Source organism: Dermacentor andersoni, chromosome 6, assembly GCF_023375885.2.
Source record: "Dermacentor andersoni chromosome 6, qqDerAnde1_hic_scaffold, whole genome shotgun sequence".
Classification (NCBI taxonomy): Eukaryota; Metazoa; Arthropoda; class Arachnida; order Ixodida; family Ixodidae; genus Dermacentor; species Dermacentor andersoni.
The window spans coordinates 104,642,096-104,786,274 of NC_092819.1; the positions used below are offsets into that span (position 1 = coordinate 104,642,096).

Sequence of the window (144,179 nt, forward strand, 5' to 3'; positions counted from 1 at the left end):
CACAGAGAAGCGGCTACCAAGGTCCACCGCCGCCAGAGACGCTCACGTAATCGCAGAAGGAGATCAGCATCGACAACAGGACAACCTGTACTCCAGGAAAAGTCGTCGCGCGCTCCTGCTAGTCCTCAAATGTCAGAGCCACCTTTAACCACGTCTACTCTTCTGAACACCAAGGACACTGCTATATGGCCTTCCCTGCCATCTCGGAGTACACAAGTGCAGCCGGCACGCCAGCGTGAACATGAGCCTTCATCGTCGGATGGGCAAATCAAGGCAATGCTTGCACAGTTGATTCGTTCCTTGCGAATGCTGCTCATCGGACTTAAGACGCCCGTTGCCAAGGCTGCGGTGCAAATTCTCGACGCACTAGAACCAGTGCTTGCTGCTGTATAAAAGCTAGCAAAGGTCATGGCATCATCAACTTCAAGGTTGTGACTACAGGAAAGGATAAGCGCTTCCGTAATATTCCAGTAGAACGCACGAACTCTACGGGGTCGCCTGAGAGATTTTAAACAGAGAGTGCTTAACCATCGGTTTTCAGTTATCGTAATATGCGAGCCGAATATGACATCGCCATTTAGACTCTCTGGATACGAACAATTCGCGTCTGGGACAAGTGGAAATACTAGCAAAGTTTTACTATGTGTGCCATGTGACCTCACGTATTCGCTAAACCAAGTTCCGGTGCATAACAGCAACGAGTACGTCTCTATAACACTGAAGCTAAAGCGCCAGATTATCTCGATAATCGGTGGCTATATTTCTCCCAGGGGAAGATTTGACTCTGGACACCTGAAACTTGTTCTTGACTCTTGCCAAGGACCTCATATTACTGTAGGCGATTTCAACAGGCACCACCATCTTTGGGGTAGTAGGATCACAAATCTTCGAGGAAGACGACTTCTTAACTTCACAAGCAGCAATGGTCTTGAAATCCTGAACGACGGCTCACCAACATTCCTTCGTGGCACAACGTACAGCAGCTGTCTCGATTTAGCTATCGCTTCATGATGCATTTCGTCTTCTGCTGCCTGGTGCACAGATGCTGAAACATATCGCAGTGATCACCTACCTACTGATGTACAACTGAGATGGTTTATAAGAGATCCAAGTTCTCATACGCGACGCACTGACTGGGATGCGTTTCAGAACAAGCTAGAAGAACCCTGCAACTATATAATTTCACCGAAAGAGATTGAAGAGCGCATTACAACAGCAATGCATGCAACAACACGCATCATCCAAACATCAAATTCAAGAACATCCGTTGACGTTATACATTAAGAGCTGCGGGCAGTCCGACGTCGCGCCGAGAGTAAATATAGGCGAACTATATCGATAAGGACTTGAGGATGTCACGCCATGTGCAAAAGAAAATTTAAATATACTTAGACAAGCTCGACAGACAACGTTGAATGTCCTTTTGCACCAGTCTGGACACAAGAAAATCGTTGTCCACAATATGGCATCTTGTACGAGCACTACCATCTTCTCCACAACAGCTACGTCCCTTCCGAGCTATGGCTATCATCCAGACGCGCAGTGAGAAGGAAATTACGGAAGATTTCTGCATACACCTTTCCGGATCTACAACGTCAGTAGCTTCAGTGCTCAGGTGTGCTCCTCCAACAATGGACTATCGTCTCGACCTCCCATTCACGCTGCAAGAGCTACGTGCAGCGATTTTCTCTTCAAGATACTCAAGTGCGCCTGGTCCTGATGGCATTACCTATTCTACCTTGCGCCATCTAGGCCCTCGAGCGACTGAAGAGCTTCTGGCTTTATACAATCTCTCTTGGTCCTCGGGAACTGTGCCTGCACACTGGAAGACAAGCAAAATCGTGGCATTATTGAAACCAGGCAAGACACCGCATGCTATGCTTTCCTACAGACCTGTGGCGCTTGCCAGTTGCATAGGTAAAACCATGGAATGCATGGTTTTGACGCACCTGGAGGGGTTTTTGGAGAAGCGCAATATATATCCAGACGCAATGACAGGTTTCCGAAAGGGTAGGTCGTCAATCGACAGCGTCATTGACCTAGTAACAACTGTTGAACATCATAAACGTCGCCGTCGATTAACGGCTGCTGTCTTTCTAGATATCAAGGGTGCTTTTGACAACGTTCTACATGATGCAATTTTAAACGCCCTAGAAGAATGTGGCGTCGGGGGACATATGCATCAGTGGATAGCCAGCTATCTTCAAGAGAGAACGATATTCATGACAACTCCAGACGGTGAAACAAACAACCACCCCGTCTATCGTGGAGTGCCTCAAGGAGGTGTATTGAGCCCAACCTTATTTAACATCGCTCTCATTGGACTGTTCAAAGAAGACGCAGGCACAGTCTCGGTCTCTGTCTACACAGACATCTGCATATGGAGCACGAGCTTAACGCGCTTGCAAGTGCAAACGAAGCTGCAGCGTGCGGTGTCAATAACGTCAAAATACCTAAACAGTCGCGGACTGCAGCTCTCACCGGAAAAAAGTGTAACCATGGCATTTACACGGAAGTCAATGGCCTGCTACCCCGTTATGATTGATGGGAAGATTATACCTTCAGTAACCCACTACAAGTTTCTCGGAGTCATCATCGACCATGACTTATCTTGGCCGAAGCATCTCTCTGGATGAAGAAAAAAGCTGGACAGCTTTACTCAGATCATTCGACATATGTCTGGAAAATCATGGGGGCCATCCAAATCATCTCTTCTGCAGCTATACCAGGCACTTTTTGTTGGCTACTTCCGCTACAGTGGGACTGTACTTTCTCCGGTTAGTACAACTGCTGTACGCACACTTGAAAGTGCTCAGGCTCGCGCACTGAGAATTTGCCTATATAGGACCACGATGTGCGTCTACTTGGAGCACTATTGCAGAGGCACGTGCGTGCCAAGCTCGAGTGTATCTGCAACATGAGCCATTCCGAGTGCATCTAAGGCTACTGATTAGACACAGGAATCATCCACTCACGAACGTCACAAGCGTACGGCCTGTGTCCACCTACTCAGAAGCCGTGTTGTCGCAGCAAGATTTATTGCCGTCGGACTTCGAACAGTATGACCTATCTGAAGTTCCACTCTGGACGATGCCAAAGCCAACGGTGAGACTCTCAATCCGTGGAATAACGAAGAAATCGAAAATGCCGCTTGCTCACCTCAAGCATTTCGCGCTATCATACATTGCTTACATGCATGGATATTACGAACATGTTTTTACAGATGGTTCTGTGACACAGACCTCTTCCGCGCCCGCCGTATCCCGCCATATCAGGACCGGCAGTCAATGGGGATGCCACGTTTGGCTCGTTCTGCTGAAGAGCAGACTGAGTTTAAGGAACTGCAGCAGGAGCGGGTGACGCTTCGTGCGTTCGGCCGAGAACTGGCATCGTTTTATGAAAGCCGCCGGGAACTCGCTCGAAAAAGGACACGTCGACGATGTGCCGACCCCGCCGTGAGGGAGCGCGAAGCCGAGGCGTTACGACGATGAAGAGCCGCGGATCCCGAGCTTCGCTTGCACCCCTCTTCACAGTAGTGGAAGGGCGGTCAATTTCTTTAATTCAGCGACCGTGTCTGTATTGACGCGGTGTTTAAAAAGAAGATTCGTCGTTCCGCCGAAAAGGCCTAGCACCGATTGCGATCGCGCATTGGTAGATAGGTGTACGAAGTAAGGATAGCAGTTTTATCGGCCGTATGAACTTGTAAACATTCGATTACTAACTAAATTAACATTGATAGAATACGTCAGCGTGACTCAATGAGGACGAAGAAAGAAACATACACAAAGAGACAGCGCTGTCTTTGCGTTTCTTCTTCTTTCTACGTCCATGTTCAGTCGCGCTTACCGATTCTATCATGGATTCAAACCAACTAGCCCGTCCACGTGTTTTAAATAAATTCGCCATCATGGTGTCACACGCCCACATGTAAACATGGACATATCTCGCTCGATGACAGCGGAAACTCTCTGTGAAAACGCTGGAGTTAGGAATCGTGGCAGCAGCCGCGAGCCTATTGACCTCCGTGTACCTGTCGCTTCAACGCGTACGAAACGTCGAAAGCACTGCCTGTACGAAGCTACCGGCATTACGCGCACGCTGCAAACATGCATGATTACTTTGAACATGAGGCCCGCGCGGGCGCGCACTTTAGCCACGTCGCAGAGCGCTTTCGAGACGCACGAGCGCCGGCAATCAAAAGGCTGTTTCACATGGCGCGATTTTCAGTCAGCGACACAGCGACTTCCGTCGCTCAACGACCGCCGTGATGTCGTCGGCTCTCCACGACTGGATTCCAACAAGTTGGTCGCGCCGTCACTGAGTCGAAGTGATCGGCGCGATGCGGGAGGGGCAATGTGTGACGAAACAAAGCGCTGTCTAAATAGGCGCTTTCTTGTTTTACCACGCGGTGGTAGCTCTGCGGAGCAATGCCGCGCGCCTGTTTTAGTTATGTTTTAATAGGGCGTACCCACCAGCCCTCTCGGGCTTAGCAGCCTCATAAACATTTTTCTTTTCTTCCGCTTACACTACTCGTTTAAAAGGAGAAGCTGCACACTATCCAGGTCGGGAGAAGGACGCCGTTTCAACAAAAGGTCCGTACCTACTTGATCGCCACCATCCTCGACCCCTTCATCGCTACAAATTGTGCCAGCTGCTTATACATGCACACTCAATAGTAGCTTGTTCTCCTGCAAAAGCAAATACTCCTCGAGGAAAAAAGTTGTGGCTTCTATAGCAACAACGAAACTAGAGTGTACTAAACGGAACCACCCCACCGACGCCGCACAAGCCGCACGCTCATACTTGCGGTGTTGTGCAGCGCCTCACTCACCGCATCTGCAAGCTGTCGTAAGGTCTCAAGGCTTTTAAACGTTCAAAAATGGTCTACTTATTCTATGGTCAAATAATAATAGTAAAATACAGATATTTTACTAGTGTCCATGTTGTTTTTACTTAACGATGCAGGGATGGGTACTTCGTGAGCAAGGGGCAACCTTGCGCATCGTTGCGACGGAAATCGCGCTGCCGCAAACGCATGTGAAAGCTCTCAGCCAAAATCGCTTTGCGACGTGTGCCACCGAATGATTTTTTTCGCCCCAATCGTGCCATTTCACACAGCCTAAAGACGTCTGCCACGGCGTTCGTGATTCGCGTGGCCAACGCCGTTGTAGACGCCGCGGTTGGCTCTACTCTATGGAGCGGTGGGTGAGGAGGACGTCTAGGTACCCTAGCAGCCAGCGGAAAAGGACGCCCCTCCTCCCTCACCTCACCCCCTGCCTCGCGTGCTACAGGAGAGGTCACGCACCCGGGCCCCATACCTCGCTCGCGCGCGCTTGAATGAACCGCTTTCGCCAGCTCACCCTCACAAGCTTTTACTCATATGGAACCTCACGACAGAAATGCGCCCGACGGCAGAAATGCGCCTTGAGTGTCCATATTGTCGCTACGCAAAAGAAGTTCATTTCAACAACAGGCGATATGAACACGGAGTCACAATCACGGCGCATTTCCACCTGGACGATAACATATACAAATTATTAGAGAGTTTTAGCAGTGCGAAGTTGCCGTACGGTAAGTGCGGTAATAGAGAGCTTTAGCACTGCCGTATTATGGTACGGTAAGTGCGGTATACGGTACGGCATTACGGTCCCGTACTAACATACCGCGATGACCGAAGACGTTTTAGCTGCGTGTGCCGCTCGATGCGTACGGTAATGTGATATTGATGACAGCGGCTAACATTGGGACTTTGCAGAATACAATGACTATGTGCTGAGCGCGAAATATTAATTTTGGTGAATATGAGAAAGCTTTAGCTTGTCCATGCAGGAATTATTCTTTACAGAAGTGCCCGGCTACGGCAAACCTAGACGCCACTCACAAGGCCAGTAGCGACATCTTGTGACACTTTGTCCTGCAACACGTGAAATCTTTTTTGTTACATGGGTGTTCCTATCTAATCAATACACAAAAAAAGGGTTTGGTTGCTGTAAATTGCACCGCTGCCGACACTTTACACCAGCAGATAAGTAGAATATAGTTAGTCACTACAATAAGAACTCTGCGTCCCCTCTAAGTAAACTCCGCATCCCTAGATGGCGCCACCTACACTCTAAAAACTATAGAGGGTATCGCATGAGTGAAGCGGCCGATTTACTCTTCAAAGTGTTGTTTTACTCATTCAAAATGTCGAGTGGAGTGAAATGCATTGTTCACTCTGTCACCAAGCAGAGAGTGAAATGTGCTTTTCATTCTCCCCTTCAGAGAGAAAGTAGAATGCCCGTTCTACTCTTGCGGCAATAGGGAACGAAACGTAGCGTAATCTTCTGCTTCAACTGTAGGAGGCTGGCCCCGAACATGGCGATGTATCACTCACGCATGCTGAGCAAAGAACAGACCGTTTTGCTTCTAAGAGAACAGGCAGCCACAGTTCAAAGGAATGCGTAGCGAGCGCTCTACTTTTTCCCTCGGAGTTGCTCCACCGCGCGCGCACTCAACATCGCTAAACAACACAGCACCGGAGGAAGGGGTTCCGTCCAGCGAGCAGCAACGAAGGCCATCCAAGGGAGATCATGTGTCAGCCATCTCGCGTCGCCGCGAAAACACGACAGTCGTTCGTCATTCGTTGGATATAACAACAAATCCACCACGGTAAGTGAATTCTACCTTAGGTGCACATTTTGCGTATATGACATGCCATCGCCAGGAAGTCGTCGCGGCGCTTAGCCGACGCGATTGACAACGGACTAGGCATACGCGCGTTCTCTCGATGTCAAATGAAAAAGCCAGTCATCGCGATAACTGCATGTGGTTTTATCACTTCCCGCTGTCTGTAAGAGCTTTGAAAATCGCAAACGCTGCCAGAATCATGGTATGTTCAATAAGACGCGAGGCAAGAGAACACTTTAAATGGTTTGTTCCCCTGCCCATGATTCCGTACCTATGCGGAGCGTGCTTAGCGTGCGTTTTTTTTTTGTTTGAATTTATTCAGTTTGGCAGTCTATGTGTGCGGAACGCTGTTGAATTAAGGAGCCACATACCAGAAGGGGTCATTTTGCTGTCGGCATGCTTTCGTTATAGACAAGCCGCTCGCTTCAGGCTGTCTCGCCCATGGGTAATCTGCGACCACTGAAGTTACGTGCAGCGCCAGTGCTAGTTAGAAACTTTGCCGCAGGCATTCAGCTGAATGCTGCAAGAGCTCAGTTGGGCGCGTTATGTTGAACTTATGGAAAACGCATGAGAAATCCATGTTTTATGCTGAATAACGTATAAACCCCATATAAGCGATCTTGCACGCGACAGCTACAAGCGATGCGATGGAGATCGCTGTCGCGTTCGCTCGTCCCTTACAAAAATTTTTATACAAAGTCCATAGACAGTCTATAGACATTTGTCTATGAAGTCTATAGACTGTCTATAGACATTTCTTTAGACTAGTCTATAGACAGTCTATAGACTTATGGCCATACACTTTTTATAGACTAGTCTATAAAAAGTCTGAATCTATAGACTGTCTATACACTGTCTATAGACAGTCTATAGACTTATGGCCATACTTTTTATAGACTAGTCTATAAAAAGTCTGAGTCTATAGATTGTCTATAGACTGTCTATAGACTTATGGCCATACACGTTTTATAGACTAGCCTATAAGAAGTCTGAGTCTATAGACTGTCTATAGACGGTCTATAGACTTATGGCCATACACTTTTTATAGACTAGTCTATAAAAAGTCTGAGTCCCTAGACTGCCTATAAACCGTCTATAGACTTATGGCCATACACTTTTTATAGACTAGTCTATAAAAAGTCTGATTCTATAGACTGTCTATACACTACATATAGACTGTCTATAGACTTATGGCCATACACATTTTATAGACTAGTCTATAAGAAGTCTGAGCCTACAGACAGTCTATAGACTTATGGCCATACACTTTTTATGGACTAGGCTATAAAAAGTCTGAGTCTATAAAGTGTCTATGGATTAATTAAAATTCATGTTTGTAGACAGTTGTCTGCAGAATGTCGATGGACAAGTGTATAGGCTTACAGTTCTACTTTTGTAAACTGAAGTCTATAGAATGTCTATAGATGTCATTTGTCTGTATACATTTCATACACTTCAGTCTACAAAAGTAGAACTATATATACAGTTCTACTTTTGTAGACTGAAGTCTATGGAATGTCTATAGACAAATGTATATAGATAGTCTATAGACATTCTATAGACTTCAGTCTACAAAAACAGAACTTTATGATCCGATACACTTTTTTCTATGACATTCTGCAGACATTTGTCAACAAACATGCATTTTCATTAATCTACAGACCCTCTATACACACAGACATTCTATAGACAAGTCTACAAAGAGTGTGTAAGGCCATAACTCCATAGCGGCTACCTACAAGTTGGTTTACATTTTTCTTTACATGCGGTAGCAAAACGTTATGGATGTATTTATGCATGTGCACCTGTTCCTTTTCATCTGCACTTATGCATTACCGTTAGCAGATTAATAATGCTCCTGAACCAGCTGTACTTTCATATATGTTGCATAAACAGAAAGAATTTATATAGTGTTGAATCATGCAGTGCAAAAAAAAATAAAACAAATGCACCGGCAATGCATTAACCTTTTTTATTGCTCGATATAATATATGAATTCCTTAAATTCATGTCTTATGCTAATTATGGAAACAGATTAAATATTTACACTACTCCTTGGCAAGCATGGTCGCCAGGCTGGCCTTGACCTTAGTGTCATTAGTCCCAAAGGTGCTGCAGGTGTATGCTGCAAATAAGTAGATGCAGCAATATGAGGCAAAAATAACAAGTGTGTATTCTTTGTATGTTCATTAAGCAGCTTAATATATTTGCTCAACCCATCTAAGTCAATACTTAATGCGGTTTAACTATGACTAAGGGCTGCTTGTCAATACAAATCAGTACCTTTATACAATGTTTTATTGCATGGTATGGTGAACAACTAAACAGTCACAACTGCTGCTCGTGCCAGCAACAGTATGTTCCCTTTTATGACAAGTTCATATATGATGCATTAATGTACTTATCCCAAATGGTCTCTATATTTATTGCTGAAACGTTACCCAGTTGGGCTGTCTGTACATTTTTTTGGCTGGCAGTTAAGTATGCCCGTGCAGAGGGATATTTTAAGAAGACGTGACTCGAATATTCACAGTATCATGCCTAAGATTGTAATTTATTTTGCTTAATACACATTTAAATGTCTTTCTCATACTTTTAAATGAATGGTCATTGGCCATAACTTCAACAGAAGGCAGATGGGTTGATTGTATTGATATGGTCACTTAATTTCTTACAGGTAATGAGGCCTCTTGGGCATGCTAACAGGTTTCCAAGTTAGGTATACCACATGAGCACCCGAAATACCACACGAGCACTTTGTGTCATGACACGACAGATATGCACCTCCTAGGAAACAGAACTGATAGTATAGTTCGAATGAATTCTATCACAGTAAATTATTTAAGGTGCTTTGAAAGATGAAAATTTTTTCTAGGCTATCGAGGTTCAGGACGTTTAGTTAACGCAAAAAAAAACATATTGAGTAAGAAATGCCTTGTCAGTATGCTTGACTTTCTTTTTTTTTCAATAAATAGAACCAATTTCCCTCAATCTTTATGAAGTGAAAGGTTTTAAAAATATGTTTAACACAGAGATTCTCTGGAAACTTTGTATGACATATAACAAGACAGCATACCTATCATCATCATCATCATCATCATCATCATCATCATCATCATGAGCCTAGTTACGCCCACTGCAGGGCAAAGGCTCTCCCATACTTCTCTAACTACCCCGGTCATGTACTAATTGTGGCCATGTTGTCCCTGCAAACGTCTTAATGTCATCCGCCCACCTAACTTTCTGCCGCCCCCTACTACGCTTTCCTTCCCTTGGAATCCAGTCCGTAACCCTTAATGACCATCGGTTATCTTCCCTCCTCATTACATGTCCGGCCCATGCCCATTTCTTTTTCTTGATTTCAACTAAGATGTCATTTACCCGCGTTTGTTCCCTCACCCAATCTGCTCTTTTCTTATCCCTTAACGTTACACCTATCATTCTCCTTTCCATGGCTCGTTGCGTCGTCCTCAATTTCAGCAGAACCCTTTCCGTAAGCCTCCAGGTTTCTGCCCCGTAGGTGAGTACTGGTAAGACACAGCTGTTATACACTTTCCTCTTGAGGGATAGTGGCAACCTGCTGTTCATGATTTGAGAATGCCTGGCAAACGCACCCCAGCCCATTCTTCTTCTTCTGGTTATTTCAGTCTCATGATCCCGATCCGTGGCCACTACCTGCCCTAAGTAGATATATTCCCTTACCACGTCCAGTGTCTCGCTACCTATCGTAAACTGCTGTTCTCTTCCGAGACTGTTAAACATTACATTAGTTTTCTGTAGATTAATTTTCAGACCCACCCTTCTGCTTTGCCTCTCCAGGTCAGTGAGCATGCATTGCAATTGGTCTCCTGAGTTACTAAGCAAGGCAATATCATCAGCGAATCGCAAGTTGCTAAGGTATTCTCCATCAACTTTTATCCCCAATTCTTCCCACTCCAGGTCTCTGAATACCTCCTGTAAACACGCTGTGAATAGCATTGGAGATATCGTATCTCCCTGTCTGACGCCTTTCTTTATTGGGATTTTGTTGCTTTCTTTGTGGAGGATTACGGTGGCTGTGGAACCGCTATAGATAGCTTCCAGTACTTTTACATATGGCTCATCTACACCCTGATTCCGTAGTGCCTCCATGACTGCTGAGGTTTCGACTGAATCAAATGCTTTTTCGTAATCAATGAAGGCTACATATAAAGGTTGATTATATTCCGCCCATTTCTCTATCACCTGATTGATAGTGTGAATATGGTCTATTGTTGAGTAGCCTTTACGGAATCCTGCCTGGTCCTTTGGTTGACAGAAGTCTAAGGTATTCCTGATTCTATTTGCGATTACCTTAGTAAATACTTTGTAGGCAACGGACAGTAAGCTGATCGGTCTATAATTTTTCAAGTCTTTGGCGTCCCCTTTCTTATGGATTAGGATTATGTTAGCGTTCTTCCAAGATTCCGGTACGTTCGAGGTCATGAGGCATTGTGTATATAGGGCAGCCAACCTTTCTAGGACAGTGTTCCCACCATCCTTCAACAAATCTGCTGTTACCTGATCCTCCCCAGCTGCCTTCCCCCTTTGCATAGCTCCCAAGGCGTTCTTTACCTCTTCCGGTGTTACTTGAGGGATTTCAAGTTCCTCTAGACTATTCTCTCTCACCTTATCGTCGTGGGTGTTACTGGTACTGTATAAATCTCTATAAAACTCTTCAGCCACTTGAACTATCTCATCCATATTAGTAACGATATTGCCGGCTTTGTCTCTTAACGCACACATCTGATTCTTGCCTATTCCTAGTTTCTTCTTTACTGCTTTTAGGCTTCCTCCGTTCCTGAGAGCCTGTTCAATTCTATCCATATTATAGTTCCTTATGTCCGCTGTCTTACGCTTGTTGATTAACTTAGAAAGTTCTGCCAGTTCTATTCTAGCTGTAGGGTTAGAGGCTTTCATACATTGGCGTTTCTTGATCAGATCTTTCGTCTCCTGCGATAGCTTACTGGTTTCCTGTTTAACGGCGTTACCACCGACTTCTATTGCGCACTCCTTAATGATGCCCATAAGATTGTCGTTCATTGCTTCAACACTATGGTCCTCTTCCTGGGTTAAAGGCGAGTACCTGTTCTGTAGCTTGATCCTGAATTCCTCTAGTTTCCCCTCTTACCGCTAACTCATTGATTGGTTTCTTATGTACCAGTTTCTTCCGTTCCCTCCTCAAGTCAAGGCTAATTCGAGTTCTTACCATCCTATGGTCACTGCAGCGCACCTTGCCGAGCACGTCTACATCTTGTATGATGCCAGGGTTCGCGCACAGTATAAAGTCGATTTCATTTCTAGTCTCACCATTCGGGCTCCTCCACGTCCACTTTCGGCTAACCCGCTTGCGGAAAAATTATCCACATATTATTCTGTTCTGCAAACTCTAGTAATAACTCTCCCCTGCTATTCCTAGAGCCTATGCCATATTCCCCCACTGACTTGTCTCCAGCATGCTTCTTGCCTACCCTGGCATTGAAATCGCCCATCAGTATACTGTATTTTGTTTTGACTTTACCCATCGCCGATTCCACGTCTTCATAGAAGCTTTCGACTTCCTGGTCATCATGACTAGATGTAGGGGCGTAGACCTGTACAACCTTCATTTTGTACCTCTTATTAAGTTTCACAACAAGACATGCCACCCTCTCGTTAATGCTATAGAATTCCTGTATGTTACCAGCTATGTTCTTATTAATCAGGAATCCGACTCCTAGTTCTCGTCTCTCTGCTAAGCCCCGGTAGCACAAGACGTGCCCGCTTTTTAGCACTGTATATGCTTCTTTTGGCCTCCTAACTTCACTAATTCCTCCAATAGCACTGCTAGACTCGCCTCACTAGATAACATTCTAGCGTTAAACGTTGCCAGGTTCATATTCCAATGGCGGCCTATGTGGCCATTTTAATATTTCCGAACTTTTTCGAAGACTTCCCTGGCTGTTTTCATGAAAATTTTCTCGCAATCTATGACGCCTTCAGCTTAAGTGCAATAAAAAAAATATTGTGGTTTAATGCTTGCGAAGTACTGCCAGTCCATAATATTTAGATAAAACGAATAACACGTCGGTCACTTGACATGTAGTATTAGATGCAACTGACTTGAATCCCTTGTTTAATAAAGCTGACAAGGGCTTCGGCAAGTTCCTAATTGATGGCCACACGAGTACAGCACGGAAGACACAGAGACACACGTAAAACAACGAGTACAGCACGGAAGACACAGAGACACACGTAAAACAAATGCAACAATGTGAGGGAAAACTATACAATGAGTTATTTTTACGGTTCAATAGTAGTTTTTTATATAATTTGCTCTCATCACTTATGCCTCTAGTTAACTTTGTTTACCTCTGACTAAAGACTACATGGCAATATTAATCAGTACCATTATGATGTTTCGTTATATTACAGTGTGATAAGTAGTTAGACAACCGTAATGGTCGCCGGTGCCAGCAACGGTACGTTTCGTTTCAAGACAGGTTCATGTGGCACACAGTGTACTTATAAAAATAAAAGAAATGCAAGAATCCCAAACGATTCCTATAATAATAATTGTTGAAACAAAGATACCCGGCTGGACTGTGCACATTTTTCAGGTGTTAATGCAATATGCCCGTGCCGAACGAACATGCTCAGCATACTGACTGCAGTTTTGAACAATCACGTTAACATCTGCAATTTATTTCCGCTTAGAACAGTCTGCAATGTCTCTTTTCTCATACTTCGAGATGAATACATTTGCCACACTTTCAGTAGAATGGCCATGAATGGGGGCGTACTGATCAGGTTACTTACCAACTAAAACATGTTACAATCTCTTAGGTGTGTTGATAAGGGTAGAACAAATGCAATGTCCACTGAATTATTTGAATAATCTGTGCGTTATCTACTAAGAAAAGACCACCAAATTGATAATCTGGCTCTTGTTTCTTTTCTACAGCGCATATAGTATGCAGTCTGTCCAAGACGACGGCACTACATGCAACAGTAATAAAAACCGGAACACTTATTACGCACGACAAGGGCTTCATACCATGCATGACTGGCACAATGCGAATCTGCGCCAGCAGCTGCCTAGTGATTAAGAGCACGTAAACTGCATAACGCCGAAGCATCGAAAGGCGCTTAACGCTTTTCATATAGGTCGAAAGATAACTTCTGCTGCTAAACTGTTTAAAAAAAGAGACAAAAAAACAAATCTTCCAACTACTGTCAAACGCAATGCCTTCAGTTTGAAACGTGTATAGGTGCTTCCCGGAGCGACTAAATTATTGTTCTCCAATTTTTTCGGCTAAGTTGCGAAGCTGCAAGTGACTGAGCTTATCGCAGGTTTCATGCTCCAAAAGCGTTTGTGGTTGCATATAAATATAATAATAATAAATATGGGGTTTTACGTGCCAAAACCACTTTCTGATTATGAGGCACGCCGTAGTGGGGGACTCCGGAAATTTCGACTACCTGGGGTTCTTTAACGTGCACCTAAATCTAAGCACACGGGTGTTTTCGCATTTCGCCCCCATCGAAATGCGGCCGCCGTGGCCGGGATTCGACCCCGCGACCTCGTGCTCAGCAACCCGTTGCATATAAATTGATTGGGTGAATCTAGAGATTTTTGCTTGATATTTCTTCAAGTCTCGTGTTTTGCTTGCGGTAACTTCCCAAACAATGCGAAAATGGCAGCGCACACACTGCTGATGCATGCCCCGCAAACACGGCCTTTAATTCGAGTACGTTAGCAGTTATTCAACTATACGTGTCTGTCTGAACATTCTTGATGCTAACACAATTTCGAGATATATACGTAAAGCGTGTCACGAGAATTTCACTACACATGCGGCGCAGCATTCATCGCGGCCGGATCAAGCGCCACGAAATGAGATCTACCACACTGGCTGCCCAACATACACAATGCACAACATACACAACATACACAACATACAGTATCAAGTTAAAACATGGTGTACTTCCTTTACGCACCTAAACTATAATGCTAAAATCAACAAGCCCGAGCGATCGCTCGCCGTAAAACATTCCGTATAGTAGAAGCGAGAACAAGAGCGCGTTATCAAACCATGTCAACGACAAACCGACACTATACCCGAGTCGCTTGCGCTACATGCAGCCGCTTCGCGCTACGAAATGCGCTCACATAATCATGAGCTATTGACGCAAAACATCTTTGCTAAAGCTTACCGTTCAGTGTAGTTGACGTGTGATGCCACAAAGATGACCCGCATACACAGACACCAACGTTCAGGCAGACACCGCACACCGGTACAACCGTTTACGTGCCTGGCGCACTCGTTGAGACGGCGCACCGCCGCGCATGCGCAAGAGCTCCGAGCATGCGCAGGAGCTCCGCGCTCGAGGGCGTGCGCGCTCGGAAGAGTGTGAGCGCCTTTTCCTCCTTCATATTTCTTTTGTCTCTTTCTCTCTCTCTCTCTGCTCGCCATGCGCGCCGGAACGGGTGGCTTATTCATCTTTATCACTACTATTAATCTTTTTTCATGGACGAAGCAAATGCGCTGGCAGGTTCTATGACAAATGCTGTGGGCTATCGTATGAGACTGGAACGCTAACATGAATGCGCTGTTTTTAAAAGCCGTTACAGGGCCCTTCAGACGTTTCAGACGCATTATTGCCAGCGTCGATTAGTAATAGTAATACAGCGTACTTGTAGCATATCTTCCAGCGTACCGCCAAATGTGATGCCCGCACGTATGTTAGTGCTAATTTTCTGTTCCGATGATAGGTCAAAGCAATCAGTACAGCATTGAGGTACTCATATGCGTGGCTGCGCAGGCATACCGCCGGCGAAATACTGGGTGGGCTCAGAGAATTTGGCACCTATTTTAAGTGAATGAGAAACTTTGATGGGTTTAAGTGCAGGATATCAGTCAACAAAAAACCGCCCGATGTTAGGGACGCAGCCGAGATATGAAGACAATGTGAAATGTATCCGAGAATCGGACGACACACAACGCGAACACCACATGCGCGACATCGGTTCATCGCACATTCACAAAGTCCGCGTTGTCAGCTACAAACATTACGAGTGTATTTGCTGTTAGCTTGATGCCTGTTTGGAATCCACTTGTAGCTGAAGCTGGCGTTCATAACATCTATTATAACAATTGGATCGGCGTTTTGCTTTCTTTATTCTACTGCCGCAAAAGTGATGCGACAACTGTGAAGACTGTCTTGGGATTGCTGAGAGCGGCTACATAGATGATATCATGTGGTCAACAAATGCGGAGGTATACACTATGTGTATACTAATGTCTACAAATAGGCTCTACAGCAATCTCAGCAGTATACAACTTCAGTGGCTTATATCAAACGCAGCTACGTATTATCCACCGGTACCTGCGCTTGGTTACAGCGTACACGGGTTGGGCACAGATTAACGATGTTTGTCTATTGTTAATCTATAGACATGCAAGACCACGACAACTCAGAGGCAGACAAGGTGGTGAATTCACCATCTGGTCAGCCGGCTTACGCCACTTATTCACCACCTTTCCCACATCATCACCATCTGACCTTCACCACCTGGTCTTCGCGAAGTGTACGTCCGGGAAGCAGCCAGGTTTAGGGCCTTCGGGTGCCTGGAAGACCTTGGTGACTCGGAGGGTGCCTGGTCCGCCGCAATCCTCGTTCGGGGCAGCTGCACCGAACGCAGACTAGCAGTCTGCACGGTTTGCCCGCCGCGCCGGAGTTGCGGTGCCGTCGTGCATGAACCAGTGCCATATCATCGCGTTCGCAGAGGGCGGGGGGTAAGGGAACTCGGAATTACATATTATCGACTTTCTTCTATAGACATTCAATACACCGGGAGTGGAGAAAAAGAAATAGAAACATTGTCGACTATTGTCCATAATATAGAGAGTCTATAGACAAAGTATGGACAAAAATAAATAGAAACTGTATCGGCTTTCGTCTACAGGTAGTCCATATAGAGGGGAAATAGACAAAGAAGAAAAAACACCTTATGGAATTTTTTCTATAGACCGTCTATAGACTGCGAGTAGATAAAAAGATAAAAAGAAATTGATATCTTATCGACTTTCGTCTATAGAAAGTCTATATACAAAGTATATGGACAAAAATAAATAGACACTGTATCGACTTTTGTCTAAATGTAGTCCATAGAGGGGAAATAGACAAAAAGAAACAAACACCTTATCGATTTTTTTCTATAGGCCGTCTATAAACAGCGAGTATTGCACATGAATTCATCGCGGATGTGCAGTACGTGAAGACAACTTCTCGAAGTGTATAATCAAGCACGGAGTCTGAAACAGCGCTCACCGTCCGTGAGTAAGATAATTTTATCATCTTGGAAGATTAGCTCACCTTCCTCTGTGACATATGGCCACACCAGCACTTCGCTACCAACCTCGTAACGAATATTCCCTATCGTCGCTATATCAGCGCCGACACTCGCAGACAAAATGGCCACACGCGTTAACGAGGCCAGCCTGTTTGTCTGTCGTCTGCTGCTTACAGTCATCGATACCAGAGTGCAAAAAGTGTAGTTTTCTTGCTACACTACAGCTATAAGATATGGCTTCGTGTATGCGTGTGGAGCCACACTTGTTTACACCAAGTAAAAAATATTTGCAGCCATTTCAATGCGTAAGTAATGGCTACCAGAGGAGCTGTATAAAGGACAAAGGACACCATCGCGTGCAAAAGTTTACTTATTGTTGAGCTTTTCCCTTCCGAGGCTATAAAAATTTGGAGGACGCTTAACCTGCGCCTTTAAGAGGTAGCTTTAGCTCGGGTGCTCCTATCTAAATACATGTAAAAGGAAAATTCGTTTTTCTTGGCAACCGCTTCCCCAAGTTTGACAAGGTTTGTTGCATTTAAAAAAAAAAGCTTAAGATCTAGTGAATGTTGGTTTCGAATTTTCGATTTAGGTCGTCAATTATTTATTAAAGATTGGCAGAAATAAAAAATTTTCAGAAACGAAACTATTAAGTTTACAACTCTGTAACTCAGCAACGAAAAACAATAATACAATTCCGTGAATTTCATCGAATAGTGCATCTAAACCAGACAAACTTGATATGTTACACATGAATTTAAAAAAGAAATAGTAATATGCAAATACAGATTTTGCAGAACCCTTGCATACAACGTAACAAATTCCCGTGAGATGTCTAATGACAAATCGAATTTGTCCGCTTTCAATAATCTAATAGATGCCGTTTACAGAACCGCGATATCTGTTCTTGATGCAGAGCTATGAATTTGTTAACTTCGCGATCGGCTCCGCGACAGCCACAAGCGTCATGCGGCCCCCACTTAGCTGCCTCCAGGACGTTCGTTAATAAAACGGAGGCAGCCTTACCCTTCCCCTTTTGCAATAACACTACTCCCCTTTCCACCGCAGCGTCTTCGGCGCATTTGAATGTGGAATAAACGTGGTTTCATTCATTCATTAATTCCGCTCCTTGCTTCCCATCGCTTCACCGTATACCTCTTGCACTTCAGAGCAGTGGGAAGGCGTCCTTGGCAACGGCACTTCCGAGGTCCGCCGGGCACTGATCCGACGGGCATGAGTCATCGCCGAAGACGTCACAGGAGCCCCGGACTAGGGGCCCCTTCTCAATTTCCCTTTACTGCAGCTTATGTAACCGTAACGTTTACCGGGAAACGCTGGCTGCGAACGCTAGGCACGAAGGCGAGCTTTTTTGTAGAAACGAGGCATCTTGCGTGGGTCGTCCGTCTGTTATTGTTTCGCACTTTTAATATTTCACTCTGAGAAGAGCTAACATAAAGAACATGCGCTGTCTCGTTTTTTTCCCATTACTTTGTTTGTGGGCTACCCTTCTCAAAATTCCGAAGACTAAGTTCGCAAAGAATGAAAGACAAGGTATTAACAACTTTGGTGGCACAGAATTGAATGGGTATGCGTGGTTTCGAATTTGATTCCAAATTCTTTTTGCCGAAGCAACGTCCAACACTGACACCAGATTTTCTGCGACGAGGGCTCCTTAACGCTGTCGCGTTAAAGTACTCTGCGAACAGGCACTATCGCTGCTTTTAGCGGCTGAACCTTTCGAGGTGTCCACATTGACACGGCCAAGAGTCTCAAGCCACTGGCTTTCCCGCAAGAAATGCATAGGGGCATTCTATGCCGCTTGTCGACGCATGCGTCCATGGCGAAAAAAAAAAAAAGGGAAGAAGTTTCAACACCTGGTGGCACCATGATCTTTCTGGCACGCTGGAACACATCATTTCCTTTTGTGGCCCTGTACAAAGATCAGTATACCGTCACAAACAACACCACCACCACACAAATCTCTATATAACTTTTTTCGACTGACATCACCTCTAATAGCTTAAAGAAAAGTGTGCACACAAAAAACTGGTGGACATAACCTCTTTTAAGTAATCCCAAATGCAACCGTGTAAATGATTCGCTGAGACCACAGGGTTTGGTACGGCATTACCCAACCGCGTCTGGCGCACTGTTCGAAGGAATGGATCTTTTACGTCTCTCAAGAACATAAACCTATTAACTATTTGGCGCAGATAAAAATGGTCTAAGGACAACCCGCCATCGCGGACACGCCTAAACGAATTGGTTCCGCTTGTTCACTTTCACGAGGAGACCCAAACAAACACTGGAAATATTAGGCGGAGGTTTGGACCTTCATTCCTGTTCAGTGTATCACTTGCATGAGGTACCACAACTTATAAAAAAATAAGTTGCATACTGTCGCTCTTGCAAAGGCTGACAGATCCAGTCATTCCAGTTACTCGTTTTCTCGCGTAAGTTGCCGCTTTCGTTGTGCAAGTAATGTTCGCTATCCTGATAATTTTTTAAGTGCATTGCCAAATACTTAATAGGAGTGGTCACGAAAGTTAAATTTTTCTTTCGCTTACACACCGGAACATTGACCGTCAAGACATGTATGGCGGAAAGGGGACTTTCTGTGTCTTGGGGAGTACAGTGCCAAATATGGAAGCGGGACGAAACAACTGACCGTGTGTTGGGATGCTGTATTCCTGTGGGATATTCTACACGGGACCTTTAAGAAACAGTTGCTGCTGGACCCTCAAGGAATCAGGTTTTTGGCTATCGATAACGAAGATGGAATACTTTATGATGCAATCATGCTCATTTTACTACACAGTGTGTTGAGATGTCGTATAGCTGCCCGAAATTAAGATGTTGGCGCCAGAGGAGCACTCCAGTATTTCAAAGAACGCATTCACAGATATGTTGACAAAGAAAAGTCACAAATACCTGTGCCAGACTGTTTGCCTCATGTACAATTACTTTTGAATATGAGATTACATTCTCCAAGAAAGGAGAACGCTTTTAGCATTTGACTAATTTTATGTATTTCTCTTCTGTCATCCTCGTAAGTTGTAATAAAGATAGAAAGCGTCCGTGGCTTAATGGTTTCAATGTCGGGCTGCTGTGCTAGAGGTCCCGTGTTCGAATCCTGCGGGCGAATTGTTTTAGTAATGTTTATTTACTAATCACACAGAACTTCAAGGAAAATGACGAATTTACGAAGCCGAAGAGAGCCTAAAGACAGAAGGAAGAAGTTTAGGCAGATCCATGTACTTCCCATAATTCCCATGCTGGCTGAGCTGCACCGATTGCAGCTCCCGTAGACTCTAGCGCCAGAGTTCCCTCAAGTAAATATTGTACGAAACTATGGTGTATGGAAGTAGGGCACTGTTCCAGAGAAGGAAAATGCGAAACGGTAACGTTGAGTACGACAATGGAATGTATGTAGACGCAAGTGGCGCGATTTTTGTTGTGCCTGAAAGTGCACAAATATGTGGTATTCAATCGGTCAATTTACTCAAGTGGCTCGCACTATATTTAGAAGCAAGACTCAAAAGCCCCTAAAAAAAAACCTAATTTTGTAGGAGCTTTGAACTCACAGGTTTGTGCCGATGGTGCGGTAACCACGTGTACGCTATTTTAGGGGTATAACGTGTCATGGAAGTGATGTATAGAAAGGTTAAGTCATCTAAACGCTTGTACTGGCAAAAACCATCCCCGCAAGCGAGCAGTGCCGGACGCGAGTCAGTTCGCACGCAGGCGCGCATAGCGCTGGCGCTACCGAACGCAACGCCACTGGGCTGGGAATGGACATTCGTGTAAGCGTGGCGACGCGTAGAAATCGCGCGGTTCCAAACGTGACGCACTATGTTTTTAGAAGGTCGAGCAAGCGCCATTTTGAATGTACACTCGCGACAAGGGTGTGCTCGCGACGCAGCACGCGCGCCGAGGCAACGACGGCGGAGCCCTGGGATGAGGGACGCCGAAGACGCAGCTCCCGTGCTAGCGAGCCCGCGCCAGTCGGGCCCGGCCGTGCTCGTCGCTCTCGCGTCCGCAGCTGCCTTGAGGACACCATAGAGGCGCTGCTGCAGCTCCTATAGGAGAGGCAGAGGCGAAGGACGTAAAAATACGGCGCTACCTTAGTTTCATTTTTTTTTCCTGGGGCGTTAATAATGAAAGGTGAGCCGATCCTTGAGCCAGTGTTATCCACGACCATCTAGTGTGGGCGGTTCTCCGCATTTTGCGGTGAGGCACGTAATCGCTACGAGGCTTAACGCGGGGCTGTAGATGAGCTGCCTTATACAATCTATTCCTGCGATATTGAAAATCATTGCGTTCCGCATACTAACATGAGTGTAGAATCTTTGTACTTGTTTTTTTTTTTTTTCATTACGGCCCGTTTCGTTTGCCACTGAGATGAAAAAGAAGTGGGTGACGGGATGGGGGCATACACAGCGGGCGGGGGAGACCTTTGCACCATACATAGGTTGTAAGGATCCAATCTATAGATTAGATCCTCAGAGCCTCTTCATGGCACTCCATGCTGCCAAAGAGTATAGTAACTTCAATGACGGCAATGCAGGGTCGTTTTTAAATAGAAACGTGAACAGTTTTGAATTCAACTGAATCGTGGACGTTGGAAAGCATTTTGCGAATAAGAACTTCCTGCAACAAGCCTCTAAGACAGAAAAAAAAAGACGTAAGAACATGCCCGGCTCGTGGCATCCAGCACATAGATTCTGAGACCCGTGCACCGGTCCCTGTCTCTGCGCCTGTCGCTTCTGTTTGCTTTTTACCACTTGAAAGAGAATAACCAATTGTCTGAAATAAATATCGCATTTTAATAACGAGCACCACCATGCCTTCAGCCGGGGTGGTCATCCGCCGTTGCCTCGTACGACCACGGTGGCCGCGATCGCGTCGGCGACCCTGCGTCGCCGTCCGAGCGACCGGCACTCGTCCACAATCGCTGCGCTGCGGCCCCCCGTTCACTGCGCTCCCCAGCTGCGTCGGGTGCCAACGTGGTGACCGATGACACGGTGGTGTATTCGCGGAAGAGGCACATCGTCGTGGCGAGAGGTCGCCGCTCGCCCTCGGTGGGCAGGGGCAGGCCTAGCCTCCTAGCACGGTTGTACTCGTGGCACGCCATGAAGCTGCGAAGGAAGCGCTGGTTCACGCGGCTCTCGGGATGCACGAACGGCTGCTGCGGCGGCGACTGCTGGTCTCCGGGAGTGTCCGCGGCCCCGGTCAGCGTAGATGACGAGGAGCTCCGCTGGGAGCGCCGCTTCCACCTGAGGCATGCGTCGGTAACAAATTAACTCAAAGCCGTTAGCTGCTTAAGTTTTCGGCAAGCGCTAAGCACGAAAGCGGACCCAACAGTGGTGCCCTAGCGCGGGTCCGTAACCTTCCTTTGTTCTCTGATTTCCTCGTATTCATCACTGAGCAGGAACCATCTGTTCAACAAGATTATTCTCGGTCCTACAGGAATCCGTCCCTGAGACCTGTTTCGTCATTTGCTGGTTAAATTTGCTAATTTATTATTTCACCGTATATATTAACCAACTGTACCCCAATAATTTTTCAATTTCTGTTCTTCTCAGTTTCTCTGTAAACTCGTGCACAATGTTTGAAAATATGTAACGTTATGTGTGTTCGCTCACTGCCAATGAACTACGTCTAAATAATGTGTAATACGCGCGTATTTTGCGGGTACAGGGACCCCTGTCAGGCGCTGTGAGCCTTTTGCCCCTTCACCTTTCTTGATATTGTACTCAAGATAAAATAAACATTCATTCATTCATTCATTCATTTATTCATTCATTCATTCAAAAACTTGTTATGACGATTTGTCAGGGCCTTTTTTTACGAGCGGTTCTACAGTGTCGATTGTCTCGTGAATGCAGACTCCACTTACCGGGCTGCTGGACTGCACAGCGCTTTTGAGGCCTCTGCACATTTTATGTTCTTATGGTCTCTTTCCAGTTACATTAGAAACCATTCGCTGATCCACTGTCGACATAACTTCATCGATACACGTTCAGCGAAATGCTCACAAACTCGTCTTTTCATTTAAAAGCACACCTTATTAGCTACCATGAAAACGTCAAATAAAACGTACTGATGTGTGCGTCCTCGTGGACGCAAATCTGGCTAGAGCACTCATGCGTGGCTGACCATTCGCCACGGACATCATGCATGTTATCCTGTCAGACTGAAAAGTCTGATGCGAACAGCACGGGTGTGAGAATATTTCGAATAGGAATCGAATAGGCTGTTCTTCGATTTGAGTTCAACTCAAGAATTTATTATTGTAAGCAGCCGAATAATGGTTCTTTCGGAACATATTGCTACGGAACAATATGTGCGATGACGAAAAGGCGAGCAGTGTGAAGACGACGACGACGATTAGAAGCTAGCGCGGGCTGTTGCCTTTTGGGCAAGCGCAGCGTATTTTCTTGTAAATATACTTGTACATAGCTTTTCGTCTGCGTCTTTCTACGTAACATATCTGGTGGAGGTGGACGTTCCCTGTACCTCGTCACGGAGCTTCGCAGTGGACGGTACGTCGAGCCTTCCTTCATGGCTCCCGGCGACGACAACCCGACTCCGCCGGCTCCGACACCTGCTGCCACTTCGACGACCTACATCACTCTCCCCGCTCCCCGTGATCCTGGCGTATTCTCGGGCAAAGATGGGGAAGACGTCGATGACTGGATTAGCCTGTATGAACACGTCAGCCGCAATAACCGGTGGGACTCTACTATTATGCTCGCCAACGTAGTCTTTTACCTCGGTGGCACACCTCGAGTTTGGTATCGCACGCACGAAGATGAGCTCACCAGTTGGGATTCAGTTAAGACACAGCTTCGAGACTTGTTCGGCAACCCCTACGGTCACCAACTTGCCGCGCAGAAGGCGTTTCCCGGCCGTGTGCAGACGTCAACAGAGCCCTATGTCACGTACATTCAGGACGTCTTGGCTCTGTGCCGCAAAGCTGACACCCACATGACTGAGTCAGACAAGGTTGCCGACATCCTCAAAGGCATTGCTGATGACGCCTTCAACTTGCTCGTTTGCAACAACGTAGCGACGGTGGATGCTGTTATAAAAGAGTGCCGCCGCCTGGAACTCGCTAAAAGCCGACGTATTGACCAGCAGTTTGCCCGTCTGCCCAACACCCCAGCGACATCTTCCTGTGCCGACACTCCTCGTCCCAACAACACTGCCGATGTTACCAGGATCGTCCGGCGTGAGATAGAGGCCGCCTATCCGGCTGGCTTCGACTCCAGTCCCACCAACACATCTGCAGTCATGGTCTCACTGATCCAGGCAGTTGTCCGCAAAGAGTTCGAAAACATGGGTCTTCACACCATCTGCTCGGCCCATCGTCCTGATACCCGCCCGGCTTCTTCGATTCCGCTCCGTCCCGCATCTTCTTACCCACCACGTTTCCGCAACCCATCTGAATGGCGCACTGCTGACGACAAGCCCATTTGTTTCCACTGCCATCGAATCGGGCACATTTCTCGGCACTGTCACAGTCGCTGGAGTTCCCCGACCCGGTCTACTTATACTGCCTACTCTAGCCCCCCAGGTGGCCCTTCTCCTCCCTATGTCGCACGCTCCGATAACGCCACCACTGATTCTCCTGCACCGAACTGCTCCTATTCTCGTTCGCCTTCGCCCCAACGACGACAATCTCGCTCTCCCAAGCCCCGTCGCTCCTATTCGCCGACTCCCTTCGGACGCCGCTCCCAGCCGGAAAACTAGACGATGCAGCGCCTCGAGGTGACGCTGCATTGCTCCCTACGCCGCCAATTCCTCTACTGACGTTGCCCACTCATCTAAACTTTCTTGACGTGCAAGTCGACGGTGTTTCTGTGTCTGCACTCATAGACACTGGGGCGCATTTGTCCGTAATGAGCGCTGACCTTCGCAACCGGCTCAAGAAAATTATCACGCCAGCCACGACGCCTGTTGTCCGTGTCGCCGATGGCGGAACAGCCCCCGTAATTGGTATGTGTACCGCCCGCGTCTCCTTCGCCGATCGCTCAACAATTGTGCTATTCACAGTCATCGCCCACTGTCCTCACGACATCATCCTCGGCTTAGACTTCCTCTCCTCACATTCTGCTCTCATCGATTGTTCCGCCAGTACTCTCCGCCTTCACCTGCCTGTTCTGGATCCTGCTGAACCACACCCCAGTCGCCTCAGTTCCGTCGACTTCGTTCGCTTGCCACCTTCGGCACTGACCTACGTTGACCTAGTGTCATCCCCACAAGTCCCCGACGGTCACTACAACGCGGCTCCTATGCAAGACGTCCTCCTTACACACGGGATCACAGTACCTCATACAGTTTCATCTATTACGGCGAATTGCGTCTGCCTGCCAGTGGTCAACTTTGGCTTGACGACACAAGTGCTGCCACGCGGGATGTCTCTGGCGCAGCTTTGCTCATTCGAGGATCACTCAGTAGCATCCATTGCAGTAGATGACACTTCATGCGATACTTCTCTACCATCGCAGTCGGCAAATTGTACCATCGCTGACTTACAGAAAATGATTGCGCCCGACTTGCCGTCCGAGCACGCTCGTGAACTCTACCGCGTTCTGTTTTCGTACCACCATATTTTTGACTTTAACGATCGTCCTTTGGCCCAAACAACAGCTGTTAAACATCGCATTTTTACTGGCGATGCCCCTTCTATTCATCGCCGCCCTTATCGAGTATCACCGGCTGAGCGTCAAGTTATTCACACCGAAGTTCGCAAAATGCTTGCCAAGAACATTATTGAACCGTCATGTAGTCCATGGGCGTCACCTGTTGTGCTGGTAAAAAAGAAGGATGGCTCATGGCGCTTTTGCATGGATTATCGTCACCTTAGCAGGGTTACCAAAAAGGGCGTGTATCCCCTACCTCGGATTGATGACGCCCTTGACTGCCTCCACGGTGCTCGCTATTTCTCCTCTACTGACCTTCGCTCCGGCTATTGGCAGATTGCCGTGGACGATCTCGACCGCGACAAGACTGCCTTTGTAACACCCGACGGTCTTTATCAATTCAAAGTGATGCCGTTCGGTCTATGTAACGCTCCTGCCACTTTTGAACGCATGATGGACTCCCTTCTTCACGGTTTTCACCATATTTTTGACTTTAACGATCGTCCTTTGGCCCAAACAACAGCTGTTAAACATCGCATTATTACTGGCGATGCCCCTTCTATTCATCGCCGCCCTTATCGAGTATCACCGGCTGAGCGTCAAGTTATTCACACCGAAGTTCGCAAAATGCTTGCCAAGAACATTATTGAACCGTCATGTAGTCCATGGGCGTCACCTGTTGTGCTGGTAAAAAAGAAGGATGGCTCATGGCGCTTTTGCATGGATTATCGTCACCTTAGCAGGGTTACCAAAAAGGGCGTGTATCCCCTACCTCGGATTGATGACGCCCTTGACTGCCTCCACGGTGCTCGCTATTTCTCCTCTACTGACCTTCGCTCCGGCTATTGGCAGATTGCCGTGGACGATCTCGACCGCGACAAGACTGCCTTTGTAACACCCGACGGTCTTTATCAATTCAAAGTGATGCCGTTCGGTCTATGTAACGCTCCTGCCACTTTTGAACGCATGATGGACTCCCTTCTTCACGGTTTCAAATGGTCCACGTGCCTGTGCTACTTGGACGACGTTATAGTATTCTCCCCAACATTCGCTACGCACTTCGAGCGCCTCTCAGCAGTCCTGGACGTTTTTCGGCGAGCCGGTCTGCAACTGAACGCATCGAAGTGCCAATTCGGCCGTCGCCAGATTACCGTCCTTGGACATCTCGTTGACGCGAACGGAGTGCAACCGGACCCAGGCAAGATCCATGCTGTTACGCACTTCCCTGTTCCGAAGTGTGTCAAGGATGTGCGCAGATTCATCGGCCTTTGTTCGTACTTCCGCCGTTTCGAGAGAAAGTTCGCCGCCATAGCACGACCACTAACCGAGCTTTTGAAAAAAGACACCCCTTTCCAGCGGGGCGATAACGAGGCCTCTGCATTCTCACATCTAATCGACATCCTCACAATGCCTCCCGTTCTGGCCCATTTCGATCCTTCTGCGCCTACCGATGTCCGTACTGATGCCAGCGGTCACGGAATTGGCGCAGTACTGGCACAACGCCAGCGTGGTCACGACCGTGTTATCGCTTACGCCAATAGGCTCCTCTCACCCGCGGAGCGCAACTATTCCATCACTGAGCGTGAGTGTCTGGCCCTAGTTTGGGCGGTTGCGAAATTCCGCCCATACTTATATGGCCGACCCTTTTCCGTTGTCACAGACCATCACGCGCTTTGCTGGTTATGCTCACTGAAAGATCCTACAGGAAGACTTGGTCGATGGGCCTTACGCCTCCAAGAATATTCGTATGCTGTCACCTATAAATCTGGCCGACTACACAAGGACGCTGACTTCCTGTCTCGCTACCCGGTCGACGAGCCTGACGATGCCCACCGTAGTAGCGCCAACGGCATTTTCTCTGTGGTTGCCTTCGCTAACATCGCCGATGAGCAGTACCGAGACCTATCGCGGCGACCACTTATCGAGCGTCTGCGCTCTACACCTACCGACGCATCCGTTCGCCGATATGTCCTCCAGGGCGGCATTCTGTATCGAAGGAACTTCCTCCCTGACGGCTCTGATCTTCTTCATGTCGTGCCAAAACAGCTACGACAGGCTGTGCTCTTTGAGATGCATGACGCACCCACTGCAGGACATCTTGGGGTAACCCGCACGTACGACCGCGTCCGCCGCCGCTTCTATTGGCCTGGTCTCGCTCGCTCCGTTCGACGCTGTGTTGCTGCTTGTGATCCCTGCCAGCGTCGGAAAACACCTCAGGTGCTACCTGCCGGTCATCTCCAGCCGATCACCGTCCCTGTGGAACCGTTCTTTCCTGTTGGATTAGACCTGCTCGGTCCCTTTCCCACGTCATCCTCTGGGAACAAATGGGTAGCCGTCGCGACTGATTACGCCACCCGATACGCTATCACTCGGGCTCTCCCAACCAGTTGCGCCACTGACGTCGCGGAATTTCTCTTGCGTGACATTATCTTGCTTCATGGCGCCCCGCGACAGCTGCTTACTGACCGTGGTCGAAACTTCCTCTCGAAAGTTATCGCTGACATTGTGCGTTCCTGCTCCATTCAACACAAACTGACTACCTCAAACCATCCTCAAACCAATGGCCTGATAGAGCGGTTAAACCGTACTCTTACCGATATGCTGTCGAAGTACGTTTCCAAAGACCAGCACGACTGGGACATTGCCCTTCCTTACGTAACATTTGCGTACAATTCTTCCCGGCACGACACCGCCGGATTTTCTCCATTTTAAGAGTATGCGCGCGACGCCATCGCCCTCGCCGACCATGCACGCCAGCTTGCCCGTGCTCGACTGACGGCCTCACAAACCACTCAGCTGTGTCAGTACAACGCCCGCCATCGTGACGTACACTTTTCGCCTGGTGCGCTCGTGCTCCTGTGGTCGCCATCTCGTCACGTCGGACTTTCCAAGAAGCTCCTTTCGCGATACACAGGGCCCTACCGCGTGCTGCACCAGGTGACGCCTGTGACTTACGAAATTGCTCCTGTGGGTTCAACCTCGTCTTCTCCTCTGGCATCTAGTGATGTCGTGCATGTCAGTAGGCTCAAGGCCTACTACAGTGCTTCCGAGTCCGATCTTTAGTCGCTCCGGGACGGCGCTTTTGCAGCCGGGGGTAGTGCTACGGAACAATATGTGCGATCACGAAAAGGCGAGCAGTGTGAAGACGACGACGACAATGAGAAGCTAGCGCGGGCTGTTGCCTCTTGGCCAAGCGCAGCGTATTTTCTTGTAAATATACTTGTAGATAGCTTTTCGTCTGCGTCTTCCTACGTAACAATATAATGAATAACTGTTACTGGGAGTCTCAAAGGAGAGAGAACAATGTAAGCGAGTACTGTTAAAAATGCAGGTAAGAGTCGTTGCTGCGCTGGGGCGCCAGCTTCTGAGTGAACACTCACAGAACTTTGATTCTGCTCAAAAACTTGCTGTCTTTCTGCAAGGATGGCAGGCTTTTAGCAAGTTTATACAAGAATTTGTTTTGCCAATTTACTACTTTGGATAATTCACGGTTTTTGCGACTATTAAAGAAAATGTGTGGTGATCAAGTATCGCGCTTCTCCCGTTCAGCGAACACAACAGTGCTAACGCATCCGGGGATGTGCTGTTCGCTTGTCACATCGCTGACATTGGCATGGTGCCCCGAATAACTGAAAGCGGTTCCTCTCCTAAATGTTGGTTAGTTGGCCGGACGTCTCGTCTCGAACGGCATTACATCAGTGTCCCAAATCATGGATGTATTTTTACGAAAACGACTCTGTGCAGTCTCGTTACTTCAGAAGGATAGACTGGTGAATTTTCACCTTGCTTAAAAATAAGAATATATGCGATATTGGATATGATATGCGGAGGTTGTTTTTTCCCCTAGTATTCGTATTGCATTTACGAAATTCTTCTACTATAACACCCCTAGATGACAGTAATGAGAGAAATGCAAAAATTGCTTATGGTATACGTAAACCGTTGGATCGCATGGATTTTAACATTCCAGACAACGCAAGACGCTAAATAGGCAAAGCCGTGCGTGAAGCCCGGAGTAGAACGGGCCACCTCAGATTTCAAATGTGCCCCTGAAGCATTTGCGTATTCTCGTGCACTAAAGGCATTATGTACTAGTTGTTGACCGTGAAGGCATAATAAGGTGCTGTTTTGCATGTTTAGAACAAATTGCTGGTCCTACACGCACAATATCTGACGGAGCATCGCTAGTCCAGCATTTATAGGCAGAGGGACCAGCAAGGCGCCAGACGCCTGAAAAGAGCGGTCTATATTGTTGAATCCTGCAGATAATACCAGTTTAAGGGCCGATACTTGAGAAGCAACATTATGCTTTTTTTTACACTGATAGCAGCGGAGATACAGCGCTGCGACCTGTTCCGTCTGGCTGACCGGCACCCGGTTCATTGCAAACGCCGCAACAGGAAGGCGATTACCCTGCTGCTGCACTGTCCTTCGAAGCTGTACGGCGAAGTATGTGGAGTTTGTGGAGTGAATACGTAGTAACATCACTGGCACATAAGATCATCGTTTTCGTGCAGATCTCACGTACGAATTCACTGACCGACCATCTTAAAATGCGCCGAGTACTTCTTATGATAGTACACACTTGACGAAAACAAAGACGAGAAGGACAAGAACGTCATATACTTGGCTTTGTCTGGTGTCTACTTGCGTTGTCGTCAGTATAGTGCCCAGCGTATTAAAGATGAACGGACAGAAATTGTCCCATGTTCTGGATGTGCTTGTATGTCGGCAGTTTCCTGAGAGCTATAAATAGTAGACCATATGTATACTGATTTCCCTAGTTGGATAAAGTTCTTGCAATAACTTTTTTCTTATGAGATTTTGTTCAAAGAGTTTTCGAACAATCGTTTGCGATAGAAGGCTTCGCCGCTAGTTCAAGTGGATTTCGAGGAGTGGCGGAAATTATCTCCACCACAAATCGCAGTTCTTCCGTAGCTGATCAGAAGAATTGACTAGGTACCTTTCAGGTATATACCTTAGCGCTCATGCAACGATTCCGAAACTCAACCGCGAGCTGTATGATTACGTTTGCTTAACGAAAATTTCAAGACTAGCAGTACTTACGACACCTCAGCCCCACAATCTGCTGACAAAAGCAGCGACGTTTCATAAGAAGCTGCAATAGAGTAGGTTTCGGAAAATATATTAACTGGAATGCCAATATATTTTATAGCCAATCTTAAGCACGACTATATCGAACTTGATGCTAGTTCTAGCTTTCGTACTACTTTCACTCTTGCTCGACTTAATCTCGCAGTGTATAATTATTCCACCTAAACACTTTGTTTCGTCGTGCAAGTAACTGCCTGCTCTTCGGGTGGCGCACCTCAACTTGGTGGGCCACCCACCAAGAGGGTGGCCGACCAAGTGCCTCCCACGCGGTTTTTAATAAGAAAATCCGAATTCAAAATAAAACCATATTTTAAAGCTGTCTCAGTTCATTCATGCAGCGATAATGTTGGCAGAGAGAAAACTAATCGTGTTAAATGAGGCATTCTTGCGGCAAGAAGACTTCGCAGAATGTATTGCTGCAGGTCGCGCCTCACCTGTGGCAGCCGTACAGCGCACCCAGCGCGAGCAGCGTCAGCACTAACGCAGCGGTCGGTGCCGCGGCGAACAGTACAGTGAGCAGGCCGGGAGCTTCGCTGCCGCCTCGGGGCGGGGCTGAGCATCGAGCGTCCGGCGTGAGCACGTGAGGCCTCGGACACAGGCACACGGAGTCCACGCAGCGTAGCAGAGGGTTGCTGCGGCGGCACTGGCGGGAGTTCACGCAAGACTCGAAAAGGGCGCGGGCGCCGCCGCCAGGCACCTCGGGAGCGTCGGCCATCTTGTTCTTGTTGCTCAAAACATCAACGACTTCTTTCTCTTTCTCCTCGACATGATTGAATGTTCCCTCCTCCTGTCGATATTTACAGGCTGCGCCAAATGCCCATAATGCGCCGGTAAAGCAGAAATCGAGCAAATAAGGTAAAGGAAACGTGGAGCAAATCATTAATATTTATGTGGTAATTGATGCATCAGAAGAAGGATAAAAAGTATTCTTCAAGGTATATATTTAGTGAAATCAGAGACGGACAAAAAGGAAAGCTCGCCGCTATGGAACCTGCTCACTGTTTTCATCTTCATCATCACCCACCGCTGTGGAAAGTGCTCACTGCCTCGACAAGCAAATTTGCAAAGGTACGCAAAAAAAAAAAAAAAAAAACACACTCAGCAGTTTCGCCTGAAAGACAAGGCATTTACGGCGAATGCAAAGTTCAGCGTAATACTTGAACTCTTCGGACGATGTTCTTACTACACACGGTTGCGATACGTATAGGCGCCACGCAGCTCACAAGTCAACTGCTACTGGTCAAAAGGAACAGCGCCCTGGAAATTACCAAGCGTCTCACTACGCTGGCGCAGGAAGCCTCAATACGCCCGCGGGTACGCCCTTGAGCGCATATAATATGTGTAGCAGGCTCCCTACGCTGCCGCTATGAGGAGCTCCGCCACTATTGTTTCAGGCGGCACACTACGATGTTCTACGAGATAAGACCAAGGAGAAATTTCCTGTCGGCGTTTGTCATCGCTCGATGAAATGTTGGATAACGTTAGTTTCACGTTTACTGCTCAAACCACAGCATCCGCACGGCAGGTCAGCAGGAATGCTATTGCGCATATAGTGTTGATAGCCGGGCGAGTTGATGCTGTCATACAAACTTCGCGATCAGACGTTTTCGACAAGATGTCTGTTAACTTTCTCTTTCTTGTCACCTTGCATATGGTTTTGGCACGCAGTTTGCGTGAATCCTTATTGTGTTCGTGCGCACAACACTCGTGAAAGAAGAGAAAGGCATCATGGTGGCCCGGCTCCACCGCCAACGAGGTTGAGTGCAGCGTTGACGAAGCATGCACATGGTTTCGTCGTTTCGTTGCCAAACGCATTCTGCGTGTTTGGATGTCCTATAGCCACTGTGAAATTTCGGATACTTCTGTTCGGTATACCCTTCGAAGTCGTACGCGATGACTACGCATTGCGTTAGCCAGCAAACTGAAAGAGTTCTCCAGACCGCCTTGCAGAATGCAGCATCAGACTGCAATAATTTCATATTACAGTGCTTTAAAAGTACGGACGCAAGCACTCTGCCGCCAACCAAGACGAGGACACATTCTTGGGGACAATAAGCGCCGACGACTTCGCCGAACAGAAGCCATAGGACCCGCAGCTAAGAAGCCTTGCCGAGTACTTGGAAGGCAAATTTGTCCCTAGGGCTTTAAGGCACGGATTCGCTTTGTTGTCCTTGCAAAATTGCTCTCTTGGGAAGAACTTCTCACTAGTATGCGCTAACTAGCTTATCAGTGGAGGACTTGTTGTTGGGCTACTTGGTGTTTGCTTAACGACATACATATTTACATTAATGCGCAATTACAAAGAATGGACACGGACACATGTCACAGGTGCAGACACACGTCAAGCGCCCGTTACGTATGTGTGCGTCTCACCTTTCTAATTGTGCCTTCTAACTACAATATGCGGTTAGCTTGTCATTGTGTCATCAACCCTGTGGCCAGACGTTCAGCACGCGCTGCACGCACGAGCTTGGAACCTCAAGTTCTAGCGTAAGCTCTCGAGAATGCAAGATAAGTATAACTGGCCGCACCTCGCCGCCGACGTCGCTCAGGACGTCAAGGCCTGCAGACACTGTAAGTGATGCAACACACCAATAACAAGGACAGCGGGATTGCTGCAGCCTCTTGAGCGTCCTTACGGACGGTTCCATCAGATAGAGATGGACTTATTGCGGCTCTTTCGAACGTCAAGATCAGGGAATAAGTGAGTCATTGAGGCCACCGACTATCTTACCCGCTACCTCCGAAACGAAAGCCCTGCCCTGTGGTAATGCGGGAAAAGTGGCTAAATTCGTCGTTGAGAAAATCCCGCTATCAAAACGTCCCCCAGAAATCCTTATCACCAGCCGAGGGAGGGCTTTTACCACGGAGCTAGCTGAAGCCATCCTGAAATAAAGTCAGGCAAGCCACCGCAGGGACACCGCCTACAACCCGCAGGCGAATGGTCTTATGCAACGCCTAAACAAAACACTCCGCAACATGTTAGCAATGTAGGTCGACGTCGAACCTATTGTGTGGGATGTCGTCCTTCTGTACGCAACCTTCGCTTAGAACATGGCAATGCAAGAAACAGCGCAGGTGTCACAGTTCAAGCTTGTTTATGGAAGGAGCCTTGCATCGACGCATGCCGTCATTCTACCGCACGTCAGCGATGAAGACATTCTAGATGTCGCCGCCCATCTTCAGCGTGGTGAAGAAACCAGACAGCTCGCCGGACTACGCATCAAGAATCAACAGAGGACTAAAAGCCGACACTACGATTTTCGAAGCCGGCCCAACGTTCATGATTGAGTTTCGACCCTGATATGCCTATGATGTCTTAATAAAGAATACTTTGCGACGCTGTTTTGGTCCGTAAAATATGCTGGAAGATACGAGATACTCTGGCATCTTGGCCCTCGGGATTACGAGGTCGCGCCAAACTGTGTTACACAATTTGAGCGTCGCCGCCGAATTCTCGGACGATCGAAGCGAGAACTTCCACCTCATTCCCGAGGTCTAATTAGGAGAGCAACGGCTTCTTCCCCCTCATCAGATGACCTCCCAGTTTCGCCCCATCACTCAACTTTGGGTTATTCAAATATGGCCCTATTTACAATCGGTATCCGTCGGGTTGCCTAGTAACGTTTAGCGCTCTGGTGCTTGTAACCATGTTACCTTGAGATTTCCGCCAGCTTTCTACCCGGAGGCTTGTCAATTCCTTTTTGATCTAGCTAGGAACTCTCGCTGGGCGATAGGGTGGAGACGTCCAGGGTGCAAACGCTGTATACCTGGCCCCAGTCTGTCCTGGCTTCCACTAAAGTTCCTTCACGGGAACGCTTTTAAGAGAGGCATTGTTGCCCTGGCAAATGCATTTATTACCAAAACGTTACTTTTCGGTAGACATACGTCAATTCTCTGTCTTAACGGGAAGAGAAAGCGACCTTTAGTTCCTGTTTGTGTAATGACGCTGCCAAGCACACAAAAAAGAAACTTACCCGCCGTGGTTGCTCAGTGGCTATGGTGTTAGGCTGCTGAGCACGAGGTCGCGGATCGAATCCCGGCAACGGCGGCCGCATTTCGATGGGGGCGAAATGCGAAAACACCCGTGTACTTAGATTTATGTGCACGTTAAAGAACCCCAGGTGGTCGAAATTTCCGGAGTCCTCCACTACGGCGTGCCTCATAATCAGAACGTGGTTTTGCCACGTAAAACCCCATAATTTAATTTTTTTTTAAAGAGAAACTTAGTCCTGATGCCACCATGTCACACAATCCGCACTAACGAAGTGCGGCAAAACAGACACTGATGTTTAATTCACCTAATGCACTCCGTTGAGTTGCAAGGGAATTGCAAGCCTTGAAGAAGACAAGCCCACTTGTCGAAAGGTTCGCTCCTGCTTTCACCTTGTTCTCGTTTTGTTGAAGGTACGAGTAGTTGTTTGCAACTCGTACCCGAAGAATTAAATTTTTCAGCAGCACCATATTCACCGGGCACTAAGTGTGCTGCAAAGAGGAAACCCCGGCTGTCACGTGAGCGTTCTGCACTCCGCATTCTATAAGCACAATAGGCCATGTGCAAAACTCTTATTTCCGGTGCTGCTTCGCGAGCAAGAGCGACGGCGGCGGTGGATCGCGGCTGTTCGACGGAGAAGATGAGCAATCTGGCAATGTTTACTGCAGTTTTAGAGCGATGACCAAGGTAAATATACCTGGTAGTGAAGCTTCCATAGGAGCCCATACGTTCAAAACATGGCGGTTCACCGGCGGTTCATGGGGCTTAGCGCCATCTGTATGTGGAGGGAACACTTCCGGCGGAAGAAAAAATAATGTGACGCCATATCCATTAAACACAGAAGTGACGTCATTTTGTTTTAGAAGGCACGAAATTTGTTTTGTTGGCCTGCTTTAGAGTTATATACTCAAATGCCCCGCCATTCGACTTGATGGGCCTTAGAGCTTTCGGCGCGGAAAGCGATGCAGGAAAAGGATAGCCGTACAGTTATCGAAATCGCACCCCTACACAGAACATACTTTCTTTGGAGGCCGACGAAAGCTTTAGGTGTAGAGTACTGATCCTATCGTCGGATGCCAAGCCCGTCGCCCAGCGCAGTCGCACGAAAACAACTACACAATTATCTGACGGTCGTAACTCACTACTTTTTACTTTAGGTTAAGGAGCGATGAAGCTACCCGCGTCACCCAATTCAGACAAACTTCGACAAGCAAAAAAGCTCAACGTGTGAGGGGGGCGTATTTCAACAGGTGAATTTTACGAGTGTGCCTTTCTACACACTTCAAGAGGTGCATTGCACTGCGAGTGATAGTGGCGTCAACGCCCCCTGTAACGATGGGCGCTGAAAAGAAATGTATTTGTTAATAATAATAAAATTAAATAAACCTGTATTGCCTTAACTCGTAAGAATATATAAAGTTCACCAGGAATATTATTTTCGTTGAGTGAATCAAACTGTCTCGCTTGAATTAAGAACGCTTTTTTCTTTCCCAACATTTCTTCCCTCCACACATAGTCGCGCTTCAATCGCTGCTCCCATAACCACCCTTGCTGATGTCGGTGACAATTTGTACTTAACCGCTTTTCACCCGTCACCCGAAGCTTCGCGACCTATTTGGACGAACCTTACGATGACTGTGTTTTTTATTTTTAATGTCGTTTGATGTCGGTGCGACATTAGTGAGTGCTTCCTCGTTTAAACTTAGATTATAATATTAGATTATGGTGTTTTACGTGCCAAAACAATGGTCTGATTATAAGGCACGCCGTAGTGGGGGACTCCGGAGATTTAGACCCCCTGGGGTTCTTTAACGCGCACCTAAATCTAAGTACACGGGTGTTTTCGCATTTCGCACCCATCGAAATGCGCCCGCCGTGGCCAAGATTCGATCCCGCGACCTCGTGCTTAGCAACCCAACACCTTAGGCACTAAGCAGCCACCGCGGGTCGTCTGAACTGGTCGCCTCGTCTACAGTCCAGAAAAAACGATAAACATTACGTTGTTGTTACTGATGTGACGCGATACCCCCCTTTCAAAAAAAAAAAAAAAATAAACGTCCGAAAAACTGAGCCAGAGAATGCGGAGCGAAGCTGTGAAGCGCTCATTGTGTTTAGACGCTTTGAACAAAGGGATCTGTGTTAAAAAACAGGACGGCGCCTTCAAAAAAAACGTCACGCAATCACCCATGAGTTGCACTGAATCGCTGTTGCTCGATCTATCGATGACACTGAAATGCTACCTATGGCGTATAACGTTCGGTGCAAGCTCGCCTCAGCTATCTGTATGTTCATTGTGCAACCTGACGTCTGCGAGCATTAACGGCTTTTGACAAGGCATTCAACCTCGTTTTGAATGCCTCCTAATACCACTTCGTGGTAATGGAAAAGGTCTGAACTTCGAAGCCCTGATGTCTGCAACTAATGCATATTCACTTTACCCCAGCTGTGTAATGCGTCGTGGTCAATTCTAAAACCTTCATGTTTCTTTTTTTTCTTCTTGCTAGTCGTGGTAGCGAGTGCTTGTTCTTTTTCTTCTTTTGCATGAAATGGGCCAAGATATGTTCATGTTGCTTCAATGTAGTTGTATCTGCTTTGCAAATGATTCTGTAGCATGTGGTTTACAAGAATTATTCATTACCGTGCATTGTATTTGCTTTCAAGTGTTAACATTGTGTCAACGTACTGCTTTAACTAATTAAAAAGCGCTGCATTGGTTATTCAGCCTTGGGGCACTACAAGAAGCGATACAACATGCGGTTTATTTCTGCATTTGGGTGCGAGGGTGATACCAGTAAAAATGGTGGTGACACTAAAAAGTAACATGAAATATAAGATGAATTTGTTCTTGACTGACCAGAGAGGCAAATTTTCAGCTATGGCGTCTTCTGATATATCACCCGCGTGCTCCCGTGAAGTCATCGAAACGCTCTGCTTGTTTAGCGATGGAACATGTCAAATCCATGCTGTGCAGCGCTTCGACACAAGCATGAAAACAACCAACCCTTAATTATTGCCAGACTCTTATATGTAATATTTTCCTCAAGTCCATCGTGCTGGTTCGCAAGCTTTACCGTCTCTGGCTTCTCACGTGGCCGCGCCATTACGTACCATGCATTCGGGGGCGCGACGGCGGTCCCTCAACCTACGATAAAAATACACGGCACGTAAACGAAGCGAGTGTGTGCATCAGGAACGTTGATTCACGAACCAACAAATGAAGCCATTAGCGGCCGGGGCGTTATAATGAAAGCGGCATACTGGCGATGAGCTCTGTTTCGTACGTAAGCCTGTTGAGGCTCATCTACGGCAAACACTTGGCGCATAAGGAGACAATGTCGTCCCAGACAGTCGCGAAGTCGGACACATGTCCACTATTGTACAGTGCAATTTCCTTGCGCACACTGCCACCGCGAAAGTAACTATCTGAGACGCGCACACGCGGCAAATCGCACGCACACACTTCAGACATGCATGACTTCAGTGGAGGCAGGCGCCTCCGGCACAAGGCCCGCCTGCGGTTCCAACGGCCGCCGCTACGCGGCTTCCAGTGGCGCCCCTAGCAGCCCCTATTAAAGCCCCTATATGGCGGATAAGGGCCCCAAGCTCAAGTTTGCCGGCCACCTCCAGCGCCACTCCTGCTCCTTGCGGAGGGAGGCATCACTATGTATTAAGCCGCCCGCACCATGAGGCGCTCACGATGCACGCAATCTTTGCAAAATTGCTCCTCACGTCACCGTCGTTTCGCGATGGCGCGACCGTTCGGTAGCTCAGGAGCCCGGCACTGCGACGTGGTGAACTGCCACAACAATGACAAGAACACCAAAAGGCTGCGGCCGCCCGTCAGGTTGTACAGTTTTTCGGGTAAATAAAAGGAACGCAGGTAGCTATGGATAACCGCTGTTACATCAATCACAATTCCGACACTAGCGCTACCTACTTACTTACAAAATGAATAGACAAGCATTTTCGTCTGCTCGGCGCATTTCGCGCGTTTGACGCGTCGTACGCGTCGTTATGGTCGTAGCGTCATCCCTCGTCGCCACAGCGCACTCCCTGGAAGTTTTTTGCCTCGAGGTTTGAGAATTCTTTCGCCTTTAACCGTACTTTCTGCACATAAACGCTCGGCCACTGCGGCAGGCGGCATTTGCTTGGACGCGGCCTCGCCGCTTGTCGCTCTGCAGTTGGTAGCGCCTAGTTGAACAGAAGCCCGCGCTGCCATTGGGAGTGTTGCTGATTGGACAAGTTGGTGATTCATAATGGCAAGTGCAGAGAGCGAAGGTTAACCGTGGACGAGACAAGAGACACAAGGACCACGCTTGTCCTTGTCACATGTGTCGTCCACGTTTAACCTTCGCGCTGTGCACTTACGATTGTGCCTCAAGGCAGCAGAAACAAGCGCTTGTTTCCTTTCCTCGTATCGCTAAAAAAAGGCGAGTGCGAGATTATGACCATGTCCACTTGTGTTAAGGAGAAAAAAACAGCGTTGTTGTTTGAAAGAAGGCGTTGCTTTCGGGGTACGAGCCCTGAAAGCATAGGCAAAAAAATACTTCTTATTTATTTATTTATTTATTTAGAAACCCACATAGCCCAATTGGGCATTATTATAGGGAGGTTGAAACAAGACACAATCAAAATAAAGAAAAAAAAAAACAGACAGGCACAGCTGCTATTTAAACATTCAACTAAAGCATGCCTCTTGGAAAGAAGAGGAAAACATATTTCCGGGAGCATCGACAACACTCGCATCCAAGTGATTCCACTCGTGAATCGTAAACGGAAAAAGAGAATGCGCAATACAGTCGTGCGACATCTTATTTTCATGAACGTTTTTGGGATGGTCATTTCTGTGCGATATGTAGTACAAGAGTTCATCACGTAATTACCGCGGCACCTGAATGATTTCACTTACTTGCCACTTTGTGAACATACAGCTGTTTCCTTGTCCTAAATACGAGCCGTCGGAGTTGCGGAGAGCAAAATACCGCTCACTGAACGCTATTAACAGGAAGCTTTCGCTCGAGGCCAACTTCGATGCCGCGTATTCAGATACGTGTAAAATGAAAAAAATGCTTTTCTGAGACAACCCCTGGACCGATTTTAACCAAGGCTGTAATACTTGAGAGAGAAAGTTAAAATCTACTAATTGTACGAACTTACAAGAATTGCCAATATGTTTTGAGTTCGAAATAACTAGTAGCGCAAAGTTTACAAAATCGTAACACTGCACCAAGAACACATATCGCAGTTTGCTAAACTGCAACCGTTAGTGAAGCTAAAGCGGACGAACTGGCATTATCAATTTACAGCTTACGTGAATCTGTTACACTATTTACAAAGGCTTTATAAAAGTCTTATTCTTAAATTTGCCACATATTTCATAGTGGTGTATGCTGTACTAATTTAGCCCCTTTAGAGGTATATCAAATACTCTTTACAGAATGTTTATACAGCTATTCATTGCTGTGCTACACTATTGCAAATTTCATTATCATGCTTTTCCAAATTTTGCTATCTTCAGCTAGTTTTGTTACAATATTCACACTTTAATCAAATAATCAGAATATTGTACTCACTATATTCTTATATTCTTTATGTAACAAACCCCATCAATGTCGATGCAGTGCTTTCTGAGAAAAAAATATTGCTCCCTTCCCACGTATTAAGATAGGAGCCACCGAGGTAAATCAAGCCAGCAGCTGTTGTCTGCCCGAAGCTCGGTCACATGTTGCTGCACTAGCTGCATTTTGGCTGCAACTGCTTTCGATCAAGTACAGGACAATAGTGAACTCTCGGAGAACACGACGCGCACTGTCGCGAAAGAAATAGAAGGGTTCAAAGGGCGCGGCGGGCATCGGAAGAACGAATACGCAAGTACTGTCCTCCCTAAACTTGTCTAGAAAGTACAACCAAATCGAACAGACCCTATATGTTACGCGTTAAAGAGTAACTCCGGTGATTTTTTTTTTTTTCAGTATCAACGAATGCCAGCGAAATTCGCTTGGTACGTACCTCTGTACACTTCCGTCACGTCCTTAAAAAAGAACGTTTGAGAGTTGCGCATAATGGTTAGAAATGAATTTATTTAATTCCCTCACACATGCTACCTTACCTCCTCCTCCTCAGTTGCAGGCCAAATTGCGTATATGACATGATGAGTATTACACACAGAGCAGAACACAGCGAAGAGAGCGTGGAGGAGTCGTCGATCGTAGGCCAGCGCTTGGCCCGAGAAGTTGCTGTCGCGAGTAGTTGCAGTCCCTGGGGACGCGCAATAAATGGAAGGTAGTGGTGTTGTGTCGTTGGCTAAACGTAACCTCAGCCCTCGCCATCCGCTCACACAATTTGAGCTGATGCTGATCACGTTCAGCCGAGGTTAAGCCTATCACAGTCGCCCAGTTCGTGCGTCTACTGCTGGCGGACCTGAGCGACTGACCTGACTATAATTAAGCCATTAGAACTGAGAACACTTCTGTAGTGTTCAGCCGAGCAGAGACTGAACACTTTTGTACCTGCAGGTTACGCTATCAAGATTTCACTGGCCACGAAGGAAGTGATGCCGTCAAGCAGCCTTTGAACCAGGAAAGACACGTGCTGTGCAGATACCAACAGCGCCGTCCCTCCTCCCCCCCCCCCCTCCCCCACACACACAACACTTCAGAATGCTTAAAAAGACCAGACACCACGGCGACTACCTCACTCGTCTGGCATCAGAGACGGCAGTGTGTTCATCCGAGCAGAGACTGAACAGTTTTGTATATGCAGATTGATCATAACCTCTTCATTTTTTCTGACTTCGCTGATCTTTAATGCTGCCACTGCTACCCCCGCTGCCCCTACTATTGTTGCGCTAAGTGGTGTAGCGATGGTTACCGGGGAAGGCGACACTTGCTTATCTTGTTATCAAGATTTTCGCGACGATGAGCAAGCCATGAAGTGTTCTGAATGCCTTCAAAACTACCATTTCGAGTAATGTGCTGGGATAACTGAACACGTGTACAAGGGCAAGAATGAAGAAGAAATGAAGGAGCTAAAATGTCCCGCACGTCGTATATCCGCGTCTCGTGGAAGTTCTGACATCGATAAACAATCTGAGGCGCAGCTGGCTGCACTTCGCCAATAACTGGGTTACCTTACCAAAAGCTTGGCCATATACTTACAACAAAAGCAGACGACCTGTCAGCTTTACAGCAAACTGTATCAAATATTGAACATTCGGTGCAATACATTTCACACATGCGCGATAACTTACTTGAAGCACCTGCAATTCACCAGAAGGACACTGAGAGCATTCGAAAAAGAATCGATGATGCCGAAAACAACAAAGAAAAACAAGAAATCACCAATCTAAAGCAAGAATTCAACGATGTGCAACAGTATAGCAGACGCCACCATTTGGAGCTCCATTGCCTGCCCCACAAAGAAAACAAAACCTTCTTGAAACACTGAATGACCTCGCTAAAAGACTCGATTGCCACTCTTACCCGAGAACACGGAAGCCTTCCATCGACTACCGCCTGGCAAAGTTAAAGACAAAGTGTAAGGTATATTGACACGCTTTCACGGAGTGTCTACCAAGAAGGCCTGGATTGCGAAACGCGATAGTCTGGAAGACATTGAAAACGATATTCGTTTTTTTCCTAACCTGACTGCTCAGAACAAGGAATTACTGCGGCTCACCAAAGCAAAAGCAAAGGAAGCGAACTGCTGTTTCGTGTGGTCTACCGAGGACAGGATCTTTGCAAGAAAGAAACCGAAAGCCCACGCGATAAGGATCGCTTCAGAAGATTATACAGCTAAGATCTCGTGAATTACTGTCAAGAGCGATAATAAGTTTTCGAAAAGCTTGAGCAGTCATGTCGTTGTACTTTGATACAGACCTATTTAATAACCTAACAGGTAGGAACGGTCAAACCCATTTTTATATTTTATTTTTTATTTTATTTTATTTACGTGTACCTTACAGGCCTTCGAGAAGGCATAGTGTAAGGGGGGAAATACGGTAACATATTAGTATGGAATCGGGAAAGAAATAAACATTAGCATAATAAAAGGAGTACGCACAGAACATGGAAAATTAATACATTAGCAAATACAATATGTGGAGCAATAACAATAAATGGTAAACAACAACATAACAGCATAATAACATTGTAAACGTTTTTGCATGTTATACAGTAGTAAGTATTGTAAAAAAATTGGGAGCACTGAAATTCTTTAACATTGTAAAAGATGCAAGAAAATTACAAAGGAGATGACGTGTTTAGACGGTTGAAACGGCATATTGATCAGTTAGCAGATTGCGAAATGCAGTGTGTTTAGATTGACATGCAATGGTATCTGGTAGTGCGTTCCATAAACGGACCGCACGGGGCAAAGCTGAAAAATTAAAAGCGTGTGTGTTGCCATAAATTCGGGTGTAGCTGAACTGATTGTTCAGTCGTTATGACGTCGAGGATGCTTTTTTCAGGTTTGATAAGGTTAGGCCAACTGTGGGAACAAATCTATGAAATAATAATAGAAGGAAAATATCACGGCGAGTAGCTAGTGGTTGCAACGAAAGATCAATTTTTATTTGGGTTACACTTGACTGGTTACTATAATTTTTAGAAATGAAACGGCTCGCTCTATTCTGGATGCTCTCCAGCAGTTCGATGAGGTAATTTTGATGAGGAGACCATATGCAAGAAGCGTACTGAATTTGTGGCCGTACAATAGTTACGTAAGCTAGTTTTCGTAGTGGTGGAGGCGCACTTCTTAAGTTGCGGCGCATAAATCCTAATTATCTGGAGGCGTTAGCTGAAATGGAGGTGATGTGTTTAGTCCATGAAAGATTGTGTGTAAGGAGCACTCCTAAGTACTTATATTCTGTAGTGTGGTTAACTATGTTAGAATCCAGATGATAAGAAAAGTGAGAGTTAACAGTTTTTCGAGAAAAGGAAACTACTTTGCACTTCGACGCGTTTATGGACATGAGCCAAGTAGCACACCAATCACTGATATGTACAAGATCATTTTGGAGTGCCACGTGGTCAGAGGGACAGTTAATCGAACGGTATACAATGCAGTCGTCAGCAAATAATCGTACAGAAGATGATATATTGTTAGGTAAGTCGGTAATGTAAATTAAAAAGAGAAGAGGCCCAAGTACACTGCCTTGAGGTACACCAGAGGTGACGTCAGAGAGGCCAGAAGAAAAGTTAGCAACAACAGTGAACTGTTCGCGATTAGTAAGAAAATTACGAATCCATGATAGGGTTAGTGAGTCGAGTTTAATTGCTGAGAGCTTTGATATTAGGCGACTATGGGCTACACGATCGAATGCTTTCGAGAAATCCAAAAAGATGCAGTCAATTTGTTTATTACTATTCATATCAAAGTGTAAGTCTGACGTGAATTCTAGTAGTTGGGTTTCGCAAGAAAATCCTTTTCGGAAACCATGCTGTTTCGGGCAAAAAAAGTTATTACATTCAAGATGAGAATATATATGGGATGCGATAATGTGTTCCAACATTTTGCAGCAAATGCATGTTAGTGATATAGGACGGTAATTATCACTAGAACTCTTGTTACCTTTCTTAAAGACAGGAACTACTTTTGCTATCTTCCAGTCTGTAGGAAGCGTACCACTTGTAAGCGATTGGTTAAATAGGTGTAGCAGAATTTTGCTTATTACTAGTATAGTGTTTTTTAGTATTTTAGAATTTATACCATCTATACCAGAGGATGAAGACATTTTAAGGTTATCTATAAGATCGACTACGCCTTTTAAAGTGATAGTGATGGGAGCCATGTACTGGAAATCAAAATCGGGTACAAGAGGTATGTTACAACTATCTTCTCTTGTAAAGACGGATGCGAAAAATGAGTTGAATGCTGTCGGACATTGACTGTCAGGAATAGGTGTGTTGTTTTTATCCTGCAATGAAATATTACTGCCCTTATTACTAGGGTTAACTATGTCCCAGAATTTTCTTGGATTGCTTGTAAGAATTCCCGGTAAGTCTTTTGAAAAATATTTATTCTTGGCAACCAATAAAGCTGTGCAGTACTCCTTTAGATAGCTTTTGTATTTATTCCAAGCCAATGTTGTTTGTACACGCTTTGCATTTTCATATAGGCGTTTTTTCTTGTTTCTCATTCTGTGAAGAGTTTTAGTAAACCATGGGTTGGAATTATTGTTAGGTATAGTAACAAGAGGAACATGCTTTTCAATCAATGTAGACAACTTATCTCTGAACAGAACCCAATTATCGTTGACAGATCTGCTGTAAAAGGATGGCTCCAATACATCAACAAAAAAGTTGCCTAGTTCTAAATTGATGATATCATAATTACCTTTATTGTAGTCTTTAATTTGCTTTGTTGTGGAACAGGTGGACGCGCACGGAATATCGATGGTTACTCGGAGTAGCTGGTGATCACTGAATCCATCTAAGTGACAGTTTCTGGAGCTGTTGTTAAAATGAGATCCAAAAGATTGGAATTACGAGTCGGTTGATTAACTACTTGAAATAGGTCAAAATCTAATGTAAAGGAAATAAAGCTTGTGCACATATGACACGAAGAGGAAAGATTAACCCAGTCGATTAAAGGAAGATTGAAATCTCCGAATAGGTACATTACATCTGCCTGATACAGACTAATTACCTCATTAATACTGTCATGTAATGCAGTTACGAAGGAAAAATCAGAATCCGGCGCACGGTAACAGTTACCGAGCAGTACCTTCACGGTTGATACAGAGCAGGCTACCCAAATGATTTCGAGGTTAGTACGGGCTTGAACAACAAATGATGTGATATTCTTTTTAATTCCTATCATGACACCGCCCCCTCTTTTCTTATCTTGGCCGCGCCTGTCTATGTTGTAGGTTGTGTTACCGGGGAAAAAATCATTGTCAGTTGTTTCAGGGTTTAACCAGGTTTCGGTAAAAGCAAGAGCATCCGAATTGCAATCGTCGAGAAAAGAAGGAACAAGATCGCGCTTTGACATAATACTACGGATGTTAGCAACCGATAATGATAAGGATGAAGAAGTAAACGTTTGATTTGGTTTTTGGTGATTGCGCACATGCGTATTGTGCCGGAGCTATCTGTTGACCATGGCAAACTGCATCGGTTGAAGCATCGTAGGTGTACGTCTCAGAGTCTATGCGCATTCAGTCGACATGCAACTTAAATGTCTTGTTATTATTCCTTGCAAAGCTAATTAATTTCCGCCTTGCTTGTCACGTTGCGGGAGAAACATCATCGCGCATTGAAAACGTCGATACCTTAAGTTTAGGTGCTGAAGCCAAGATACGCTCTTTGTCTTTGAAAAAGGTGACCCTTGCTATGATTAGCCGGCGTTTTTCCTGCGAATGTTTGCCCAAACGGTGCACGCGCTCGAATTGTTGAACTGTCGTGTTAACGCCAAGATTTTCTGAGAAAAACTTGATAACTTTTTGCTCGGATGCAGCCCAATCTTCTTTGGAATCATCATCTATTCCAAAAAACAAGAGATTCGAGTGGCGTAGTCTATTTTCAGTGTCATTACACCTTGAAGATATGGCTGCCAATTGCTCGGAAACGTTGCTCACAGCGTCAGAATTTGTCCCGGCTTCGGCTCTGGAATGCGAAGAAGTGGCGGATTCTAATTTTATGATTTTTGCACTGAGCAGCTTGATTTCGTTTTCAGCTGCCTCTTGCTTTTCTTTCGTCTCCTTAAGTTCGGCGATTAAAGCAGCGGGACCATTTTCAAGCTTTCGAATAGATTCTAGAGCCTGGGCAAATGCATCAGCTTCAGTTTTGGACATTGGACCGGGATTTGGTTCCACGTCTCCAGAAAGTATGAGCAAAAGGGCAGAAAAAGCATTGTGAATGTTGGAATACAATAGCGAAAACCGCTTAAACAACTCATGAAGTTCTACAGGGCACGACACCGCACATAAACAGTAGTTACTGCTCCTAACATACGCCGCATTATTCAGGTAACTGACCTGTAACAAGAACCAGCGTGAGCGTGCCATTCCCGGTGCGCTGTCGTGCCCGAAGTGCGCTGTTGATGGCTGGCATTTAAGGCTTCCGCACGCTGTGTCGAGGGTAGTCGTCGCACGCCCGGGTTGCCAGTCGGTGTAGCAAGCTTCGTCCAGAACCGGCCTCCTGCGCTGTGATGCAGACAGTGGTGGTGATAGCTTGACACCAAAGTTCTGGCTTGGGTGAACAAGCCAAGAACAGACTGCCCAGGTGATAGCGCCCTGTAACAAAAACCAGCGTGAGCGTGCCATTCCCGGTGCGCTGTCGTGCCCCCGGAATGGCACGACCGCGCCATTCCGGGGGCACGATTCCGGGGACAAATTCAATATCATTTGAACGCACAAAGCTTAAAAAAAAGCAAAGGAAATTAAGATGAATCTGGAAGAATTCAATATTGTTTTGATATTACCGACTTCACAGAGATGTGGTGTAAATTCCATAGGGATATCAGGAACTTTTTTGAATAAAGCAACATTTCTACGTCCCGCGAAAATAAACGCGGAGGCGGTGTGGCTGTGTTTATAAAGATGAACCTTTTGCACGAAGTTATTCATGAGTACACTGTTATCGATAAGTCTTATGAAGCTACTTGTGCTGTCACCAACAAAGTCGCTGTTCTATTATATCGTCCTCCTCAGAGTATGACAGGGACATTTGTGGAATTTGTTGAGCCCTTCTTGGAATTTGCCGCTCTCAACAAATGGCGCGTATTAATATTTGGTGATGTAAATATACACCTCCTTGTAAACACTAACGTTAAAACAAATCTAATTGAATTAATGTCATATTATGGGTGTGAAATCTCGTCTATCAAACCGCAAGAGTCACTCAACACTGTGCAATAATATTTGATGTATGCTTCACACAATTCTCATCCTCAAAATCTATCTTTTTCTGAAATTCTTTGTCTGCAGTGAGTGACCTTAAACCATGTTTCTTTCTGTATTCCCCTTAGTAAGCAAGTCTCAAAACTGACTACACATGCCGGATAATAAACTCTGATAACATTACCCGCTTTTGTTCCTTAATGAGTGAAACTAACTGTGATGAAATGTATCGTGTCTCGAATCCTTCAAAAGCCTATGACATCTTTGTAGAAAAATCAGTCACAACTCCATTTACGCGTTTCCAAGTGTTACGGCTAAGGAACACAGTAAGGCCAGAAAAAAATGGATCACAGCCTCACTGTTGAAACGCATTAGGAAAAAGCTGCATGTTCTCTCGTTTATTGGAAACAAAGAATCAGGCAGATTCAGTTGAATTGAAACCCTAAATATATTACCATTTTCACAGTTGTATAAGTTTTGCTTAGCCACACTGATTTTCCATGAAGTTAAACACGATTATGCCGCCTTTTCAAACAAATATTTAAAAAGAGGTGTGGCATGCAACCTACGGGCTATTTCACTGACGGGGACAAGGCCTAACTATGGCACTAAAACTATAGATAATGAAATAACTTTGTTGTGTTATGCACGTCCATCCTTAATCCAACTTGCAAATGAAAACGCAGCTATGCCCCATTAAAAACAAACAAAGAAACAAGTAAAGCTACGTCTCCTTGCCTCCCTGAAACATACAATAGATTTGCCACAATGTCTCACGCAATGCCGAGAAATACCTCCGTCATTCATAATGAAAGGCTGAGTTTGATGTATTGCTGCTCTGTGAAATGCTTGTGTAAAGATTCATACATGCACTGTTAGAGATTCTATGACCTTTTTCACTTACAATCGTATTCCAGTGTTTTTCCTCCTTTCCATTCTTGTTTTCATACCCGCGTAACGAGTATTGTAATTATTATTGTGTCCAACATGTTTCTAATGATCTTGTGCCGGCTGTCAGACATGTAAGTCTGAGGTGAAGGCCTCGTCAGGAGACATAGGTGCCTTCATTTGCCTTGCCTCGTGGACATAGTTCACATTGTGCATTTATGTCCGAAATAAATTCATATTGAATTTGAAAGTACGTTCAGTGTATATGTTAATCGGGATGCAAATGATTTACTCTGTGACTGCTGCGGTTGAATATTACATGCAATGGAATTTTTCAGTAAGTGATAAAATCGACATGTCGTGCTCTTACGCTGATTTCATTGCAATAATGAACCCTTGGGATATTTATATCTAGAATCTTGGGTGACGATATGAAAGCTCGAATAAATTACGTTCATTGTTGTTAAGCAGTGAAAGGGACTTTGTGCTGGTTCGTACTGTATGCAGGGTGTTTGACTGGAGTTTCACAGCTTATAGGGCTGTCGTTTTCGCCTGCAAGCATCAGTGTTTCTGCGGGCTTGCCTCGTATATACGTTTTCAAAGAAAGTTTGAAAAAACAAAAATCGCAATTAACCAACAATACGAGCAACAAGCTTTATTAATGCATCTTACCACGTGCAATTTCCATAAGTGAAACGAGACCGCAAAGGAAGTGATTTTAAAAGTATTAAGGAGGCAAAAAGAAAAAGACGGATATATTGAGGGGCATCAGTTTTCAGAAGTCCCTGAGAAATTTAGAACAGCAGATGAAGCGGTCAGAAAAGTCCATTGCATTTGAGGAAGAGCAATATGCAGATGCTGGATGTTCTATGATCAGGCACGTACCCAGGATTCTTTTCGGGGAGGGGGGGGGGGGGGGCACCCAAGGTAACTTCTATGCGAATGAGGAGGGGGGAGTACTTTACCAAAACAAATGTGAACAACGTCCACCATTTGCCATAAAAACGCGTAAACCCACAAAAGAGAAAAGAAATGCGGTGTATTTTACAGGTACGCCTGTGCGATACACCTCTCCTTTACTTGGCAAACAAGGAACAACGTCAAATGGACTTGCGCAGGAAAAAAGCTCAGGGAGAACAGTGCCGAGAACAAGTAAAGAAGCCAACGTGGAGTATAAGGATTAGTAAAATACAAATTAAAATAAAACAGCAGTTGGCAACCAAGGCACACAAACCACGCGGAGTTGTGTCACTTTGCCAGCCAGTCACAAAAGCAAAGAAAATCGTCGTCATGCGGCCTTTTCGAAATGGCGTCGTACTTGATACCTCCGGTGCGTCTGCTGTTCTTTAAGAGGCTTTTCATCGGCGGAAGCAGTGATGTGTGCAACAGACATGGACAAAGTGTATGGAGTCAGAGCATTTCACTCTTGAAAAGTCTGCGGGGCCAGTTCATTTCACTGCTGAACCCGTTTTACTCACGAAACTTCACTGCCAACTGAAGTTAAACTAGACAACAAATAGGTGCAGCATAGCAAGCATGTTATTTCAGTTCAATAAAGAATTAGGCTTTGGCCATTGCACTATAATAGGCGAGGCAAAAGGTATAAAATTACGCGTTAATAATCTTATTTCTTTGGTTACCGCCTTATTTGGGTAACAGGAAAAGTTTGAAGTACGAATTATTTGCAGCCTCCCGGGAGGAGGAGTGGCTGGCGGCTATGAGGGCGTGGGCGGGGCTTCACTGCAGACTCAATTTGTATCAGACTATAGTAGCGTTATTTGAATTAGCTCTGGAAGAATTATAGAGAAATATTTGCGGAACCCTCACAGTTCTTTTGGATCCCTTGTTTATGCTCTACCAAGTTAAGTGCCGCAACCGACTCGTATTGTTATTTGGGAACTTACGTAACGATGCGTGGCTGCCATTCCCGTACAACCGCGTAGGGCGCAGGCCGCTGTGATTCTAGACGTACTACACCCACCGCGGAAGCTTAGAAAGACACTTGCATAAGCACAGCAGAGAACTAGCTACATCGGGTGGCTCGACTGATAACTGTAAAAGCGTCATTCAAAACACACGGAATTGTTCTCCACTTCCGGCGGCGTTTCTTCTACTTCCTTTTTAAATAAAAAGATGTTGATCTATAAATAATTTCATAAACAACGATTAAATTTGTTAACTTTCGCTTTCTCTTCCCGTTTGGCTGTTGCCTCGGTTGCCGACAATGAATTCCTTAGTAGATCGCTTAATTTCTCAACTCCTTCAGACTGTTGTTTCCAGTTGGCAATCTTGCACCAAAAGTGCTCTACAATTAGGCAAAAGCTAGACGAGGTAACAGATGGCATTCATGATGCTTATGGGTTTAACGGTTAATGCAAGGTTTGATGACGGATGCTGTTTCACATTATGTTATTTTCCACCTTATCTAACCCATATCGCGGGCATATGGTTCCGAGAATCTGTCAGTGTCGCGGCGAGCCGTTACTCGATGAAATAATGAAGCAAAAGGAAAAGTTAAACTTAAGTGGCGTTTTCTCTGTCCGCAACTCGTTCCACGTGCATACAGACCAGCTGACCACGAACCGAACCCCTTTCCTGCTCCCTGGATCAGGCTAAACAAAGGTTGAACTAACAAAGCAACAGCGATGCGCGTGACCGTCTAAAAGACGGTGACAACTTAATGCATCTCGAGTTAATTGCGTGGGCACCAAATCGGTGAGGAAACTGGCCTTCACACCCCAGGAGATGCCGATAACTACCGCCATCGAAGAGGAGGGAAAAAGGCAGCAAAATGTTGACCGCCGAAGAGCTGTCAAGTTTCAACATTGATTTGGCGGCGCTTTAGGAATGTGTGTGAGAAGTGGTGGCGTGGGGCGGGGAGGAGGTGGGGGGGCGAGCCCCCCCGGGCCCCCCCTTCGGTACGTGCCTGTCTATGATGCTTACAGTAGTATTTGATATATATAATGAACACGATGATAAGCAGCACACTTATTTACAGGGACAATAAACAAAGAACCAAACACCACAAGCTCTACTAGCCCATCCAATTGCTTATAGATATAGTTATCGCTACCTTACTGTCCTTACTTGTATGTAGTGCCAACATGACCACATCTGTATCCACCTTTCTTGCCTTTGTCAAGTTCTGTAAAATAACAGGTTGTGAAATTTCTGGTTTATGGGTAATTAAGGGTTTCGCCAAAAATCATCTTAAAGAAGGGTTAGGAATCAATATACGACTGCTCTCCACAATGCTTCTCACTGTGCCAAGGAAGGCATAGGGGAAAGCGAATTCAAATGCAGAAGAAATGGGGCGACGCAGTTGAAGGTTAGTGTGTGCCGAACATATTGAGATTCCGGCCTATTTAACCACTTTAGGAAGAGTTGCAGCATATTCGCGTTATCCGTATTTTCAGGCAATATAACGAGCATGTAGAGTGTGCGCTGCTCAAACATAACTTTGCGCCAATTTAATATTTGGTAGAAATATGCGGGTGAAAGGAGGCACCTTATGTTTGATATTCCTGCAATGTGTGTTGCGTACAAGACGGCTCACTACGATGTTACACAAGCACTATGCCAATGTTTGCCAAGTCATATGAGTGTGCAAAATATGCCATTAGATGTAAATATAAGCGAAATGAAGCACATGGCCTTATTCATGCGCTTGCAATGGTTTGAGCTGTGTAATATAATGCCTCCAACTGAAAATCGTAACGCGCATGCTCGAAACAAGCACCTTCACTGTAAATTTTTACTTGGTTTGGCAGATTCGCATAAGCCTGCCGTGATTTATTTCTGACATTAGAGACATTCCTAAAATGCACTAGGTAAAATAGTTGTTTCATTTACACAATGCAGTTTGTGCATGTGCTACGCGACAGTGCTTACGACATTTGATAGTGTTTTTTTAACGCAGGCGCTTTTCATCATTTGTATTTCCGTGGCCATACCATTTCATATGGGTATCCTACTCATGTCTGTGCGCAAAGAACCACGCGGATAACTTTCCGGTTTTATGACGCAAGCGTTTTACTTGAAGGGCATCGGTGCTCGATCGCCTGACAATGTTGCAGAAAACTGTGAATGGTGGTTTGGAGGCATATGAGGCTACAGATGCCCGACCAGGAAGCGCGTGCGCTGACACCACGTGGTCCTGTCGGTGACGGCACGGCCGTTATACAGAAGCCTGCCGACGTTCGCAAATATCCTAAAGATTTAGTACTTTGACAAAAGATCGTTGTCATTCGTATAAAGTGATTGATCGGTAGTTCAGGCATCTTGTGTTTGAGGTCATTACATTCACCAATGAAACCTTTTAGCGACAGCTTAAAATGAAAGTGAAAGTTCAGTAGATAGACAAACAAGACCGCTGCATTGTCACTAAAGTAGTCAGCGCCACTAAACAGAGTGGTAATAGGTATAGGTGACCAAGCACACCGGGGCTCCTGCGATCTCTTGACTATAAGCATTGGCCGGAGAGTGGACAGTAGGCAGTTAACTCTCGTGTTTCGTCTCTCTTCTTCATATGAGCTTTTAGTGCGCGCTGTAAATAATTACAATGCAGTAGACGTCAAGCTGACGTTATCTAGTACTTCGTTGAGCGCTGAAACACCAGCCGGTGTCCCTCGGTCTTCTCTCTTGCACCGCTGAAATGCGACGTCTGCTACGCCACTGGTGGGGCTCCTCATCGCGCGAGCGTTGTGAGACGCCTGGGTGGCTGCCAGGGCGCTGTTCTTTCTGCCCTGCAGCAGTTGTGTTACGGACTGCGTCGCGCCAAGAATCGCATCGCATATAATTAGCACATCGTCCGAGGAGTTCATGTGCAATGTTAAATATCGCTACTTCTGTTAATGTTTCGCCTTTCGGACAAAACTACCCGATTTTTATGCCTGATTCCTCAACCAAAACATGCCAAACGAACGAGCATAATTAAGCCGTTTCATACCTCCTTGCAACTGTTCAAAATAGGTCATACCTTAGTGGCGAGGCAACCAAATTAAATATTATTCGAATTGATAGGTGCTATGAATGAATGAATAAAGCGCTTTGATAGGGAAATAATGACTCGTAATTTTTTAATAGTAACCATATATAAATAGTAGGAGTGAACCATCGCCAGCAGTAAAGGAAAGTCACACAGACAATCTGGGACCATATAGCTGCCGTAGGCTTAACGACTGAGTTTAGGCAGGCCAATACCTACTGCCATATTCACAAGATTCCGCGTTTCCAGAAAAACGCGAAAGGTAGGCCAGATTCTTTCTTTTTCAGCGTTATGGTTCTCATTGAAAATGCTTCGCCGAAGGAGCACACCGGAGGGCTCAGGCGGTGGTCGCGGTACAGTGGTGAGCCTCATGTTTTCCAACACTAGATCTTATTCAGATTACACATAGGTTACACAAACTGACGCTGCACGTAGTTTTGCTGTAACGAATCTCATTTTTATGTAGATGCGGCTGCTTTCGCGAATAACATGGGTATCATGAATTCCAATCTCTGTATTTCTGGTTCATTTAAGTAAAATATGCCAAGGTTATGCCGATCAACGACTTGTTCGGCTTATACTCTGTTGCCCTTACTGGTTTCCCGTTCCACTTACACCTTGCGAGCGAGATACATATTTCTCTTCTGTTCCACTTGGGCGGGGAACCGACATGGCAAGAGCGGGGCCGCTCACGTTTTCCTTGCTGATTTTTCAGGCACAGGGCATCTCGGATTTTAAGCAGTCTTTCGGTGACGCCGTTTCATGTGCATCAACTACGAGTTCATCCTTTTGGTCTGGGATGAGCATTGATGGATCAGCAAATGGGAACTTCGTCTGCTGCTCACGATGACGATTCGACTAGCATAGCCGCTGACTTCGACCGATCTACCGTGCCGATCAAGGAACACTGATACAGTTATCGTCTTATCATCACTCTACAAATACCGGGATCTGGCATTTACCCAGTTACCCAGAGAGGCGTGGAACCGGCATGACAGGAGCGGTGCCGCTCACGTTTTTCTTGCTGCTTTTGCAGGTTAGTAATCCAGGGTGTCTACCAAGTTGACATTTCCAAATTCCCTGAGTTTTCCTGATTTTCCCTGAGTGCTTTTGCGAAATTCCCTGAGTGACGCAGAACTATGGTTTATGTCAAGACGGGCTGAAACCATATCGCTCGATGCTGTCAGTTTCTAGAAAGCATGTCAAAAATTTTAAAGAAAACGACTTAATCCACTTTGAATACTAAGTAGTAGTGTTTATGTTATTCAAATGGAGAACAGAAGGGAGGGGTTAGTAAAATGCACAGCAAATAAGATGTATTCGAAAAAAAAAATTGCAAATCGAGTCGGGCATTCTCAAATACGAATAAAAAGGAGATGCATATAGAAGCAGATATTTTCGAATATGGGCGATTTCTATCAAATGATAGCAATCTCATTGGTACGAGGCCCAAACATTGTCACAATTGTGATTCTCTCTGAACAGCTCGCAAGTGAACCTCAACTGACCTAACATACTCTCAGCCGACACACGAAGCTTAAGTGTTGTGTTTCACGGCTTTAAAGGGTTTATTTTGGTTTGGATTAGGGACAACTGCATCTCTGCATCAGCCAACACTTTGCTCTTTGAGCGGAAGCTCCTTCAAAACGGCTGCAGCACGCTTCCTTTCCCGTTCATTCCTAATTGAGTAGGTCCTTTCTGTTCTCGTCCTCATTCGGTCACTCGTTCGCCCCACGGACCATTTGTAGCATCTTCTTGGTCAGTTGCACAGTCAACGTCCGATTTATCTAACTCCCTAGCAGCCGCGAAAACGGCCAAAAAATGGGCCAGTTGGAAAAAATGAATGCATGTTTTTTACTGCCCTTAAGGGCTCAAACCGTCACAGGCACATTTGAAAATGCTCTGAAGACCTGTCGTTACATGAATTAGGCATATCAGTGCTCGTACTGTGACAGGAGATACTGGGTGCGCGAGTGTATAATTAAAGAATACATACTGTATCCCGTAGAAATAGCCCCTCCCGAAGCTAGTGCTTTCAGTGGCGACATTGAGCTTAACCCAGGCCCGACCACTGCCGAAACTCTGCAGAGGCTCTTAGATGGTCCAGCTATAATTAAGGCCAAGTTAAATGCAATAGAACTAACCCAAGTTGAAGTAAACGCGCCATGAATGATCTCAGCGCCTGTACAGCGTCAATAGAATCCAGAATATCTAGTATTGACCAAACTAACTGTGGAATTAAACAATGTAAGAACCAATGTGAAGAACATCAGCAGATTCTGGGTTCAGTTATGGCGAGGGTCGACCATCCGCAGAACCAGAGGAGGCGTTGCAATTTGCTTTTTTTTTGTGCACAGGATACAAAACCCAGCGAGTCAAGTGATGAATCTGGAGAATGTGTAATTGACGTGTGTAAATCAAAATTAGGTATCCAATCAGTGAAAATAGCAAATGCTCACAGGCTAGGCACATTCAAGTCTGGTAGCAATCGTACTTTAATAGCGATTTTCGCTTTCTATGTTGAAAAGCAAAATGTTTTAAAAAGTGCTAATAAATTAAAAGGAAGCAATGTCAGTATGTTAAAGGACTTTTCCGAGGATGTACGTAGAAAGAGAAAACAGCTATGGCAGTTCGCGAAATCGCGAAAACAAAGTGGCGACAAGATCAGTCTTAAGTACGACACTCTTTTTATAAACGGTGAGAAGTACTTGTTTGATGATAATACAAATGAGGTCATGCCAGTAGTAGGAGACAAAACCGTTACTACAAAGGGAGTAGAACCGAAGCCGTGACGGCGTCGGCATAATTCAACGCTTATTTCCTTTCTTTTAATTAACTGCCGAAGCATCAAGAACAAGGTTGATGAATTTGCATCTCTAGTTGACATGGTGAAGCCGTCTATTATTCTCGGTACTGAATCATGGCTAGCAAATGAAGTTACTGATGGTGAAATTTCTCAGATCGTTTTAAGTGTTATAGAAAGGACAGAGATTTGCATGGCGGAGGTGTATTTATTCTTCTGGAATGTAGAATTGCTTCTTAGATAAATGCGGGCGCAGACGAATGTGAGGCTGCATGGTGCAGATTGACGCTTAATAATAACAAAGTCCTAACTGTCTGTATAACAGCTGTGTCTTACCAGTACTCACATACGGGGCAGAAACCTGGAGGCTTACGAAAAGAGTTTACTTAAATTGAGGATGACGCAACCAGCTATGGAAAGAAAAATGATGGGTGTAACGTTAAGGGATACGAAAAGAGCAGATTGGGTGAGGGAACAAACGAGAGTTAATGACATCTTAGTTTAAGTCAACAAAAAGAAATGGTCATGGGCAGGACATGTAATGAGGAGGGAAGATAACGAACGGCCATTAAGGGTTACGGACTGGATTCCAAGGGAAGGGAAGCGTAGCAGGGGGCGCCAGAAAGTTAGGTGGGCGGACGAGATTAAGAAGTTTGTAGGGACGACATGGCCACAATTAGTACATGACCGGGGTAGTTGGAGAAGTATGAGAGAGGCCTTTGCCCTGTAGTGGGGGTAACCAGGCTGATTATGATGATGATGATGATGATGAAGTGTATGTGCATACTACCGCCCGCCTGATTCATCTATCGATGTGCTTATGTAATTGGCGGTGACAGTAGACGCAGTTCAAACAGACTTCATGGTAGTTGGAGGTGATTTCAATCTGCCTAATATGGATTGGAGTCATCAGTCTTACTTCCACTCTTTTTCGGGTCGATCCAGTCAAGAACTGATTAAGTTGGTTGAACTTTTTGCGTTACGTCAAACTGTTTGGGACCAACACGTGAGAATCGTACCTTAGGTTTGCTATTCACAAATCAACCTGAATTCGTCCCGCTCCATAAAGTGCTATCTGGAATAAGCGAACATAATGTTGTGTTTTGTGAAATGAATGTTGAACGTTTAAGAAGCATTCGAACAGCAAACAGACGAGTATTTAACTATGAAAAAGCAAATGTAAGCGAGATATATAAAGCGTTGCATGAGTACCGGACGGTATTTGAAACATATGCCGACTACACTGGAGTAGTCGATTATGGTTTATATTTCAGGAGATGGATGTTTGAACTGAGGCAGCGCTTTGTTCCGGCATGGACATTAACGAAAAGAAGTAAAAGTAGACCTTGGTTTCCTCGCGAGCTACGCAGCCTTACACACGAAAGGAAACTAGTTTACAGCAAATATAAAGGAAAGCCGACCTGTGAGAATTGGCTGAACCTACATGAAATTACCGAAAAAAATAAAAGTCGCAGTGGCAGCTGCAAAGCATTCATTTGGAATTTCAATGGGGTCGAAATTAAAGGATAATCCAAAGGAATTCTGGAAACATATAAAAATAAATGGAAAAGATACTGTAACTATGCCACCTCTTGTGTCAGGTAACAACTTTATTGATGATGATGTAGGAAAAGCTGAGTTCCTTAATCCGTATTTTAGCAGTTTTCAGCCATGCAATTGCACATAATGATTAGAATACCTTGAATTTCCAGCCAGTGATGAGTGTTATGGATGGTGTTATTAGCATCAATGGTATAGCGTCTCTGATGCAGAATCTGAGGATTGCTAAGGCTTGGTGTCCTGATAACTCGCCACACAAATTTTATAAACTTTGTGCTCAGTTGGTTGCACAGATTATCTTCGAAAAATCACTTGACAAATCCTGCTTTCCAGATGACTGGAAAATTGCAAGCATTGTGCCAATTCACAAATCTGGTCCTCGCGACACCGTGTCAAATTATAGACCAGTGTCATTAACTTCAGTTGCGTATTTTGTATACTAGTATGGTAGCACACGTGGATGCACATTCATTGTTCAATCCTCGTCAGCATGGTTTTTGAAGGAGCCTATCTTGTACTACGCAGTTGACTGAATTTGTGCACGACCTGGCAGGGGCACTGGACAGGCGTCTTAGCGTGGACTGCGTGTTTTTGGATTTCAAAAAGGTAGTTGATGCCATGACGCACTGTTTACTAATTAAAAAAATTGCCTTTTACAATATTAGTCCTCAAGTGATATCATGCGTAAAAGATTACCTATGTTTGCGTCAGCAGTTTGTGGTTGTGAATGGTACTGAGTTTCAGAGGGTGCAAGTTGTGTCCGGTGTTCCGCAAGGCTCCGTGTTGGGGCCGCGATTATTCTTGCTGTGCGTGAGTGACCTTAGTGACGGAATAGTGTCTCTAATGCGGTTATTTGCGGATGACTGCGTTCTATATAGAGTGGTCACTTGTGACCGTGATGTTGGAATTTTTCAGGAAGACTTGAACAGGATCTCAGAGTGGAGCGTCAAATGGAATATTGATTTGAATTTGTCTAAAACTGTTCATATAAAATTTACAAGAAAAACCCCGATGTGCAACGATGTGTCATTAGGAATGTAATGTTGGAACAGGTATTCTGATTTAAATATTTACGTGTTTCTTTTACTCCTGAATTGAATTGGCACCGTCACGTCGATTATGTCGCTGCTATACATGCGAAACCTTGGGACTTCTTCGCCGAAATGCAAACACTCTTCCACAGTCATGTCGGGACATTTTGTACAAGACTTATGTCAGGTCGATTCTGGAATACGCATGTACGGTTCGGGACCCGCCTACTGGTGGAGATAAAGATATGTTGGAGCGTGTGAAGAACATTGCCTCTCGTTTCGTATCTGGCACACGCGGGGCTTGGTACAGTGCATCGCATACGAAGGAAGCGCTCAACTGGGAATTGCTCCACACGCGCCTAAAGAAGTTGAGTATGAAGTTTTTCCGTGCTATTTATTATTCAGCTGCTCGGGTTGGGCACGAGAAGTTTGTGCAAGAGCCTTTTTGTAGATCCAACCGTGTTGACCATGATTTGTCCGTGAATTTGCGACAAAAACTAAAATGTTTAGAACGTCTTTCTTTGCAAAAACCATTAGGGAATGGAATAGACTGCCGAGTGATGTTGTTAGGGTTGAATCAAATGATGCTTTCTTTTTGATGTTGTAGATTGTAGATGTGCATTGCTAAGGGCTTCGCCTTTTTTTTCTTTTTTCTTAGCACTTATAACTCTGTCCAGGGGCAGATGTGTCATATGTGCTTCTACTTGTACACCCCCCCCCCCCCCCCTTCCAACTATAATGTCTTGGCGCTGTGGGTTCCTTAATACATGAATAAAATATATGCATGCCGTGACGGATGACCCGAATAAGCTAAGTGGAAACATATGTTGTCCTCGGATCCGCCTCTTTCACTCAAACAATAGCAGCGGGCAGTCAAAACGAATAAAAGGAATGACCAAGTATTTCGAACCTGAACGCATACTGGTCCTGCTACCTTTTTTTTTCGGTTCATTGAAACGCCGACGTGAAGTTTCGCTATCGCGCAAAGTTTACGACAGTTGTTTGCTTAGTGCGACGATTTGCACTGTTTGGAAACGCGAAAATAGCAGTGGGCTCATGGTTTCTTTCCGGAACGCAAACAAAACCCAACAGAGGAGAGCAAAAGATACGAGGCGTTGATTGAAACTGAAATTTATTCACATAAGGTATAAATACGAGAGAAAACATGAATAGAGGGGAAATATAGGGGGCAGAAACAAAGTCAACGAAATTCAAATGTCGTCTAGAAATAAAATTTTGCAATATAAAGGTGATATAGACAGTGAACTCAATCAATCAATCAATCAATCAATCAATCAATCAATCAATCAATCAATCAATCAATCAATCAATCAATCAATCAATCAATCAATCAATCAATCAATGAATGAATCAATCAATCAATCAATCAATCTTTATTTATCCAGAAAATCTCGATGGTCTTCAGGGCTAAATGCCGCTTAGGCAGCTTGATTGGGTCCCTGAAAATCATTACAACGGCAGCATGCAACGTTTCTTCTACGATTATACCACCGAAAAATTAAAGTAAATATGACGCAGTTAAAGAGAATGTTTGTACTTACGAACATAATAGATTTACAATATGAAGCACACCAAATGTTAACATAGTAAAAATAAATTAATCATTTTATTACACGCACTCTGAATGCGCAAGAAGTCTTTCTAGCGGAAAATAAGCAGGTAAAATTAACTATGAAGAATACAAGGATAGAAATTCAAACGACATATCGTGAAATAGTTGATGAGACAGTCTAATGCTTAATAAGGCAAACAAGATAAGGGCAGTATATATATAAGGCATAAAGGTGTCATTCCAATAATTGCAACGTGAAAGCTATCGTTCGCGACATCGGTACAAACTTTCGGCACAATTGTCGGTGTGTAGCGGTCGTTGTTTCTGGGAATTCATCCAAAATGGTTGATAAGTTGAATTTAAGTGCTTCTAAATAGTACTTAGTTCGGAAACAAGGCAGTAACCATGAGGCAGTTTGTCGCGTACGTGTATTAGTGTTATTAGCTTTTACGCATGCTATGGTCGCAAGGAGTTCTTTATGAGAGCCAGAAAAATAGAGATACTGTAGAACACGAAATTTGTAGAAGTGCTGAATTCGTATGATATTGTAATCCTGAAAGACCGTTTTAGTTGAAGCCAGCTAAGGAATGTTTGCTTTTTGTTAGATTTCATTAGCTCTAAGATTGCTCTCAATTTGAGGAGATAAAGGTCAAAATAATTCAAGAAGAAACAGGCCAACCCAGACGCAACAAAGGTAAAAGCAGACGAATTCAGGCTAGTGCTCGCAAACAAATATGCATCTGTGGAACAGGAACATGAAGATACCATAGCGTGAATGAATGAATTCGTAACTAGGCAGATTTCAGGAGCACAAATAGAAATGGAAGACAAGGCAGCAAAACAACCAATAGGTAAGCTCTCCAAGGTAACAAAAAACCTAGGAAAGAAGCAACGAAGCATGAAAGTCTCTAACTCAAGAAGTCAGATACAATAAATAAGAGGTCAGATAAAGCTGATAAATAAGACGAAAGTACAATATATTCGCCAGTTTAACGTCGGAAAGATTGAGGAATCAGTAAAGTATGCCAGCAGCATGAAATTCGCGAGAGCAAATCTTGCCGTAGAACCGGCTACGATATGTGAAGTGAAAGGTAATCAGGGTGATGTCATCGGCAGTTTCACTTATATACTAAAAGCAGAAGAATAATTATATACTAGCCTGTGCAGTACAGAGGCAGCCATGCAACCTTCATTGGAAGTAGTAACGAACAGGAAACAGCCTCCTTCTATAACTAGCGATCAATTTAGAAGAGCCTTCCAAGGCCTGTCCCGGGTTCCGGGGATAAGCGACAGGAGAGGGCCAGATAACGGCGAAATTAAACAAAGTTTGGGGGAAAACCTTGCCTGAAGAGCTTGCTGCCCTGTATACGCAATGCCTCACGACTTCAAGTGAACCAGAGAGCTGGAAGAATGCCAACATTATACTAATCCATAACAAGGGGGACATTAAATATTTCACTATTTTATGCGAATTATCTTGGCTTTAGTATTGTTTCCAATACCAGATAGATTCCAATACTAGATACTAGAATAGGGGCAACACTTGACCTCAATAACACAGAGAAAAGGCTGGCTTCAGGAAGGGCTATCCTACTGGGAATCACATTCATGTCATCAATCAAACAATTGACAAATTTGCAGACTATAATGAACCTCGCTATATGGTTTTTATAGGTTAAGAAAATTCATTTGATTCAGCAGAGACACCAGACGTCTTACAGGCATTACGTAATCAAAACGTAGAGAAGGTGTACATGAATGCCTTGGGAAGTCTCAACAAAGATTCCCAAGCTCTCCAGAAGTAGAAAATTACCTATCAAGGAAGGAGTCAGGCCAGGCGACAAGATCTATCCGATGCTGTTCACTATCTGCGTAGAAATATTGCAGCTATAAGGCTCAGGAATGGGTATCAATTGCGAATATGTCAAAACCCTTCAATTTTCAGGTGACATTAGCGCGTTTTAGTGTGGTGTCCGGTATTTTGCTAAACGCTTACAGATTGAGCGGAATAGTGGGGCAGTGAGGAAGCCAACATGAGTGTCCTACACGGACCAGCCACCTGATGTCGCAGAGGTGGACCAGATAAACACAGAGATAATATTACAGTAAACAAGTGTGTCCTACTGGGCTTCTGGTCTAAAGTTCTGCAGCGTGGTTATTGTGCCACCATTCACTGCCACGGAATATTTACACAAGCAGCGCAGTAGATTACACTTGGTGTATGCAATATTACCTCTGTGTTTGGTTCAACTCTACGCCACCAAGTGACATCACCTGTCAAGCCTCTCATCGCACCTTCCACCCATCCAGTGAAATGCCCAGCTTGGCTGTGTTTAGCGTATACCGAACAAGCTAAAACTCTCTATTGTCCTGCTCAGCAACATTGGGAATGAACTGGAACAAATGGTTGAGGTCCTTAAGCGTGCAAGTGTAAGAGTAGGCTTGAATATCACTGTGCAGAAGACAAAGGTAATGTTCAAAATCATGACAAACGAACGAATTTATCATCCCCAGTCAGCCACTAGAGTTTGTGCAGGAGTGTATTATCTAGGTCATTCACTTACAAGGGATGCTGATCACGAGAACGAAATTTACGGAATAAAAATGGATTGGAGCGCACATGACAGGCATTGCGATTCCTGACTGGGAGCTTACCAATGGCGCTGAAAAGAGTGGTGTACAGTCATTGGATCCGACCGGTACTAATAAGTTGAGCAGAAATTAGGAGGTTAACAAAGAAGCTGGAGAACAAATTAAGATCCACCAGAAAAGCGATGGAATGAAAAATTATAGGTGTAAAGTTAAGCGGCAGGAGTGAGAGTTGTGGATCAGAGGGTAAACGGAGATAGCAGATATTTTTTACACTAAGAGACAAAAATGAAGTTGGGCGGCCATGTAATGCGTAGGGTTCATAACCGGTGGACCATTAGAGTTACAGAATAGTGCTAAGGGAAGGCAAGTGCAGTGGGTGGCAGAAAATTAGGTGGGGTGATGAATTGAGGAAATTTGCAGGTGCAAGTTAGAAACAGCTAGCACAAGACAGGGGTTATAGGGCATGATTGCGAAGGCCTTCGTCCTGCAGTGGACGTAATCATAAGCTGATGATGATTATCACAATGATGATAGTAATGATGATGATTAATCTTTGTTTAGTAATGCCGAATGAGAAAGGTAGGTACAATACTATTGAAGCGCCCAAGTAGCTCATGATGATCTTCATCAACCTATTTTTATGCCCACTGCAGGATGAAGGCCTCTCCCCGCGTCCTGCTATTAGCCCTGTCCTGCGCCAACAGATTTCAACTTTCCTCTGTGAATTCCCTAAAGCAAGTTGCTCAAACTGTGTCTTATCTTGACTGAATAATTCCAGCATAACTTTTTAGAATTGCAGCGCATAGACATGTGTCGTGAAGCATTTAATTCACAGATCATGCCTTTATCTTAAATTCTAAGACCAATAAGCGCGTAACAATATTGGTTGCTTACCATATGAAGGTGACGTAATTTCGCTGGCACCGCTCCTTACGGGATGCGCACTGGTGCTCGTGCATTTAAGAGTGACCGAGGTGCCGCTTATGTCGGATGCGCGTATAGTCGCATCCGCATATAGTTATTGCGCCACCCCAGAACTTCAAGCGCCATGATACACCTTGCTTTCACTGTCAGTGCTTCCTATTCGGGCAACACTTCCAATTTTGTTTGACTTGGTACCATAACGAAGTTCGTGTTCCGTTCCTCGGGCCTAAAGGCGACTTTCTGGCCATCTCGTGACGGCTACTCACCTTGACTATCAAACTTCACGCAAGATCTCTTAGTACGTGACTATTCAGCAGAAATACTCACGAACGTATAAACAATACTAACGACGAGGAAGAAAAATCAAGGCTCTTATGTGAGCAAGGTTTGCGCTATTTTTCAAGTTTAAACGTTGCCGATATACTGACACTCCAGACATCCACATTTCACTGCATGAAATGCAACAGTGGAAGACGAAAGGACGCATTGGTGTTGCATTACATAGCCTTGAATCAGCGCCGACTAAGGCTCATGAACATGTTTATGAAGCCCTCCGGCCCTGAAATTCATTTTAATGCGTTGTAAGCTGCAACGCATTAAAATACAGTTGGGCTGCCTCCTGAAGTAGTACAGGGGGATATCTCCATGCTCGACCTTTAACTTACCCCGCCCAATAACTTCCCCTCTTCTCTTCCAGTCTACCTGGTGACCATAAATAAAGAAGCGACAACCAGCCTTTATATTAGAAACAATTTAATTGTAGTCATTGCCATCCACGAGTTACATTAGCTCTTCGCCAAGCTACAGCGAACACCCAATACCATCACATGGAAAACAAAACAAATGCGTTTTGCACATTTCAGTGGCAAATTAAGTTTCTGACACTATAATAAGGGTGATTCGTTTGTGAAGCATATTTGTAAAGTTTTTGATACAATATAATGAAAGGCGAGGCATGCGGCGCCTTGAACACACCAACTCGAAGGAAATTCCAGCAAGTACTGCATTTCGAATAAAATAATTCCGTAAGACCTCGTTTGCATGACAAATAACTTGCTCAAAAAATAGGGCCCCAAGGTCGACGAAAAGCACCAATGTTATGTGGCACCCAGGCGCGTTCTCACGCATGACGCTACCACAAGACGGTCAAGTTACATATATGCCTTCTCGAAAACCAAGCATCGCTAGGGTCGCAGGCACATCCAAGGCCAATGCTTGCGCACTCCACGTAAGCTTGCAGCAGCGTGGAAACAGCGAAACGATTTCGGAGTCAGCACGCGTGTCTAAAGACTTCGCCCGTGTCATGCGGGAGCCCCGATCAAACAAAGCCACTGACGCACGGTGCTGACGGACATCAAGCACTGTGATCGGAGCGCGCGGACAAGAGCGGGCCGAATTGCTGCTAAAGGAAGTTGTTGTGGACCATCGTAGCGGTTCATTATAATCGACCGTGGTTCAGTGGGGATTCAATTAGCTTCCTTTTCCTCTCCGCCTCGTTATTGGAATCCACTGGACACGAACCAATGGCCTATAAAAAGCGAACGGCAACATTCCGCGCGCAGCTAACAAGCGAGAGCCATGAATGCGTCCGCATCGCCGCTCCGTACCCTGCACGAACACTATGTCCTACTGGCTGATCCCCGTACGCGGACGTGGTTCTTTATGGGCAGTCCGCTACCCGTGGTGGCGTTCATCTGCTTCTATCTGGTTTTTGCCACGCGAGTTGGGCCCTGGATCATGAGGGATCGCAAGGCTTTTGAAGTGCGCAGCTTGGTGGTCTTTTACAATGTCGTCATGATAGGACTCAGCGCGTACTTCATCTACTTCGCTCTCTCGTACGCCTCCATGCGAAAGCCCGGGCAAAGCGTCTTCTGCTGGGCCACGGACCCTCGTCCGACGGAGGACAACATGTTCTTCTTGACTCGTGCCTGGTACTACATGCTCATGAAGGCCGGCGAGATGGTGGACACGCTGTTTTTTGTGCTGCGCAAGAAGGTAAAGCACCTGAGCTTCCTACACCTGCTGCACCATTCCCTCGCGCTGTGGTCAGTGTGGCTGGTGCTGACTCTGGGCATGACGGGTCACGTCTTCTCGTTCCCACTCCTCAACTCTGCTGTGCACGTTGTGATGTACGGTTACTACGCTCTCGCAGCGCTTGGACCAGCACTGCGACCGAACCTGTGGTGGAAGAAGTATGTCACCCTGTTCCAGATTTTACAGTTCTTGCTTCTCTCGTTGCACGCCCTGATACCCGCGCTCCTCGACTGTGGCATATCCAGGATACTTGCCCTCGTCGGTTCATTAGAAGGACTACTTTTCGCGTCTCTCTTTTCGGACTTTTATATTAAGACATACGTTCGCAAGAGTGCGCTGAAATGATAGTTATTCCTTATAGTACTACAAAGACACGAACATTTCCAACAATGTTTTTTAACTGACAATTTAGAATAACGCTGATACTATATTGCCAGAAGTTTAGGGGCTCAAAATATTGCGCTTAAATTCAGGGCCTGTATTCACGAAAAGGCTTTACATCAGAATTATTCGTAATAGTGAATTCCAGCCAATGCTTATGCGGGGTATGTCATTGTCGAAGGCGACCAAGCAATGGCACAGAGATCTTACGTATGGCCATTATAAAACAGAATTTTCCGGGAGTGAACTTCCGTTTTATAATGACTGTGAAGAACACACGGAACATTCGCGTGCCAACCGCTATTTAATTTGCTCTATTCAGTGCATTACTGTAGTTCCATGCATTGTTAGCGATTGAGCATTTGAACGTTTCTAAGATTTATATGCTGCAAAGCAATACCCTCCGTTGTCACACCAACGAGCTAAAACAGCAGCGCGAATTTTGCTCTTAACATACAACTTCAATAAATGAGTACCTAATTTCACGGATATTGTGTCCTGGAGGCGACAGTTCACGAACACGAACAAATTCGGCAGGCACTACCCCACTTGACCTAGACGTGATACTAAGCATTTTTGTTTTGTTAAAAGAAGAGTTCTTATGGAATCGCGTTCATTTTCTTGCGCGAAACTGCGACCGCAGCTGTAACATTTGTGTGGACTGGTGGCTTATGCAGCGAGAATAACACAGTGGTTGTTGATGATGAAATGTTCTATTACATGTTGATTGTGTCAGAAATATTTATGTACTTTCTGTTACAGTATGACATATGTACAATACTTTTGAGATTAAATTATTAGATTTTCCCTGGTTTACTGGTTTCATTCCTTTCCTTTATTTTTAGCCTGCACTTCGGCGGTTAATTTTGTTTCCGTATGGCTGCGCGGGCCTCAGCCGCCTCAGCTGCATAAAGACGACTAGAGGCCTTGGCGTGCTCAGGCTTACGTTCCTCGAAGTCGGCTGGGTTGAGAAGTTTTTTGGGGCGACGGCCGTCGGAGTCACTATAGCGGGTGCTCGCTTTCATCGAGCGAGATCTGTTTACGTTTGTCTTTGAGCGTGTTACCCCCGGTTCTTAATTTAGTGAGCGAATGTTTACTGAAGTTCACGCTGCCTATAAAACTACAAACCTTACTTTGTATAGTTCTGTAATCTTTGCTATCGCCATCAATGCCTCGTGTTTAGTGCGATATAGCAACTTTTTATTTAGAGTGCAGCTTTAGGCACCCGTTCCTGGGTTGCGCGTCGGCGTCCGTCGGCGTATCCGCGCGAAGGCGCTTGTGCCACAGCTCGCGCGTTCGCCGTCGTCTTCTTCTACAATCGGCTCCGACGCCTCTCATTATGCCAGCGTTACCATACTGCCCTTCTCTCCGGGAAGGCGCTGACGGCACTGGCCCACTGCCATGAAGGAAGACAAAAGTTAGGAGGGAGCAACGCGCAACGCGATTGAAGCCGAGCGTGTCGGCCCAACACGTGATAGTAACGTCAGAACGCCCAGCAAATTATACGGCTGCGGCTCTGCATTCAGCGCTACGGCAGCGCCGCCAATCAAGCGCGCACTGATTTAATACCATCTGGCACCAAAGGACTCGGTCAATCTTGATTCTTGCTGCGAGATCTCAATGCAACAGGTCACGTGTTGGGCCGACACTGAGCAAAGGAACTGGCGTAACGGAGCGTTCGTTTGCCAAGGCTGGCTGCATGACGTAATGCTCTCTCCTAACTTTTTCCTTCCTCCATGCCCACTGCCAGTTGATGCGGTGATGTTGGTCTCGAATTCTTAACTCAATATAACGCGAAAAAAAAAGACACGCATAAACCTGCCCTAAAATTTCGCATCAGCGAGTATCGTAATCTGCGGACACAATTCTAAATGTTGTATTTATAAATCATATCTTTACACCTCAAATGCGACGGCTGAAAGAAGTGATAAAGATCACTTAACTTTAACATTTTGCCATTTACATCTTGAGATACAGCAGCCTCATGCTTTCAAACACTTTCTATAACACCTCTCTATGCGTTTCGAAGGTCAGAATATCGATGAGTACGCCATCGGCTGCAACATAGAACCTTGGTCAACGCGCCAGTAATACACTTAAAGAGAGAATAAAGATTTTTGAAACATTCTTATACCTTAATTGAACCGGTAATGTAAGTGCACTTATGGTTTTGATAAGGCAGTTAAAGTTCGAAACTGCCACTTTAGATCAACCGCCAATGTAACTTTCCCAGGCTAGCCTTGCAGAGATAAGCCTTGCTTTCCGCACTAGCCAGCGCCATCCCTTCCCATGAAACAAAATACGCGATGGGGGAAATGGTTCATGCACTAGAAATTTCTGTAACCTGTGCAGCACTTGTTTGAATTTTCGTAGAGGTTGTACTGTGAGGTTTCAGCATATCAGGAAAATCTTGTTAACAAACTCCTGCAAGGTAAAAGGACGTGGTTATGCAGTAAATTCATAGGCTCTGAAGTTTTGCATCAATGCAGACAAGCACACGTAACGAACATTTAAGTGACACGGTTATCACTACGAACACGCGAAAGAATCAGTCAACTGAGGAAAGGTTTCACTTACGTACTAAAAAGTACGACCACGTGCGAACAAGCAATTAAGTGGACGCAAACATTTCGTTCGTCACAGACAGCCGAGGAGTAAACTTCTCTTGATGTCACCACCATACTAGCATCCGATCACGTGTAGTAAGCAGAAGTCTGACAAGTCGCCTTAAAGTTTAGTTATTCCAAGAAAAGTGCATGGCGCTGTTAGAGCAGTATAGCAGCTCCAAAAAGAGGCGTATGAAAATTCAGCAGCGTTGCTGGCCACAACGTGCAGCAACTGCCCCGACTGTGATACAAATGTGTACAAAATTTCAGGTATTTCAACCTTCCGTATTTGTACGATTGATGGCTCTCGCAATTGCGTATCGCAGACCCATACTGTGGGCTACATGGAAGGAGTTAGCGGTTCTAAAGATTCGAATTCAGAAATTTCTGTCCGGCGGATCTCAGCGCTGCACAGAAATATAGGACAGAGCAAGCTCGGAAGTTTGCAGAAAATTAGTGCGATGCGACCAAACGCAGCACAACGGATGGTCAATCGCCAATTGATGTTACCGTCGCCGCAAACCATGGAGATGTACATTGCCCGTCCTTCAATTGCGTGCAGACACGACGACACTTTAGTCGAAAAATTGCAGGCCTGCTAATAGAAAAACACTCAGCTCATGAACTATTACTTCTTGATAGGCGCAAGACGTACAAGCCGCGGAAATGGACCTCCAAAGCGCACGCCGAAAACGTTCACCTGGAACTGATAAACGTTCGCACTGGAGCTCATAGTACATGGCACAACCACCATGTTCAGCGAAGACGTGCAAACTGAGCATGTGAGAGCGCGGAGCACCAATGCAGCGTAACCCAGCTACCTCCAGCCATTCCGAGCTTTCGAGCAGGCAGAAGAGATCCAATAAGACGGCGGCGTTCAGTCATGTGACCGACTACGCGCAAATCAGCGCAAGGCGTGCGCGTGCATGCAACAGACAGTGGAGATTCGACTCGGTAAAGGCAGTCGCTGCTCTGTTGTTCTACTGCAGGGGTCACAGCCGTTGCAGAGGTTGCCGTACTCGGCTTTCTCCACATGTTCGAAGAGCGTAGGAGCGTAGGGAACCATCGATTCGGTTACGCCTTGCGGTAGGTGGTAATGCGTAGCTTTCAGGCGCTCTGCATATCACTTTGTTAGGTTTCCACCCAACATGCTTGTGTAGTTTCGGTCATTCATTGCAACTTCTCCATTTATCCTCTGCATTGGAAGTTTGATTCTGAGTGCAGCGCAGCTTCACATTGCTGGCTGACATGTCTTTTCGGAAGAGTGTGCGCTGAAGGCAGCCATGGAAGACACTTAGCATTCCAGGATATGATCATGTAGTGCGCATTGGATTGTGTGTTGGTCCCACACATGGCCGGTATGGCACATCTCGTTGAAAAAATCCTTAGGACATGTATAGCATTAAAATTTTGGGATTTTGTTTAGATTCCAGATGTCCGAAGTATGCCTTAAATAGGGCATACCGAAATGAATGTCCCCATGTTATCCACTGGACGTACTGAGCGGGACTTGGACGTTAGGATCTAATCTGGAGGTCCAGAGAAGATCCATGGTCCAATGGTAAGCTCTCCAGCAGGTGCGAGTAGCCAGTTCCTGAGCGATCCGCGGCAGCCATCGTTTATTCATTTCGGAAGGGGGCAGCCTGCGGCTATTCAGAAAAATATTCAGTGAATTAATGCATATTTAACGAATACACGTCCCTTTGAAGTGATGAGTTTCCCAATTTTGTGCCGTCGCGTGACAGGCAGGTGAAGCGCGTGCAACCCGAAAACATTTGACCAATAGCAGAGAGCTAAGGGTGAAAAGGCGTCGAATCAAAAATAACTATTTTCTTTTATTCAGTCCAATCGTGCATAGTCAGTGTGTACATATCAGATGAAGAGCTATCGCGGTTTTCGTGACGTCGTGTGAAAGACAGGCCGAAGTGGGGGTGGCCCAAAAAAAGATTGTGACCAATCGCGGAGGGCTGATTGCATAATTGGAATAGCAAAGTTTGGAATGGATGCATGTATGGGTAGATGGATGGATGGATAGATGTTATGAGCGCCCCCTTCGCAACGCGGTGGTGGGTTGCGCCACCAAGCTCTTGCTATTATACTGCCTAATGTCTTAGATAGGTCAAACAAAAAGAAAAAGACCACGCTGAACTCCCACAACCAAATTTTCTGACCCCCTATTGTGAACTTTGCTTTTGTACGTCTACGTTTTTTTTTTTTTGTCGTTTCCCTGCTTTTCTTCCACCGATCTTCCAATCGCCTCTTACTAATCTCTATTGCGGACATGTTTACTTTTCCCCTGCCCTCGCTGAACCCAAGGGCTTCCTGGAGGCCAGTGGTTCCCAAATCGACCGCTGGGTAGACGTCTTCACATTCTAATAAAACATGCTCCATTGTTTTTCTAGCTTTACCGCAGCTAGCACATGCTTCTTCTTCCTTCTTATATCTCGCTCTGTAGGTGCGCGTTCTGAGACATCCTGATCTCACTTCGAAAAGTATTGAGCTTCCCTTTGAGTTATCATAAATTGTTTCTTTCCGGATTTCGTTTTTTCGCTCTCAAGTAGTTACTCGTGGCAAATTTCTTTTCCATTGCCGCCACCAATCAGATTATTTCAGCCTCTCTGACTTTCCGCTTGACGTTCTTTGTTGCTGTGTTGCTCACCCCACAGGTCGCATACTTGCTGGTAAGCTTCCTAGTTCATTTCCTCCACTGTGAATCAATGTTTTTCCTGTACAGATACCTCAGCACTCCTTCACCCAATTTACTTTCTTCCATATTCATCAGTCATTTTTCGTGATCAATTTTACTGCGAGCTTCCCTCAATTCAAAACATGTTCAGCCCATATCACCCTACACAGCGTCATTTGTAGTTTTCCGGTGAGCGCCCAATGCTAGGCGTTCCCCTGACCTTTGGTTGCCATCGAGTCCTGATTCTACAGCTGATTTCAAGCAAACACCCGCATTCATAAAGGTAGGTCCTGGAACTATTACACGTTTGCACATACCTCGGAGCACCTCGTACCTGTTGTGACCCAGTAGAGCTCTGTGCTTAATTGTGGCTGCATTTCTCTTCCCCTTTACTGTTATTATTTGCTCCTTTGTTTCCATATATCTATTGCCTTCGTTTATTCATATGCCTAGGTGTTTATATTCTCTTACCCTAGGTATTTCCTGGCCCTGTATTGCCACTGTCCACTGTTTTCATTGCATACCATAAAACCTGATTTTCTAACATTAAATTTAAAACCTATATTCTCGCCTTCCTGTCCACAAATATTAGCCAGACATTGCAAATCAGTTTGCTTGTTAGCTAGCAACACAAGGTCATCCGCGTAAAATAATCCTGGAAGCTGCTGCTCTATTACTGTACCCGCCTGTTTGTATGAGAGATTTAACCCGATATTACTTCTTTCTAGCGCCCTCTCAATCCTCACCACATACTTCATAAACAGCAGTGGGGATAAAGGGCACCTCTGCCTGAGTCCCTTGTTGGTGTCAGCTTTCCCCGCACCCCTCATCCATTCCCATTCAAGGCAACCGGTATTTTCTAGGTAAATCGTTCTCAAATGCTGCAGACAATCGTCACCTAAGGCTTCTCCTTCCAGAATATTCCACAAAATGTTGTGGTCTACGTTGTCATACGCTCCTGTAATACATAAGAAGGCCACATATAACGGTGTGCTTTCTACTCTTGTTATTTCAATACACTGAGTAAAAACAACAAAGTTATCATGCAAACGACTACCTATTCTGAAGCCATTCTGAAGTTCTCCCAAAATGCCATTATTATCTGCCCATGCGTGCAGCTTTAATTTGATTGCCTGCATTGCTAGTCTGTTAAATTATTGCTTTATAACGCTCTCTTTGCAACTCACATTAGCTACTGTACTCTTATATGGGGAACTACTTAATGTAGGAACATTCAGAAAATGTGTACTCTACAGAAAAGGGCACTGCGTCATATAGCGAATGTAGTACACGATGCGTGTACAAAGGATCTGTTTCTAAAATATGGCATACTTCCATTTCAACTATTGTATGACTTACTCTACTATTAAAATACAAGAACAGTCTCAAGCAAAACGAAACCACCTTTCTTGCTGTATGCACCTTAGCAAGACCATCCGACATACCCTATACGCTCAGGAATAGAAGCACTTGGCTGACTCCCTTTTCAAGAACATGTCATGGAAGAAACAGGTTAAAATCGCGTATAGCTACCCTTTTAGGAGACCTGGAAAAAGACAATATCGACATAGATAACTTAACCCGCGAAAAATGGCAAACTTTTCTACTAACTCGCTGGTGCTCTTAAATACAGATAGACTGTTCGTTGACTGTATGATTAGACTACTACATCGAATTGAAATATTTATGTTGTACTTCTGTTCAATTTTCTTGTAGAGAGGTTTGTAATTATTTTACGTCATGCGTTTAGCGCTTTCTGTAGACTGCTGACCTGTGGGCTACTGTTCATTATATATTTTTCAGTGACATACTATAACAGAGCAGCCGCTACAGATTTTTGAGTATTTTATATGAAGTGCTTTGTGTTTTTTTCCATACTTTTACATGACCATTTGAAATCTGTAAATATCTCTTTTTTCACTAAAATGTATTTTCTGTCTCTTGTTCCTGCCAAGTAATGGGGCAAGCACCCAGTCAAGCTGCAGCTTAGCAGCTTTTTGTGCTTCTTCTAGCATTCTTCTGTTTGTACAAAAGAAATGCTGAAATAAATTGACTTGACTTGACTTGTACATTACCGACGTAATGGTCAACGGTCTATACGAGTGAATGCTATCTTTCTCCACCTTACCTTCATAAATTAAATTCATTCGACTTTGTCGCCAACTGTGGTATTCGTCTATATCTTAAAGTTTTTTTCCACTGCTTTCACCAGAGCTTCCTTACTTTTTGGCCCTAGTTCATTATTCAGCCTAACGTGAACCTCGTCTAGCTCTGTGGCTATGCGCTGAGGAATTTTCTCTTCCGCTTTCTTCTAGTTTAAATTCCTGAGCACCAGCTCCTTTTCCATCTGGTTCTCTTTGATGCTCTTTTTGTTAAATACAACCTCGTCATTGCCTTCGAAAGATTCGGCTGTAATTTTTCGGATGTAACTTACTGCCCCTTCCCCTTACAGTTTGTTTCCATCTTCGTCTAGGATATGTTGTATTCTTGTTGACTTCCTGCCTAATAATTTTATGTGGTTCCAAAATATTCTATGTGAGGCCTTCTTTTTCTCACGTATTTCTTTGCCTGCCTACGCTCTCGGAATGCTTTCTGTCGCTCGGCGATCGCTTCTCGTATCTCCCTGTTCCACCAGCTTTCCAAGTTTTCTTTCTCGTTTCCAACGAACCATGTTGTTTCTCTTTCAGTATTTCTGTACTTACTACACTTAGAAGCTCACTATATTCCCCATCTTTATTTGTCCATTTGCCAACTTCTTCCTCGACTCTAGTGACTATATTTGTTGTTTTTTCAGCGTTCAAGTTTGGACTGGCCATTTTGAACTCCTTGCTCTCTTTCCCAACTACGTATCCTATTTTCAAAACGATTCGTTTATGGTCACTCCCTATGGTGCTATAGCCTTCCTCGTCAATGAACGTTTCTTTCAACTTATCATGAATATCTTCTGTCATCAGACAGTAATCAATGATCGATTGCCGGTTTCCCACTTCTCACGTGACCTTCTCACGTGACCACTTGGGCCCTATATTTACGATAACGAGGTTACGCTGCTCACAAAGATCTAGCATTCACTTCCCGTTGTTGTAGGTATAGTCATCTAAAGCCTTTATGTGGGCATTCATGTCACCTATGAAGATAATTTCGGCATCATTCCCGAAACCATTAATATCAGCATCTATGCATTCCACTAACTCATTACTCTTATCTCTGCAATTATTTCCGGTCCATGAACCCGTAACACCCAGCCAATTTCTTTTTTCCACTGAGTGTAACTGATAACCAAAGATGCTCTTGACATTTTGATTTACTCTTTTCCAGTTGGCTTCAAATTTCGTCATATTTTCCATCCTATCCTCCTCTAGATTAACTAATGACATTGTAGCTGACTGCAAGGCCGGCTTCTTCAACTAGATTAACGTTCTATCACTTTTCGAACATGGTTCCAGACATTAATTCTCGACGGTCACCCAGTCAAGCGCAGTCCTTCACTATTTTGCTTAAATTTTGTACAAGGCTAGCCGAGTAGGCGTAATATTTGTGCATTTTATAAATCCTTTCGATGTAGTTCCTCACGACAAATTAATTTTACAATTCCTTGTTCTTCGTAGCTTCCTGCTATCCTTTGTTTCTGATTTGCAGGTTAAAGAAATCGAGATGGTCCAAACTACTCTGCAATCCCTCACTACGGCGTGCCTCATAAGCAGATCGTGGTTTTGCCACGTAACACCCCATAATTGAAATAGATTTTTTAAAAATTATATAACGGGTCGAAACCCTCCGCTTTAATTCATGGGGGCAGTCTGATCTTCCAGTGACCTCCAGAGTACCTCAAGGTAGCGTGTTCGGCCCACTACGTTTTCTTAGCTTTCTTAATGACATAGCTAACGCATTAGATGTCCCCATTAATATTCCCCTGTTCGCCAACAACTGCATAATTTTTAATGACATTAGAAAATCTAATAATTAACGAGCACTAATGTAGCTTCGAACAGCACTCTTTAATGAAGCACGAAATGCGTAATGAAAGACAACTCGGATAAATATGTGCTCGTACACATAACAAACAAAAAATATACCTCTGAAGTTTTTTTTTTCTACTCTATTGGCCTAGACTCTCTGACCAAAATCAACGAGTAAACGTATCTCGGAATTATAGTTACAACCTAAGCTGGAATAGCCATCTTACCAACACAGCTTCTGTTGCTTATTAGAAAACTATGTTTACTACACTGTAAGCTTAAAGATGCGTCCCCTGAAACGAAGTAACTACCTTAAAACACCTTCATTCGGGTTAAACTGGAATAGTATTGCGTTATTCAGGATCCATTCAGTCAACCTAAGACTACGGTCCTTCAACATTTTTCATCTCTTTATGAAACTTCCGGAAAATTTCATTTAGGGACAGAAGGTGGCACCAGAGGCGTTGGCGTAAGTAGGTGAACATGGGTACACGGAACAGGGAACTTGAAATCAGGAGTACAATGAGCACTCAATGGCAACCGAAGGTCAATGAGACCCATCGCATTGGGCGCTCACGGGTCGATTACAAATGAAACTGTGCAGGGTGATATTTCATTTATTTTCACCTTAACGGCCCGCAGGCATTACATAAGGGAGGGCTTTAATTTTTGTGACAACGTTTGAACAAATACTTTTATGGGATAGAAAAATTTTGAAGCGAGTGACGCTCACAGAAAAATTGAATATGAAGAACGACAGGGGAATTTGGAAAAAAGTAAATGGGCTGGGAGAGTGTTGAAGTATTTGTACCTGGAAAACATTGGTTCGCCGTGGAGGAAAAGAACTAAGAAGTTTACCAGAAGTATATGGCCTGTATGGTGAGCAACATGGCAACAAAGAACGTAAAGCGGAAAGTGAGAGAGACCGAGATAGTCTCATGAATGGTGGCGATGGAAAAGAAACCTGCCATGAGTAACTACTTAAGAGGAAAAAACAAAATCAGCAAAGAAACAATTTATGATAACTCAAAGGGAAGCTCATTACATTTCGAAGTGAGATCAGGATGCCTCAGAACATGCACCTGTAAAGCCAGATATAAGAAGGAAGAAGAAGCATGTGCCTGCTGCCGTAAACGTAGCGAAACGACGGAGCATGCCTTATTAGAAAGTGAAGATATATATCTACCCAGCGGTCGATTTCGGCGACTCTTACCTCCTTGAAGCCCTTCGGTTCAGCGAGAGCACGGGGAAAGTAAACATGTCCGCAACAGGGAGATAAGTAAGAGGCAATTGGAATATTGGTGGAAGTAAGGAAACGACAAACGGAGGCGCACAAAAACAAAGTTCACAATAGGGGTTCAGAAATTTTGGTTATGAGAACTCATTGTGTTTTTTTTTTTCATTTCTTTTTTTTTTAACATAGGTTGGCCATTAGTCAATATAATAACGAGAGCTTCATGGCGCAACCCACTGCTGCGTTCCAAAGGGGGCGCTCATAGCATCCATCCATCCATCTAACAATCCGCCATTCAGCGGCCTCTATTTTCACTATGCCTAGTTAGTTAGTTGGATAAGTCAGTTATATCTGGTTAGCTAGAAGAGTGTGCTAGTTATTAGTTTATTATTTAGAAAGCTAATTATATTTGGTTAGTTATTATAGTTAGTAGGTGATTAATTAGATAACTGAAGTAATCAGTTCGTTAGCTTTGTTAGTCTCATTATGTAATTAATTTTGTTAGTTACGTTATTTAGTTAGTTTACTTGATCTATAACTTAGTTATTATTATTTAATCAGTTTATGGTTGAGTTGATTTTTTTACTGTAGTTCATGCGTTGCATTTTATTGAAGTTAAAGCGGTATTAGTTTTATAATGAGCTTAGCAATTGCCTATTTGTTTGGTTAGGTAATCAGTTGGTTAGCTTCGTTTAGTAAATAGCTGGTAATAAGTTCAGCAATAAATCAGTAATTTGGTAATTTAGCGATAACTACTAATATGCTTATGAGTTTCGTAATCATATTGGTAATTGGTTGGTTGACTGTGTTAGCTTAGCAGTTACCTATTTGTTTGGTTAGTTAAGAGGAAGCTTTAGCTCGTGTGCTCCTATATAAATACACAAGAAAGGAGAATTCGTTTTTCCCGGCGACCACTGCACCAAGTAGCCGAAAAGCGGGGTGGGTGATGGTGACCACTCGACGTGTACTCCAGCATACAGAGACTGCTCCATTGTGGGAAGAGCCCGAGGTAGGATAACACGCGAAATTATAGAAGCAGAAATGATTGATAGGCTTGGGGATAACGGTGTGTCTAAACCATCGATTGCCCTTTCCCACAAAGACTTATCCTACATGCGCCATAGTGTGTAAGGTTTTTTTTTTTTTTTTTTTTGCAAACAGCACATGTGTGATGTACGGGAAAGTTGTATATATGTATGGGTCCCTTGCTCGAAATAAAGATTGTTGAAAGTTAACGCCTGTGTATGTCACTTCTCACTTTCGTCCTTGTCTTTTTCACGCGCTATAAGCCTCACGTTGATTTTTCGCTCTTAACATGCTCAGTTGCTCTCCACATGAAATTACGGATGGCTCTCCGTATTTCAAAAACAGAGCTCACGTCCGTTTTTTTACGTAGAATTCCGCCGTTTTTCATGAAACTGAACGGTCTACGTAATTTTTACGGCAGGTGTGACCGTAAAATTAGGGAAATTTTTTACACTGTACGACTTAAAAAATTTACTAATTCAGAGAGCGTAAACTTAAGATCCTGGCCCATACCCCACTTTTCCTGAATCGAGAAAAAACCCGTGATTCTCACCTTCTTTAGTCTTAAACCCCGATTGGTCTTAGCCTGCCAGAACATACCGCTTGAAGTATACATTGTTTTATTTTTTACAGAACTCTAGAAGAATGGAATGGAGTACGTTTTCGTCATCTTAATTTTGTAGAATCCCTTGAAAATCACGTTCTGAATGCTTAGTTCTAGGGAAAATTGCTGTTTTGTGCTTTTCCTTTTGCTTCCTCAGTGTTTAATTTTTTTCTTGCAATGTTAATGGTAACGGCGCAGATTCGCATGGTGTGTTCATGTAAGTGTCGCACTTATAAAACTGGACATGCCTGAAAGGCTACGTAGACCATCTACGCAAGTGGCGGACATATGCACACACCCGCACAGTTTGTCAATGTTTAAACGCGAAAGTCGAACGTTTTTTATACTTACGGTTACGTGCCAGTATAAAGGAATCACATGATGGTGGCGTCATTGGGAAGATAGACAAAATTCATATTACCAAAAATTTATTGGCAAGTGCCTCAAAACTTTATTACTCAAACGTTTTGTACATATGGTTAAAAGCACAAAACTTGCAGTCTAGCGAAAAGAAGATGCATATAAGATGTCGAATACCCTCAACTCATCTGCAAAAAAGCATCGCCCGTAAAAAAAACAATTTAGGGCGTCACTTTTCTGAGTTGTGGCAAGTGAGGGTGTAAGTGATCACCGTTGGCCAGCGATACCCGCACCGTGCCTGGAAGTACTTCAGGCAAGTAAAGTCGACGTGATGATATAGGCCATCTTTAATAATGGCCTCTTCCCACAGGTGAAGCTCGCAGTGATTTTTTCCTGTTGGGGAAACCAGCATGTTGCTTTTGAACATCCTTTGATTTCTGCCACTACAATACCGCGAGATGTTACGTGCAGCTGCGACCATTTGCTTCCATGCATTGCAGAAAATCTCATTCACAAGGCAACACAGTAATGCAATTCCTCTGCTAGCATACGTTCTGGCGACAGAAGTCTTCAACACCAAATGCCAAGAACACCAGCATGCCCAAGGAAACCATATGGACAACGTATTATCAGCTTTCCTTTCTTTCTTTTTTTTTTGTAACGACTAATAATCATCGGATCAGTACGAAAGAGCATAATCATGCGACTCTTAGAAAAACGACATCAGGATTTACACGTATGCCTTTACGTCTGCACATATCGCCACCGTAAAAATCACTTCAACTTTCTATATTGACTACTCACACGAAGTGCAGAAATAAATACCATTGCTTCACAATATTAGCCACACTATAATAGCGCCAAATTCATGGCAATGTTGTATGATGTGCCACGATACACCCACCATTACCATTAACAAATATTTAGACGTGGTGACCGGCTGGCAATAGTTCTCGGATGATGGGAAACATTTAGTGCGGTACGCGACAGCAGTATTCACAGTTTGATTGAGCCAAAAATAAAAATAAAAATGATAACTTGCTTATACCTTTAGATATAAAACTTCAACTCAAGAGAAACTAATCGGGAGCTCTGAGCACGATGTCTCGTGACGCGCACTGAAGCGTTGATCAATGTGAAAGTACATTTGGCTAAACTACCACTTCTTTTTTAGAGGAGAAAAAAATTATGCGGATCCCACGCACTGTGGGAATCGATGTAAGCGAAGCTTTCTGTGCTGTTCGCTTTGACTGACTATAATTAGCAGTGATGTGGACACACGGTAGGATGTGTTTGCTTGAGCCGTTGTTGTGTGCCATATTTCATAACCGTCGAGAGGGTTCAGCACGTTCATTGCCTCACATGGCACATCGAATCGTGGTAGGACTATTAAACTTTAATTATGGGGACGTGCATCCCAAAACAACTGTCGGATTACACTGTAAACAAAAATTAGCCCAAGAGGCATTTTAATAGCTGACATACCCCCCTCCCCTCCCACCTTAAAATAATACTCCTACGAGAAGAAAAATAAGCTAGAACCATTATTTTACCCCCGACCTCTTCCTGGCGGAACATTAAGGGGCATTGCGTTTGTAAAAGGGGGGTTTTCATAACGTAACTGTGGCGTAGGGTAGATAGGGAGTGTTAAAATACGCCCATAGCTGACACGAGCCAAACAGCGAAAAGTATAACTCAGCCGTGCTCAACATGGCTGTCAGCCCGAGTGAGATTATCAGTAGAATTATTTCTGCACTCATATTCGAAATATTCCGCTGGATGTGTTGCGCTGTTCTTCTGTTCGGAGTGGCTGTGCCTCGGCGCTGCAGGGCATGCCGAAAGCCGAAAGTACGTGCGGGGGAGCGCAGGTCTTCGGAGCACCCACGCGCGCGCTGAAAGCGACCAAGCGGCAACCATTACCAGCAATGGTATATTATTCTACCGTTATTGGTGTCTCTCGCAGTGTTGAACCCTCAAGATTCCACGGTAAGTGATCTTCAACGACGATTCCTCGTTCTACGAGTGCGTATCTGTTCTATGTGAGCGGACACGCTGATACGAGTTATTGAAGGCCTCAGTGCAACAGTTGGCAGTCCAGAAGTATTTTGCACGACCACTGTGTTGTGAGAGCTTTGTCGTACCAAAGTCGAGTTTAGCGCCTAGAGTGCTGCCAGGGAACTTAAACATCATGGTTTTAGATGGTGAGGGACTTTCTCACGTCTCTGAGGTCTGTTGATTGGATGACTTGGAGCGTGTGACATGTTCCCCGAAGCGCAAGCCACTGCCAGAGAAGTTCGGTGTGAACTAATCCTCGCCACCCACGGCCTTAAAATGTGCCGAGTCTTGATGGTTTATTGCGATGCGCGTATGTGCGTGTTTGTAAAGTGATCATTTTACTGAGAACCGGCGGCGATTCATTCTTCACGGTGTCTGCAAGCTGCAGCTTACGTGACGCCAATTCACTACCTCGTACGATTGTGTGCAGCAGGTCGCTTACAAAGAGGACGCTGCAGATTTGCCGGTACGCTCGGTGCTAGCCTCTGTCTCTTCGCGTTCATTCAGCTGATTGTGCACGCAGTCTGCAATTGCGGTGCGAAGACGCTTAGCTTGGTGAGCCTGCACCAACGTGCAGACTTAGATCTGCTGTCGATAAATATCTACGTTTGGGTTATTAAAGCGTGTCGTGAGCTTCCAACGGCACTGCGAGTCTACGCCGCCCGAACTGCCAGACAGAGAAATGGAGATGGTTGTGTTATGTATTTAAGCAAGTATATGTAGTTAGCGTACTGCTTGGCGGCAACAGTTGTTCTGCTTGGGTTAAGATTACCGGATACGCCATCACCCGACCCTCGGCGGCCGGAGAAGGTGAGTACCGGTGGTTCCAGTACCACCAAGAAAGCCATTCTACCCTTCAATTCCTCACATCCGAAACTGATTAAAAGGGGAATCACAAAATCATGTTTCAGGTCGGCTCATTCGAAGGCCTGCCCACACAGGATAACGAAAAGCTTCAGTCACCAAGTAGCAAGGTTGCAGAAGGCTGGCTTCCCCTTTCCGCTCCTTCAAGCTGTCGGAAAAACTGCTTAACAAGCTGCGCAAGAACCCTGCGGTAGGCGTTGTTGGCAGCGTGTAGAAGAAGGGTTTGTTCGAGGTTGCGCCTTAAGTGCATAATGTCTCACACAATTCAAGGAAAGTCACAGGGAAGTATGGAACGGATATGGATTTTCTGCGGCGTGCAAGTTGGCAGAACTGTGCAAACGCATCACGGCTAGTCAAGTAAGGAAGTACTGTACGACGAAACCTTAGTGTCAGTATGTGCCAAGCACTACTTGTGTCGTGTACAGAATTACTTTAAGCTGCGGTCGTATTTACTTTGGACACACTTGTCACTGCCTGAACGACAGGCTATGGCAGCACTCTAGATGTTTAAAATCAGGAGAAGGGTAGAATCTTGCTTTGCACTGCAAAAATTGCGGCTCCTATCCCTGGTTGAAGAATGCGCAAGTTGTCGGCCTTCGAAAACAAAATCAGGACGTGAGATTTTGGAAGACGTTTTAATTGAAAATACTGAACTTTATATCTGCGTTAGCGTGAGTTGGTGGCACTTTAAAACAAACCACGATCCATGGGTAGCCACAGATAAGCTGGTTCTTCTACTTCTGTTATGTTTTTATGAATCTTATACCTGTTGTTCGCAGCTCACAGCGTACACATGCTTCCCAATTATAATGTTTCATGTATTGAATGTGCACACGTTATTAGCTCTTTTTGCCTTATTTCTGTTTCTTGAGCCTGGTCTTCTGGTTGCTGGTTCTGGGGCGTTTGGGCACATGCGCGCATTGCCCTCCTGTGCCGAAATTTTCCAATGAAGGTTCACATTTGTCAGTGGCGCTTGTCCAGTCCGTGTGGCCGCACATTGTCCCGCCTATTGTACATTACCGTACTCAAATATCGGCAAGAACAGAAACCACCTGACCCGAGCAGTAATCAAAGCCCACAGAATTACCAAATTGAAGGAAAGATGTCTTTGTGTAGCACCTGTTTTGTTACATGATAAGGAAAAGGTATAAATGTCTGCGAACCGACGACCAGCGCCGATATCGCGGCGTCGGCCAATCTAGGCCAATGTTGTGAGGCGAAACCAAACGTCGGCTTTTCGAACGCGTAAAAAATACTGCCCCATGTGCATTTTCTATGCAAATACATTATTGCGTGTAACCGCTCCGTAACTCTTAGATTTTCTTTATGGCCTTTAGGAAGCGTTCCAGAGTACTTAACTGTTCGTCTGTTGTAAAATTTGATCAGTTTGTCAGGCAGCACTATTTGTCGTTGTTCTATAAGCCCTTACTGTGTGAGTGTTCTTGGCGCTGTTCCGACCTTAAGTATGAATAACCAAATGGCCGATTTTTTTTTCTGAATTTTCGGAAGGAATCCTGCTGTCCCCAAGCTTGGTGTGAAATGAAGAAATGGCACTCCGCATCCTTAGGGAGCTTGTTTTCCCCCGTTTCATGCTTACATGTTGGAAAAGACAGTCTGTTAGTATAATTTTTGCGTCTTTCCTTATTGGATTCTGAAGAAAGGTACCAACTCTGGCATTCATTGAAAACAAATTTTCGCACTTGTAGACACAGCCATGGAAAAATCAGCTTCTATGTGCAGCAGTCGGCTGAATAAGATGAGAGTAAAGAGAAAAATGGTGACATTAGTCATGAAGAGTTGTCCCACCAAGCACGTCTCAAGCTGCAGCAAAATCTTTACAAGAGAACCAAATGACTCCAGCCTGAGACACTCCTTGTTCAACCTGACACGTCTGCTTGTGGAAAGACTTGTTCTAGCCTCAGAAATACGTTCTCCGTTTGGCCACTCTCGATCAGCAATACACCAATATAGTCGGCAACCCATGTCAAGGTAACTAATTCCCATTCGAAGAAAGGCAATGTAGTGTGCACCCTGCAAGGTACTATGAACAGTATTTTATTGACTTGAATGAAATGCAGATTTGCTTTCCAGTTACCTTATCTTGATCCTCATGTTATAAGTGCAAAAGAAAGCTGCTCGGAGAGAACAATAATTGGAAGCTCACACAGTTTTGTTCCTTTATGTCGGTTCAGACTGTCCTGGTTGCTACTCTAGCAGTCCTGTCGGCAATTGGATAGTATTGTTTTGAGTATGCATCTCGACTCTAAAGAATAGTTGGGCTTTTTCCTCCGAAAGTGTGCTGCTGCTTTGCAACTGGACGTAAACGCGTATTTTATATCTGGATGGTGAATGCAATGGGATGTGATCCTTAAATAAGGGCGATATGGTATGTGAAGCGCAATTAAATACAATCTCAGATGACCTCAGCTCGGGGAATCGCATGATGGGAGGCCACTGTGAGAAGGATAATTTGATTTCTCAGAAGTCACTTGGACATAAGAAACCATGACTGATTCCGTCTAAAGCTGCTGCCATTTTATACGATGAGGGATGGCGCTGATTTGTGGTTCCATTTGCAACATGTTACATTACTGGCTGGATATTTTGCACTGGGTACAATGAAAAGTTATTGCTTGCACGTTGTTCAACTAAGCGTGGTAGCCATGCTAAAGTATGAATGCAGAACACAATTCATGCACTATTATAATATAAATGTATATGGGGCACACTGTTGCGAACTTTCACAAGCCTAGCCATAAACCAAAGGGCCAAAGATCCCGGCCATGGCGGCTGCATTTGGATGAGAGCGAAATGTAAAAACACCCGTTTACTTTGATTGAGGAGCATGTTCAAGAACCCCAGGTTGTCCAAATTAATCCAGAGTTCCTCGCTGCTGCATGCCTCGTACATAGACGGTGGTTTTGGCTCTTAAAATACTATAATATATTTTTGATAGCTTCCTCCGAAATGCAGTACAATAACCAGACCAAATTATTGAGCTCCTTTGTTTGTTGAGTCCCGATTTCTCAATTTAGTATTTCCGTATTTATCATCACTAATTTATTCTAGTTTATGCGAAATACCACAGATGGGCCTCATTATACAATCCACTGTTAATATTGGTTGGCTTAGTCTTGCAAGCTCAATATATAGTCTGCGCAAAAGTGTGGAATCTCTGTACAAAGTAACAGTTCAAAAACGTGGGTCTGTATTTTTAGTTGAATTGGGACGAGATAAGATTTCTTAAATTAGCTTTTCTTTCATTTACTAATTTCATTGTGTGAGGAAATGTAGAATACTAGTGACAGGCATGTTTACAGTTTACAGTGTTTTTTTCTTAATCCAATTTGTTGTTTTTTTTACTGGGGGAACAAAACGCTTTTTTCTTTTTTTACCAGAAAGTGAACATATATTTGTAGCATTTTGTGTCCATAATAAAGTTTCTTCTCTTTCAGTGCGTGTGTCTCATGTATGTTTCCTTTCAGCGAGTAGGAAGTGCTCTCGAAGGCGTTTGCTGGCCTCGGAGGCATTGCCGATAACTAGAATTTTCGCGAGGACGACTGCACGACAGCACAAGGTTTGCAAAGTCTGTGATCAGTGAAAGGAAAAAATTCGAAGAAGTGTGGCGACGGGTCCGTTCGCCATTAAGCCACGTGTGCGCGTGACTTCGTCAATTCAGCGATGGCCCTGTACCATCGATTGGGCCAGGTGTGGTGAGCACGCGGCGAAATGTTTCGTGGCGGGACGCCACGCCAACACAGTGGCAGATGAAGTACCGCAGGCCAAAGGGTTGCACGCTGGCGATCGTTCTGAGCAGGCGCTCCGCCTGCTCGGGTGGAAGCTCCACGGACGACCGAGCTCCCTTGAGCATTGACCGATCGCCGACTTCCGACATTTCAGCCTGCGATGTTCCGTCTCGCGCTTCGTAAGCGCGACCCGCGCCGCCAAGCATTTCACTACGTGCTTGCCGCTAAAACGAAATGCCTTCAATTCCTTCATATAAATCCTATCGTGGCCTGCATAACCTCCCAGTCAAATGGGGGTGAAGCGCGCATATTACGGTACTCCCGCTCTACGCCGAAGGAATGCCCACCTAAATGGGAGTTTATCGAGAGCCCCATTCAATGGGAGCAAAAGCATGTACAGATGAAATTGCGCTAGAGGACAAGCGAAAAACGCCCATCTGATTGTTGTTCTGTTAAGATTGTATGAGGCATACCGTAGTGTCGGACTCTGGATTAATTTCGACACCCGCATTTCGCCCCTGTTGAAATGCGGCTGCCGCGGTCGGGACCAAATCCGCGACCTCGAAGAATGCCGTAGCCTCAAACACCGCGTTGGGCACAGAAGTGTTCATTTGACGCGTGACCGCTTCCATAGTGTCGCCTAGAACCGACGGTGCGCTTTGTTGCCGCTCTGCTTCTGCACGCTCTACGTAAGTGTCCGCTTGACACATTTGCAGGCTATTTGTTCTTCAGAAATAGGAGAAACTTACCGTACCGTACATTGAACCTAAATTTATCTCGTTTGCCCGCAACTGCTGTCGTGTTTCCTTGCCTTTTATGTAAACCTTCGCTAGCATGACAACATCGCCTTTCAATATAAGGTAGAAGTGATTTGCACCGAGTTTGCTGTTGCTGTTCGAGTTGGACACCATTGTCACCATCATGCACTCTCGTTAGTTCGAGGTCTCGGGAAAGCATCTTGCAAGAAGTAGAGCGTTAGGCACGCACCCGTGAAGTAGATCGTTCCGTTCTGGGCATGCGAACTTCTATCCCGCAGCTTCGCAATGTACGCAGGCTTGTTAATCACGTTCAACTAAACCTGTGTATTGTTGGTAACAGCAAAGCGCAGCGAATGAATGCGTCAAAGTGACCCTGCAAAATCTTTTAACATTTTTTTAACACCAAAAAAATTCTTAATGAATATTTCTACGTTTTTCGTTTTCATCATTTGACGCAGAAAACTAATAAAACAGTTTTACAGCGTGTCTCAACTATCATGCACCAAGATTTTAATATATGCAAATACCACATAGCTACAGAGAACCAAGGTAATGTCGTTTGCCATCGCTTGGAGGCACTCAGATTTCTTTTTTCTTGCATTCCGTCTATTTACATAATTAGTATTAATTAATTGACTTCTCGAATATTATAATTTGATGAAATGCCAGTGAGGAAATTGTAGACTCACCTGAAAATGTCCCGATACAGCATTCTGTTGGTCAATACGTGCTACATGTGTCTCTAGAGCCCAGTCGCGCGGCAATGTTGCGTGCATTCGCGGGGTTCTTTCTTGCTCGGAAAGACACTTATATGTAGCGCGTATTGAGTAACAGAAAGCTTTGTCGGAAATCAAATATAGGTAATTTTTCCTAAACCAAAGAAGGGTTAATGATAACAGCAGATATTCACTAACTGCAATAATGGCACTCTGCGTGGTAAGTATAAGAAATCTTGACATAAACTCTACACTTGGCAATAAAATTCAAATATTTAAAGCCTTTGATTATTCTTGGAAATTACCTTTTCGCGGCAACGTAAACACACCGCAATGCTGTTCACGGATGTAGGCGACCAACGTCTTTCTGGCAGGCTCCGATTCTTCTGAACAAATGGAATGTGTGGCAATAGTTAAAACAAGTTATGCAGGCATAACGCACATCTAGGAATACATATGAAGCGAAGGTTTTACGACGTGGTTAAAGAACAGTATGATGTTGCTTGTTTAGTTACTGCTTCCCTGGCGCGAAAGAAACAGGCCGGCGCGCTGAACTTGTTCATTGGCGCGTCGCACACAAGGTGCTCCACTCAAAGCGTTACCTGGCGGTGGCGCGATAGAAGAATTAGAGCCATTTTGGCCTATAATTTAGAGCATCGGAATTCTGTGCAGGGGAGCGAGGTTCTATGCGAGCTCGTTGTGGGATCAAGTTTCGGGATCAAATAATTTTTTTTTATGAACACGACCTATTAGGCAAACTAGAACAAGCTCTCAGCACCCATGGCCAGGAATATGTCCGGAAGGGTTTGCAGAGAAAGCTTCTCTTTAAAACATATCGCGAAAGATCATTTTGTCCGGTCAATTGAAATATCAAAATAAAAATCTGGCATTTATGTTGCGTAAATGCAGCGAGAGAGGTCGAACTATTTTCAATGGGCGTTTCAAGCAGTTCAGTGCTTGCGTAAAGGGCCTCCCAGATCAAAATTTCTCGTAATCAATTTGTGATGCGTACAGTATTTTGTTCCCTGGATGAACTTTGAAAGGCCTGTCACTCGCTACACAAAAATGCAATACCTCTCCACAGTAGAACGGTATTACACGCGTCCACCAGCATTGTCTATTGAATTTGCGTATTGCCGGCCACTTGCAGTCTCACTGTCCTGTGTGACTGTCCAGTGTACCAACAAGAGCCACATGGAACGTGAGAAGTCTTTAACGCTGATACGATCTAGTATTTAGCAGCTGTTTACCTCCAAATTGTCAGTCCGTTATTTTCCCTTTGTGAGAGGAAAGCAGCGGCCACATTACTAGGCTACTGGAATGGTGTGGGCGCCGACATTTTGCACACGACACGGCTGTTCTTTCAGGCGAAAAAGCAAAAAATAACAAGATTAGCAAGGATTTTGATATAGAATGTTTAGTACTACTCTCACAGAAGGCATAATTGCACTTTGGACCCCTCCACCATGATTCATGAGTTGCATGAAGGTGGTTGTTTGTGTTCGTTTTACTTCTACGTAACATTCTTCTGTACGTTTTCAGATCTTTTGATATAGCCTCATATAGATCAATCTTTCCCGCGAACGTGAACACGTGGATCAATCTTTCCCGCGAACGTGAACACGTGGACTCTTCTCCTCGCCTTCTGCGTCTTCTGTCCTCCAAAAAACTCTACAGTAGCTGTTTCGTCTTGCACAAACTAGAGGCTCAGGGTGCATGATGTAGCGGTAGTAATATGGGGTGCGCTAACTTTCGCCGACCAACGAAGAACGTGCAGTCATTTCATGACGCCGTGCCTGCATCGCTCGCACTGAAGCTTGCAGTAATACCACGATGCTCGATTATTCAGATAAAAGACGAACAGGTGCAGGAGTCACATATGTTCCTTCATAATGTCCGAGGCAGACATGGAGGGGAAATGCCACGCGAACATTTTTTTGCATCTTTCTGGTCCTTCACTGTTAGTCACCACGAGATCCTGCTTCAAACATCGAGAACATCGGCTGCCCTTTGTGAGAATCTGCTTGTTGTTTTTAAAACTCGCGTTTTTGTTCTCATGGATGTCGGCGCGTTCTTGGTTGATTCGCTAAATTGGCATCGCACACAAGCTTATTCGCCACGCCCTGTAGAGCCGCTACGGATGTCACGCTGCGCTCCGAAACAAACCTGATCGTCTCTTTATTCCGAACGACTTCAGCGGCATGCAGACGTGCCTGTTGAGCCAAAGATTTTCGGGAGTGAAGATGGCGATAGAAGTACCCCACCGGACGTTGTATGTGCCAGAGTAGTCACTGTGCCCGCGTGTCTTCCCGAAAGTACTATTCGCGATGCCCGCGACCTGGAGGTGGCGCGCGTGGTAAATCAAGATGGCTGCCCGGAGAAAGATCGCGAGCGAAGCGAAGGGCAGGCAAACGTGTAGTGCATCACGTTGTCACAGCTTTGAGGCACCACGTCCCTTTTATTACGTGTCATATTGAGCCGCATGTAAGCGGAACTGCGATTCTATAGCTAATTAGAGATGAATAAGGACAAATTAAATCCTAGCTAGTGCATTTGCTGTAGCATTATATAGCTTGTTCCACTGGCGTACATGACAGTGCCACGGGAAATTTTTAAGAGGAGAGATGGAAGCGGCCAAGTACGTGACCTACCGGATGCTTTAGCACTCGAACATAAAAAAGGTAAAAAGCTGTCAGCTGCAATGTGCGACAAGTTCTCCCTTTTCTATCTTATTTTATCTCCCAGCTATTTGTGGCCTTTTTTGTGCATGAAGCAGTTCTTCAAACCCTTACATATGCTCGACTTTATGAACATTACATTCGCAGGTAAAAAAATTCATTCGCCGTTGTTCGTAGTAATCTTCAATATCTGAACTATGAATATCTCACATACTTTATTTTTGCACATTTCCCTCCGGGGAAATGTATTTGCAATGCACATGCGATGTGAATAATATTAATAATTATACCGAAATGTACTTGAAGACACATTGCTGCGTGTTTTTGAAATATTGCTTCGAGATCTTGCAAGGTTACTAGGAAAAACATGTTTTCATCGTAATTTATGAGGTGTTTCATATGCCGAGTAAACTTCAACGCGTTGATCATACACACACAAAAGAGTAATAATCATACCACAAAATTTATATTTGCCTAATATGACTGCTGAATATCCTGAAACTGGTGCGCTCATAAAAAAAAAGATAAAGCAAGTGTAGACATAGCCCATACGCGCAAGTGCCTCTTTATATTCTCTGTCCAGTTCGCGCTTTCTTATTATTAAAGAAAGTGTCCGCTGGCACTTTCTGTAATTGCACATAATTATTTTCATCGGTGGGGTAGCGACCCTGTCTATACATAGCCTCACCACCCATTGTTTCTCGGCAGATTTTGCCGAAACGAGGATTTATCTTGTTGTGGGAAATTCGGGTTATACACTGGGAAACGCATCGCGTGAGCTTGCTATTGTTGTTGTTCACCATCGCAAGAGCGACAGAGGCAAACAAAAGCCTGTGCCTGTATGGCAGGTGTAGGCACAGCTCGGAATAACCATGAGAAAACTTGGCCATACCACGTTCTCGTGTACTAATCCTGCTCGTGTAGTTGCCCTCGTGCACCGCGACGCGGCGCGGCAGTCTACGGCTGTTTAAAACCCCTTAAACTTCGTAAAGTAGCGTTACTCTCCTCCTCCGCCTTCACTCCTCCTCGTTTCTCCTCTCTTTTACGCTCCCTCTTCGACCATGGCGCCGCCTACACTGCTCGAGCGTAGCAACGGCGCCAACATGCGCTCCTCGCCAGTCCGTAGACGTTTCTCGAAGAAAAATGGCGCTGATGCATGGCGCGAGGGCCCACGTGATGCTATTAGGCCAATAGCATCACGCTATTGGCCTCACGATGCCATTAGGTCCTCGCGCGCTCGGCCTCGGCCAGTGCGTTTTTCAAGGCGTGGCAGTACTTTACGAAGTTTAAGGGGCTTTACGGGCGTTGCGAATACTCGCGGACTTTCTGTGGCAGTGAAGGGAAACCGACGGAGGCAAAGCGCGCACAAGTGAGGGCGCATCTGAAAAGAGTCCTGTGTTTTATTCCACGTTCGTTTAAGCTGGGGAATATAAAACATGAACATCTTATCAGGAAGAGCTAAATAGGACAAAACACACCACTGAATGTGACAGTTTACTTATTTTGCGGCTTTTCCCTTCCGCGCTTAGCCAAACACGAAATCGTCGCACGTGGAAGCTTCGTCGATTACGCGTCTGTTTCGAGCAGCCCAAAGCACTGTTAAACGCTGGTGGACTACTTGGAGCGGTAACACATGTGCCGAAGCCGTGCCGCTGTAGCTTTCCCTTCATAGCCACAGAAAGTTCTCCGCGAGTATGCACAATTCGCATCGCGCATACAATCAGGTATCCAGTAAAACTTTCCAGTACCTGCGGACGCGTCCTGCGCTGAGCGATAAGGTTTAACATTTGATAGCCGGTAATAAGCGGTCATTAGAGAAAGATGAACAAGGACGCGGGTCAATACCCTCTTCCAGAAATTATCGTTTTACGTCGCAAACAAAAAGTCCTAGGACAGCAGCGAAATAAGCACCCAAGTGAATGATCAAAAAAAGCCTGAGAAAAGTACAATTCACAGCCATGTGTGACAAGTCTGCGATGCCATCGAGAATTGTGGCGAGATTCTGATCTGTACATACTGTGTTCTGTCACTTCGTTTCAAAGAACGAGAATGTCTAGATATGTAAAAACGGGCACGAAAGCGAATGCACTTATTGGCGCGAAAGACGGCGACAAAACAGATACTGCCACGTGGGCACCAGTACTAGCTCGCGAAAGATACTTCTCGGGTACGGGAGATTCTTGGTATGTACCTGTAGAACCAGCCCGAGTTATACGAGGTTGCTGACGCGCGCTTTGATATGTCTGTTTTTGTCAGGGACGTAGACATTGTCTAAATTACCTCAGGCGACGAAAATGAAAGGGGGATGGGGGGAAAAAGTTAGCAATATATGCTCCACGTTCAAGACACAAATTACCGAAGCTGGCAACAAATCAAATTAGAGTACAGTGGTGTCCAGATTTGTTGTACGAGGCACGAGAAAACATTAAAAGTCTTGAAGCTTGTTTCTGGAATGAATGCACTGAAGAGGTTATTCACGTCTTTTAGTCTGAATCAAACGCTGTCATGCAACCACCAGATTATGCGACTTCCTCTCAAAATGCATTTATCCAGCTCCCTTGCTGTTCGACAACGCTTCCTTGCTGTCAACGAAGTAAGGCTCTCAACAAACGGCTTAGAGTTTACTATAACGAAGACATTAGTCTATCTGAACTACACTTAAACGCACAGCCCAATATTTTTGCCGCATGTGAAATGATATAAAGCAGCAAGTGCTACCCATGGTTGCAACCATGTGATTTCGAACTGCCGTCAATTGGCATCTTCAACAGATTGTTAATTTTCAAGGCGCCAAAGCACCAGCTTTTCAGACATGTCTGCAGAACGATGATATAGAAAGTTTTATATGATATAAGGATTTCTATCTAAAGGCATCTTTGGAACAATATTCACACTCACCTATACCCCCGGAAACGCTATTTTCTTTTTGTCTAGTAGTAAAATTTGCATCATCTGAAATGGCAGTTAAACAAAATTTCTAAATTACAGTGTGACCAACCTTTTCTAGAAAAATAGTTGGCACAATACGAACACTCAATCACTTGTGAACGTGCCTCTACACTAAACTTCTCAACTTACCTGGCCAAAAATTCGGTTCCATGTAGGGGCCACCTACTTCAGGATCGTCCCCCAGTTTCGCGTGAACAGAATAGTCAAATCTGAAATCATATTACGCCTTCGTTACCAACCAAGGACGTGTCTTAGTTACCACTCTTGTTTACAAACTCTCCAAAGAGGCATCTAAAACTGATTCAAGAAAGCTACATCACCACTATGTGGCGCTTAGTCGTGAGAAAAAGAGTGAGAATTGAGATATCTGGCAATTTTTTACACGCTCATATTTATGCCTAATATAGTTTAAGTATACGAGACGCAATTGGTTTTGTTTAAGAAAATGTTTTTAAAGAATAACTCCAATAAGTTCCAGTAATAAAGGGAAATAATAAATTTCGATTCGTGGAACTGAAGCATTATGAAAAGACGTTAGGTTTAGTGACGAGTATAAAACTCATCAAGACAGTAGTATTAACAGCAGAGTAGAAGCATAAAATTTTATACCGCAGTACTGAAAGTGGTGTAGATTTACCTATTAAATATATTACATGGCTAGGGTACCATAAAATTTTCGTGTCCACACACAAAAACAATCATTAATCACTCATACCCAACCGCGTAAGCACTCATAACACCCTAAGCAAGCAAAAAATACAACGGCTCATAGCTTCGAAAGGCACGGACTACCAGCACTCAGCAAAGTGAAGCAAACACTGCTTACAATCTTTGGAATCAGGCATACAACCTACACAACATCACATTGAAAACTGTCATCGGCTTCTTCGGAAAAAAACCTACGTTTTCCCGCACACATGCATCCAAGCGCCAATTATTCTAGTCCACGCTCCAGTCAATTTAATCCAGTTGCCACACATTTAATTCTAGTGGCAAATAATTAAATTCACGCACCACTTATTTTAATCCTAACGTCAGTAAAATTCATCGAAACTAAAGATGCCTTTGCGTAAGGTGTTCTAGGTAGTTCAAGATAACGGCGAAATGTTATAATTTTGCACCAACCGAAAATAACTGAAGAGGCTTCTTGAAGAGCTTTGACATATGAAAGAAAGATGACTTTCCCGCGTGATACATTAGCGAAATAATATACTGTTATGAACATTGTAGTATTGCCCTGAGCAGGTCATGTAAAGCACAGCTATTGACGGCTTTGATGACACGCATTAAAACAAAAGGGCATCCAGTAGCAAACTGTCGATTTCTAAAGCTGGTAAAACAAGCTGTGAAGAGCGTCACGTGACTTCTGATTTTGTTTTCTAGAAGCTCCGTTGACATGGATATCAAATGAACGAGCTTCGAAAATCTTTCTATTTATTTTTAACGCACCTTACAGCGCCCGATGGACTTTGAGTGAGGGGGGCGTAGTGGAAGTTATATACACAATACGTGGCAGAAAAATGGTAAACAAGTAAAGGATGCTACAACTTAGCAGCAGGAACACTATCAAAAACGGCACATAACGATACATGTGGGGGCGGTGGGAGCGATGATGAAATAAGTCAGTAACAAGCATTCTCTGCGATTATAGCCATGTAACGCATCTAAGATCACCTGGAAGAGAGTGTATTTTGCCTTTAGCCTGGGCAAATGAAGCCTTCAGTATTGTAAAAGTAAACAAGTAGATAAATAAATAAATAAATAAATAAATAAATAAATAAATTCTCGCAAATTAAGCTAGTTAGTCTGTGCTTGCTCTCTATTTTATTTGGAGTTGGGCGTGTGTTTAAAAAAGAAAAGTATGTCAAGTCCCTTTTTCTTTTGAGGTTCTTCACCCTTTAGATAAAATTTTATTCTAATTACGTTACACCAGTGGAAAACATATTTAAAATTACCTTTAAAAAGTTTATGAATGCTACAATTTATTATCCGCTCATCTTTTTTACGCATGAAGAATTTAGTCCAGGGTTTGGCAAAATTATCTGCCAAAAGGCACACGATTTCTTTTAGGTATGCGAACACTCGCTACAAACAAAAGAACAAAGTACTCAAGTATAGAATTCTGTGACTGTGGAACAACACAAATACAACCTTATTTCACTCACGTTCGCCAGTCAGCTCTGTAACGAAGCCGAAATTCGAAGTGCGTATCACTGAGATCTTTCTTCCTGTAAAACATACACGTCACAGGGTTGTCGTACATATATGTCGCATAAGTACTTGCGTACACGTATATGCTCGATGTGGTATTGATGAGCTGGAAATTATAATAACGTAATTCATAAGGCAATTGTCAAAAATATTGGCACAAGTCAATAAATAATACAATGCATCAAAAATGAGCGACTTTCCTTCATTGATGCGAAAGCATCAAATTACTCATTGAGTGAACAAAAATGGCGTCTGCACCAGCGAAACGGCACCTAAGTTCCCATTTGCTGTGACGTCGCGTCATGTGAGCGCCTCGAGGGGAGACTTGCTTGGAAGACTTGCTACCACGCTCCCGCAACAGGTGTTGCGTGAGGCGAGAAGGCATCGGCGCTGGGCGCGTCACAGTCGCTCTCGGAAGCCTGTGTCCCCCTCGCGTTCCTTGTCCTCTCGGACTTGAGTTCTAACTTCGCCTCGGTAGTCGCTATAAACAAAATCATTGCATTAACATAGAATCAATTTGAAAGGAAAAACGCTGGCGGTAGCGAGTTTCGAACCTACGACCCAACGCTCAGTGGCAGAGCGTCTTACCAACTGGGCTAAACCAGCCCTACTTTTTTCTTTCATGGTATTCATTACGAAGATGTAATTGATATGCTCTTTAAACCTCCGTTATACTGATCGCTGTACACCGGCTTAGCTGGACATGACGTGGTAGCACGAGTCCGTAAAATGCCTGTTTCTCCACACTCCAAAACATTCTTCCACAAAGTGCACACTGAAATGCTACTTGTGAAAGCCTGGATAAGTAGGACAGTCATTTTTGTGTCTTCGACTAACTGTCGCCTTCGTAATGTACCAGAAACTATAGAACACTGCTTTATTGACTGCAAGGACGCCATCTTGTTTTGGGGAGTTCCCCAAAGAACATTAAAAAAAGGATTTTGGTGCAAACCCTCACAGGACGCGATATCTTATGCCACCTAAATGTGAAGAGGTGCCTTTTTGACATGCTGTTACTTGTGGTGCTGCATAGTTCATGGAAAACTCGCATGTTAGATCTCAATACAGAACCAATTGTATCTTCGCAGTCATATTTCATTCAGAATATTTCACAAATGAAAGACATTTGTGTTCAAAGAGACTTCCATACGCTATTTTCATATATTGTTGATGCAGCGTATCCTTTTGCCTCCGTTTTACAGAAGTATTTTTTTTAATAATTGTGCTATGAAGTATTTCTCTTGTGCTTGAAGACGCGGCTATGTCTGTTTTGGCTGCTATGTAAATAAGTTACGCAAGCACGTATTATATTCGTGATAACTACTACGGACTAAACTAGCTACTCCTTGATAGGAGGACTGTGCCCTCTGCTTGATGACATCGTGCTACTTGGACCTAAATTTTGACTTCACCGATTTTGTCATGCCGTGCTTGGCAATGGAAATTTCGCTACAACTAGCATGATGTGACAAAGCAGAGTGCACAGCCCTGCTGTTTAGAAGGCATAGCGCGTGTTCTGTAACTCTCTCTCACCCCCACTGGGCTTAGCTGCCCTGTGTTAGAATTCGATATGAATAAGGTACTCGACCACGCAGTGCGCTGTGTACGTAGAAAGATTAAAAATTAAAGAAATAACCCACACCAAAACGTTACTCCCAGCGCAAAACTCGAACAACCGCTCAACGACGTTGGACTGTACAGTAATGCTTTCGCATTTACAACTTCTAAGAAGTACTTAGGTGTCCGCGTATTTTTCAAAGCCCTCTCAATAGACATAGCTGATTATGCTACTAGCAAATTGCCCATTGGCATTACCTAAGGTATTGATTATAACTGCTATTTAATTAGTATTGAGTATTTAATGATGCAAAGCCGAAAATACTGAAGGCTTATCCTAGTGGCTGTTAGAATACAGTTGATTTTCTTCGGACACAACGCATCACGTTTTTTGTAACACTTCTAGACTGGTAGCAAGAAAACTTGCATTCTCCACAAGGCTACTATGAACATTTCCGTTGGAAGCTTATAAAGATCAGGCAATATACCGTGCAGAATATATTGTGCACATGATAGTGCTATATGTAAAAGCTGAAACGATGCTATATTACACGCCTGAAAGGCAGCCCGAAGCTACGATAAAAAATATCGCGCAGAAAATCATCTGGGAGTTGTCTAAGTATGTGTAAGTATTGTGCTACTTGGCCGTTATGCCACGCAGCCGGGTGTCATTATAAATGTTACAAAATCTGATCCGAACAATGTAAATCCTCATAAACCATCATCGGTCGTTATCAACGTTATCGAACATTTTCTGATCATTGTCAACTCTTATCGGTCCTTATCACCCTGGATGTCCAGCGAAGTTGTTGCAAAACCACCACTACATTTGCTGAGGGGAGTGGGTATTCAATCATTTATTGATGGCTCGGATGCTCATTTTGAGCTTATTTATTGTAACGTATGCTGTTCTGTGTCTTGTATGGGTGATTTTAATGAATGCATACACTGTTAGCTTCACTCTGCGCTTGTAGCCTTTGCGTTACGTGAGTATGAGCCTGTGCTTACGGGGGTATGAGCCATTGTTTAGGAGGGTATGAGCTATTGCATTCGTCTTACGCTACATACGCACAAGGTTCTGGGTGGGTAGTTTTTTCTTGATGATGTACGGCATGCGATATATCTCCAGGCACTTTTTGTTGCCTAGGAAGTGGGCTTTCTTTCATAGAAAGCATCGAGGCTCGCAGCTGTGATCTTGGTTCCGGGTTTGCAGCTCCACTCCGCCATCTCACGTACATCATCAAGAAAAATTTCTGGGAGAAGAAAATGGAACAAGAGACGCTCCAGGCGCAAACACCGACTCAAAGTAAGCCCCAGGCCACCACCTCGGTACCTACAGAGGAGCACCGAGGCAGAGCAAGGGATGCTACCAGAGACCAAGCGGGGCAGCAGTCGATAGCGAGATCCAGTTCAAGACCCGGAAAGAGGTCCAGTTCGTGGTCCGGAGGGCGCCGCCAGCAGACTCCAGCCAAGGGGCCTGCTGACCAGGGCCGTGGACCCGCTAACCAGGGCCGGGGACCCAGCCTACCGTCCAGGGACCCCAAGGGCTCGTGGGGCGGAAAAGAGAAAGAAGACCCAGTTGGTAAGCTCTGGCAGCAAGGGCTCCCAGGCTGAGAAAGATGAGATTAGCTTACGTAGGAAAGAAATAGAGCAGCAGAAGAAAGCAAACATGAGGTTAGAATGTTTGCAGAGAGAAACCGAAAATCAGCTGATCGCGCTAAAAACAGAGAAGGGCCCCGTAGAGGCTCCCAAAATATGGTACACCCAATTCACTCCTCGTGCTCCTGTGTGAGCTACATCTGGACAGGAGGAAGATGATATGAATGTTGATTTTACGAGACAACGTCCTTCCAAACGCAAGGCAGGGAGACCGACCCGCTGGCGAACTGGCAAAAGAAAATTGATACGTGGCTGACGAAAATGGACAAGGAGAACGAAACCATGGAAGCAGGACAGCTGCAGAATCGAGTAGCAATTGCGCTACTACAGGCACAAGTGCACCAACAGTCTTGCACGATAGACGCCCTATGCGCGTCGATGGATAGCTTAGGCACGACGATAGCTAGTCTGGGCGAGAAAATCGGGGGCAATAGAAGCGATTCCTAATACAAATGGCTAAACGTTCGGGTAAGAAAAATGCCTCGATATTCTGGCAGTGGAATCGTAGGGGATACCAGAGGAAACGAGCGTTGCTGCAACAATACCTCGAGGTACAACAGGAAGCACCCGTAGCCATTGACATGCAGGAAACGGGTAAGGCCTCTGTTAGATTATTGGGTTGCAAAAGCTTTGACAGCAGCAAGGGGGATAAATGCTGAATCGCCACCTTAGTAAAACGAAACATTGCAACCATAGTCCATGATATCTCCCTGAGCGAGGCAGAGGCTGTTCTCGTTGAGATTATCACAGGAAAGAAAAATACAGATAGCATATTCCTGCTGAACGTGTACAGCACACCAAGGAAGAAGAAAATGAAATTCATTACTTTATTCCGCAAAGCACACAAAGCCGCAGATGGGAGACCTCTGATGATGATGGGAGGCTTCAACGCGGCTCACGAGGAATGGGGATATACATACAGAGACCCCAAAGGTAGACGCATTTGCGAGGATATACAAATGCTAGGGCTTACTCTACATACTGACCCATGTGTCCCTACGCGCACAGGCAACATGTATAACGACGGACACTGCACCCGACCTCACGATAAGCCATATGGAAGGAACAGTAACGTGCAGAAGCACAGGACAAAATCTAGGCAGCGGGCAGTTTATTATTTCGCTCAAGCTAGGAAAAGGTGTCAAGACTCGCCTTATCAAACAGCCGAAATTAACGGAGTGGGATAAATTCAGAGAGATAAGAAAGGAGGCCTCACTGCCGGGCGATATCAACAATATTGACGAGTGGACACACCTCCTTAAAACACACATTGGGCAAGCGACTAGAACCGTAGAGGATGAGAACACAGCCCCAGCTCTAGACAGCAAACTGCTGAACATGTGGAGCAGAAAGAGTAACCTGCAAAAAATACTCCAGGCACAAAGATGGAAGAGGAATATCAGGTGCGAACTAGTCAGACCCAACAAAGAAATCGGAACATATGCGATTAAGCTCAACGAGCAGAACTGGTACAGCAAGTGTGACGAGATGGAAGCCAATATGAGTCTCTCCAAAACCTGGAGCCTTCTCAGACATTTCATCGACCGTCGCAAATAAAAAATGCAAGCTAGTGTAAACCAGGTGAGAGCGAGGGATGGTTTCGTAGGTACAGATGACGAGCTCATTAGGGAGCTCTAAGAGACATAGCTTGGAAAAGCAAAGAGCCAGATCTTTAAGGACTACGAGGGACCTCCCAACCCAGATCCTGATGCCGCCATCATCACGACACAGGTTAGAGCAGAGCTTAACAACCTCAGAAAGAGATCGGCCCCGATCCTGACGGGATAACGAACACAGCTCTCGGGAATCTAGATGATTAGTCCATCATCGCCCTAACCAAATACGCGAACCAAGTGTGGGAGAAAGCAGAACTTCGAAAGACGTAGAAACAGGTGGACGTAGTCTTTATTCCAAAGCCAGGCAATGTACCCGGCTTGAACAACATGCGACCAATCTCCCTCACTTCGTTTGTAGGGAAATTTATGGACCATGTTGTTCAGGTTATCAGGTTCAGACGTTATCCTGTATACATATTAATACAAGAAGCATGAGAAATAAGCTGGATGAAATTAATGAGTTAATACAATTAAAAACCGAAAAATTTGATGTTGTGCTTTTCACGGAAACATGGTTAACTGCAAATGATCCTGTTCCACAGTTTTCAGGGTATAGCTCGCATCATGTAAGAAGAGAAAATAAAGCCGGTGGAGGGGTAGCAGTTTATGTTAAAGAACCGTTGAAGTTAGTTGTCATTGATGAATTTTCTGTTATTACTAATGATGTGGAATGCTTGACCGTGCACCTAAATAAAACTATTGTAAGTGTCGTATATAGGCCCCCAACTGGAGACAAGGCCACATTTTGTAGTTTTATGGAAAGGCTACTGCTTTTGACCCGATCAACTAGTGAGACTTGTGTAATTATGGGGGATGTGAATATCAACATGTTCACTGATAGCGCATGGTCGCTAGAACTCAAAACATTGTTCTCTTGTTACGGCTGCAGTAATTACATTACTGCACCAACAAGGGTAACAATCAATAGTGCTACATTGTTAGACATATGCGTTTCGAACTTAAATGAATGTGATGTCAAGTCGGGAGTACTAATATCAGATGTAAGTGACCATTTACCTGTGTTTTGTCTTATACCTAAAGACCCTGACAAACAAAACATTGACTGCAAAACGCGATTCCGCAGAATAATCAGATCAAATACTCTAGAGCAATTCCGATGTCTCCTCCAGTGCGTAGACTGGCAAGAAATCTATAATGAAACAGATGTGAACAGAGCGTTTGCTCTATTTCAACGAAATGTGCTTGCGTGCTATGATTTGGCTTTTCCACTTCAGCCAGCTGCTTCTGGAAAGAAGCATAAAAAGGCGCGCAAACCTTGGGTCGACAAAGATTTGTACGAACGCATCAAAAAGAAAAACGCTATGTATCACACCTTCATCCGCACGCGGCAGCCTGACCTATTCGCGACGTACAAGAAATTTAGGAATGAAGTACAAGGTGATTTAAAGAAAGCAAAGTGTGATTACTATGAGCGCCTTTTCTCGAATATACGAAGCAATCCGAGAAAAATATGGGATGCCGTTAATGATATAACAGGAAAAAATCCAAACGCGCATCCGCAAATGACACGCTTAAACGGACGGGAAATAGAACGTGCAGAAATGGTTAGCTGCATGAATACGCATTTTATTAACGCTGGTATGAACCCTGCACACGTTGCAATCGGAAACGATCACAGGTTTTCCACACCACGTATATCAAACTCACTTTTTTTCAAACCGACATGTGTGAGTGAAGTACGTGATCTTATCAAGACATTAAAGCATGATGTTTCAGCTGGCGTAGACGGTGTCAGTCCTATTCCGGTTAAATATGTGTCACACGAAATAGGGCCAGCACTCGTGCATGTTATAAACTTGTCTCTTAGCACAGGCGTTTTTCCAGACGAGCTTAAGATAGCGCGTGTCACACCAATTTATAAAGGGGGAAGTGCAGACCAATTGTCGAACTACAGGCCAATTTCAGTTCTCACGGTATTTTCAAAACTTTTTGAAGGTGTTATCTATGCAAGATTAGCAAATTTTTTTACGAAACACAACGTTATTGCGCAATGCCAATACGGTTTTCAAAAAAATAAGTCAACTGAGCAAGCCTTACTGGATATTAAAGATCGAATTATTGCTAACATCGAACAGAAGAAGTTGACGCTTGGCCTGTTTTTGGACCTGAGAAAGGCATTTGATTCGATTGACCACTATATCCTAACTGAAAAATTGGAAAGATACGGAGTTCGAGGCGTTGCAAATGACTTGATAAAAAGTTATATATGTAATAGAAAACAGTTCGTGCAGCTGGGAACTACTGCATCTGACATGCTTACCCTACATCAAGGTGTCCCACAAGGTTCAAAGTTAGGACCATTACTATTTCTAATTTATGTTAATGACATCACAGATTTATCAGGTTCACAAACATTGGCAATGTATGCAGATGATACAAATGTGTTCTTTACAGCTGATAACACAACAGAATTACAACAATGTGTAAATGAATATACAATTTTGTTATCTGACTGGTTGGCGACCAACAAACTCCAGCTGAACGCAACTAAAACAACCTACATAATATTTAGGGCGCCTAATAAAAGAATTGATAGTAGGATACAAGTAAAATTTAACAACTACCTCATTAAACAGGTCAAACAACAAAAGTTTCTGGGAATACATTTCAGTGAAGAATTGTCATGGAATACACATGTAAATTCCCTCTGCGGTGAATTATCAAAAAACATCGGTGTAATCTATAAAATTGCACACCTGATCCCTCTATGGCTGAAAAAACAACTATATAATGCACTTATTTATTCAAAGCTTTGCTACGGGATATTGGTTTGGGGTACGACCACCAGAACAAATTACACGAAATTGATTACCTTACAAAAAAGAGTTATCCGTTTATATGCAAATTACTATGGCCGTTTTTCAGATCTAAGAACCGGTCCACTATTCCAAAAATATGATATTCTGCGTGCGGACAGGATATATTATATGAAAATTCTTCTGGCGATCCGAAAAAGAAATCCAAGCGCTCAATGTAGTGAATGTAACCTCTCCGGATACTCCTTACGACACAGCTCACGACACACACCAAAAGCAAGGACCAATTACGGGAAACAAACCTTTCTCTATCAGTCCACAAAAATAATGAACAGTTTCAGTGCATCTGTATCCTTAAACACTTCTTTACAGACATTTAAAGAAAGAATAAGAGATTGGTTAGATAGGGAAGACATATACTTTAAAATTGAATGAATGCGTGTAATTACATGAAAAATGTATCTGCCATGAATTACATTTTTTTTTCAGGATTCACACATTTCATTTAACATCTATTGTTGGGTTTTGTATTAACACAAATATGTTTGCATCCACGTATTATTCCCAGTGTTTTATTACTTTTGGCACACAATTATGATGTTCTTTTTTCTTTTTTTTGCGCATGTTGTTGCTCTATATTGCTCCATAAATAAGCTGACGTTTATTTCATGTTTAATTGTACAATTTTAGCATACCATTAGCATCTCAAATACTTACCTGCACTTAGCCGTTGTTGTACATTGTACCATATATTTGTAGAATCGAATGACCATGAACATTGCTACCATGAATTTTCACAGTAACCAACGCTGTTGTAACGCGCAAAATTGTGCATATGTGTGTGACCTGCTGTCAAACCTGTCGTTCGCGGGGGCTGAGACCTTTGTCAGGCTTTATGCCTTTAGTCTCAGTCTACCCTCGTTTGAATGAACGAGAAATAAAATTCAAATTCAAATTCAAATTCACATTCAAATTCAATTCAAACGAGACTGACCAGGTACATAGAGGAGAATAATCTTTGGCGGCAGGAAATGGTAGAATTGAGGCCAGAGCTCAGTACACAATATGTCATGCTCGGACTTAAGCATGACATCCTAAACCGATACGACACAACTGACACCAAGGCGATCCTAGGTCTCGACCTCTCCAGGGCATTTGACAAAGTTAGCCAAAAGGCTATCCTGGCATGCGTTGAAGAGGTAGGTGTGGAACATAGGGCATATGTATACATCAAATACTTTCTGTCACAGAGGGAGGCGAATATAAAATTTCTGGATGTAATGCCCCCTCCCATCACACTTGGGAGCAAGGGGACCCCGTAAGGGTCGGTGCTATCACCCTTCCTACTCAACATAGCGATGGGGGTCTCTCGGTGGAACTCAATAAGATTAAATAGTCAGACTTTAGCATGTACACGGATGATATCAACATCAGGGTTAACAGTGGGAGTGACGCAGCCATCAAACTTAAACTACAGATAGCGGCGAATATGATGGAAGAGTATGCGGCCAGCAGAGGCTTGGCATGCTCGCCACAAAAATCAGAGCGATTAATCATTCAGCCAAGACATCAAAGGGGAAACGCTGGGAGCAGCAGACCCATCAATGTTTTCGTAAACGGGTCTGAGGTTCCCAAGATGGAGGAAATCAGAATTCTGGGCCTGAATATCCAAAGAAATGGATACAACCTGACGACAACCAAGAAGTTAGAAGGATACGCGGCGCAGGTCACGGGGATCTTTCGGAGAATTGCACTCAAAGGCAGGGGCCACAAAAAGAACAGCCTTCTCAGACTCATGCAAGCCTTTATTACCTGCCGAACAGCGTATGCCACACCGTATCTTCTGTTTAAACAAGAAGAAAAAGATCATTAGGAAGAGTGTTAAGAGAGGCCTAGGGCTCCCAGACTCGACCTCGACAGACCTCTTTCATAAAATGGGTGTTCGCAACACGCTAGTTGAGCTCACTGAGGCAGTACGAGTGTCTCATTTACAAAGAATAGGCCACTCCAAAACAGGTAGAAAAGTTATGAAATTGGAGGAATCGAATGCGACATGGGTGCCCCGACTGGCAAGAAGGAAATACCGTTGGACTTGTGTAAACGCTTCCAAATTGCCCCCCTATCTAAATATATGCATCCTATGTACAACAAAAAGAGGAGAGCTCACAGGGCTACGGCTCTAGTAAATAAATTCAAAAACACACCGGCGCACAAAGTATGGTACGTGGACGCCGCTTGCGGCAGAGACGGGGCTGCAGTATTGACGGTGGTTCATGGTGATGGGTGCGTTTAGAGTGCGTGCTCCACGTGCACGAGGGCCGCCTGCACAGCTGAGGAGGTTGCAGTAGTGCTCGCTTGTCCGGGTACAAAAGCGGGAGTCACATAATTAGCAAATTAGCAGCAATTAGCAAATTAGCAGTCCTAAATGTAAGCAAAGGGAGAATTTCGGAAGAGGCCCTCCTGGGAGGGACATAACTTATATTGGGTTCCGGCCCATGAAGAAGTTCCAGGTAAAGAAGTCGCTCACGAGCTCTCCCGAGCACTCTACCACCTGGCAACTCTAGAGCAGCCAGTTCCAGGGATCAAATATAACATCATCACGTACAGGGAAATCGTAGATCATTACAAAACCGAAAGAAGAATCTGTCCACCTCAGCATCGGTCTCTTTGGAGGACGCTCGCATTTGGCGGCGCCTCCAAAGAAACAATTACACATCACCATATTGGATCGACTTAACTTCGACGAGGGACTGTAACGACGCTCTCTGCAAAATTTGTAAAGAGAAAAGTACGCTAGACCATGTAATATGGAAGTGTGCTGGCTCCCACGAGGCCAAGGAAAAGATTGACAGTAGAGAAGCCTGGGAGGCCTTGCTCCAGAGCGAGGCTGAAGAGGACCAGCGTCGAGCAATCCGCCTAGCCGTTGAAGCCGTGAAGACTCACCACCCTCAACGCGCAGGGACTTCTTCGTCCTACCTTGCCTTCACCCCCCCTGCCTGCATGTAGGCTAAGAAGCGGGCAACATAGCTCGGTGGAATAATAAAGTTTGAACTCAATCAATCAATCTCGTTGGGTAGGCATAGTGCTACGGGTTTTTTATTGACAGTTATCTGTCAGCCGGAGGTACAGTTATGTCGGTCGAATGCAGAGCATCAAAGCAGACCCAGCCAAATTCAAGCGAGACCCGTTGCGCAAAAGCGCGACCTGTTGCGCCGAGGCGTTCATCCTCTTCCTCTTCATAGGACGAATGGCAGGAGTGATGTTCGAGCTCTTCATTACAATGACCCTGGGAAAGGAAAGTTGCCATCCTGGCGAATTATGGCGACGATACGATGAGGGGATCGTAGTAAGGCTTGAGACGGCTCATTTGTACGGTGTCCCCACCGCGACTGCGCATGTCGTGAGATCGTTTGAGAGGCTCGATCCCGTAGTTGACTGTCGACGTACGTCCGACGATGCGGTAGGGCCCTTGGTATTGAGCCGGAAGCTTGGACGAAAGACCCGGAACATGGGATAGAATCCAATACAATATTGTAGATAGAATCCACAATATTGTAGTAGTTAAGCCATCATCATGTCTATTCTGTTACTGTGCTCAATCATTCATTGTCAAAATGCGAGCAAGTTGCCTGCAGTCTTCTGCGCGCTTGGCGAGTTCCGAAATGGGCCGGCATTTCGAGGCGTCGGGTTGGTACGGTAGTACAGTGCCCCACGTGCACGATGGCTATCGTTCATACAACAGAAAGAATGGAGAGAAGCCAGTGGTCGCTTGCCTTGCGGTGTTAATAGCGTACGTTAGAAGAGAAAAACTATGACCCAGTTGGAATGGTAATACACGCAGTGAGCATTTCGCCAAGAGTACGGTTGAAGGGCTCAGTTAATCAGTTAGTTCGTGCATGGTATGTCTTCGAAATGCAGTGAATTACGTGACACTTGGTAACGAGGGCTTCGACGTTTTCGGACAGAAACACAGGAACGCGCCCTCTGGTACTGAGAAGTTCACGCAGTGCAACGTGCCGAAGCAAGAATTGCGTTTAACGAAGAACGCAACGTTAGGTGCCGTAACGGCAGAAAGGGCTGCTTTCTCAGCATAGCGTTGGAGGTGGTCGACGCCAGCGATTACCCATCTGTTGCCAGAGCTGGAGAACGGGAGTGGACCCTAAAGGTCGATGCCAATGCTGTCCAAAAGACGGCCCCGACAAGGTAGGGGTTAGCGTGAGCTGGTCAAACGCCGAGCAGGCGCCTTGCATTGCTAGTAAGCGGTGTAACGACGAATGTACTTGCGCACGAAGGTCTACATTCGACGCGAATAAAAGCTCTGCCGCAACCTCGTATATGTCTTCAACGCGCCGGCATGAGCACTCTGTGAGCCGGCGTGAAAAGCAGTACAGATATCGGAACGCATGCGACGCGGTGCAACAAGGAGCCTCTTTCGGCCGTCATGCATATTGTTCGGGCAGTAAAGAAGATTTTCGCGCACAGCAATATGAGCGGCTTGACGGTGCAGCGCTCGGCAACGCGAAGCGGCAATTGGGACGGTGAGGATGTTAAAGGTGCTAACAATCCATTAATATTTGCGCTGCTACGACGGCATAGAATCGAAGTCGAGCGCCGAAGCCGAGGAAGCACCAAGTGCTAACGGATACCGAGAAAGTGCATCCGTGACAGTATACTTGGGACCAAATCTGTATACCACTTGTGTGTCGTACTCTTGCAGCCGAAGTGCCCAGCTGCCAAGGTGGCCGGAGTGATCTTTTAGGGACGACAACCAGCAGTGAGCGTGACGGTCCGTGATGACCTAGAAAGGACTGTCATAGAGGTAGGATTGGAAGTCCGTGAGCGGCCACACGATCGCCAGACACTCTTCTTCCATGACAGAATACGTGGCCTCGGCCTTTGTGAGTGTGCAACTCGAGTAGGCGACAACATAATCTGCATAGTCAGGTTTGAGTGGCGCAAGTACCGCACCGAGGACGACACCACAGATATCCATATGTACTTCTGTAGGTGCCTGGAGTATCGGAGGAGATGTTAACAGGTGGCGGAGAGCATGGAAGGCGACATCACAGTCAGTAGACCAACTGGCTGGACATGTCGATGTCAGCGCTTACAAAGTTCGTCAAAGGTATAATGATGGTGGCGAAATTGCACCCAAAGCGACGAAAATGGCCACAGAGCCCGATAAAACTTCGAAAGGCATCCAGCGATGTCATTTTAGAGAAGTCGGTAACAGCACAGAGTTTTGTAGGCTTGGGGAGGACACCATTTCTGGGTAGAACGTGGCTTAGAATGTTTACGGGCAGCAAAGCGACACTGCTTGATGTTCAGCTGGAGGACATCAGTCTTGAAGCACGTCAGAACCTAGTGGAGTCAGGTGAGATGAGTAAAACAAAATTCGGGGAAAATATGACGATGTCATCCGTATAGTGCAAGAAGACGTTCCAATTTAAGCCATGACGGATACTGTCCATCATGCGCACAAATGCGACAGGCGCATTACAGACACCAAAAGGCATGGCAATAAGTTCATATAACGCGTCAGGTGTAAGGAATGCAGTCTTAGGGCGATCACATGAGGCCAAAGGAACCTGCCAAGGGCTACAGCATAGGTTAAGGTCTAACTACGATAAGTATTCAGAACCATGCAAGCAATCAAGGGCGTTGTTAATACATAGCAAGGGTTAGACGTCCTTTCGGCTAATTTTGTTGAGACGACGGTAATCAACGCAGAATCAAATAGAGTCGTCTTTCTTTCGCATGAGCCCAACTGACGAGCACGGAATCGACACGGATGACTGAAGCCACGTTCAAGCATGTCATCCACCTGGTGGTTGATTGGCCACCGTTCTGCTGCTGAGACACGATATGGGCGTTGCCGAAACGGAGGTTGTGATCCAGTGTCGATACTGTGTGTGACAGTGTGAGTTTGGCCCAAGATATGTGTGGTACAACTGAAGGAAGGGCGAAACTGGCAAGTAGAGGCAGAAGCTGCTCGCGGTGTTCTGTGGCGGTTACTGGTGGGCGGTCGGAAGATGACGTAATGGCTGCGAGCGGGACGGCAGAAGAGGAACCAGGAACTTCCAGGAACTAAAGAAGGTCAATGACATAGACACTACCCAGTGACTCACGCCGAAGGAAAGTGAGTGGGTAGACAAGCAGATTGTAGACTAGCATCGTTGTGTTACCAGTGGTTACGTCGAGAACGGCAGATGGAAGCGACAGAAGAGTGCGCTGAATAAACTGTGATGACAGTGTGAACACGATAGGAGATTGGTGCACAGATGAACACGACAAAGCGACGAGCACCGCACTTTCTGGAGGGGTGTCGGTATCGGCAGCGACAGCAATCTTTTGTGCAGCGGCAACATCTTGAAGCTGCTACACCAGTATGAACTACGCAATGTAGCGACTCATTTGACCTTTATTTCTGTAATGTTTTGTGGCGACAGCGGAAGCCTTCGACATTGCGACAAGCTTGCAGCTCTTGCCTTCGGAGCTGCAGTACTTAGTTTCCCTCGATTGGAGGAGGACAGCGGTGCAACGCCGATATTGAGCAAAGACCCGGTGAGGGGGAACGACGAGCGCTAAAATTCTGACGAGCGTTCCAAAGGTCCGACGGCCAGTTCGGATCCGGATCACGGTGGGCTGCAGTCTGGTGCGGTTCAGTGACGACGTCCGAACGCGGCAAGCGGCGGCGACGAAACCGTGCCACATGTCCCGCGAGGCCACAGACGAAGCATATGCGCCGGTTGTCCCGCGTGCGCCAGGGATGTTGTGGCCGGAAGTACTGAGGATACATTACTGAGGAATAGGGCAGCTGTGGGATCGCATAAGGGAGCATCGTTAGTCGAAGACACAACGTGACCTCCGCGCACGTCAGAAGTGCGGTAACAAGTCAGGAGATTGCACTGCGCACGGTGCAGTGCAACCTGCTCGCTGATGGCCTGCTGCAGGGCCGAGGACAAAGGTTGACTAGGCTCTTCACGAGTGAATCCTTTGATATTGGTCAACGGAGAGCCGTCATGAGTGTGTCCGGGAGCATGTGCCAATCTCGAAAGGAATGCCACTTGAAGAACAGTATGGCAGGCGAACGCTCGTTGCCTCCGTAATTTGTCAAAGCTTTGGTAGTAGGTGACTACAGCTAGTACGGTGGCAGGAATATTGGCCAGGAGCATCTGGAAATTATCATCCTCAGTGCCTTTGACGATCTGCTTTATCTCGTTTTCCTCAGTCTTGGTTCCTCTTATAAAGCTGCAGATATCGACGACATCCTGAATATAGCTTGGAAAATTCGCACCTGGCTGTTACGCGCGTTGTCGGAGGCGTTGTTCGGTTCGAAGCTTTCTCACAGCAGCTCGGCCAAATACACACACAAAGGAAGTCTTAAACTCAGTGTATGTCGCAAAGGTTGCCTCGTGGTCGCAAAACCACGTGTTGACGAGGTCCACTAGATGAAAAATAAGGCGGGTGAGCTAGGTCGCGCGACCTATTTGTCCCATTTGTTATGGTTGCTCACCCGTTCATACGACGAAAGCCAGTCGTTAACGTCAGTGTCGACAGTGCCACTGAACAGAGCTGGGTCACGTTCACGAACGGCACCACAGGTGACTGGACCTGTTGACGAAGTGGGTCGCTCACCGGCGTTGACTGGCATGGTGGTGGCGTCAATGCCGGGATGATTGTGGCTCCAGAGTTCCAGGGCTAGGCAGTAGGGACATCAGCACCTTCACCAATTTCTACTGGCTTTATCGGCGGTTATCGAGAAGCCGTAGACACAGTCACCTAGGGTCGAGCGCAGAGCAGCCGAGTAGACCCAGTTAAACACAAGCGCGAGCTGCTGCGCCGACGCATCCGTCCTCGTCCTCTTCAGCAGATAAGCGGCAGGAACGAGGAGCGTTGCTTGACCTCTTCATAACAATATAAATGCTTACGCATTTAAAACCAAGAGTTTTGAAGCGAATAAGCTTGAAACCAGTGCCACAGTTCAAGGAAATGTTTTTTTTTTGCTTAACGATCGTACCCGGAGCTACCACATACGTGTCCTTCATGGTTTCGTCTATCTAGGGTGCATGACGCGAATAGCTTTAAAATGTTCTTGCATAAAAATGGGTAGATTTATAATATTTCCTGCCTGTGGTCGCAGTTAGACTACCTTGAGCAGGTTAGAGGGTAGCAGCGACGCAGGCTAGAAAGCAGGCAAGCGCACTGACGATAGAGCTAACCGAGAATAAGGCGGCAGAGAAGATGCTACCTAAACTAGGGATTCTGCAAAGCACTGGTATCGATGCTTCGACAAGAGCGCCGCGAACAGGGCTGATTATGAAGCTGGAAATCTGCAGAGAACAAGCAACGCAACGCAGCGACCTTCTCGTCAATTATTAACATCGGAAAATACCGCGAACTTGGCACAGAGAGAGCCGTTAAACCACCAGCGAAGGGTTACGTTAGGATAGTCGTTGCGGACACCGCGATATTGCAAGCAGCTTACCAACGTGATTATGAGGAAAAGCGTTATCTTCTATGTGGATGTGAACGTAAAATAACCTCTAGTAAGAGAGAGATTTGGTTCAGAGGCGCGAGTGCAGATTACCCGCCTACCGGAAAAGCAGTCCGGGATCAGAGAGCGAAGCCCAAAGAACACATGTGGCACACATTGGGAATACGAAACCGGTTGATGTTAATGGCAGAGTAATCGACATGCTGCAGGGACGCGGATAAGGAATCGCGAAGAAAGTTGCCAAATCTATCGGCTAATTCAGGGCAGTTCCAGGGAACGTTATAATCGCGTTTTGTACTTGCCCGATGTTGAAATGTAGTGGTTTTAAATAGAAAGGGCAGTGCTAATGGTAAACACATAGCTTTGGGCGCAAGATAAACTCGTTGACATCAACTAAGAACTTTTTCGGGTAGTGAGCAACACGTTAGGCGGCGTTTGGCTTTGGCGGCAGGGCGTCGAGTTACGGGACGGCAAGCAGATTCTTTAGATGGACTTGACGAATTAAATTCCACCGACAATTATGATACTCCCCAATGCATTATCTTCATGTTTATTATGATTTACCTGTTCTTTCTTAATGAGTTGCTTTTATAGGCTCGGAGTATATTTTTGTCGTTTTCTCTACAAGACGGTTTATATTAAACCTTCTAAAATGAAAGATGATGAATGCCAACAATCCCGGAGCTGTAGACCCACACAACCAAGAATTTTCAAACAAGCCAGAACTAACTATCGGTAACTAACCAGTAAATTTCCCTCAATATCAAATTCGAATAGTATCTCACGTGAAAATAAATCATATTCCATCTTCCATTCATTATCTCGTTACCTAAAAAATGCCAATTAGAACAGTTGTCTGCTACGTTGGTAATGTGCATGGAATTGTTCTTTTACATATCTATGTTTGCTAGTCAAATTCGTTTCTCCTTTTTTAAGTGGTATCTCTTTTCTTCATCTTCTATAGTTCCTGTATAGTCTTGGCCTCGCTGTACATTGTGTTCTCTTTAAAATTATGTCTAATTTTCAGTACTAGAGGGGTCCCTCACAGTTTCTATCCCTGAGACACCTCATCTTGCTACTCAATATGTATTTTGCTGAAACGTAGCATTGAAATGCAAGAAATCTGCTTTTCGCTATTTGAAAGGATGTAACTACTTCACTTTTCTTTTTAAACTTCTGTTTCCTCTCGCGACGACTTCACGCCATGCTGCTTTTGCAGCATGGACGTTACAAGCAATAATGAAATATATAAATAAATAATGTTAGGTATTTGTAGAACTAATTGCGGTGGCTAGTTCCACGTCTAGTGTGCTCAACGTTAAGGCGGCGCATGGTATAGTACGGTATGATGAACTTTATTCACGTCTTTAAGCTCAACCATTATGTTGACGCAGGCGGCTCCCATGTTGGGACATATGTTATTTAGGAGCTAAACGAAAAATATAAAAGAAAGTTCTGTCGGGACAGTAAGGTTTAACCTTACTGCCGTATCGTGGTTATTCTGGACGGCCTGTATTTGATCTAAAGGAACTGCACTGTGAAGGACTCGTCCCCACCAGTCGCGTTCCTTGTCATCATCTGCGAAAGACACAGGACACAGCCTAAGCATATGATGCAGAGTAATGATGTCATTGCACTTCTCAAAACTGATTGGTACCTCTATTTCTGGATATCGCTTGTTAAAAAGTTTGGACTCGGATAAGTTCTTGTCTGTAACAACCTCAGAGTCACCCCTTGAGCTCTAGTGATCTTAGCGTGCGGCCTTGGGAATTCCCTTCTGTTACCTAGTAATGCTTCGTCATTTCATTATATGTTAGTAATTGGTCCCTGTTCTCCTCCGGTATATTATTGGGGTACTTGTCGCGTAGTGCACGTATAGTAAGTCCTCGTGCAACTCCTTTAGTCATCTCGTTTAAATTCTTCCGAGATGGATCGACAGACCGAATGTGTGCAGGAAACCAGTGGATTCTGATTCCTTGGCTGTCCAACTCACCGATCTGCTGGGCAGCCCTTGTGGTTACAAAGCCTTTAGCAAGCTCTCTAATAGCCATCTTAGAGTCACTGTAATATCGCGTCCACTTATTATTCCTTCAAGCCCAATGCTATCGCTACTTGTTCCGCGACTGTCGTGTCTTCAGTCGTGATTGTAATAGCAGCCCGATGGAGACCATCTGCACATACTACTACTGCCGTAAACGCTTTCTTTTCTCTGACCCATGCAGCATCTACAAAAGCCGCATGTGTTCTATCTCTTGTAGGGGAGCTTTAGCTCTTGCCTTTCGTTTTTCCAGGTTATGCACCGGGTGCATATTTCTGGGGAAAGAAGTCACCTTGATTATCTTTCTTATGCTATCTTTTAGTTCTGCTGTGTCTTCACCTGAAATTTTGGATTAGGTTGTGCACTACCTTACCTCTTCGAGTATTGCTCTACCTGCCTTCGTTCCAGAGAGCCTATCTGTGGGTAATTTGCTGACCTTCAATTATCTCGGCTATTGTGTTGTGGAGCGCCAGTTTCACTAATTTAACATCTGGCGTGTTAATGGGTAACCCCACTATTGTTTTGACAAGTCTTTTAATTAATCTGTTCAGCTTGTTTAGCTCTGTCTGTGTCCAACTGAGCATCCCAGTTACGTAGGAGAAGTGACACAAGGCGAAAGCGTGGACCAGTCTCATGGCGCTCTCCTCTCCCTAACCTCTGTTTAGTGATTCTCCTTAGCAACCTTACTCCCTCCTCAGTATTGCTTTTGATGTATTGTATTGTTCTTCCGTTTGCCCCGTTGGGCTCCAGCAATAACACTAAGACTCTAATGGATTCGACTTGCCTAATAGATTCGCCGGACTTCGTGGTTAGTACTAACCTGGTTTCTTCCTCAGGAACATATCCTCTCGGTTTTCTACCCCTTCTTCTGTTATTGAATCTAAAATGAACTCCGCCTCATACATGCTCTTCTGAAGTCTGCTTTCCGTCTGTCCCATACTTTCTTCAGTGGTCACATCGTCTGCATAAATGGTAAAGGGAATGCCCTCCATCCATTTTAATCCCTTTTACACTTTCGACATGGCCAGGTTGAAAAGCATAGGTGACAAGACTGACCCTTGTGGGGTCCCTCTGTCACCGAGATCCATCTTCCTTGATTTAATATCCCCGAATCAAAGGCGAGCCGAACGATTGCCAAGAAAGGTCTTGACCACTTCATAGAGGTTTCTGCCCAATCCCAGTTCGGAAATGACTTCAGATATTGCTCTATGCTTAAGTCCCTCAAAAGCTTTTTCTACAGCCAACCCCAAGAGAGCTCGACTGTTCTTTGGTTTGGCTAATAGCAGTTGATGTTTGATTAACAACATGGAATCTTGTGTGGACAAGCCTTGTTTGAAACCAATCAGATTATACGGTAGGATGTCATTGTCCTTCACATATTTCGTTAACCTGTTCAATATGACATGCTACAATGTCTTCCCTAGACATGGTGTTAACGAAATTGGCCGGAGGTTATCAAAGTTGATTTGTTTGCCGGGCTTTGTTATTAAGATAGTACTACTGGCCGTCCTCCATTTTTCTATATATAGCCCATCTTTCCATATTTCGTTATTGTATGTGGTCAGATATTTTATTGATTCTTCGTCCAAATCCTGAAGAAGTCCGTTAAAGATGCCATTCGGGCCCGCTGCTAACCTAGTATTCAAATCATATAGTGCTGTGCGTACCTCACTTTCACTTAATTCTTGATCCATATAGTGGCATTCTACCCCTAAGTAATCGGGATAACTTACATCCTGATCCTCTTCCCTGAGAGGCAAGTATTTAGCTGCCAATCGCTCCATTATGCTTTCTGCGCTTGCAGTCTGACTTTCCTGGTATACCAGCTGCGCCACTGCCGTACGTCTATTCGATTTAGTGCCTTTTTCATTGAGCAGATGTCTGAGCTTACTCCAATTGCCTCCAAGTTTTATCCTTCCATCTACACGTTTACGCACCTCATCCCATTCTTGTTTCTGTAGATATCGGGCGCGCTGCTCAATATCCCTATTGAGCTGAGCAATTGGTCTCCTAAACCTTCTGTTTAAGCGTTGTTATTTCCATCTATGTAAATTCGATTGCTTGGCTTCAATCCAATGCGCCGATCTACTGTAAACTTCTTAGACCCCTTCCTGTCTCTATAGCCTTAGTTGCTGCATTCAAGTCATCCCTAAGCTGAGCCACCCACTCTGGTAGTCTGATGTCGTCCTTTCTATCTGTGTATGCTCTGTCTTTTCTGATTTTTCCTAAATTCATCCCAGTCTATGTAAGTTAAAGGCTTTACCTCCACCCACGTAGTTTAAACCATTATGTGTACCATTTAATTGTCGCTCGCTAGATCCGCGCCAGAGTTGATCCAGTCTGCCCTGGGTAAGATATAAGTGAAGCATAAGTCCGGGGTAGTGTCCCTACACGTGGAAGTGCCGCGCCTAGTAGGATAGACTTGGCCTGTGATAAAAGAGAGGCCTAAATCCGTGGCGAGATGCCAGATTCCTTGCCCTTTCTTATTTCTCCAGCGGTAACCTCAAGATTGGTGTGGGGCGTTGAAGTCCACTCCTATTATGAGGGGCGAAGTTTTGACTACCCCCGCGGCCTTATTAAAAATTGATCTGAAGCTCTGTCTCACTTCTCTGGAACTGCTACATATATTGAGGCAGAAGAAGCTTTGCCTTTACCTCTGCGCCTTTTTACGACCATTTCTATCAAATGTGTTCAAATTTACGCTCCCCTACCTTTAAATCATGCTCTATGTATAGAATTTTCTTGTAAATTAGGGTGGCAATTCCTCTGCCCAGTTCCTTGGCTTTACTTACCGAGTTAAAGCCGGAATGCCCGATCTCCTCCACTAGCGTTTCCTGCAGCATTATGAATTTCGGTTTATTTTCAACCGTTTTGACTGTCTGTGCTAGTGACGCTCTTTTTTTGCTGAAATCCTCTGCAGTTCCACTGCCACACACCAAGTCTCTTCCTGCTAACCATTAGTATTGCCGTTACCACCTGACTTACTACCCTCTGTCACTGTTCTCTTGACTGTACCACCTACCGCTCCTGGGAATGTTCTAGCGCTTTCGGCTTCCGAGGGCATATATTCCTCATCGTCGCCTTGGGCCTCTAGCTTCTTCAGCCTTTTCTCGGCCATTAACTCATACTTTCATGTTTTATGCACCTTAAGATTAATGCTGTCTACCATGTCCTTTAGGTCCCTTATCGCATTCCTAATCTCCTCCAGAACTGAGCACATCGATTCAACCTCCGGAACTACAGCTCTCGTTTAGGGCGCCCGTGTGCCTTCTTCCTCCTCTATGTTACTTCTACTCACTGGCTTAGCTATTTCCACGCTGCCGCTTTCGTTCTCAACGATCTGTTCATTTCCTGCATCTTCTTCTTAAGTTCTTCATTTGCTTTCTTTAGTGATATAACCTCTCTGATCAGCAGTTCTACTCTGGCATAATTGCTTTGTTCCTGCGAGGCAATTGCACCTGTGTCTTTCACACTACCTTTGACTTTCTCGGCCCAGGTCGCTCCTGGCTCTTTTTTCTTCTTTGTCTTCAGCTCTTGCTTCTCGAAGCGCACCTGCGCCGCCCGAGATTTCGAACGGATTCTTCCCCTCGATGTTGAACGCTGTCTTGATCTTGATGTGCTTCTCGAGCGTAAGCGCCTGCTGGCGTGCGGAGGGGTTTCCTTTGTCAGTTTGGCCGATTCCATCTCGGTCTCCACTATGGAGCGTTGTCTTCTTTTTACTCTTACTATATATGGTACTTGGAACCACTGCTTTGCAAGTCGTGCCACCTGTGCGCTGATCTTCGCCGCATAACTTGCATTTGCGAGAGAAGATATGATCATACCCTGGGTCTTGCATACCACATCTTCTGCACTGCACAACATCAGGTGGGGCGCAATCGTTTGATCAATGTCCAATTCGTCCACATGCGTAACATACGTGAAATTGCTTCCTGTACAGATAGCACCTCATGAAGATTCAGCCATATTTGATGAAATTGGGCACCATGAATACGCCGAAAAGCACAATAACCCAGCCCGTAGCTTTGATACGCTGTGCAGCCAACGCCGTTGGGTTGTATTCATGCACAAGCCTTTTCTGTGATCACACATTCACTGTCATTGAGGTTCACTCTTCTAATAACACCCTTGCGCGTAGAGTGCTGGGTCGTTTCATAAGCGCTCACTTCATATTCCGCGTCCATGACCGTAATCGACTTGATCCTCACACGCCTCTCGGCATAATCGGAGTCCGGTGTATTAACCACCACGATATTCTGCGTGAAATTGGGCCAGTGGATGTCTTCCTTCGCTTGGTCTGCTGTAAGTCTGGCCACCTCGACGGTCGCTTCTCCAATAGCTGTACTGACCTTGTTCAGGTCGAGGCCTCCACGAGGCCTAACGATTATTTGCGTGTGCTCCTCCGGCAGTTTCGGCATCCTTGAGGCCTTCACAATCCGGCGCTTCAGCTTGTCGGCCCCGGCAGCGCCTTTGTTGGCGATCTCCTTTCTCCATCAGCTTCCCAGGTCCTTTTCGCAAATCGCGATCTTCAGCTGGTGACCACCTGCCAACCCTTTCTATCCTCGCCGTTTTCCATCTCCGAGGAGAGTTCGTCGTCCATACGTATATTAGCCATGCCGGCTTGTCAGGCTCGCTAGACCTACGTCGCGTGAGGCCCAGCGTGGCGCCCATGTGCGATGCACAGAAAAGGATTGATCAAAGTCCGAAAAATACTGGCCCACCTTGTCCAAAGGTATCCACCGATTCGTGTTAACCTATAAAATCTGATGATGAGCTTGAATGTGTGGTCCTGCCAAAATTATCTGCAGAATCATTCAAAAAGGCGGAACCGATGTGGTGCACGTCCGCTCCCTTCTGCTTTTTCTTCTTCCCTGCATTCTTTAACGTTTGCTTTCCAATAAAAATATAACCAGCTATATGTGAATTCTCATTTTGAAATAATTGCGTTCAGTGAACGCTGGTCGCCTCCTTTGGTATAATCTATAGTCGGACCTGTTATTTAGTGGAAATGAAGTAAAATGCTAGGGAAACTAAGCGGATACACTTACATCAATAAGGTCTTCAAAGGTAGCAGGTCCAGATTCAACTGTGCCCACAAAGAGCGCTACAATTATTAGGAGCTTCGCACGGTACATGCTCAGAGAAATTGGAACTGTCGGTCTTTAGCAGGAATATGTGCCGCTGCATATATATGTTCTACGCACCTGTTGAATATGGGATGATAGCAAGCGCAGCAAACTCATTGTATATCTTCACAACATGCTCTTTCGCCCTATTATGTTTCCCCAATTCCATATGCTCTTGCCCCCAAATATAGAAAGCTTTCTTAACATCTTAACCGTCTTCAGTATATTTCGAAAAGCTGGTATTTTCCTGAACAGTTAAACTGAAAGAACCAGTTTCTCATAACAGAGTTGATTTATGCTTGAGGGCATGAGCGAACAAAGAGCGAATAACCTTCGCGAATTCTTTTTGAGCTAGCTTTGAGCAAGTGCTTGGTAGCTTTGTACTCTAAACTGGGCAAGAGGAAAAGGAGAATAGTAGAATAGTAGTTAATATTGATGGTTAGAAGCTTAAGATTACAATTAGCTCCCTGGCTTTATTCCTCACAGTCATCTATATATCCATGAGTACTGTTGTGGAAAGCTGACACAGCTCAAATTTTGAACTCTGAACTGGGGTGTTCTGCAGTATGTGTCGAGTTTGGCAAAACTCAGGGTCTTCACGTGCTCTGGCGGCGCCCCAAGATGAAAGAACTATTGGTACAGAGATAATATTGGTCCATCGGCACGCCTCTAGTTTTATTGGTTTATCTAGTTTCACTCTCGGTGCCTATCATCCCTTGGGCCATGCCCCGTGGTTTGTCGACAAACTGGGGATCATGTGATCATACGGTCAGTGTATGGTGTGGGGATACGCGACTCTCACGCGTCCCCTGATATGTTGTTTTCCCGCATAGCTCCCGTCTCCTGTAAAGCGGCTTCGCCGCATGGCCTGATGCCCGCGGCAGTCGGTCGGGTTCAAGCGCAGTACGAGAGATGGCGCGAGGGTTGCGCTGCTAACGCCACCTAACGGCGGGGTTACTTGGGCGCGGAAAGGAGAAGGCGCTTCCTCTTTGGTTCAGGTTCGGCAAACTGCGCGGACGTTCCGCGCGTGCGCCGATCCATGCTTCTGTGAGACCGCCTCGCGAGGACTCGTTGGAACGCGCCATCGTTCGCGTGACCGTACGCGCGAACGACCAGGCGTTGGTGCCCAGCATGAGCCGAACATATTCGCTCGCTATCTGGTCGCGGTGAGTCGGACTTCCGCGATTTTTAGCGCGCCCATCGGCATGTTTTCTGGATAGCAACTCGGCTAGCGGGCATTAGTCTATGAAAGGTGCAATAAATGCCCTTGTGATTGTTTGCACTACAATGTTGTCATTCCTTTGTCCCAAGAGCACGGGTGAGGATCCCACAATGGTTGGTCCCTTCTTTCACTTGTTTGTCGCTCCAGGAGTGCCTCACATGCACAAGCAAGTAATAAAATAAATGTATTAATACAATATTATTAGTCCCTTTAGCGTCCTTTATAAGCATTTTAATGTTGACAAGATTTAGAATAATGCGTATTAAATTACTTTGCAATTTATTACGCTCCGCGTTATACCACGAGGGAACTCTGCGATGGCGTCATCAGCGGGTGAGCATGGCGGCTAACTTGAAAGTGTGAAAAATGTGAAAGGCCTTGTGTGCGCAAACTCGCAAAACTAACTTGCAATGCGTGACGTAGTTATGAGGCTAAACGATGACCACTATTTCTCGGACACCTCTGTCCCTCCGTGAGCAACTTTTCCATGCAGACCTTAAGGCTGCCAATAATTTCGGTGATCTTACAGATCGCAACGCGCACCAACTCTTCGACGGCGTAATTCTGAAGAAAAATCTTGTCCGGTGCTGCTTCTGTGACCTCGCGGAGTTCCTCCACTAAGCTTGACCGCAATCATCACCAATATTACATACAGTATGCAAAAGGAAGACAGCTATACGGCTACGATGCGACAATGAAGTGGCCCTGACGATGCACCTCGCAACCAACACAGTGAAGGAGACCTAAACAAAGTGCAGATCAGTATATTTCTACTGTTTGATATTCATCATAATAATATTTCTTGGATTAGGTCACTGTCGTATTAACGAACTGTATTTCCTCCAGTTTAAAATGCGCTGAGAGACCAATGTGCCTTCGTGCTTGCACATGCACGTGGGCCCGCGAACGTTTGGGAGAGATGGCGTTTACCAGGGCTTCCAAGACAAGCCAATCCCCTCAGTAGGTGTATGCTATAGGCAAGAAGCATGGTGGAAAATGAGCTCGCAACACCTGCGGCAAAAAAAAATGGTCGGGCTGCCATGCGTCTGCTCTTCCAATGGACAAATTTAGTAGCCTTCTTGGAGAGGCATCCAAACCTAGCCAGGCCGAGCAGCGAATAGTCCTGGAGCTTCACGGGCCAATAGCGCGATAAATTGGGGGGACAGCTGAAGGAGGATTTCAACGAGCGTGGCCCCGGAAAGAAGAGTGCGGCAAGTTGGCGACGGCATTGGTCCGAGCTCGATGCACAAATCAAGCGGAAAGCAATCGTTGTGACGGCGGCTGCCACGTAAGTTACGCAGCTATTATAGTTATTCGAAGAAAAAGACGTTGTCGTTATCGCTCTGTGTTATGCTCACAATGAAATACCGCTTTATTCGGTAATTCATTAACTGTTGACCAACTGCGGCGCCACGGTGTAACAGTACTTTTAGTAGTTTTTAATCATGTTAAATGCGTTTCAGTTTTTCTCGCGAGTTTTTTTTTTAATTTGAAGATTTTCAGCGTACCACCTTTGTAGAGACGTTTTGCTCTTAGTTTAAGTGACACAGGTGGTGAAAAGCCACCAGGGCTCGGAGGCAAGGTTCTGTCGTTGATTGGTCCTGAATGGGCCTTGGGATTGGGGCCTTCACTGTTGCTAAGGGCTTCACACAGGGGAGTGCAGTGCTGTGTATGCAATTTAGTTTTGTTTGTTTAATCTCTGCCAATAAAGTGCAATTGACAGACTGCGTAAATCTACAGCGAACGCCATTTGAGGAATGCGCAAAGCTCCATTATATATCGCAAAGGGGTGGAGCTTGCACTCAACTGAATAATACACAATACGGTTTAGGATTGTTACACTCTAAAAGCGTTTGCTTGCTTACTTTTATTAAGGCAACTAATCTGTTTGTTTCACCATCGTTCTGCAGGAGCCAGAGCTTTCGACCAGCTGTTTGGACCCCCCAACAGTCTCACTGCAGCATTAAATTTCCGGTGAGTCATTCGCGTTTTGTGTGCAAGTTGTACGCAAATTATATATGTGACTTATTCATTCAGAGCTTAATACCTTTCTTTTGCGGTGCAGCGGTGGCGTAGAGGTAGAACACCCGCCTCGCGTGCAAGAGGTCCGTGGTTCGAATCCCGGTGCCGCGCAATTTTCCACCGGATTAAAAAAAAAATCCGCGTGTTGATAAAATTGCATAAACAGGCCTGGAGTGTGGCCTGATCCCGGTGACCAGAACCGGTAACGCACTCCCTCACCAGAGCAGGATTCGCCACCCTGGTGCAGTACTTGGCCACAACCTCCTATATGAACACGACGTTTGCAGGGACAACATGGCCACAATTAGCACATGACCGGGGTAGTCGGATAAGTATGGGAGAGGCCTTTGCCCTGCAGTGGGCATAACCAGGCTGATGATGATGATCTTTCTTTTTACGAGCTTGCACAAATGTACTAGCCGATCCGTTATTGGTTGTATTGATTTTTTGCTTTCTGTGACTACACATAAACAATAGGCCTAAATACGGTGGGCTATGTGCCACTGCAAACTCACGGTAACCAGTAATAAGCATTCGTGTAACATGCCACACCGTGTTCTTTAAGTTCCTTCTTCGTTTTTCTCCTCTTTATGCACCACAGTCCCCCACACAAACGCAACGGGAAAGAGCTGCACCGCAGGCTGGCTGATACCCTCAAAGGCGGGTACTTGCCGACAATGGCTGCATACCATAAGAGGCTGGCCGAGGCAGTGAGGCGTCTGCGGGTTAACACAACACAGGCATGTATAATCTTCAATTGCGAAGCGTTCTGCAACCGCATTGTGTGCTTGGTTTCTGAAACCATGAAACAAGGGCTTGATGCACCTGAGGGGATTGGTGGGCATTTCTGTAAGTGGCCTTGTCTCCGCCTTCGTTGCTACCTGGCTCTTAACTTGTCGGCGAATTCACGCCTGCTGTTTACTAGAGCAACCGGAATGCCACAAGATGTAATGCAGTTAACGTTCAGAATCTAGAAGCACATCACTTTGGGCAACCTGTGTAGAAGGCAATAATTGCAAGCCTTGCTTGCGGTTGCAAATGAACGTGAATGTCTTTATATCCACAATAGAAAAAGACGGGACAAAGCAGGCTGGTGAACATGCAATTGACAACTGTGTAGAGGAGAGATTTCTAGAATTTTCAAAAAGTAGTAGACTTAATAATGAATACTTTCCAATGAATGCCGACATTATTTCGGAATTGTCATCGCATTGTCATGAGTGTATGCTTAGAAAGCAAGTGAGCACTCGAGCATTGCAGTGGAGCGTAGTACAAATAAATCACACCATTGAAATACTTGCTTTACTACGAACTGTCATCGACGAAGCATGACCTCCGGACTCCCAACCGACTCGGCTAGCTGAGGAGTGGCAGTGTAAACGCCTAGCCCGCCTCACAGCTCATGCTTAAGCATTCACGTTAGGCTGTCGCAACCGCTTTATTTGTCTTTTCTTTTTAGTTGAAAAGCTGTCGACAGAATATACAGGGTGTTCTTTTTTAGACTATACAGCTCTGTTATAGAAAGGGTATGAGCGCATAGAACGGCAGCCTTTTCCAAAAGAGTTCGTAGGCAAGGCGGACATGCTTTGCCGCCAATTGCATCAGCTTCAGGGGGTCTAATTTAAAAAGTGTTATATACCGTGTTAAACAGCTTTTTATTCGTGCCTTAGGTGCATAATTAAATGGTGAATGTCAAGGCCGTCCTATTTTATTACACCCTCAATGTTTTTAAATTCTTTAGTTTCTCACCTAATTCGGGAAATTCGTCATGGAACTGCAATGATAAATCCAGGCAATATCAAAACCTCGCTCCGCGAGGTCGCAGAAAAGGCGGCGCCGCTATCGTATCAGTTTTCTTTTTGTATGTGCAAACTGAAATAAAAAAAGAACTTGACTAGGGTGCGTCGATGTAGCGCGCCGCCATACAGGGTGGAGACACTGCCTTCGTGACCGCCATATTGGGGCTAGCGCAGATACGGCGGGCAATCGCCGGCCGATATTCTTGTTTAACATGTGCTTGCGCCAGAAAATTTGGGTGTATAAAGGTCCTGCGTATTTACTCGAAATCCTAAGCGCTTCTTGCACACAGACATAAAATAGCGTATGCTTGTAGGCATAGTTCTCAGCGGAAATGACTACTGTGCAACTAGGTGCGCGTTGGCCAACTGGGATACTCAACCCGATGAATTTCTTGACTCGATTGACTGCTTTATTGAACGCCTTTATTGAACGCGTTTATTGACTGATGGAACGCCTTTCAGTGCTGTCGGGCATGAGAGTTTATAAGGTGCATAATATGCAATAGGCTTCAATTGTGTCTCTTGCTACAAATCAGAAACCAGTTAACTTTGAGTTATCCGCGTATGTCGAAAACTATTAGCGTTGCTGTGAATTATCTGCATTGTTCTTGAAGGAGGCACCGAAAGGTTCCTAAAAGTAGCAACTCATTTGGCTGACTTGCGCCTAGTAAGAACTGCGAAACTACGCGGTGGCGATAGCAGCAAACGTGCTCGGCTGTCATCGATGAACAGGATGCCCACCGCTCTCGGCCGAGATCAATTTAAAGCCGGTAAGGAAAACTCAAAACATGCTGAAGACAACGACAAAATTATGGAACCCGACATAGTCGCGCGTGGCTCGAATCAATCGGGATAAGTCTGGTCGGATCTTGCGTCACAGAAAAAGTGATAATGCGGCGTGCCGGCCGCTTTAAGCATGATCACACAAACAAAAGCATGCTTCGCGGCATTATTCTAACAACATACTGCTGGTACCTAAATGCTGACAGGTACAATACTCTTATTACAGGCCGCATAGGTGTTATGGCTTACCCGCTTACCTCGCAGATCTTCGAGTTATCATTCGCATTCCAGCTTTACGCCTCAATTTCGCCTCCCATACGTTTATTCCTTCCTTACCCCGTAGAAAGCAAAAACAGCGCATGTCTTTCGTTGTTGAGGCGGCACATAGCGGTACACAACAACCAGGCATGCTGGTTTTTGTGAGTGAACAGAGCTCAATCGCCCAGCACCTGGCGCACAACACAGCAGCTCCGCAGACTTCCCAACAATGCTGCTTTACCAGCGCTAGAAGGAACGGGCGGCGCAAGCGACTCGCCCCAATATGGCGACTGCGGAGCAAAACGGCGGTGCGGCGCAGGCGAAAAGGTGTCACCACCCTCTATTACGGTGCGCTACAACGAGGTGCCCTAAACTTCATCTAAGCGCCGCGTGACGACAAGCGCAGGAGGTTGTAAACCGATCCTCTTGGCCAGTTGCGGCAGCTGCTGTCAAGGCACGTTTTGCCTGGATTGCCTGTGCGCCTGTGAGTGAGTGAGTGAGTGAGTGAGTGAGTGAGTGAGTGAGTGAGTGAGTGAGTGAGTGAGTGAGTGAGTGAGTGAGTGAGTGAGTGAGTGAGTGAGTGAGTGAGTGAGTGAGTGAGTGAGTGAGTGAGTGCGTGCGTGCGTGAGTGAGTGAGTGAGTGAGTGAGTGAGTGAGTGAATAAACCTTTATTTGGTCCTGCAAAACGCAATAAAACGCGGACCCGGCTAATCCCACGACGGGACTGACAGATCTAGTCTGGCGGCCCGATCGCGGGCGCGCTGGACGGCCAGGATTTGGTCCTCAAAGACGGGACTTTGCAGGAGCGCGTCCCACTCTTCCTTGGTGAACTTCGGGCCCGGCGACCCGCACTCCCAGAGCATATGAGACAAAGTAGCAACATGCCACAGGCAACAGGCAACAGGCGCCACAGGCAACGCAAGAACAATTCGGATAAATCTCGGCATATATGCTGTTAAGGGACGCCGGATTTGGGTAGGATCTCGTTTGCAGGAGTCTGAGTGTGACCGCCTGCGTCCTGCTTAGCTTGGAGTGAGGTGGCGGGAAAACCCTTATCTCTAAGTAAAATGATTTAGTAAGTTCATTGTGCATTATAGGAGCGTCTCTGTGTCCGGGGAGAGAGTCGCCCGATCCGAGGGCAGCGTGGTCGGTAAAGCCACGCGCAGCCTCGTTGGCAGACTCGTTGAGGTTCGGAGGAACCCCCTCAATCGCCCCGACATGTGCAGGAAACCAAAGGATGGAGTGTATGGAGGTGTCGCCGTGTTTGGCGCCTTTCAGAATTTGAATTGCCTGCTGGGCTACCCGGTCTTTCTGGAATGCACATAAGGCCACTTTCGAATCGCTATACACCCTTTCTCTCCGACCGTCTTGAATGACTATTGCAATGGCCACTTGGTCTGCCACCTCGGGGTTCGTCGTCCGGACGGAAGCACAGTTGATGACTTTGCCCAGCGCGTCCGCGACGGAAACCGCAAAAGCCTTGCCGTCTCGGTACGCAGCTGCGTCCACGAAGCTTGCTTCGATCCTGTCCTTGTTTATTTGCTTCAGTATATTCAACGCTCTTGCCTAGCGACGACCTGAGTTGTGAACGGGATGATCGTTGCAGGGCAAAGAGGCGACCACGATCTTCTCCCCTATTTCTCTGGGGATTTGGTTGTTTTCAGCCAAGTTCTTGGTGGGTGCGAGTCCGAACTCCTTGAGGATACGCCTGCCGGCCGGCGTGGTGGACAGCCGAGTTAGCTAGACCCGTTCCTGAGCCTCTGTTATCTCCTCCATGGTGTTGTGTATGCCGAGCCGAAGGAGGCCCTTGGTATGCGTTCTGACGGGCAGCCCGAGGGCTCTCTTAACGAATTTTCTAAAGAGGGCATTAAGCTTTTCCCGCTAGGTTCTGGCGCCTTGTGTGTGCGGGTCAGCATTTGCCGCGTTATGCTGTCATTCAAACTTAACCGCGCACTTCTTTACGGGACACTGCCGTCTGACGCGCAAGTGGACGCACTGTCTCGATATGCCCTCAATTGACCTTTGTAATTTATTGCTTAATATATCGAATTAGATGCGGTTTTGAAGATTTTATAAGTTGAGCGATCATCAAAATGTGACTGCATCCAAAGGTGCCATTCATAAAACTCTTCCGAGGTATTAAAACAATAATTAGCGAATATCGCTTATGAGTCCTCTGAAGCTCACGCTATTTGCAGCAACGTACGTGCGCCTCGCCAAAAAGCTCGTCTGCAAAAAACGCCACGTTCAATGCGCTGATTACGTTTTTGTAACAAAATATGTATGGTCTAAAAAAAACACCCTGCATAACAAGTACCGTCGGTCCTACTAATTCACGTCAACGTTTATCTTCAGACCAATAACGTTTTTAGAGACAACCAGCAAATACGATTCGACAACTGAGATATTTGTTTGTCAATGAATTTATCGCTATATATAGGTATAATATGGGGGTTTGCACCAAGGTAACTTCACTATTTGCTAAATCTTTTAAAGTCATAGACAACCTAAGAGCAAGGATAAGCACGTACTCCTGATAAGTAGAGTTACCGATGCTTCTTGTTCTGCATTTTTCGTATTCTTAAAGGCATTTAAATGGCTAATTTGAGGTTCAAAAGCGCCATGAAATTATTATTTAGCCTACCTAAGACTCAACTGATATAATTACTTATATTTCCCCGCATTGTTATAGAAGTCAAATTTCGCCACCTGTGGTGCTAATGATGCACAGGCTAATAATTTTTATAACTGTTAATGTTTTTATCTCGTGGCCTAAGGCTTCGCTTCGACTGGGGAACGGTGTTGCTTTGTATGATTTTCACACTGAAGCAACAAGTCAAAAACAATGCATGCGACAGAAACGGAACCCGAAGGCTTATTCACACTACGCACAATTTCCTCTGCCAGCATGACTACGAGCGCGAAGCGTTGTTTTTAAAGGAAAGAGTACGGCACGCTCTTTCATTCTGCTGCATATGTCTACTAAGCCTGTTTAGAAGGTCCTTTTCCTAACGCCACAATACGCTTTGTATTTGTTGGGGGTCGACACTTCAATGGGTGACGCATTTCATGGCGCCAACGAAACTTGCAAAGCTTAGCCATTTAGTAACATACAGTCCTGGACCTGAAGCTCTGCCTCCTCACAACTTTGATCTCTAATGGAGCGGCCTTTAAAACTGCTGCGGGGACAACCAGTCACTTAACCTGCTTACAAGTGCAAACAAGGATGTAATGTCTCTGTTGCAGTCCAGCATTCTTCCTATCTCTATATTTATTTATATTCAATCGAAAGTATATGCATGTTTAAAATACCCATGCCTCTAAGGGTCCCGACTACATCTCTTCTCTGCTTTTTCACAGCAATACACTGAACTTGTCTTACTCATCTCGGCTATTAAAGAGGGAACGCTTCAAGTAGCTAATAACCGCAGTGCCTCCAGAAGTCAGATGGCCTTTGCGGTTCCTACTGTAGGATAATCTTGGCGGTTCATTACAATACACTGTGTCAAGTCTCCAATTTCTTTTTCACCAGCATGGACATGCCTCATTAAACGCCGAATATTTCTTCCTGTATGTTTTTATTCCGAATCAGTCAGCTCGGCCCTCAGGTACCAAGGCATTGTGCTTCGTGGTACCGTGCAGTTAGTCACGCGAGACACACATGACTTGCAGACACCCATGTCCCTGTGAACTACGTCACCGACGAACCGGTAGTCGAATCGGTCACACTGCTAAATCCCTTCGATTCCCCGTGGGTAGCTGCCTATATTCCATTATCCTGGAAAGAAAGTATTTTCATAGCGATACTTATGCAAGGCAAGGACCCATCTTTAGCCAGTAGTTATATGCCCACAGCATTGACAAGCTGCCTTTGTAAGTTATACGAAAAAATAGTAAAACGGCTTTTGATTTGTGTAATGGAAAGCAACAAAACCTTAAACTGCCTCCAATATAGCTTGAGGGAAGGTACGTCCACAATAGACTACATTGCTCGCATCGAGGCATATAGCTTTTCTACACAAGCACTCTTTCCTGTGAATATACTTAGACCTAGCGGAAGCTTACGATACTACATGGCACTTCGTAATTGTCCAAGATATTACGTCGATCGGTACCCGTGGCAACATGCTAAACACAATGGTATGATATCTCTCTAATTCCAAGTACCGCGTAACAGTGGGGAGAGCTGTGTCTGGGCTCGGCACACCCAAGAGACTGCTGTGTCGCAGGGGAGGGGGGCATGCTTAGTTGCACATTATTTATTTCAAAAATGAATTCTCTACATAAAGTTATTCCATGCACGATATTTTTCTCTGTTTATGTCGACGATGTGCAGATAGGCTTCAAATCATTCACTATTACCATCTGCGGGCGGCAAATGTAGCTTGGAATAAACAAATTGTTCCAATGGCAATATTATTATGGGTTCAAAACGAATCTTCGCAAAGTACTTCCATACTGTTCTTTAAAAATCAGACGTCTAACAATGTAGTGTCAAGTATTACGATCAAGGGAGACCAACTCTCTTTGATCAACGAACATAAATTCCCGGGAATCATCTTAGACTCTAAGCTCACGTTTCTGGACCATGTTAAATATCTGAAGCAGAAATGTCTGAAAACAATGAACGTCATAAAACATCTGTGGCATACAACATTGGGTAGCCATCTAAAATTCCTTCCAAAATTGTACAGAAGCCTCGTCCACTCCTGCCTTGACTCACAGTGCTGTAATATATCATTCTGCAACCAAAAGTTAAATATAAGCAAATATGGTTAATCCCTCTTTCACAGGAATTGGTTTAACACGAAAGTGAAACGTGTCTTCATAAAAGCTGTGGCAAGTACTTTTATTGTACGTGAAGAATTATGTTGCAAGTAGCCATCAGCAGCATCCTCGACAATTGTCATACAAGCGAAAGCTGTCGAACGACTCGCGACATGGAAACATCCCCCAGAGACACTGCAACGCACGCACCGGGGCACTGCGAAAATCCGCCAGAAACCGCAGGCGCTTGCAAACCGTACTAGCGAAACCGGACGGGTTGTTAGTAAATAGCTTCGTGAACTCGACCGTCCACTGCAACGAAAGGCGCACGATTTTCGGGTCGGCTACCATGCTGCAGGTTTGCTTTGTGTGCGGAGTCCTATTGGCGAGCGGCATCCTGCTGCCGGGTAGACTTCGGGGAAGGTACGAGTCCGCCTCCGTAGTGTCTTGGGCAACCAGTTGAGTTGCCACCCACTTAGCTTCGGGAATACGAGTGGCAATGTTTGCGGCGTGCGTCACGAACGCGCGCAGGCCTTTTTATTTCACGCTGGCGTGTCTCTCGCGGGATAAAAGCGAGATTCGCCCGTCGACATCGTTGTGTTTTTTCGCCGCTTAAAGCAGCAGTTTTCTTAGTTGGTGCCATCGCAAACGAAGCAGTAGGCGTAGTTTAAGCACTGCTGACGCATGTTGAAGCTGCACACCGTTGGTGACGAGGCGTCACAGGCTAATCCAACACGAAAGGCAAACAATGCGCGGAAACTGCGTCGTCACCTCAGCAGAATGCCTACACCGCCTACACCAGGCTACACCGTTTGGAGCCTCCGCTGCGTTGAGACAAGCGAAGCGCTCACTGTCGGTGCTCGTGTCATGGTACAGTACTTCGCTTCGTCGCTCCTAAATGATGGCGCCATCCCTGTCAAGTGTAGTAAGCAGCGATTGGAAGGATTGGCGGAAGAAAAGTAGGAAAACGAGAAACAATTGAGGCGTGGAAAAACAAATTCACAATAGAGATTCAAAAAATTTAGTTATGGGAATTCATCGTGTTTTTTTTTTTTCCGTTCTTTTCTCTTTTTTAACATAGGTAGGACATTAGGCAATTCAATAACAAGAGCTTGGTGGCGCAACCGACCACCCCGTTCAGAAGGGGACGTTCATAGCATCTATCCATCCATCCATCCATCCATCCATCCATCCATCCATCCATCCATCCATCCATCCATCCATCCATCCGTCCGTCCGTCCGTCCGTCCGTCCGTCCGTCCGTCCACAGAGCATATTTCATGCGTTCGCGCCGACATCACGTCCGTGGAAGTCGTTGGTGGAGCCCAGCATAAGAGACTTTCGTATTAAAATCCTAGACCCTGTTCACCATTTAGTTTTGCGCGTCGCAACTGGTGATTTTAGGACAAATGCTGAAGAAAGCCTGTACGTAGAGTGAAACGAGTGGTTACTCCGTCTACAGAGGTAATGATTAACCTTCGCCTATTATCTAAAAGTCCATTCAAATCCTAAACAGCCTTGTTACAAAACTGCAAAGGATGTGTTCTATGCCTTATTATTTAATGATCGGCGCATAGCGGGGGATTCCTTCGCACTGCGTGTGAGGCAGCTCGATGAAGAATTGTGTGTCCAATTTGTAGAAAACCGTGTAATACCTCCAGCGAAGCTTCTACCGCTGTGGCAACGGCACCTGGTAGAATGTCACGCATCGTTTATCAAGGTCACAAAACACGTCCCAGACGCACGCATACGAATGCACATCCTTGAACTTCAGGCGACGTATTTATGCCCGGAGTATTATGCTGACACACCAAGGTCACAGGCCAACGTGTCTTTTGCAGCACCCGCATCATCCTTTTCTGAGTGCAATTTGGTGCATCCGCAAACAATTATCTCCACAGCAGAAACATATACAGTAATATCGGTGGTTACAGTTGTATAACAAGGACGCTTAGGATTTCAACGTAACTTCAGACTGAGTGAAAGTGGTTTTGTAGGCCGGCCGAGACTTGCGTCCGAGCCGGCCTACGGTTCCAGCGCCGCCCAGACGAAGGCGTCCGAGAAAGCGTTCATTTCGAACGCACAAGAGACAGAGGAGTCCGAACAGTTGTGTAGTGCCAACAAGAATAATCGTTTATTCGTAGCGAACGCATTTTTTACTGAGCTCGCGTTAGCAACGCTCCGATGCCACAGCGACGCACCCCGGCGCTTTATTGGGACATAACAATACCCATCAAGAAATTGAAACTACAGAAAGCAATCATATTAATGCCCTTTTACTCTATAAATGCTGTAAAAGTTTTAGTTAACTTGAACACGCGTAATAATCCAGTAATTATTGATCTTCACTCCTGTGTGCTATCTACAGCACACACCAGCATGTCACGTTATGCAGGGTGCCTATACTCGCAGATTACTTTTTCTGTGGCAATGAAGGGAAAGCCACGGAGGCAAAGCACGCACAAGAGGGAGCGTTTCTGAAAAAAAGTCCCGTCTTTTCATCCGCATTAGTTTAAGCTCCAGAAGAGAAAATATAAACACCTTATTATCAGCAGTTAAATAGGATAAAACAAACCAGTGAATGTAAAAGTTTACTTATTCTGCGGCTTTTCTCTTCCGCTTCTGGGCAAACGCGAAACCGTCGCACGTCGAAGCTGCGTCAATTCAGGCACTGTTCCGAGCATCCAAAAGCACTGCCAAACGCTGGCGGACTACTACGCGCGGTAACACACGAGCAGAATTTCCGCCCTCGTAACTTTCCCTTCATAGCCACAGAAAGTTGTCCGCGAATGTAGACACCGAAAGATTAAAGTCAATATGCTCAAAGATGAAATCGCAACGTCCATAGCAAGAAAAGCTAGAAAATGCTTAAACACATACCTAAAAATGTTCTTGCGGATAAAGAACAGAATTTATTGCCATAGATTGTGGGATATACATCAAGTAAACTCCATTTAATTAAGGCATGTTTCGGAAATAGGTCACTAGAAAGAAAAACGGTGAGTTGTGGTAATTTTCTGCCAACTTAAGATGGGGCATACATTCGGTACGCACTCCCACCTTTTGACGGGTGATTAATCTCCTATCTGGGTTAAATGTGGCGAGATTCTAACCGTCCTCCACGTATTGGTGGAGTGCCGGCAAGCAAAAGGTAAAAGGACAGAGTACTTCCATCAGCGTACCGACGGCACATTCCCCCTCATCCACCACTGTTTCTTGGATCAGAAGCGGTCTTTGACCATAAATCAGTAAAAAAAGTTTACAGAATGTTGACTTAATGCACCGTATAAGTCCACGAGATTCGTAGCACATCCTCCCACCACAAGCTGCTGCTGCTGCTGCTGTGATAGTAGCGTTTTGGGTGGCACATGTCTCCTGGCCCTTGTGCTTGATGAGGTAGTTGTGCTACAGGCAGCCACAAATTTTAGTGTGTAACCGATCAGTAAGTGATTATTTTTTTCATTGCCCACGTCATATGTCATTGTCATGGTCTTAGCGCATGTGGTATTTTGCGCATTCTTTATCTAATGTTTTTACGCCTCTATACAGTCGTGTTTCATATCCGTCCCTGGTAATTCACAGTTCATGTAACACTGACATTGTCATTGCCTTGGCATTATTGCGCCATATGTGGCTCTTGCGATAATAAACCTCGCTAGTCATAATCATCATCATTAATAGCGTAGTAACTTGCAATGCAGCCAAATAACTCCAGAGCTTCATGGGCTGTGTCCAGCCTCAACGAGATCCAGCAGCAGAGAAGCCTCAGAGATAAAAATTTAACGCAGGAAACCTTACTAGCAAAAAGCAGCAGATGTCCCTCCTGCAGCAGGACCAGTTGAAATCCCAAAGCAGGTTATCAAACAGCTGCTTCCCAATGGCAAGAGACAGCTGGCTATTGCGAAAGAGCACTTGATTACAAAATATTCAAAGACATTCCACTCTGTGAATGTGGATGACCACCGGAGCTGTATATAACTATAAAGAAAATGAAATAACAAGCAATTATTGCACAATTATGAATTTTTTTGTTTTCATTTCTAATAACGTTTTTCTAATGACCACACTAATTAGTGCTTTATGGTTGCTTTGATAGAAGGCCATGGACTCTGTGACGGCTCTGGAGATCTCAGTGAACGCTACGTCTATGCGAAACCGACAGCGCGTTGTGGGGACATTGGTCTTGGTGTAACATTGAAGGCCGGACCTTCCCAAGAGAAACGCCAAGAAACACTTTCCGTGGGGACAAGACACGTCGACGTTAAAGGGACCCACAATGACGATTGGATTGTGGTTACCGGGAGGATCCACCTAGCTGTATCGTTCGTAAATTCTTCAACGTCTCTCTTTGACGTTCCGGGATGAGCGTATACGGCGGCGACAACGATTCTGTCCCCAGTCTCTACTGCGACCGCACCCGCTTGAACCAACGGAAACTGCCTTCATCGGCAACTCAGCCAAGTATTTCTATCCTGGGTGAGGGTGAAAGTCCGCCACTTGATGAACACCCAATCGGCGATAATCTTGATCCCCTGTCTCCGAGAAGCATGCGCGATTGGCTTGGCTTTGATCTGAACCATATGGCCAGTATGTGGCACAAAAATACGCACTGCATAGCGCGCGTCACCTTCCCTGTACTCGATCTTTCTAAGTACACCAACGGTACCCTTCAAGAGTCCGTCGTTCCCGTCGATGTTGAACGAGACCACGTAGGGCTTGCCCCGAGCGAGCAGTATCGTATGGGGTAAATTGCCCATTTCGATATGCGTCATACTGACCACCTTGGCCTGTGCGCGAATACACTGGTCGTCGGACCTGTGTCCGAGGTACACATAAACTGCTCGAGCTTGGTGTACGTCTCCCGCGCCCTGCAGGGCTAACCCCAGTGTTGAATGCATCGACGTCCTTATTGGAGTAGAAGACTAGCACCACACCGGGTGCAAAGATCTAGGCTTGATCAGCGCGCACGAACCGACTTTCGATGACAGGCACTTCTTTCGGTTGGAGGACCCTCCCGTCCCCGATTTCCGTGAGGATTGCCGAGAACGTGGCGTCCTTTTGACGCACAACCTGCTCCAACGGGAAGCAGGAGAAGTGATGCCACTTCACCTCCGGGCTGAACACCTTGTTATGGCCGCGTGCACGCGTAAAGACCTCGTTAACACGAACCGCAAGTAATTGTCGCAGATGGCCGCACACTATAATGTGCTGACCGCCGAACGGCTGGTAGACATCATCATCATCATCATCATCATCACCCTGGTTACGCCCACTGCAGGGCAAAGGCCTCTCCCATACTTCTCCAACAGCCCCGGTCATGTACTAATTGTGGCCATATTGTACCTGCAAACTTCTTAATCTCATCCGCCCACCTAACTTTCTGCCGCCCCCTGCTACGCTTCCCTTCCCTTGGAATCCAGTCCGTAACCCTTAATGACCATCGGTTATCTTCCCTCCTCATTACATGTCCTGCCCATGCCCATTTCTTTTTCTTGATTTCAACTAAGATGTCATTAACTCGCGTTTGTTCCCTCACCCAATCTGCTCTTTTCTTATCCCTTAACGTTACACCCATCATTCTTCTTTCCATAGCTCGTTGCGTCGTCCTCAATTTGAGTAGAACCCTTTTCGTAAGCCTCCAGGTTTCTGCCCCGTAGGTGAGTACTGGTAAGACACAGCTATTATACACTTTTCTCTTGAGGGATAATGACAACCTGCTTTTCATGATCTGAGAATGCCTGCCAAACGCACCCCAGCCCATTCTTATTCTTCTGATTATTTCCGTCTCATGATCCGGATCCGCCGTCACTACCTGCCCTAAGTAGATGTATTCCCTTACCACTTCCAGTGCCTCGCTACCTATTGTAAATTGCTGTTCTCTTCCGAGACTGTTAAACATTACTTTAGTTTTCTGCAGATTAATTTTTAGACCCACTCTTCTGCTTTGCCTCTCCAGGTCAGTGAGCATGCATTGCAATTGGTCCCCTGAGTTACTAAGCAAGGCAATATCATCAGCGAATCGCAAGTTACTAAGGTATTCTCCATTAACTTTTATCCCTAATTCTTCCCAATCCAGGTCTCTGAATACCTCCTGTAAACACGCTGTGAAGAGCATCGGAGAGATCGTATCTCCCTGCGTGACGCCTTTCTTTGTTGGGATTTTATTGCTTTCTTTATGTAGGACTACGGTGGCTGTGGAGCCGCTATAGATATCTTTCAGTATCTTTACATATGGCTCGTCTACACCCTGATTCCGTAATGCCTCCATGACTGCTGAGGTTTCGACAGAATCAAACGCTTTCTCGTAATCAATGAAAGCTATATATAAGGGTTGGTTATATTCTGCACATTTTTCTATCACCAGATTGGTAGTGTGAATATGGTCTATTGTTGAGTAGCCTTTACGGAATCCTGCCTGGTCCTTTGCTTGACAGAAGTCTAAGGTTTTCCTGATTCTATTTGCGATTACCTTAGTAAATAGTTTGTAGGCAACTGACAGTAAGCTGATCGGTCTATAATTTTTCAAGTCTTTGGCGTCCCCTTTCTTATGGATTAGGATTATATTAGCGTTCTTCCAAGATTCCGGTACGCTCGAGGTCATGAGGCATTGCGTATACAGGGTGGCCAGTTTCTCTAAAACGATTTACCCACCATCCTTCAACAAATCTGCTGTTACCTGATCCTCCCCAGCTGCCTTCCCCCTTTGCATATTTCCGAAGGCTTTCTTTACTTCTTCCCGTGTTACCTGTGGGATTTCGAATTCCTCTAGACTATTTTCTCTTCCATTATCGTCGTGGGTGCCACTGGTGTTGTATAAAACTCTATAGAACTCCTCAGCCACTTGAACTATCTCATCCATATTAGTAATGATATTGCCGGCTTTGTCTCTTAACGCATACATCTGATTCTTGCCAATTACTAGTTTATTCTTCACTGCTTTTAGGCTTCCTCCGTTCCTGAGAGCATGTTCAATTCTATCCATATTATAGTTCCTTATGTCAGCTGTCTTACGCTTGTTGATTAACTTCGAAAGTTCTGCCAGTTCTATTCTGGCTGTAGGGTTAGAGGCTTTCATACATTGGCGTTTCTTGATCAGATCTTTCGTCTGCTGCGATAGCTTACTGGTATCCTGCCTAACGGAGTTACCACCGACTGCCATTGCACACTCCTTAATGATGCCCACAAGACTGTTGTTCAATGCTTCAACACTAAGGTCCTCTTCCTGATTTAAAGCCGAATACCTGTTCTGTAGCTTGATCTGGAATTCCTTTATTTTCCCTCTTACCGCTAGCTCATTGATCGGCTTCTTATGTACCAGTTTCTTCTTGTTGGTAGTACTTGTACGTGATCTGGACGTCGTTTGCCTAGGGAGGCATATCCCCTGCAGGCTCATACCCCCTACACCAATGACTCATATCACCGTAAATGCAGCCCACATGATGATAGTTTTTGCACATCACAAAACGTTGGAAACTAGCCTAAGACAGCTCTCCCGTAAAAAGAACATCCCGATTACATGGCGTGAAAGCAAGATGAACCTCGGCTACAAAGACAAAGGTAATACGGATAAGATGAGCCTCTAGAAACCATCTATAGTAATGTCAGTGTTATTGGGATAGCAATGCGAGCCATAAACTTAGTTGTCAGAGTGGGTGAAAAAATAAATACGGGGACTACAAAATGGGCACAGGCCAGGCAGACACTTAGAGAATCATGTGTATTGGATCACAGCGCAAATAAATTCACAGGGACTGACAGAGTAAAGACATCACCAAACGCTGTTGAGAAGGAAAGTACCCGCAGGACTGGTAACGAACTCGCTCAGAACTAACTGGTGGGGTAGTCGGTTTGGTTGTACATGTCTATTTATCACAACGCACAATAAATCGACTGGGATGGACAGAGTGAAGACACCACCAGAGTGCTGTGTCTGTCCTTGTCGTCACTCTGTCCGTCCCATCGGTACCATCACTACATAGATCCTATATGGTTCAACGAAGTAGCCTTCTTGCAACTTCGGATATAACGGTGCTTAATGATCTTAAATGATGAAGGAGGCCGGTAGATGGTCTAGCTAGCAAGCGTGAATTATAGCAAAATGGCAGTATGCATGTTAAAAATAATAATAAGGTGCCTCAGACTGACTGGCCTAAGTTTCGATAGGTGGTGTCAAAGCGCATTTGATCAAGGTATGTCCACCTATTGACGTCGCCCAGCCTTTGTGATGCACCTTATCCTTCTTTGTACCTTTTATGCTGTATGTAAATATGTAACTTTACGCTGTAACTACATAACTATGTGACTTTATAAGCATATAAGTTGATGATTTTATGATAATAATTCATGCTGGCTAACATAGACTGCAAACTGAACGTCCATGCTACGACCACAATGATACCAACTCCGTTCCTACACCGTTACATTCTGTATTTTCGCGCTAATATAAATGAATATGTGCACTTGAGACAACTTGTGCGCTGTGACGACAATCGGAGGGAAAACATTGGAAGAGATTATAATGCGCTAACCATGTTTCAGCGGTTTATGCTCTTTCCAGTGAATGCAAGACATGTCGGTGGGCCGTTCTTTCTGGTGTTACGTCTCCGGTCTAATAATTTATTCATGGTTGGGGGACGCCCTGCAGTGCGTATACGCACTTGCTGAGAAAGAGCTCGCATAATACGCACGCGATCGTAGCTATATCTCTTCAAGAATGGGAAGCGTTGCCGCAAGCTCGACACTCAATGTGGTTGCCATAGTCTAGCCAGCGATGAATCCTTTTCGAGAACAATGCCCCGGCAGGTGTTGCATGGGCAGTCCTTGTCTCACTCTGCACGAGTGTTTCGCGAAGGCGCACTTTGTGGCACGTTTTTCTTTTCTTAGTTTCTGTAGCGCACAAGCGCAAGCCCCTGATACCAAAGACGCCGAGGCGCGGCATTATTTTGCCATCTCAATTTGACGCGTATTGTGAGCATTGCGAAACCAGGAAAATGTGCTGTGTGGTGCGCAAGCTCAGTCGCGACATCACTGCGTTGCTGCCTTGGAGCGCATCAGTTACGACGGTTGTCCATTTACATTTAGCCCAATAATTAAAAGAGTGTCTCCTAAGCGGTGAAGCGATCCAGTAGTGAGCGCATAAAATGATAATATCCGCGGCTAGAGTTTGCACCGGCACTGCGCGTGTGACCAGCATGGCGCGTATTAACACCGGCTTTCTTTAGAATGTCGATCACAGATGCTCTTCGGTAGCAACCGTAGTATACTTCACATTGACGATCACGAAGTCACGTGACACTTCCCGTATTCTTAAAAGTTACGCCCTTCGACAGAGCATCTAAATTCTGCAATTCGGCTGTAACGACCACCCCATTGACTGATGTGGTCATTGAGCATCTATGTCACTCCACAAGAGTCTATGTCACTCCACAAGAGTCTATTTCACTCCACAGGTGTCTTTGTCCCCTCCTCCGGAGGGCTGATAGTTCCTTTATCGTTGTTCCCTTCCTGAGTTTTTTTCATCGACTCGGCCCTCTCGGTAGCTTTTACCTGTGTCTGTTTCTGTGGTGGATATACCTTCTCGGATTACCCCTTCCATTTGAACGCTCGTAGTCGGCAGTAAATTTTCGTCGCATCATGTACTCATCAGCTAGCCGCGCCGCCTTATCTACCGTGTCTACGGCATCAATATCCTGAACCCAAAACCTCACTGACTGGAATGCTGCGGTAGAATTGTTCGAGACAAATACACTACATCATTTTATCTCTACTTTCGTAGACTTCAGCCCCCTTAATCCACTCAGCAAGGTTCGAATTCAACCCGTACGCAAACTCAGAGTAGCCTTCGTCGCTCATTTCGCTCGCTTCTCTGAATCACTGCTTAGATTCTTTCGGGGAAATTCGGTACCTCCTCAACAGCGCTGCCTCTACTTTCCCGTAGTCTTCCACGTCATTCGGCGCTAATCTTGCCACTACGTTCGCTGCCTCACAAGGCAACAAAGTCACCAACCGCCGTGACCAGGTGCCCTGAGCGAAATTACACCTTTCACAAGTTCTCTCGAAATAAACCAAGAATAAGGCAATGTCCTCTCCAATTTACCGCAATAACACAAAGTAATGAGCAGTCATAAAATCATCTATGGCTGGCAGCAGATCGGACGCTGCGGCCCGTGGCAAGAAGAACGAAAAATAAACTCTTCTCCCTGTGTCGCTTTTAACCTCTTCGGTCTCTCAGGGTCACGTCATTTTCGGCCAATCGTCATTTCGGCAATCGTCATTTTCGGACGGTTGGTTACAGTGTGTGGGTCCCATACAATGCTAGTGTATTCAATAATTGGTCTTACTAATGTTTTATGTGCCAAGCTTTTCACTTCAGGAGTTGCGCTGTGCAGTCTTCGCCTGAGACCCCATAAGACTTTATTTGCCCTGCTACACACCTGATTCATATGCGTATTTCATCTCAAATCTTGAGTAAATATTAGCCCTAGATATTAATATTCTGTTACTCTTTTTAGTTCGTGTGGACCGATGCTGTATTTGTACCGCAAAGTCACCTTCTTTCTTGTGATGGTCATACAAACTGATTTTACTGTGTTCAGTGACATTTGCAATTCATTACACCATTTTAATAGTCTTTGTAAGTTCAAACTGGTCATGTAAAAATTCGATCCTATTGTAAATTACGCAGTCGTCTGCAAACAACCTTAGTGGAACAGTTATATCAGAAAGCAAATCATTAATAAATATAAGAAATAAAAGACGACCCAGGACAGTGCCTTGGGGTACTCCAGACAAAACCGGTTGGGGCATGGATTTAATTTTATTTACTTCAACATACTGCTCACGAGACTGAAGGCAGGATGTAAGTCACTTAGCAATATTCGGATTTCTAAATATTTCATTCTTTTTTAGCAGAAGTTAGGCATATGATACCTTATCGAACGCGTTGGCGAAGTCTAAAAAAATTGGGTCGACCTGTCCTCGGCAATTTAATGTTTGTGAAAGATCGTGAATGGTTTGAACAAGCTGCGTTATTGTAGACAACCTCTAGCGAAAACCATGTTGTGCTGGTGATAATAAATTGTAGGCTTCCAGGTAATTTGACAGATGTTTACAAGATAGATAGAATAAACATTATTTTCCAACGGAAAAGGTGATCTACTCACCCCCCGACACGCAGGTCAGGGGGCGAGAGCCGCCGCCTCAGATGCAGGCTGGGATGTCTTGGGTCCCAGCAGCCTCTTCATGCTCAAGCAGTTTGGAGCCGATACTCGTAAGAGAAATAGGCCTGTAGTTTCCTATCTCAGATATGCTCCCACTTTTGTGAACTGGAATTATTTTAGCTTGCTTCCAGGCTGTAGGAAATGTTCCCTGGGTGAGCGAAGGTTGAAAGACTATGGTAAAATATTTAGCAATCCATGGAGCATACCTATATAGGAACTCATTCGGGATGCTATCAGGGCCAGGGGAGTTCTTAATGGTAATGTGCAGAAGAAGGTTCAGGACTCCTGTCTCGTTGATGAGAAGGTCAGATGCTAAAGGGCGGAAGTACGGAAGTGTGCCATCATCATTGGTGAACACGGAGGAAAAAAAAGGAATTGAACTTTTCTGTACGTTCTTGGTTAATCCTTTCATCCTCATCTTTATGTTGTTTTTGAGAAGGGTTCACGTATCTCCAAAATTTACTAGGTGTGGTATGAAGGAAATTTTTCAGTGTTACATTAAAGAATCTCTCCTTGGATTCCTTGATCATACGGTTTAAGTCGAGCCTCATGTTATGAAGTAAAGTCTTGTTTTGGGAGCTAGGATCTCCAGAACAAGTTTTTCGTTTCCCTTTTATCCTTCGTTTGACATGTATTATATCCCTTGTAATACATGGGTTATTTCGTTTGCATTTTTACCGCCTATAGGCATAAATCGCGTAATCCAATGCATCGTAACCTTGGAAAAAAAGTACCAGAGATCGTCAGTGCCACCATTGGATTCATAAACAGACATAAAGTTATCAAACGATCTTTCAAGGTAATCCAAGAAACTAACATCAGCAGCAGCTTGAAAGTTTAGATATTGGATGCTTGAATCATGGTGCAAAGGGTGCGATGACATGTTCAAGAACGATGTATGATGTATGATGTATATGGTGAGGATGGAGAGAGCGTTAGAAAGAAGTACTATCTGGTTTATTCTCTCATACAAACAGGCGCGTACAGTAGTAGAGCAGCAGCTTCCAGGTTTCTTTTATGCGGACGACATTGTGTTGCTAGCTAAGAAGCAGAGTGATTTGCAACGTCTGGCTAATATCTGTGGACAGGAAGGCAACAATTGAGGTTTGAAATTTAGCATTAGAAAATTATGTGTTATGTTATGCAATGAAAACAGTGAACAGACAGTGGTGATACAAGGCCAGGAAATACCTCGGGCAACAGAATATATATAACTTGGTATATGGATAAATGAAGGTAATAGATATATGGAAACACAGGAAAAAACAATAACGGTGAAGGGGAAGAGAAATGCAGGCATAAAGAAGCACAGAGCGCTATGGGGATACAATAGATACGAGGTGCTCGGGGGTATGTAGAAAGGTGTAATGGTTCCAGGACTTACTTTGGGATTGCGGTTGTTTGCTTTAAATCAGGCGTACAATTAGAACTCGATGAAAACCAAAGGTGAGTGGGTCGCCTCGCATTGGGCACTCACGGGAAGACTACAAATGAAGCTCTGCAGGGTGATATGGGCTGGACTAGTTTTGAAGTGAGAGAATCTCGCAGTAAAATTGAGTATGAAGAACGGCTGAGGAATATGGAAGAAAGTAAACGGGCTGGGAGAGTGTTGAGTTATCTGTAGAGGAAAAACATTGATTCGCAGTGGAGGAAAACAACAAGGAAGCTTACCAGCAAGTATGCGGCCTGTATGGTTAGCAACATCGTAACAAAGAACGTCAAGCGAAATGTCGAGAGGCCGAGATAATCTCTTGAGTGGTGGCAGTGGAAAAAAAAAACCTGCCATGAGTAACTAAGATGAAAAATTGAAATCATGAAAAAAACCATTTATGATAACTCAGAGTGAGGCTCATTGCTTTTCGAAGCGAGATCAAGGCGCCTTATATCACGCAACTATAAAGCGAGATATAAGAAGGAAGAAGAAGCCTGTCCTTGCTGCCGTAAACGTAGGGAAACGATGCAGCATGCCTTATTAGAATGTGAAGATATCTATCCAGCGGTCGATTTAGGCAACTCTGGCATCCTTGAACCTCTTGGGTACAGCGAGAGCAGGGGGAAAGTAAACATGTCCGCAACAGAGATAAGAGGCAATTAGAATATTGGTCGAAGTAAGGAAACGATAAACGGAGGCGCACAAAAACAAAGTTCTCAATCATCATCATCATCATCAGCCTGGTTACGCCCACTGCAGGGCAAAGGCCTCTCCCATACTTCTTTCCTCCCAAGGGAAGGAAAGCGTAGCAGAGGGCGGCAGAAAGTTAGGTGGGCGGATGAGATTAAGAAGTTTGCAGGGACAACATGACCACAATTAGTACATGACCGGGGTAGTTGGAGAAGTATGGGAGAGGCCTTTGCCCTGCAGTGGGCATAACCAGGCTGATGATGATGATTATGATGGTTATTATAGCTAGGTAGGTTAGTAGTGAATAACCTTGCTAGATAGATAACTTAGGTAATCATTTCGTTAGCTTTGTTTGTTTGATCATATAATTAGTTTTGTTAGTTACGTTATTTAGTTAGTTTACCTGATCTATTACGTAGGGATTATAATGTAACTAGTTTATGGTAGAATTGATTTTGTTGCTATTGTTTTTACCTTACATTTTATTGGGGTCAAATAGGTATTAGTTTTATAATAAACTTTGCAATTACCTATTTGTTTGGTTAGCTAATCAGTTGGTTAGCTTCGATTAGTAAATAGCTGATAATCACTTTAGCAATAAATCAGTAATTTGGGAATTTAGCAATAACTACTAATAAGTTTAGTAATCTGGTAGTTAGATTGGTAATGGGTTGGTTAGTTTTGTTAGCTTAGCAATTACCCATTTGCTTGGTTACCTAATCAGTTGGTTAGCTTTGTTAGTTCGAAACGCAGGTCTTTTTACGCGTATTTACGTAACAGTGCAGCCTGAAGTTGGTCTGTGGTCGGTTTCTAACGGTGTAGTAATCCAAGTGTACAATTAGAATTATGAATTAGGCCGCTGTTGCGAACGCAGTTGAAGCTGCAAATGAAACAAGGCTTCGTAGTTCGTTCGAAATTGTTCGCGTTTAAGTTTCTCAACACTGCACTGGATGAGGACGGCGATTTGCATGTTATGTCGGCAATATTCACACGCCGATAAGGGCACTGGACGACTGCGCAATAGAGAGCGTACGCATAGAACGCCTGCGGCGTCCATTTGGCGTCTCCTCCAGTCAACCCTCTACTTGCACCAGCGTCGCCGTGCGTCTCCTGCGGGCGCTATATGAAGCGCTCCCGTAGCGTTTACGTGGATGTTCCATGACCAGATGAAAAGCCTTGAAGAGAGAGAGAGAGATATTTATTCAGAGAAAAGCAGAGAGGTCGGCCTGAGCTATAACTTGCTCTGGCCTGCTATTCTACACTGGGGAAACGGGACCGGGAGGGAAAGGGCTGATGAATGATGATGGTATAAGGAAGAGATTCATATATACAAATTCACAGAGTTGTGGCATCACTAAAGCCGTGCGTCCAGCCCAGTGGCTTGGAGAAAAGATATAGCGGCTCTTGTTACCAGGGCTGCACTGTTTGCATTAGGCCAAGGACCTAAAAGAAACTCGCCTGATAGCGGTCTCTCATGGATCTTTGCAATGGAAGAGACAAGTTGCTGTCGTTCTTGTGCGTACGCGGGACACACACAAAATATATGTTCAAGTGTTTCTGGCACCTCACAGCATTCACAGTTTGGGTTAGTATCACTGGCGCCTATGAGATGTCTATAACGGCTCGTGAATGCGACACCAAGGCGAATCCGGTGCACCAAGCTCGTGTGGCTTCTTTTGAGCTTGTGAGGCTTACGAAATTTCATTTCTTAGTCCCATTTGTGTAATCGCTTGTGTCGTCGATCTGGTTGGGTCCAGTGTTCTAACGTAGAGTTGCGGTTTACGCGACGAAGTAGGGCGTTTGTGTCTGTTCGTGAGAACGGAATGCGTACTTCACAAGCATCATCTAAAGCAGTTTTCGCTTCAGCGTCTGCC

General features: G+C 45.2%; 3 protein-coding genes and 1 long non-coding RNA gene across 4 annotated transcripts; 1 reads left to right on the forward strand and 3 right to left on the reverse strand.

Annotated features, from left to right (window-relative positions):
* Positions 1–8,627: 8,627 nt before the first annotated feature.
* LOC129382433 (uncharacterized) lies at positions 8,628–47,006 on the reverse strand. The gene is made up of 3 exons (XR_008610483.2): positions 46,755–47,006; positions 45,113–45,228; positions 8,628–8,794 (listed from the first exon to the last, which is right to left on the reverse strand). It is a non-coding gene; the product is annotated as an uncharacterized lncRNA (long non-coding RNA).
* LOC140212794 (uncharacterized) lies at positions 21,829–32,518 on the reverse strand. Its single transcript, XM_055066358.1, has 2 exons — positions 31,218–32,518; positions 21,829–22,296 (listed from the first exon to the last, which is right to left on the reverse strand). The coding sequence occupies exons 1-2, from the start codon at positions 31,661–31,663 to the stop codon at positions 21,870–21,872; spliced, it is 873 nt and encodes a 290-aa protein (XP_054922333.1). The 5' UTR covers positions 31,664–32,518; the 3' UTR covers positions 21,829–21,869.
* An 18,545-nt stretch (positions 47,007–65,551) lies between the features above and the next one.
* Positions 65,552–67,203, forward strand: LOC126522254 (very long chain fatty acid elongase 7-like). The gene has a single exon (XM_050170978.2). The coding sequence runs from the start codon at positions 65,555–65,557 to the stop codon at positions 66,353–66,355; it is 801 nt and encodes a 266-aa protein (XP_050026935.1). The 5' UTR covers positions 65,552–65,554; the 3' UTR covers positions 66,356–67,203.
* An 11,730-nt stretch (positions 67,204–78,933) lies between these two features.
* On the reverse strand, positions 78,934–118,172 carry LOC126522249 (uncharacterized). The gene is made up of 6 exons (XM_055066356.1): positions 118,036–118,172; positions 94,798–94,949; positions 92,762–92,841; positions 92,582–92,635; positions 87,311–87,391; positions 78,934–79,259 (listed from the first exon to the last, which is right to left on the reverse strand). The coding sequence occupies exons 1-6, from the start codon at positions 118,120–118,122 to the stop codon at positions 79,096–79,098; spliced, it is 618 nt and encodes a 205-aa protein (XP_054922331.1). The 5' UTR covers positions 118,123–118,172; the 3' UTR covers positions 78,934–79,095.
* Positions 118,173–144,179: the final 26,007 nt, after the last annotated feature.

Coding starts and splice junctions, on each gene's coding strand:
- LOC140212794 (XM_055066358.1), bottom strand. CDS start 31,663: ATGATTTGCTCCACGTTTCCTTTACCTTATTTGCTCGATTTCTGCTTT. Junction 22,297..31,217: donor GCGCTGTACGGCTGCCACAG/GTGAGGCGCGAC, acceptor CGCATGCCTCAG/GTGGAAGCGGCGCTCCCAGC.
- LOC126522254 (XM_050170978.2), top strand. CDS start 65,555: ATGAATGCGTCCGCATCGCCGCTCCGTACCCTGCACGAACACTATGTC.
- LOC126522249 (XM_055066356.1), bottom strand. CDS start 118,122: ATGTACCGTGCGAAGCTCCTAATAATTGTAGCGCTCTTTGTGGGCACA. Junction 94,950..118,035: donor CCTTTGAAGACCTTATTGAT/GTAAGTGTATCC, acceptor TATAATTTCCAG/CTCATCAATACCACATCGAG. Junction 87,392..92,581: donor TAGCGTTTCCGGGGGTATAG/GTGAGTGTGAAT, acceptor CCATTTGTTCAG/AAGAATCGGAGCCTGCCAGA.